Genomic DNA, 126,486 nt, shown 5'->3' on the forward strand with positions numbered 1-126,486 from the left:
GGAGTAATAGCTACCAAAAGTTATTTATATAATTTATATATAAAATATATATGTTCATATTTTTTGCAAGCATATTTTACCAGTTCCAAACAGTTTCCTTAAATTTTTCTATTTCACAATATTATTATTTTCACTAGATTCAATAAATCTAACGAAACCACAAACTTTTGAAAAGTAGTGTACATATATGAAAATCTATAAATATATCTAAAAAAAATACTATACTAATCTAAAATATTTTAAATATAAACATAATATATTACATTATACATGCAGGCCACAAGTTTTGAAGTGCACTTGCATACATGGGAATTTCTGTGCTTTAGGATATTTTAAATACCTCCATAAAAAGCCACTGCTTTTTTAAGTCTGAAAAAGTGACCCAAAGCTCGCAGTAGTAATTTTGCATCCAACTTGCTCTCTGCCTCCACTCTTGTGATTAAAGGTTGACTAGATATCTGATGAAGGGCACCAGCTGAACTCGGACAGTGCCTTGTGTCTGTTGTTCTCTGCTAATCCTTGTAAATCCTTTATTTTCCTCAGAACAGAGTGGATGGATTTACATCTGATATACACGTCTAAATGAGACACAACCAAACTAGGCTGAGAGGACAGCGTAAAAGACAAACTGTTGAGATCAGAAGATTGTCATGTCTGGAATCAACAGTATAATCCTGAGCAAGTAATCAAAAAACAGGGATGCACGAAAGACAGAGAGTGACGCAAGTGTCTACAAGTTTCCACAAGTGTGATTTGTGTCACAGAATCTGTACACTGCTAAACGTATATGGTGGCTGTGGCCCTCCCTAATAATTATATCCCAGGCCCTGTGAATCCAGCCTTATGTCTAAAGTCTGTTTATTTCCCAATTTGATCCATGAAGTCACACACATGGAAAATGTTTGCATGACATTCTTAAGGAATCTGTTTTTGGTTACCCATCTACGGTAATTTGAGAAACAGTGCTGAATGGCTGTTCTATTCAAGTTAAAACAAGTACACATACAGCATGATTATTATTCACAACTGTAAATTAAAGCATTATTGTATTAGAAAATAAAAGAGAAATTTTCTTGCTTGAAAGTTTTGTACTACCCTTGTGAGAAAGTGCACAATTTAAGTGAATGTGCACTTGTAGTGTATTTCAAATCAAAGTATTTTTTTTAACTAAATATACAAAATATAATAATGAAATAAAAGGTCACTTAAGTGTGAGTATGTTTTCATGGCACTTTCAAAAAGTGTTTAAATATATAAAATTATTTTGACTAACATACTAAAACGAAGTAATTTTAACTGTAGTGTCCAATTTAATTTTACATTTAAAGTTAATATATATTTTTAAACAAACTAAACTGCAACTTCCTCATTTTAAATGTATATTTCCAAATATATTTAAATACATGTACATACAAGTTTCAATAAAAATGGCATTTTGATATAAATTCAGTTTACCATAAATGCCATAAATACATTCAGCTGTACACCTTCACCATATTTCAAAGACAACAGAATTATGAAATCACCAATAAAGATGTATTCTAAAGTTCAGCTAATTGCATTTAATATAAATTTAAACTATAATACATTTGGTCACACTTAATTTTAAGGTCCAGTTCTCACTATTAACAAACCATTAAAAGGATACTCTAGCCCCAAAATGAAAATTTTGTCATGAATCACTTCCAAACCCATAAAAGCTCCATCCGTCTTGTGAACACAATTTAAGATATTGTGGATGAAAACCAGGAGGCATGTGACTGTCCCAATAGACTGCCAAGTAACACTGTCAAGGTCCATAAAAGGTATGAAAGTCGTCGTCAGAATACTCCATCTGCCATCAGACGTGCAATCTGGGTTATATGAAGCAACGGGAACACTTTTTGTAAGCGAATAATTCCTTTGACAACAGTCTCTTCTGTGTCTCTCCATATCACCGTATGCTGTATATGCTCTTCTGTATCATCCACACCACAAGGATGTTCTGTTTTTTTTTTTTTTTTTTTTTTTTTTTTCAAATCAAAGCTAAATACACGTAGAAACAGCGCATCCTTGTGGTGCGGATGATACAGAAGAGTATACACAGCATACGGTGATATGGAGAGACACAGAGGAGACTGTTAACAAAGGATTTGTTGAATAATAATAAATAAATAAACCTTGACACTGTTATTTACTTGGCAGTCTATGGGACAGTCACAGGTTTTTTGGTGATATGGATCCAAAATATCTTAAGTTGTGTTCCAAAGACAAAACTGAGCTTTTACAGGTTTGGAACAACATGGGGGTAAGTGATTAATGACAAAATTTTCATTTGGGGGGTGGAGTTTCCGACTTTTGCCTCAATAAACTCCTAATTTGCTGCTTATTAATAGTTAGTGAGATAGTTTAAGTTTAGGTATTGAGTCAGATTAAGTATGTAGAATATGGTCAAGTACTAAATAAAGTTAATAGTGAACCTGGTATGTACTAAAGAGTATTAAACCCTAATGTTACATTTTAATTTTTGGCAAATATATGGGACGGCAGAAAATATTTGTACTTAGGTTTTTTTTTTTTTTCTCGTGGGAACGTTATTATGTTGGCCATGAGATCATTTTTGTCGAGGTAACGACATCCTTAAATCATGGCCTCGAGATTGTTGATTATTTCTCGTATGGCCAGAAGTATCATTACAACAAACCTGTGTGACCATAGCAACCCGCAATTATAAAGATATTTGTTGAATATAGGCATTGAATTAAAAACCAGATTTATTATTTATAGAAATTATTATTTAATTATTTAGCCTATAGGCATTGGCTTAGTTTTATTATTTATTATTTTTTATAGCCCTATTATTAATTTTTTATTCTTATAAATTTTCGAATATTCGTTTATATAAATTTTTTCCCTTCATTTCGATCTCTTTACTTAACGTTCTGAATACTTTTGTAAATAATAGCATACTGTAAATGCTCAACATGCCAGTATTTTTTTTGTTATGCTGGTTGGATTTTACATATATTTCATTTTATTTCGGCTAATTAATAGACAATCATTATAAATACTATAGTGTTTCATTGAGGAATTAATCATTTACGTCGTTTAATTTGTAAATGAAAACACAACATGCTCATTTATCATCGCATATTGGCATAAATACAATCATAAAGACAAAACTTTATTGACATAATTGTCAATCATTTATTTGCAAAATATATGGTAGGCAAATACTAGCATAATTATACAAAATGTTAACTAGGTAAAGTGATACACAAATTGAAATGGGAAAAAAGAATATATAACAATAAATATAAAGATATAGCTCTAATAAGTTAATGTAATAAAAAAAATAATAATTATAATATACAAATATTAAATTAAATGTTTAATGTTAATAAAAATATTTTATCCATCTCTGATAATCCCGGGTTGCTATGGTCACGCAGGTTTGTTTACGCATTAAACCCGTGGCCACGAAAAATAGATGTTGTTCCCTCGACATACAGTAGCATCTCGAGGCCACGACATAAGGGTGTCATTACCTTGACAAAATGATCTTGTGGCCACGACATAATATCACATTCCCACGAGTTAATATGACATTCCCACAAATGAATATCTCGTGGCCACAACAAAACTAAGTGAACTGAACATGTCACCTCCTGGGCACCACAAAGATTCAAAACTCAAAAACTTTTCCAAGATATTATGAACAGAATGGTTACAGATTAGCTTTGCATGACATCAAATTGGAGTATGCAACACAATGTCAAGTCAAGTCACCTTTATTTATATAGCACTTTATACAAAACAGATTGTGTCAAAGCAACTGAACAACATTAATTAGGAAAACAGTGTGTCAATAATGCAAAATGACAGTTAAAGCAGTTCATCATTGAATTCAGTGATGTCATCATGCAGCTCAGTTCAGTTTAAATAGTATCTGTGCAATAATTTGCAATCAAGTCAACAATATCGTTGTTAATGAAGTGTTCACAACTAAGCAAGCCAGAGGCGACAGCAGCAAGGAACCATCCATCGGTGACAGAATGAAGAAAAAACCTTGGGAGAAACCAGGCTCAGTCGGGGGGTGGGGCAGTTCTACTCTGGCTAGACGAAACCAGCAGTTCAATTCCAGGCTGCAGCAAAGTCAGATTGTGCAGAGGACTCAACTGGTTCCTGTGGTCTTGTCCCGGTAGTCATCTGAGACAAGGTCTTTACAGGGTATCTGGGGCTCATCTAGTTTTCCTGGTCTCCGCTGTCTTTCAGGGCTGTAGAGGTCCCTTATAGGTGCTGATCCACTTTCTGGGCTGGATACGTACTGGATCCGGGTGACTGCAGTGACCATCTGATCTGGATACAGACTGGATCTGGTGGCTACGGTGACCTCGGAATAAGAGAGAAACAGTATATAATATTAGCATAGATGCCATTCTTCTAACGATGTAGCAAGTACATCGGGTGTTATGGGAAGTGTTCCCGGTTCCAGTTTACCTAATTAATGCAGCCTAAAAATCCTTTAACGTATTTGGATATTAGAAGTGTATTAGTGTGTTATGTGTAAGCCAGGTTAAAGAGATAGGTCTTTAATCTAGATTTAAACTGCAAGTGTGTGTTTGCCTCCCGAACAATGTTATGTAGGTTATTCCAGAGTTTAGGCACTAAATAGGAAAAGGATCTGCCTCCCACAGTTGACTTTGATATTCTAGGTATTATCAAATACCTAGAGTTTTTCAAGAGTTTTGAGAACGCAGTGGACGTGGAGGACTATAATGTAACAAGAGCTCGTTCAAATTCTGAGGTGCTAAACCATTCAGGGCTTTATAAGTAATTAGCAAGATTTTAAAATCTATACAATGTTTAATAGGTAGCCAGTGCAGTATTGACAGGACCGGGCTAATATAGTCATACTTCCTGGTTCTAGTAAGAACTCTAGCTGCTGCATTTTGGACCAGCTGGAGTTTGTTTATTAAGCATGCAGAACAACCACCCAATAAAGCATTACAATAATCTAACCTTGAGGTCATAAACGCATGGATTAACATTTCTGCATTTGACATTGAGAACATAGGCTGTAATTTAGATATATTTTTGAGATGGAAAAATGCAGTTTTACAAATGCTAGAAACCTGGCTTTCTAAGGAAAGATTGCTATCAAATAGCACACGTAGGTTTCTGTCTGATGACAAAGAATTGACAGAGCAGCCATCAAGTCTTAGACAGCGTTCTAGGTTATTACATGCAGAGTTTTTAGGTCTTATAATTAACACCTCTGTTTTTTCAGAATTTAGTAGTAAGAAATTACTCGTCATTCAGTTTTTTATATCGACTATGCATTCTGTTAGTTTTTCAAATTGGTATGTTTCACCGGGCCGCGAAGAAATATAAAGCTGAGTATCATCAGCATAACAGTGAAAGCTAACACCATGTTTCCTGATGATATCTCCCAGGGGTAACATGTAAAGCGTGAAGAGTAACGGCCCTAGTACTGAGCCTTGAGGTACTCCATACTGCGCTTGTGATCGATATGATACCTCTTCATTCACTGTTATGAATTGATGGCGGTCATATAGGTATGATTTAAACCATGCTAATGCACTTCCATTAATATCAACAAAGTTTTCTAGTCTATGCAAAAGAATGCTGTGGTCAATAGTGTCGAACACAGCGCTAAGATTCAATAGCACTAATAGAGAGATACAACCACGATCAGATGATAAGAGCAGGTCATTTGTAACTCTAAGGAGAGCAGTCTCAGTACTATTATACGGTCTAAATCCTGACTGGAAATCCTCACAGATACCATTTTTTTCTAAGAAGGAATATAATTGTGAGGATACTACCTTTTCTAGAATCTTGGACAGAAAAGGGAGATTCGAGCACGGTCTGTAATTAACAAGTTCTTTGGGGTCAAGTTGTTGCACAATAATATTTTAACTAGCGTACATGTCCAAACAGGACAATCTTTTCAATAAGGAAACATAAATGACGTCAGCGGTGCTAGACTTAACATTAGTGAAGTAAAGCTGCAGAGCTTAATACAATAAACTCCAATGAGGAATTGAACGGCTTAGGGTCAAGTCTTAGACAACAAAATGATGTGACAAACAGGGTTTACACTACATGTAAAATAGACGTGTTATTTGACTACTGCAGCATTTGCACTTTCAACAAAAGAAAAATAAGCATATGAGCACCTTTTGGATGACCTATTAGAAAAAAATTAATTCCTTTAAAACTGCTCACTATAATATCAAACCATTGAACAGGTCAAAAAATCATTAACCAATTTGGCATGACTCATCAACCCACACAGTATCTCTTTTTACAGCATTGTCATGCAGCTCATCCAAGCTGTTTATATTTTATTGTGTCTGGAAACTGATGTCAGGACAATTCTGATGCACAGTCAATATGAAGCCACTGAAAGTGCTTCCTAATAAACTCATAACTGTCTTGTGCTTTCTCTTCCAGCTCAAAGTTCTGCTGTGTTTTGCTGTTCCGCTGTGAGTCAGTTTGAAAACATCAGCCAGCAGTCAGCTGCTGCTATAAAATATATTGTTAAACTGTGTCGTTTGATGAAGGGTGTAGGCCTACAAAGGAACATACTTTATGAAAAAACTCTTATGAATATGTGTGACTCACAAAAAGTGCAATTCAGGAACTGTCTGTTTCCATCAGCACAGGAAAAGAGAGACATGCTAAAATTACCCTAAATTCAAAGTCTTTTGTCCAGACTGAGGAAGGATATTAAGTTCTGCTGATCATCTAAACAGGTTCAGTCTGGAAAAAAAAGAGTTAGATGATCTCTAAATTTTTTGTATGTATGTATTTATGTATTTTCTATACAGTATGATATGAAACGTTTATAAAATCTTGATGTATGTGAACCCGCAAGGTGCTTCTCAGAAAGAGAATTCAGTGATTATATTTCCCCATATTTATGGATTAATTGTTTACTATACACAATGATCATAACAGGGTGAACATCATGTACAAAGAGTTAATGGGTCATAAGATATTTTGTTACAAATGAAAGTGATTAAAAACAGGCATTTAACTTATAAAACATTAAAGAGTTCTTGGAGAATGATGTCATTATGATTTTATATGGATATATGGATTTGTTCATTAATATAGGAAAACAAGATTTGTTCACTAAAATAGGAAAAACATTATGGTAATAGGGTTGATGCATAATATGTAATGTATTTTATTTATTTATTTATTTATTTATTTATTTATTTATTTATTTATTTATTTTAAATACAATATGTCAACTAAAATAAAGACAAATGCTAATTTTCTTTTAATATATAGAATTTGGAAACATGAAGTACTAGTAAACTCTATTTTGTTCTCTGTTAATGCATGAAAGTAAGTGCTTGGAGACAGACCTTACCATTCATCCTGCATCAGGTCCTGTGCAGCATTCAGAGACACTGGATGCCTGAGGGAAAAAAGACAATTCTCTTGAGAGGAAACACTCATTCCCTGAGTCCAATTAAAGTGAAAGGACTAAGAGTTCTTGATATGGAGACTGTCTTTCGTTACCTTGTTTAAGGCAATTGCTTAAGAACGATTTTATGAGCGATAAATGCCTTGTTGACATGGATTACTCCAGTACACCCTGTCTTAATTATAATGCAGACCATGTTTATGACCTTGTTTTATCAGAAAGCCTGCCATAAAGACAGCTGCATCACCTGAAAGTGGACGGTTGCCTTGACTGTAAGAGCTTTGTAGATTTTGAATCTTTTAGCCAGAGGTTAGATATATAAACAGATGCATGATTAAGGATAATTTTTGGGTGGGTCGCTTGGTTTGTTAGAGGGTACATGTGAAGTACAGCACACAGTGAAAAGTCAAATTAAAGCGTGACAGTTTTAACACACTGACACACACACACACATGGATTGCCCCCCAGTGGCTAAAAATGATAGCATTCATGGTAACTGTAAAGATAGCATCAGAGCCTGAAGAGGATTTTATGTATGATATATAATAACTAGTGTGGTTGTTTTCTCTAGTTTCTTGTCTGTTTACAAGTTAGTTGTGACTTAATGCAAGACTGAATCTTTTGGATAGCACTGAAAAGGCCTTAATTTGTGAAAACACTGCACAGCTCTTGTGAAAAAGTATCATGCTTAATTGTATTGAATGTGCACTTGTGGTCTACTTGAAAGTACATTTAAAAAAATGTAATTTACTCTCAAATGAAATTTACTCTCAAATATGAAAAAAAGCCAATTGGGGCCACTCTCTTAATTAGAGTACACTTTCATGATTTCTATCATTCTTAAAACACTCAAGTACACTTAAAAGTGCAGTTTGTAATAGTAAAATTAAAAGTTTATACATTTCAAATGATAATGTTTTAATCTTTTGACCTGCTTTTTTTTATCATCTGTAATATGTTGTTCTATATTACTTTTAATGTTGATATATTTTAAATAAAGTTACAAAGGCATAATTACAAATATAATGTACATCTCATGCAAGTTTCAATAGAAATGACATTAAAGTGCATTTTTATTTTGCCAGAAATGTTTGTCAGTAAATTTGGTGCACTTCAACCACTTCAACCACATTTCAAAGACAATAAATGTAATTATGAAATTCCATATAAAGATGTATTTAATTCCTACTTAACCAGATTAAAAAGACTCTTAAGTTCAAATAATTTAATTTAATATAGATTTGTTTAATTCGTTGTCAAAAAAAACAACAACAACAACAAAACATTACATTCTGTTCAAACTTTTAAAGAATAATATATCAAAGAATATTATTTCAATAATGAGCACTATTTTTAGTATGCTAAAGTGCACTTTTTTCACAAAGGTGTACTAGCATTAGCTAACATTTATATTTAGCAGTATTTAAAGTTTAATGAAGGCTTTTGAAACAATCAATAAAATCATTTTTGTGAACAGTTATGCATGATTGAGTACTTTATACATGATTGAGTGCTTCTCTAAGGGGAGGTGAGAGCTTGGCATGAGTATGAGATGAGATGTGGGATAATTATTGTGTGAGAGAAAGGTCTTTCCCTCACCGCAGAAGAGCCCACGGTACAAGCGTCTTTGTTTCCTCTTGACCTTATCCTGTGATAATTCCCTTGTGTTCAACGGATTCCCTACCTTTTGTCTTCATTTGGTTCCCACAAAATGTGCCAGTCTTTTTGAAGTGCACAGGTCCCCCTGGATGAACTGGAACATTTACCTTTGCCACAGGTATCTGTTCTGTGGGAACATTGTCAGTCATCCAGTGCAGCATTATGTGGTCAATGGTTGAACGGAATTGTGCCTCGGATGGGTCCTAATTCAAATGCTGGCAGGCTGCTGCCTTTTCCATGTTATCTGAGCCCAATCCATTGCTGATGAGGCTATCACTATTCCCAATGGGCCATGAGGACCCATCAAAAGCCCTTCTTCCTCTTCTAGAGGTTTTGTTGATCAAGCTAACCGGTCTTAATTATAATTCTGGTTCAGTGTGAACAATGGCCATTTCATTGCTCAAAGTTTGTTGTAAAGCCATTTGGACGAGGTCCATGAATAAGCTGTGAGCTGGTCGGTTTTGTTGAGAGAACACAAACACTGCTCAGCTAGAACTGGGTCTTTGTGTGCTTGTGTTATATTTAGACTTAATCTGGACGTCTCAACGCAAAACAATGTTCTTGAACTTACTTTGTTACACTGAGCTTCTTAATGAGTCTTTTTCAAAGCTTATGCACTATAATTCCTTATTACTCTCACCTCATGTTTTAGACACTAGCTATACAGAAAACTGACTTATAATAATAAGCTGATATTGAAACACTTTGACTTTGATATTTCGGAAAAACAAAAAACTCGGCACCTAGAAACTCATTCTGTCCCTCTGAGTCAGACATTCTTTTTATGACATATCATGCATTCAAGTCATAAACATAACACGGAAGTATAGCCTAAACTAAATAAAGAATAACACTGTAAACTGTAAACTCAAATATTTACATCTGCATTTGAAATGTTGAAAATTATTCAATTATATCACTTATTTATACATGATATCAAAACTATATGATTGTTTTACATCATGCAAACCAAGATAGTCAAGTGAATATTTACACCTGTTGTCTATCAGCTGTTCTATACATCAGACCTTTAGAATAACTGTAATACACCATGTAAAATGTAAATAATATATATATATATATAACTGAAACTTTGGAGCGGCAGTGTATATATATATATATATATATATATATATATATATATATATACTGCCGCTCAAAAGTTTCAGTTAGGATCAGTAAGATTTTGAATGTTTTTAAAGAAGTCTCTTCTGCTCATCAAGGCTGCATTTATTTGATTGAAAACACAGAAAGAAAGAAAAAACAGTAATATTGTGAAATATTTTTATAATTTAAAATAACTGTTTTCTATGTGAATGTGCTTAAAATATAATTAATCCCTGTGATAAAAGCTGAATTTTTTAGTATAATTATTCCATTCTTCAGTCTCACGCACAATCCTTCAGAAATCATTCTAACATGATAATTCATAATCGGTGATTGAGACAGTTGTGCTACTTAATATTTTTTTGGAACCTGTGATACTTTTGTCAGGATTTTTTGATGAATAAAAAGTTTAAAAGAACGGCATTTATTTAAAATATAAATATTTCCAAATCCACTTGAAGGACACATGCAGTACGAATGCTTCCTGTAATTTTTGATATAAAATCTTAATGGCACAATATTGCCAAATACTTCCCTGCCATGGTCATGAGTTCATAGTAGCTTTTTTGCATTGTTGTATGGATGGCTGTTGGGTTGAACAGGATTATTTACTTATATAATAATTAATTGTTTTACACAGAAACTATGTTTTCAGATATATATGTATATAGCCTATGTGTTGATGTGTAAAATATGAAATTGCCAGGGGTACATAGAATGGGTTCTTGCCTTCAAAAATGTGAGACATGTTGCAGCGATGGAAAAGCGCACAGGCTGTAAAGACATTTTTAAAAACTGATTTTTTTTATGGTGTGTTAAAATGTGGCACAACGGTCAGAAAGACGCCAGTTCAAAAAAACAAAACAATTTAAAAGGTGTACAGTGCCCCAACTGTGCATGTCATGTAGTCATTTGAACATCAATCATGCAAAATTTGACACTCAACTGAACCTAGCATGTAGGCCTTTGTGTTCTAAAGCTGGATGCCCTCCAAGTAAAAATTTGACACTGTGAGAAACTAAGGTAAGTACAGGGTTCAAAAGAAGAGAATAGAGAAGAATTAACTTTTCTCAGAACAGAGAACAGAAGTTGGAAATGCAGGTGGCCATGTTAAAGGCATTATCATTACTCTCAAGAATATGAGATAAAGTTTATGTACTCACTAAGATCCCCAGCTCTAAGCTACGGTCTCCTAATATCCTGTCTGAAGTCTACCATCTCTAACCTAACTCTCCTAAAGAACATGGCCTGGATTTACACGCAATGGACTGTATGGGCATGGTGCATGAGCGCTTGGAAGTCTGAAGGCCTCAAGTCATTATGAGTGAGATTTCCAAACTGAGTGTGACACCATGAAATGCCATTCAGATGCCTATTGTGAGGTGCTATAATAATTAGTCCTTCCAACATTTGGCTGTGTTACGTAAGATGGTACTTGTTTATTCATTTAGGGCTCAGTTTGTGCAAGGCCCCTTGGATTTCGAAGGCTGTATTATGGGGGACACGCTAAAGCCTCTTTCAAACTTGAAACAGCGGAAGTCCTGCTGATTCACTTGTGCTAGCGTGCCAAGAAGGCAAGTGTAAAATCAAATCATGATGTTTGTGCATTAATGTGCTGAAAATAAACATGTGTGCTTAGTTATGTAAGTGTGTATTTCATGGCGTGAATGCCTTTGGAAGCAACGGTGGATTTTTTGTTAACACACAATTTACACAATGCTCTATACATTTCTATTGCTGTTCAAGCAGTCTCTTTAGTGATTCTCACCAGGAGCAAGCTTCCAAGGCAGCCTCAAAATGACTTAAAATTATTTAAAATAGGACAAAACAAAAATGTAAATAATCAGACTAACTAGATATTTCATATTTTTGTATTTTGTTTCACTTCCTCAATATTTGTTTCCTGTGTTCCCACAGTTTTGGATAACCTGGATATATGTGGTAGCCAGGTCTAATTTTAAAAGTGTGATTTCTAAACCTGGAAAAATCTTGTATATTAATCAATTGGATATTTTAATAATGAATACACATTTTACTAGAAAAAAACATCTGTTTGATTAGTGAACAAATCATTTAGAATAGTTTTGTTAATCAAATCAACTGAAACAGAGAAGATCTGACTCATAAATTACAATTTATTCACGAATAAACCACTTTTTTTGTGAACATTTGAACTTGATTAGCACTGAATAACTGAATTTAATTTAATTACTGAAGGTTGGGAAAGACATGGGGTTAAGTAACGCTGACATATTTCATTTGTGGGTGAACTATTCATTTATACAGGCAGACTTATTTGTGAAAGGCGGTTGTGTGCATGGTAAGCCTCTTACAATAAGCCAGCCCAGTTAAGAAATGTTACTGTCAAGGTGTACCAACGTATACAGTTGGCACTGCAGAAAATTGGCAGTCAGAGCAGAAGAAACGAGCCAAACTTAGTGTTGCAGCATTGCAGAGTTCAGCTTAAGACTGGATATAGTCAGCATCTGTAAGACCCTTTATTTTTGTTGACAATAAAGATTATTTTGGACTTCATAATAACTGAAGAACAGCTGTGAATGACATGGCCAGAATTTCTGTTTGTCTTCCCACTTTTTATTGTTTTATATAAGGTGATACTTCAATTAAATTTGTGCATATTCTGACATAATATAGCTTTGAAAAACAGTGCAATTGTTTGTCAGGGCTGGTGTTAATCTGGTGGATGTGCTGAAAACAATAAAAGCTTCAGAAATGGTTAGGGTTAGGGTTATGAGTGTTTGTGTTTTTTTTTTTTTTTTTTTTTTTTTTTTTTTTGATGCCTTTGCAACCAACATGTCATGTTTAGTATTAGAATGTTATATAACATTTGAATTAACTACTTTCAGATTACATATACACATGTTTAGAAATATTGTTATTTCTTTGTTAAAATACCTCTACATCAATGTGTTGATTAGGTCTGAATGTTGAGTAATTAGATCAAGAATTACACTGCAAAAAAAATTTGATTGTAATTTTTTGTCTTATTTTCCAGTAAAAAACAGGGTTGAAAAATAATTATTTATGATAATAGGAATTCAGATTTCAGTTTTCAGATATTATATTAGTTCCATTTAAAATGTTCACTTCATATTGTGTATGGTGTAAATTCCTGTTTACTCTGTTACTGAAGTCTGATTTGTTTACGTTTGTGTAGCTACACAAACCAATGGCGCATTAAGGGCGGAGCTGACGTGGAAGAACCCCGGCAGTGGACCAGTCTTCCTACCGGGACATTGTCAGCCACCTTCCCGCCAGCAGCCCACCCCGTTCTTGCCTGCGGTTCACGAAGAACTGACCAAGACGTGGTGCACCCCCTATTCGGCCCAAGTTAGCTCCTCCTCAGCAGCTCTCACCACCCTTAACGGCGCTGAGGAAAAAAGCCTATAGCAAGCTCCACACTGGAGCAGGCTGTGGCTTCTCACTTGTATCCGACGTCTGCCCTGGGATTAAAGGCCCATGCAGCACATCCCTTGAAGCCCTGCAGGACCACTTCGGCTTTGGCCAATAGAGCGTATGCAGCAGCCGGTCAGGTCGGATCGGTGCTGCATATGATGGCAGTCCTGCATGTGTTCACTTTGCTGTGATATGGACAAGTCTGGCCAACATCAGGATGCTTTCAAAGAGCTGCACACAGCGACTGATTTGGCTCTGCGTGGTACGAAAGCCACAGCTCAGGCTATCGGCAAGACCATGGCTAGTCTGGTGGTGCTGGAGGGCCACCTTTGGCTGAGCCTCACTGAAATAAGGGTTGCCAAGAAGATGGCCTTCCTTGATTCTCCGGTCTCGCCAAAGGGCCCCACTGTGAACAGGTTTGCGCAGCGTTTCTCAGAGGCTCAGAAGACATCGCAAAGCTGCGTCACTTCATCCACTTAGCACGCAAAGCCAGCACTGCCTCAGCCTCAGAATTCTGAGCCCAGGCTTCAGCAGTGCCTCCGGACAGAAAAGCAGTTTCCTTATCCGAAGCGACAAGGCCCACGCCCTCGACTAGTGCTGGACCCTGAGCCCAAGAAGCCATCCTGACCCATCAGAAAGGAAGATGAAAGGGTCAGTTCTTGCCCCAGCTGAAACTCCCTCAAAATCAGCTTGCGTTCACCCTCCATCCCTCTGAACACCTCTGAGCGATGGAATATTGTTTCCCATGGGTCATGCCTTGCAGGTGCAGCACATACCCGAATGTTTTACCACTGTGATAGTGGACCCAAGTACTCAAAAGAGCGAATTTCCTCTTCCCACATTTACACATGCGGATATCAGTTCCCCGGCCCTTCGTGGCAAACTTTAATTCGCAAAATTAGATCCACTTGCATCCCAGTTCAAGGCCTGGGCAGCCATACCGTGCATGTCAAGCTGGGTTCTAAAAACAATACAATGAGGCTACTAGCTTCAGTTTGCTCGCAGGCAACCTCAGTTCAGAGGTATTATTCACACTTCGGTTCAGGACAACGAACACGTTCTCCGACACGAAGTGCAAACACTGCTTGGGAAAGGTGCTATAGAAATAGTACCTACAGCAAGTCAGGCTTTTACAGCCACTACTTCCTCGTTCCTAAAAAAGATGGCAGGCTGAGACCAATTCTGGATCTCATACATCTGAATCGCTCACTTATGCGCCAGCCATTCAAGATGTTAACTATCAAACAGGTCCTCGTACACATTTGCCCCGAGGAATGGTTTTTAATAGTGGACCTGAAAGATGCTTACTTTCACATCCACATAGCCCCCCAATCACAGGCTGTTCTTGAGATTCGCGTTCGAGGGAGTGGCCTACCAATATACAGTCCTACCATTTGGACTGTCTCTGGCCCCTCGCACTTTTGCGAAGTGCATAGACACTGCTTTTTTCCCTCTGAGACAGATGGGAATCTGCATACCTCAATGACTGGCTGATCCTGGCCAAATCAGAACAGGAACTAGTCGCTAACAGACCGCTGTTACTCAGCCAATTGGAGTGTCTCAGGTTGAACATCAACCTTCTGAAGAATCATTTGTCACCCAGACAGCGAGTGGTCTTTCTGGGGACGATTTTGGACTCTGCCCGGATGCGGGCTTGGGTCACGCTGGAACAGTCCTTGACTATTCAGCAACTGGTGGCGTCCCTGAAACTGGGAACATCTCATCCCCTCTGGGGTTATCGGAGGCTCCTCGGCCTCATGGCGGCCGCCTCCTCTGCGATTTCCATGGGCCTGCTTCACTTGCGGCCTCTCCAATTTTGGCTAAAAAGCCAGATTTCTATCCCACGCTTGGAACCTGGGCTGCTTTTATATCAAGGTAAACCATCGTTTTATCAAAGCTGTGGCCCCTTGGACAACTTCATGCCTGTTTCAGTCAGGTGTACAGCTGGGACTGACCTCCTAGAGGAAGGTGGTTACAACAGACACTTCCAACTCAGGTTGGGGAGCTTTGTTGTAGGGCAATCCAGTGATGCTCTGGCCCACAATTGGCCCAGTGCTCACCTGTACACTTTCCCCCAAAAGCCCTGCTTCCGCAGGTCATCAAACAGGGTCAGGGAGATGGGATGCTCAATTCTCTTGGTGGCCCCACTCTGGGGGAACCAGGCTTGGGTTAGTGCCCAACCAGAACCTGAGTTAGTGCAGCTCTCAGTAGCAGCCCACTGAGATGACATCTTCTCTCGCAGGCAAAAGGCAGGATTTGGCATCCCCGGCCAGAGCTGTGGAGCCTTCATGTATGGAGCATCGATAGGAGCTTACGCAGCTCCCAGCGAGAGTGAGTGATACCCTTTTAGAGGCCAGAGCACCATCTACAAGTCGACTTTATGCCCTCAAATGGTCAGTGTTTCATAACTGGTGTACTGCACGATGCCGGTATCTTGTGATGTGTCCCACATGCTATCCTTTCTACAAGAGTTGTTGGACAACGGGAACGCCCCTTGCACACTCAAAGTTTACGTGGCAGCTATTGCAGCGAATTCATTCTCGAAGCTGGCAATTCCATTGGCAGAAATGATCTGATCATTAAGTTCTTGAAGGGCGCCCGGAGATTAAACCTTCCTTGTCCTCAGACCGTACCGATCTGGGACTTATAGTCCTTAGGGCCCTACGGGGGCCTCCCTTCGAGCCACTACATTTGGCTGAACTACACCCTTTGTTGCTGAAAACCACTCTGCTACTGGCACTAGGATCAGTCAAGTGAGTGGGTGACTTACAAGCACTGTCAATCAGTGCTTCCTGTCTGGCCTTTGGACCTAGCGACTGTAAAGTCGTCCTCAAGCCTAGACATAGATTTGTTTCCGAAGGTGCTCTCAACTCCATTCAGAGCCTAGGTAAGTATCCTTCTGGTGCTCCCCGCTGCAGATGGTGAGCAGGTTCCCAATGTTCTCTGCCCCGTCAGGGCCCTGAGAATATATCTTGAACAATCCAGCCTATTCAGTCTGCCGGCTGGTCGGCGCTGTCCACGTTTGCCAGATTTTATAGCCTAGATGTCCCTGCTCTCCAGGCATGGATTTTATTGGCTTAAACTGCTTATTTCTTCCTATGGTGGAAATAGCTATGTCCAAAGTCCTCAGCTACGCTCGGTACACAGTTTGCTCATGTTCTCTAGGAGCCTTTATCATAAATGCTCCAGAACAGGGCTCGCAGAGCGGCTTAGTCTGCTTCTGTTCATAGCATGGTGTGATTGGATTCATTCCCCATACACAACGTGAAGTGAACGTTCGAAAGGGAATGCTCTGATTACTGATGTAACCTCAGTTCCCTGAGATAAGGGAGCGAGTGTTGTGTCACTTGCTGTGCTAAAAGCTGCACACGGATCGATGACTGTCACTTCAGTCATATGATTCTGATGAAATGGCGCCGCGAGCCAGCTTATATACACGTTGGCTCCACCCTTTCTGGTGGGCTAAAGCACCATTGGTTTGTGCAGTTACAAGAACGTGAACAAATCAGGCTTCAGTAACAGAGTAAACAGGAGTTTACCCCATAACGCTCATTCCCTTATCTCATGGAACCGTGAAACCGGAGAATTCTCATACTTTAATAAGTACTTTAAGAAGCACACTTAGCATTTAGCATGTGCTATTGTTTGCTATCAGTTTGTTAGCTAGAAACCACTACTGTATCTTATAATTCAGTGATATGACATAAAGTCAGGAAATATAAAATAAGTGTCTACTTAATTTGGTTACTTCAAAACAATTTAATTCAATGCCATTGAAGTTACATGAACGAGTAATGTTTGTGTTGTTTAAAAAATAAACAATCTTTTACATTTTTTGTATGAATATTTTAAATTCATATATATTAAATATTTTTTATTAATATTAAGAGAAGAGTATGTTTATTACACAGTGCAATATGCCATTTCATTTTAAGGTGAGTAAGCTATTTTAGGCTTGATTTTCATAATGGATATTCTATAAATAATATCATATTTTTGTGAGACTAAGAATATTTCTGTTTAACATTAATCTTGCATCTATGAGTGCCTTGTAAGTGATTCTGTGCTTCAGAAAGCCTTTCTGTGAATGATGGATTCTGACATCACCCTCACACTGGTTGAATCACATGGCAGGGAAGATGTCTGGCACAAGGACACTGACACAATCACCAGACACAACTAAATCATCATCTGCAGATGCTTTGCTTCCTTTACAGTCAGATGAGCCGCTTGCTCTGGTGCTCAGAAATGAAAGTATTCTTTAATCTTTACCAATGAACAAAAATGTCTGATTCTTGCATTGTGGCTCCTGGTTTTAGAAATTATTTCAGACAAACTGTGACTTGAAGGCATAGTAACAATCTTTTTTTTTTTTCCTCCCCAGGATCATGGATCAGATACTAGCCTCCTGTCTATCTCGTAGCTCTCTGCAAAAGGATACCAGATCAATTATGTATGGCCAGTGGGGCACTGCCTCTCTGGATGAGCAGGTAAAGGCAATAACATGACAATATGCCATCATTTTATACTTTTTCATGGTTGTTCTGTCATACTCCTAACTGCTGGTTTATGTATATGAAATGAACTATAAGCTAGACCGATGCTCAACCTACATAATTGACTCGAAGGACCCTCATTGTCCAACATATTTTTCAGCAGCTCCACAATATAATTTCCAGTATTTCTAGTGACAAAGCTGATTCTTTTCAACTTTTTTATTATTAACAGAAACCAGGAGTATATATAATACTATGCAAAATAGATCTTGATTTGTTTTTTTAGAATAGCAATGGTTATTGAGAGGAGAATTTTTTTTAATGTTTTTTATAAAATAAGAAAAATACAGTTGGCCCTTTGATTTTCTCTTGATGTTGTTTTTTTTTTAACATTTTCGTTTAGAGCTAGGTTTTGGTCTTTATATAGATCCAAAAAGCCAGCAAAACAGTGTGGCTTGCACAAATAATACTAGACAAATGAAGAGTGCACAAGGATGAACTTAAATAAACATTGATGAAGAACTAAAAATGAACATCTGTGATAATTGAATTAGTGTCCATGGAAACAGATTAGTGGTGGGAAACTAAGACAAAGTGAAAAGGAAACTGACAATGAACAAAGTAAAAGTCAATGAAACTGCAACCAAAAGAGACTAAATTAAACATAACTGTGACAAAATGCCCCCCTGGGAAGGCGTGGCCTCATGCTGGTAAAAAAACTGAGGTGGTACAGGAGGTAGATGCAGGGCTGGTGCAGGGTAGGAAACTGGCAGAAAGGAGGAACCCAGGTGGAGCAGATGGTGGCAGAAACCAGGGAGGAGCCAATGGTGGCAGGATACAGGGTGGAACTGAAGGTGGCAGGATCCATGATAGAGGGGTTAGGTGGAGTAGCCAACCAGGTATCCAGATCCCAGCCAGAAAGCCCATGGTGGCGTTAATGGAGGGAGGAGCCATGCTGTAGGCTTAGCCGAAGGGACCATGGCGATGACTGACAGAGATGGAGTTGTTGACAGAGGGGACCAGGGTGCAGACGGAGAGCTGAAGTGGGAAAACGACTCCAAAGGTATAGGAGACAACAGTGGAGCCACCGCAACGAGTGATGGAGGTGGAGCCAGGGAGCCTAAGGACTGCGGTGACGACGTGGAGGACTGAGGACAGAGGTGGAGGCTGAGGGAATTAGGGGTGTAGTGATGCCATAGGCCTGGAGGGACTAATCGTAGCTGACGGGCTGGAAGTCCATGGCAAAGATGGAGTAACGATTGTCCAAGCAGGAGCTGGTGGGATGAGGGAACCTGGAGGAGGCAGAAGGACGATGGTTCTGGTTGGAACCAAGGGAGGGAGGAGTCAAGTTGGAGCTGGTGGTTCGACTGGCCAAGGTGGAGTGAGTGGCCCAGAAGCTGAAGCCAGAGCTATGGGAGCCATTAACCTGGACACAGGCAATTGTTAGATGAGTGGGATTAGCAATGAAGACACAGGCAATTCTGAACTGAGCATAATCAGCGATGACAAAGACACAGGTAATTCTGAATTAGGTGAACAAGGTGATGACGAAGACACAGGTATCGCAGTACTAGGCGGGATCAATAGTGGCAGGTGGAAAAGGGAGACTCATCCAGCCTGGTTCATCCAGCCCACACCAAAAGCCATTCATGAGGGTGACATCATCGCATGCCGCTTGGTGGCTGATGGTGACAAGCTCCTCCACATAGTCCTCCAAACAACGGCCACCTTGAAAAATAAAAATCACTCCTCCACTGAGTCTCGGGCAATTTTGAGGTGCCACATTAATGGCAGCAATCCTTTCTCTTCTTCTCATCTTCTGTCACACTTTTGAGTCAGATGAAGACGATGAAGAGTCCAAAATAACAAAAGTCTTTATTAAATCTCACAAATAGATCCAAAAAGCCAGCAAAACAGTGTGGCTTGCACAAATAATAGGCTACTAGACAAATGAAGAAAGCACAATAGTGATGTTCAGTTCTTGAACGAATCGTTCTTTTGAGCCGGTTCTCAGGAAGGAACTGGTCGAGCCTGTTCACAAATCGTACTAAATCGAACTTTAGTTCCAGGTTGATGATGCAGGACGCACAGCATAAGTAGCACGTCCAACTTAAAAAGAACTGAATGAGCCGGTTCAACCAACTGTCGAAGTTAACTGAGGATTACCGAGGACTCAACAAGAACCGAATGAGCCGTGGCAAAGTTTGCCGAGGATCACCGATTCTGATGAGTGAGTTGACGAAACTGTGCAAGCCTGACCAGTGGCTGAGCTAGAGTTTTATACATGGGGTGGCCAGTGGGTGGCCAAGGCCAATTCTGGGGGTCCACCATAACAGAAAATCAGTATATACCTCCAACCTGGCATAAATAAAAGAATAAATAAATCCTATGATTGCTGATTACTTCACATTACCCCACATTAGCTATACATTCCTATAGTAACTTCAAATGTTAGTATATTGAAATTTATTTCTCTTACTTCTATCTATCACCTCATTAACCAGTGTTTGGAGCAAAAGATCTAACATTAACATGTAGGCTACAGTGAATTTGTAAATGTTGTTCAGGGAACCTAAAACTTCAACTTACTCCAAACAGGGCTGCCAGCTTTTGAGTTCAGCCTGGATTGAGAATTATTCAGGAATAATTAACAAGCCTGTGATTAAGTACACTACCAGTCATAAGTTTTTGAACAGTAAGATTGTTAATGTTTTTTTTTTAAATAATTCTCTTCTGCTCACCAAGCCTGCATTTATTTGATCCAAAACACAGCAAAAGCAATAATATTGTGAAATAGGCCTATTATTTATTTTTATAATAAATGATTTATTTTTTAATATATTTTAATATTTTATTTATTTTTTTGATTTTTAAAGTTGATTTTTTTATTTTTATTCTAGTTTTTAGCATTAGACTAGTTACTCCAGTCATACAATCCTTCAGAAATCGTTCTAATAATCTGATTTGCAGCCCAACAAAACATTTATTAATATCATTATTATGAAAATTCAGAAAAATTAAGCTGTGAAATCACAGGAATAAATTGTATTTTAAAATATATTCAAATAGAACAGTTATTTTAAATAGTGAAATAACAAGGCTTTGCTGTATTTTGGATCAAAAAATGCAAGCTTGGTGAGCAGAAGCTAATTCTTAAAAAAAAAAAAAAAAAAAAAAAAAAAAACATAAAAAATCTTACTGTTTTTGACTGGTAATGTACACTTTATTTTGTTCTCAATTTTTCTAAACTAAACGATGCAGGGAACCCTATTGACAACAACTGTAAGTAACAATTGTTTTGTTCATATTAGAAAAGTTCATATTAGACCATTTTTTATAATGTGTTAATATACACATTTTTATTAATTATATTAAAAAGGAGAAATGATGAGTAAATATATAAATTAATTTTTGCGAAATTCTCTCTAGTTTACATTTTTCTCACTAGTTTATGGACACTGAATGGATTTTCTGCTGGATTGGATTGGAATGGATTGTCTTTGTGGCTGATCAGATGTCAGGGGTGTCCAATGCTACCCTGGACACCCCTCTGGCTCCGCCACTGAGCTTGAGGCACGTACTGGAAATATACTTATTATGACTGTTATTAATAGGGGTGTGCCCGAATATAATGGCTTCAAAAATTAATAACGGGTAACAAATAATTCTGCCCGAATATTCAGCTGAGGCTGCAGTACAGTCTGGTGTTTGTTAAATTCACAGGTGAGCCAGGGGATCAGCGCGATATTTTACACAAACCTCTAAATTCTCGCAATAATGTTGTGTGAAGTGAATGAATGTAAACTTTATGAATAAAAAGAGCGCAAATCAAACACACATTGCTGTTTCCACTCCGTGCATCTCTCAGAAATCAGAGCTTGGCAAGAGTTGGCCTAATATTACCTAAAATAATACATCATACACATTCTATTTGTGTGTGTGTATATATAAATAAAAAACAATCCCCCCTTTACAGCGCCCCAGACTGCAACACATTTTAATGTGTTCAGATTTAAGTTTCACAACTTTTCTCTCTTTTCTCAGCAGCGGATAGTTGGTTGGATTAGGAAGTCCTAGTGAGGGCTGAAAGAGAAAGGACAGAGTGGGCCGTAACAGCCCAGGCCATCACTGAGGAAACGTTATATGAAAGGCTATTGTGTGAGCAAAACACTGCAGCTTTATGGAACTGAACCTGTAAACTCTCAGTGGACTCTGTTGTTTTGTTGTACAAGAGACTGTTCTATGAGTGCTAGAAATCTCACAGGAACCAGACCCTTGTATTATGTATGCAGGGCTGACTCAGTCAACAAAGCCAAAGTATTGTGTTTTTCTGCAGTGTAAACCTGGAGTTTTAGTTATCTATAGACAGTAATTGAAAAGGGAGAACCATCCTGTCTGACCTGACGTTCAATAAGCTCAATTCAAGTGTATGGCTGGGTACACTGTATTATGATCTGGACAAAAGTCTGTTGATTAAATGTCAAACCTAGAGAGCCAGTATACATGAACAATTGTTATGCAGCAAACAGGTGTTGAGTTACAATGTTAGAGTTCAAGTATAGATGGACAGTTTTTATGAAGAAATGTTGTGTAGAGTTGTTGTGTTTTTATATTTTTGTCTGTATCTATCAGGTTACATGAACAATGGCCGTATGTCATGTACTTACAGAAGGAAAGATTTCATGGCCGCACCATCCGGGATGATCTGTGCATGTAGTGTTACAAGTCTGTATACACCTGACGCCTGCGAGACATTTTCAGTGCCTTGGGGATTGACTGCTAAAAACACAATAGCCACGTTCACACAGCAGAACAATATATACAAGTGTTAGTCATTTACATTCACAGTTATGCATTCTATAACTGAACTCACACCTGTACATTTCCAGGACTCATTTTCAACACAATCTAATGGCAGTTTGTAACTATTTTACATCTTTACAAAGTGGTGGCTATCCACTGGTGGTTAGGTTTCTTGCATCTTGCTTTTTTCTGTAAAAAATCAACTAAATAAACAAACCTTCTAAAAATGTGTGACATTTTTTGCTGTCTTTCATTGTCTGTCACATCTTACAGTGTGAGAGAGGCCCTCTGATGTGTTTTTATGTGTGGTTTATTTTATATTTTAGTTTTTATTGTGGAAACTTGGTCAACATCAGCAGAGTTTAACTTACATAGTGTTACAAGGGTGCTGTTTTCCAAAGGCTTATGTGAAAGGGAGTTAATTTTTCCATATACCTTTGTACATCCCTAAATCACTGACAAAAATAAATAATTGCAATTCTTGTTCATTCTGTTCTGTAATAGAATAGCTCACCCATAGCTCACTTTGTCTATCAATATTATTCCTGAGAAGAAAACACAAATGAAGTGGCCTCATAAGTCAATATATTTTTTTATTTCCTTATCATTTATAAGCCCATCACTGGCCTACAGCCCAAAGCAGTTCATTTTGAGGATCCAACATGCAGACTCAAGTCTTTGGATGCTAAATCGTCTTGCTGATTTTGCATTATGAGTTTGAAGTGTTTAAATCAAGACGACAACACAAGGACCAGACAGTTTCAGCTCAGAGTTTATTGCATGTCATTGAATATAATTATTTTGTAAGCTGTTGTATATTTTTATAGCATTTTTGTTGTTGTTGTTGTTGTTGTTTTCAATGTGATTGATTTCTATCTTATTTCTATCATATGGTGTAAATATGGTTTATAGCAGGTGTTAACAACCATTACTAATGAAGGGCGGGGTCGGGTGTTGTTGCTATAAAACATTCAAGCTCATTTGATTGGAGAGAATAACCACCCCGCTCTCGTCACTGTGTCACACCCCCCACCACACAATACACACACTACACCACATGCAACGGTCATTTAGGACTCTACACGACCACCAGCACACCCACAGCCTGGCAGGGGGTCAACTATACCGACTTAACGTGTTTGTTTACACTCAAATAGGAATGAGCATGCCAAATCATGGCTGTCAATGGGTGCATTACAGTATTTGACTGCTTTTGCTTCTCCGCGGCACAACAACAGTTTGTTCTGGGTTGGTTGGGGAGGGTTTAAGAATGTAAAAAAAATACAGTTTCAGTACAAACAATAGCATTTGTCTTTAAAATAAAAATAAAGAAAAAAAAATTACAGTTTATATTGGTGATTAATCTCAGAGATGGTTGGTTTGGTTCATCATTTTGAACCCTATTGAAAAATTCCTGAACAGGAAAATACTTCCAGAAACAAGGCCACTTAAAAAGTGACTGTTCACTGACTGTTGCACTCTTTCATGAGCTTGCAGGAGTTTGCAGCTAATCCAGGCTTTCTCACTTGCCCCTTTCATACCAAAAAAGGCAACCTATACCACAGGGGTCACTGGGTTGATCTTTATTTTTAAAATATTATGTTTACACTTTAAAAAAATAAATAAATTAAAAGATCTGTAGTACAATGCAACATTCTGCGGTAAAATGGGACATACTCTGTTGCTTGGCAACAGTAAGGTTATCCTTGTGGCAGTTTTGCTGGCTGTCTCTTGTTGTTATGATCTAGACACTGAGAGGTTCAGAAACACATTTGGTTCTGCAGTCTGCAGACAGACTCCATTCACAGAACATGCATATGCCACCAAAAATGTGAATGATAATGCAGTAATAATATCCCATTTTGGTCAGCATATTGTATAAGGAATTCTAGCAGTCTTAAGCCACATCCTTGTCAAACAAATCATTGTCTAATTATTTGAACAAACAAAAAATCTTCATTTTATTCAAACTAAAAATGAAAATATTCAATAATATTCAGATATTCAGCAGTATACATACATACATATATATAAACATATACATATTATATGCAAGCACACACGCACACAAATATATATATATTAGTCAACGATTAATCATGACTAATCACATTCAAAATAAAAGTTTTTGTTTACATAATACAGTATATGTGTGTGTACTGTGTATATTAATTATATAAATACACACACATACAGTATATATTTTAAAAAATATTTAAATGCATTTACATTTATACATTTATATTCCTATAATTTATATTATATATGAATATATTTAATATATAAACAGCATATTTTTCTTAAATGTATAAATGCATGTGTGTGTATTTATATATACATAACAAATAAACACAGCACACACACATACAATATGTAAACAAAAACTTTTATTTTGGATGTGATTAATCACAATTTATCGTTTGACAGCACTTTTTGAAAGAAGTCACATGTTTTTGAAAGAAGTCTCTTATGCTCACCAAAGACTGCATTTATTTGATCGAAATAAAGTAATATAGTAAAAAAATATATAGTAATAACTGTTTTTTTTTTCTATTTTAATATATTTTAAAATGTAATTTATGTATGTGATGGAAAATAAATATTTTGCAACATAAATGTCTTTACTGTATTTTTAAACCAAATAATGTTTTTTTGTGTTTTCCCTCCCCATGTGTTCCGTGTCCCAGTTATTTGACTCATTCCATGCACCTGTGTTCCCCTGATTGCCCTGTGTTTAAAAGGCCCAGTCTGTTCAGTTTGTGTTTGTCAGGTCTACTTGTTGGATGTCATGTGTTTCCCATGTTCCTGTTGTGGATTTTCCCCTGTGATTCAAGTATGAAAGACTGTTGAACGTTTCTACGCGTCTCCATCGTTCCTCCCACAGCAAATTGTGACAGAAGACCCGATCAAAACCGTTACCTCCATGTGTCTTTCCTCCGTTTTTGTTTCCGTCTTTTTTCCCTCAGTGTCTTTTTTTCCGTTGTGTTGTGTATGTATGGATCCCTTCACCTGCCAGGAGTACCTCCTCTTCCTGCTGGAGCAGGGGGAGAGATCCCTCAAGAGCCACACCAAATTGTTCCGGGTCCTTGCCAACCTCTCCAGCTACCTGAACGATGCGCTCTCTGCGTTCTATGATGCCAGCCTAAACTTGGCGTACAGAGCACCGTCGACTGAGGAAGGCCCACGATCAAGTTTCGCCTCCTTTGTGGAGTGGACATTCCAGTGCCACTCCAGACCTAGTGCCCAGTCCATCTGAGCAGGTGCGAGCCCACTGCACCGCGGCTGAGGGGTGAGCTAATTATACATCTGGGACTGTAAGACTAGAAGGGTACCTGATAGACTGGGAAACAAATCTGGAGGCCGACTTGCCCCCTCTCTTCTCTCCTTCATCCCCACTGGTCCCATACAGCCCTGAGGGGGCTCCCATTTCCCAGTCCAGCCGAGAGAGAGACTCTGTCCCCAAGTCCAGCCAGGAGTGGACTCTGATCCCCGAGGGCAGTCCTGAGAGCCTGGAGGCTCACAAATATGCACACACACCCACCCACCCGCTCCTGCCTCCTCCACAGCTGTCGTCTGGCAGCCCCTCTGCTCGTCTTCAGCCCCCCATCAATACGGTTACGAGCGCCGCAGGTCTGCGATTCTCCATCGTCACCAATGCTGAAAAATCCCTCACCTCCACCTCCAGCATCCAAGGCCCGGACTCCACCTTGGCCCATATACCCAGCGGCTCCACTTCGGCTCCCAGCTCCCTCGCCTCAACTGTGACCCTTCGATCCACCAGCTCCACCAGGCTCCCTCATCCCTCCGGCTCCGCCTTGGTCAGGCGTCGACCTGTCATCACCTCAGGACTCTGTTCCTCTGGCAGCACCTTGTTGCTCCCTCCCACCGGCTTCGTTGGGCTCCTCCCTCCCACCAGCTCCACCTTGGTCCTCAGTATATCCGGCTCTGCCGCGGATCTTCGGATCTCCACCTCATGAACCCCATGTGTTCCATTTCCCAGTTAATTGGCTCATTCCATGCACCTGTGTTCCCCTAATTGCCCTGTGTTGAAAAGCCCCAGTCTGTTCAGTTTCTGTTTGTCAGGTCTACTTGTTGGATGTCACGTGTTTTCCATGTTCCTGTTGTGGATTTTCCCCTGTGATTCAAGCATTAAAGACTGTTGAACGTTTCTCCACATCTCCATTGTTCCTCCCACAGTGAATTGTGACAACCACAAACTTATAAAAAGTGGTGTATAAATTATTTTTATTATTATATTTTAACACCTTTCTTATAAACCATATGGTTTATATATCACATATCTATTTGGTAAAATTATCCAGTTTTTATGGAGCAGTTTGAATAGTGTGAATTTTCTTCTTGCCTCAATGAAACTTTGTGCTTTGAATTATCTGAATGAAGCGTTTTACATGCCAGCATCCCTCCTGTGACCAAGTCACAAGGAGGCGTCAAGAGTGCAACTCTCAGCAACTACACATATAAATCACAGCTCTTAAAAGCAGGGTCTTCTCTCTCTCTCTGGGAAGGCCGGAACAGGCCAGACCGTCCCCAAGGCCTCAGAAACTAGTAGACTTGTTAAAAGACGCTTAGCTAAGAATGATGTGCCAAGTGAAAAGGGGGTATTTGTGCTGCTTGCTCCCCCCTAGTACATTCAATTGAACAATCTGCTTTCAGGGGGGATCCAGTTCGGAACCAAAGATTGGTGGACCAGTGTGACTATTGCGGCTCGTGGGGTGACTGGGGGGAGGTAATGAGAAAGCTGTTCCCGGAGGTCCCTGTCCACATAAAGGCATGATTATTCCCTTTCTTGGCAAGGGCGGCTGATGGCAGGACTGGTCAGACACTGGACTCAGTATTCTTCAGTCTTATTAGACGAGGTCCTCTCCCCTCCTGGTCACAGCGTCGAGCTTGTTTGTTTTTTGGTGGGGAGAACTGTGGGAAAGTCATTAAAGTGGAAAGCATTCCCCTTTTATTTAATTCTGAGGGAAAAGAGAGAGCGTGATGATGAGATCCTGCTGTTAATGAGCAGAGACATGGCCGCACCAGCCAACCGATGCTGTTTTCCATCAATATGGCATCCATTCAGTCCATCTCCACTGGGAAGAATGGACACACTACACTGTTTGATCTGTGCTCCTCGTCCTCTCTTAAAGACCAGCTTTCATTGATATTTTATTACAGCACTGCTTCCTTCCAACAGAGCCCATCAAATCATCATTTATTTAAGTGGCTCCCCTGCACACCTGTTGTATAACCCATCTTGATGAGCTAATGGAGGCTGTTAAAGGGACAGTTCACCCAAAAATGAAAATTACCCCATGAGTTACTCACCCTCAAGCCAACCTAGGTGTATGTAACATTATTCTTTCAGACGAATACAATCAGAGTTATATTAAATAATGTCAAGGCTAATCCATGCTTTATTTTGGTAGCCCAAAATTTCAAGTGCAAAAAATTGCACCCATCCATTATAAAAGAAGTCCACACGACTCCGGGGTGTTGATAAAGGCCTTCTGAGGTGAACCGATGTGTTTGTGTAAGAAAAATATCCATATTTACAACTTTATAAACCATAATCTCTAGCTTCTGCTAACTGTCGTACGTGCGTTCAGCAGAGAGTGGCGTCCAGCGGATGATGTTGGTCAATATTGGGCTACAGTCCACTTCTATTATAAAACATGGATTAGCCTGGATATTATTTAATATAACTCCAATTGTATTCGTCTGAAAGAAGAATGTCATATACACCTAGGTTGGCTTGAGGGTGAGTAAATCATGGGTTTTTTTTTTTTTTTTTTTTCATTTTTGTGTGAACTATTCCTTTAAAGGCTTGTCACTAGCTATTTAGCCCCTTTACTGCTCAGCAACTGAGAACAAAGTGCTTTTCAAGTGTCAAGCAGTTGAATTCAGGAACTTTGGCCCCATCAGCTCTGGAGGTTATACTGAAGCTGGACAAAATTGTTTCAGAGGTGTTGAAGAAAGAAACCAGCTTCTCACTCTTCTCTCCAAAAGTGGTTTGGTAATATTTAAAGGGGTCATGAAATGCATTTAAAAAAATATTTTATGTTTCCTGAGGTATGGGTTTCATCAAAAATGGCCATATTTGGATAGAAATGGTCATTTTCAATGTACTTCAATGGAAAAGCTCACTGCTATGATTGGCTAAAATATTTGCATATGAAATGAGCATTATATGTGCATAATGTAGCATTTCATTTAGAAATACTCCTTTTGCATCAAAGGTTGCAGCGCTGCACGGTAGCCTAACTCAGTCATATCTACTGAACACAGAGCACAATGATCTCCTTAACGGGATAGTTCCCCCAAAAATGAAAATTCTGTCATTAATTACTCACCCTCATGTCAATAAAAAAACCTGTAAGAACTTTGTTTATCTTTGGAACACAAATTAAGATATTTTGGTTGAAATCCGAGCGCTTTCTTACACTGCATAGACAGCAATGCAACTGACACATTCAAGACCAAGAAAGGTAGTAAGAACAATGTTAAAATAGTCCATGTCACATCAGTGGTTCAACCTTAATTTTATGAAGCTACAATAATATTTTTGTGTGCAAAGAAAACAAAAATAACAACTTTATTCAACAATTTCTTCTCTTCCACATCAGATTTTGATGTGCATTCACGACAGTACCATGATTTTATCAAAAATATCATAATTTGTGTTTCGAAGATGAACAAAGTTCTTACAGGTTTGAAAAAACAAAGGTGTATAATCAATGACAGAATTTTTTGGGTGAACTAACCCTTTAATGCAAAGCGTTTTCTGCAATATCATGAATACATTCATCATAACTAACAAGATGAAAACAATGTAAATAAGAGACTTGTTGAGCAGTTTAAACTGTGTCATTGATTATAATGTTTTTTTTGTTTTTTATTTTGTTTTTTTGTTTTTTAAATGCAGAAGTCAAGTCACAGATAGACTCACACTGATCTTAAACTGATGATCCAGCAATTATAAAAGTGAACAATCTTTGACCTTGACCTTTCTGTATATAAAATAATCACACTAGAGAACAGATGGTTTTCATGCTACTAACAGGAACTCATATAGATCATGATGATCTTGAAATGCAGTTTCAGATGTTTATACAGTGCATTGTGAAAGTATTCATACCCCTTCATTTTTTTTCATGTTTTGTTTTGTTGCTGCCTTGTGTTAAACTGCTTTAAATTAGTTTTTTTCCACAACAATCTACACTCCATACACCACAATTGTAAAGCAAAAAAAAAAAAAAAATAATAAAAAAAAACTGTTTTTTAACATCTTTGCAAATTTATTACAGATAAAAAACTAAAATGATTCCAAGTATTCCTACCCTTATCTGGGACAGTTTAAATTTAGCTCAGGAGCATTTATTTCGCTTGTAGATGTTACTACACTTCAAGTGAAGTTAACCTGTGGCAAATTCAATTGAATTGGTATGATTTGGGATGCCACACACGTCTTAATAAAAGGTCTAATGCATATCAGAGCAAAAACCAAGCACTGAGGTCAAAAGAACTGCCTGTAGAGCTCAGAAACAGGTTGATGTCAAGCCACACATCTGTGGAAGAATTCAGAAAAAAACATTGCTTCATTGAAGGGTCACAGAAGCATGTAGTCTCTACAATGGAAGACATTTGAAACAACCAGGACTCTTCCTAGAGATGGCCTCCTGGCCAAACTGAGCAACTGATGGAGAAGGGCTTTGGTTAGTGTGGTGACCAAGAACCTGATAGTCACTCTAGTTGAGCTCCATGATCATATGCGGAGATAGGAGAAATCTACAGAAGGACAAACATCACTTCAACACTCTGCTTATCCAGTCTTTATGGCGGTGTGGCTAAACTCAATCCTCTCTTCAGTTAAGACACATGAAAAAACGCTTTGAATTTACAAAAAAGCACCTAAAGGACCCTCAAACTAGAAGGACCCTCTTGAGAAATAAGATTATCTGGTCTGATGAACCTCAATTCTAAGCATCGTGTTAAAAGGAATCCAGCTCTGCTCATCACCTGCACAGTACCATCCCAAAAGTAAAGTGTGCTGGTAGCAGCTCTTGCTGTGGGGCTGTTCAGTGGCAGGGACCAAGGGACTCCCCAGAGTAGAAGGAATGCTCAGTGCAGCAAAATATAAGGGCCTTTTGCACTACTTTAGTTCCAGAACTAAATGTACAGTACTAAAGCACGGAGTTGATTTTTCCCAGTACCATTTAAAGGGTTGCATTCGCACCGAGAGTGTGTACTAGGACGTGACGTAAGCCGGTCGATAGCGATGTCATTTGTGCATGGCTTTCAACAACGTTAACAACAGGAGGATGGATGACACTGTGATCGGAGCTGTGTTTTTGTTGTGTCTTGCGGGTTTCACAATAATGGACATGGAATGTCGACGTAATACGTAAAGCGATTGAAAGAAAGAAGCTAATTTGGTTCTCGAAAAAGGCAGTCCGATACTAAAATCGCACACAGTTCCTGTGGTGCAAAAACGCCCAAAAGTGGGTAGTTCCACAATTAGTTCTGGTACTATGAAAAGGTTCCTGCGGTGCGAAAGGCCGTATAGAGATAGCTTTGATGAAAACCTAGTCCAGTGCATTCAGAACCTCAGACTGGGCAGAAGGTTTACCTTCCAACAGGACAATGACCCTAAGCACACAGCAAGAGTGGCTTATAGACAACTCTGTGAATGTCCTTTAGTGGCCCAGCCAGAGCCTGGGCTTGAACCCAATCAAATATTTCTGGAGAAACCTGAAAATGTGCATCTGCCCCCATACAACCTGACAGAGCTTGTGAGGTGAAGAGATGAGGAGAAGAATGGTAGATAATTGCCAAATGCTGATGAGCAAACCTTGTTGCATCAAACAAAAAAGATTTGAGACTGTAAAGTTGCTTTAGCGAAATATTTAGTTATATAAATATCATATATAAAGTTATATAAAAACATAAATATTATGAATTCTTATACAGTGTACTTATTTCAGTTTTTTATTTTTAATAAATTTACGAAGTTGTGACAATTCTGTTTTTGCTTTGTCAGTATGGTTTATGGAGTGTTGATTGATTTGGAAAAAAAAGTAATTTAAAGAAGTTTATCATAAGGCAGCAACATAATAAAATGTGAAAAAAATGAAGGGGCATGAATACTTTCGATTTCAAATTATCATGATTTTTTTTGTAATTGCTGCTCTTTCTTGGATGTTGGCTTTGTGAAGTTATCTGTACTTGGTTTTTGAGGAACCAGGGTCTTCAAGATGAATGAAAGATTTGCTGTCACTTTGCTGCAGTAGTTCTGTGTTGTTTGGACACAATCTTAGTGCTCGACTGAATCAATCATCACGTTCATTTATTGCCTCCTATTCTCCTACACTGATGATGTCTTGCCATACTTTGTGTACACAATCATAATCGTAAAAATTGTTACCAAACAAACAATTGGTAACAAAACTCCTGCAAAACAGGCTTCTACTATTTGCCCTTTTTGGAAGTCTGAAAAGTCACCCATTTTACCCAAAGCTTGTAATAAACACTGCTAAACAAAACTTGTACTACACTGATATACTATATGTCTTACATTCATTTAATACATTTCAATAATTCAAGTTAAGCATCAATTCACGTAATATTAGCATTTAAATGTTTTTGGATTTGATTGCTGATTCAAATGATTGCACATTTCAGTCAAAATATTCTGAAAGCATATTTATGAGAAGAGAAGAAGCGTCTTTTCAAAATCCAGCTTTGAACCAGTTTAATGCAGTTTGACTCTCAGATTATTATGCATCATATTATATCCGTGCTGTGGTGGAGGCCTCTACGGGTGAGCAGTAGTAATGCAACTTGTTTACCAATCCCATCCAATTCAAAAGACTGCCAAAGCTTTCCTGGTGAATGAAATGCCACTGCATCACATTTGATTCAGTCCATGCTGTCATTCTGTTTCCATTCAATATCTGGAACAGTTCTGTAAGTTAATATTGGATCATTAAACTGAGTACAAATAAGCATGTTCTGCAAATGTGGACTTAACTTGGCATATGACAAGTGTACCTTGCCTTTACCACATCTATTTTTGGCTGCACACTCTATTGATCTATTTGAATAACATGTAGTGTCAAAGTGTGACAGGTCATCGAGCCAAAAAGACATAAAATCAATCCCACACATGCACGGAAGGACCATTACCTCAACATATAGAAAAAATTAAACATCATCGGTCAGTTTCTCTTTGATGTCTCAGTAGAGGAAAGCCTGTCTGATATGAATGGCCAGAGCAGAAGAGAATCGCTGCCAAGCATCTCGTAGTGAAGCAATAAAAAGAGTGCAGTCACTTACAACAGTGGGATTTCTCAGAATGTGTTTGTGATGATTTGCATTGAGGGGTTTGAAAAGAAGCTTATGCAACAGCAGTGGATAATTTGTATAACTTGTGCTTACTATAGGCTGGAGGGAGGTCAGAGATGCTGGCTACTCTTTGTCTACTGCCACTGGTATTCCTAATGGCTTGGGTGAACCAAAAATATTTAAAATAAATTATATAAAAATGCCGGTTTATATAAAAATCCCACACGTTCTACAAATTATTTTTGTACTGGGGTGACCTCACTAATTCCCATCATATTGTTTCCCAGCAACAGAAGCCTGTGTACTGTCATTCCTGGAAAATACTGTGCAAATAACTACACCTAAACTTAAATATAATTGGTTTGAGTGTCATTGTGGTATACTATTATAGTTTTATTAATATTTAGATTTGTTATTTTTTTATGTTTTAATGGTTTTAGTTTTACTTAATTGTAATAACCCCATGTTGCAGTCTAAGCAAACATAACCAATAAAAAATATTATTGTGTGGATTATTGTATTGACTCCTTCACAGCAGGGTTGTTATCATAAATACAATTAAATATATAAATATTAGATGAAAAATGTTGCCAACCTGAATACGTTTCAGATGAAGCAGGGAATGTACTAACTGAAAATAAATAAAAACTAAACCTTTAAGTAGCAAAACTGATGACACAGCAGTCAGAAACTCAGGATGATATAAAAAGGAGCACAGGTGATTCAGAAAATGAATCCTACAAGTGGGAGACAAAGAGGAAGAGGAGGGGAAAAGAAAACTGAAGGGGATGGGGTAAAGTATGTTTATTCTTGATTAAATACACAGCCCTGTAGTTAATCATGTTCTGATCATGAGGACAGCTGGCCTACAGGCTCATCTACAGGCTTTCAATACTAAATACAGATAAAATATAATGACGGAACAGTAGCAGTACTTCAGCAACTTTTTACAACTTTTACTTTTTATATATATGTACAGTAAATACTGAAGCACAAGTTGTCCACCCTCAAACTCATACTGTAACTACTGAACTGATTTGTAGCCAAGTACTTCTTACATTTACTGTATTTTTGCAGAACTACAGTAAGAGATGACTCTATATTCTGTTTCTGTGTTACAATTCTTTGGTATTTGACCTTTTCCTTTCTAATGCTTTTCATCTACTGTACTATAAGATCTCCTTACAGCAGTGTAATGAAAATAATATTTTCTTACTGTAAAGCTTATTGTTGAATTTCACTGTATCTGCTATGTTTACTGTAACATGTATCTGCTCTAATTATGTTGTATACTGTAATAGACATTGAGCTGTAAAATGATACCTGATTGCCAAAAGAAGGTTTTTGCAACAGTGTTATGAATTCATCTCATTAGTGTGTAAGACTAGTTTGTGTGTGTTTGAGGGCTTGTGTGTCATGTCTGAGGGCAAAGTTTTGTTTTGTTTTTTCAGCAAGATTGAATAGTTTTGAGTGGAGAGCTTTATTTTGACCTGAAAACAGGAAGTATTGGGTATTGGGCGAGAAGTTATGGATTTGTGTTTAGAGTTTTGAGAAAAGGAGTCACAATTTCAAGAAATGTGTTTAAGCAATCGAGAGCTGTAAGATCTCTTTACAGTAGTGTAATGACAGTAAACGTTTCTTAAAGTTTATTGCTGAATTGCACTGTATCTGCACCCCTCTATTTATGTTGTATACTGTAACAGTCATTGACTAGCAAAAGGATATCTATTTCCCAAAAGGAGGATTTTGTAACAGTGTTTTGAATTGATCTCACTAGTGTTCTCTAGGCAGTGAAGTAGTGCATGTATTTGACAGCTTTGTGTTTCATCTGAGGACAAAGTTTGAGTCTGACGAAAGAGAACATGTTTTTGACTAAACTATTTGATTTTGAGCTGGAAGTGTGAAGTTTGCACAAGTTGGTGTGTAGTTTTGAGATTGTGTATATAGTTGTGAGAAAATGGTGAATTGTTTCATGAATTGTGTTAGCAATCCAGAAAAACTGTAAATGACCCCGTCCCCTTCAGTTTTCTTCCCCTCCTCTTCCTCTTTGTCTCCCACTAGTAGATTTCATTTTCTGAATCACGTAATCACCTGTTCTCCTTTTTATATCATCCTGAGATTCTGACTGGTGTGTCATCAGTTTTGCTACTGAATGTTCACACATGGATAATGATGCTTGAGTTAATTATATTGTGTGTTTGTGTTTTCTGAATGAGAACATGGTTAAACCTGTGCAAAATGATGGCACTTTTGTGTAGAGTTTTGCAGAAAACACTGAGCAAATGGGAACGTGTGTGCAAACAGGTGAAATGTGTTTTTTCTTGTTTCGAGAACTGTATGAATTGTTTTGGAAAACTGAGCCAAATTAATCAGTTATAGTGTTTTAGCAATCAAGAAAACTTGATTCAACTTGATTCAGACAGGTAGGATCACATACCGATTTTTATGCATAGAAAATTTTATCATAACCAATTTAAATCAGTAAGATGCGAGACTGACAAACCAATACGCACTTTTCATCATACAATGGTAAACTGATATTTGACATAAAACATCACTGATATATTCCAAAGCCACTGAATGATCTGTTCTCCAGTCTTCACTGGTCTTTCCCAGTATATGCTCTGCATTATAGAGCTGGGTCAATTTGACCGCAGTTACATAACTGCTGTCTGCTTGCATTGAACTCTTGAAGCTCGTCTTTCCTTAATCTCTTCTGCTTGATTATTCTCTTTCTCTCTCTCTTTCTAAACTCATCCCTGACGCACTCAAGCTGGGGACACAGACAAGGTTTCTTACTCACACACACACACACACACACGATCCCGAGCAACCGCCACGGTCCAGTTCTGAGCGGATCGGGAAGGCTGAGGAACCCCGTCTGTCCCCTCAGGGGAGCGAAGGGGATTTGAGAAAAGAGAATCACGCCATACTGTCACACACACACTACACAACCTCTGCATCTGCACCTATTCTACTTCATTTACCAGGTTCATGCATTTCACTCAAGTCTGGGTTAAACACAGTTATTGAATAAAATATTTCTTTATGGGAATTGTGACTAAGCAGTAACATCTCATTAGCATTGCTGTTTTAGTGTGTATTATCATTTTAAAAAAAACATCTCTAACAGTGTACATGACACATTCTGTCAGATACCATTGCACACAGTCATTTGGAGATGATTGCATGAAAGGACTGTCCAAGACCGGGTTCCAGTTGGTATTACATTTGGGAATGGTGTATGAAAACGTGCTTCTGCAAACAAATGCTAATGTACTATGTACTATGCAGCGGTAATTAGTGGCATACTGTCCAAACATATTTGGACTCATTCATTCCACTGTTCATTAGCATTCTGCACCTGCTGCATCCCAAATACCACACTAAAATTTACCAGTTCTTATGAGAAACTATCCACAGAGAATACACATAGCTAAAGCAGTCAAATAAAATATATGAAACACATTGTGTGATTTGTTTTCCTTTTTGTTATATTTAGGTCACATTAAGATGACTCATATCTTCATAATTTATCATTTTGTGTGTGAGTTTCAAATGCCATTTATATAAACATTGTGTAAATTCCCACAGATTCTGACCTTTGATCTTAAAATATAAGAACTGTCATGAAAATATGAATTAATGAATAGTACATTTGAATTGAATTTTTGGAAAAAGTATCAAATAAGTATAGAAATTTTGATAAGATAATCTTATCAAAACTCACTAATATTTATTATATTGATATATTCACATATTAATATACTGTAATATTATTAGTCTATGTGAATATATATACATTTCTTACACATATTAAAAATATAAACAAATAAAAAACACCATCAGTAATATAAAAAACATTAACTTAACACAAAACGAATTCAACTTATTTAAATATTATTAAATATTATTAAATATTTAAATATTATTATCACATTTATTGATATTCTGGATTATTATTTGTTTTATTTGTTTTATTTGTAAAATTTTGCTATTTGTTTTTGTCATTTTTATTTTAGCTTTAATTCATTTATATTCCAGTTTGAGTAATTTTATACTTAAACTTATTTTATTTCAGGTATTGTCATGGCAACATTTCAGCCATCTAATATTTTAATGTTTTCTTTTCTTTTCTTTTCTTTTCTTTTCTTTTCTTTTCTTTTCTTTTCTTTTAATATTTTATTTAATTTCAATTGATGAAAATAATTTTAACAGTTATCCCACAAAATACTGTGTAAAATATGTTTTCACTTCTTGAAATAAACTTTTTCACTTTTTTTTTTTTTTTTTTTGCAGTTTTTGCAGTTTTTGCTCATCTTTTTCTCATGTCAGTTGCTTAGTCATTGTAAATCAGGAGGATGACCTTAACTGTGACCTCTGCATTCCACAACTTATCTACATTACATGGCACTTCACAAACATGGTTTGCCATCAAACCAGCAGTCCTGAAAAAAATTAACTCCCAACTTGTTGCAAACATCTGGATCATCACATGAACACATTCTCAGGAGAGCTCATGCTGAGCAGTTGTTGGCTGAAGGACTATGAAGACAAACCACAAAAACAGACTGTGTTTCAGAGATGCAATCAGTCATAATGTATTTAACTGACCTTGATTAACTAAGTTTCAGAGAGGACAGCTGAAATAAGAGACGGTCTTTGAAGCGCTGCTGATAAACACGTGAATTTAATCCAGTCAGAAACTAGAGCATGCACAGATAAACTCTTCCACAGAAGTATGTGCAGTTGAACTTCAAGAGAAACCACTCTTTGCTCTTTGATCAGATCATCTGACATTAGAAACAGTTGTGGGTAATGAATGTGAGTAGTTTGTTGCATCACAAGGTAATGCAATAGGTCAGGTAAACAGAGATAGCGATGTGGGAGTAATCACTAAATGAATCTGAGTGACATCTCTAGTATACAATACTGTTCTGATATCTCTGGAAAAAGATATGGGAGTTCTCTCAAGAGATATTAAAATCTACCTGTGTAATATTGGCAAAGAGATAAAGGAGTTTCTTCTTGATGTATTTTCTCTGCTATTGTCCTGGGACAAATATTATTAAAAATTGGATTGTAAAAAAAACTCTTAGTGTACAGATCAAGACAAGTTTGGCATTATTAGCAGCAGATGGGCAGGTTTATTTTCCAGTTTAAAATGGCAGATTATTTAGATTGATTTATGGATTCACAAAATTTTAGGTGTAATGCACATGAAATTTGCATTTGTCCCAACTGAAATTGAGGAGAGAAAAGCTTGACGTGGTTTAATATGGTTATGAAGCCAACTATTTGTGGCATTTACTGTTACATATCATTTAGACTGCTGCAAATGTGTGTATTTCATATTTATTAGAACCTCCGACAATGCATAGATTAGGAAATAGCCTTACTTTATTCTATTCTAATAGAAAATACAATATTTTACTATTTGGAAAATACTCAAAGGAACCTGTCAGACCAGACATTAGGAATCTAATGTTAAATTTGGGTCTAGTACCCTCTAGTGGCCAAATGGCGACAACAAACAAAGAATTTTTTAACTAAAGCAGTCGAGCTTGTTGGTAAAGTATTCCAATTTCCAGTAAGCTATGCAAACTAAAGATAGTTAATAAGACAGGATAAAGCAGATGAGCAAATTTATTCAACAACCAAACAGTCATGAGCCAGATTTATTTGTTTATATTAGAGGAAGCTTCGACCTGTAATTTTATCAAAGCCCGACTGGGGGCGCTGTTGCCTGGAGCGCTCAGTCGCGTCCGATGAAGCAGTTCAACACACATTGTATATAATTTTCCTTTAACTTTTGGGTGTGTACTTACTGAAACATTATACTCATGAGCTGAAGGCAATTTTCCCAATACCGACAGCCTCACGAGCGACCGTGTGAGCAGTGAGATTTTTCCATATAGGCTATAACCTAGTGTTAGGCTATCAGTATAATAGTGAATATTTCTCAATGTAGGTGTATTTTTAAATTCTCTACATAACTTATTAAGCATTAAAAATACATAGACTGAACATAAGTTGACCTTGTTTGGCTAGGGCGTGTTTTCACATAATTGTCACATAAAATTGAATCCATAAAACAGCTATGATGACAAACAAACAAAAATCAGTGCAATGAAGCAGCAAATATACAAAACCTCAAATTATTATTTATAAACATATATAAATATTTGACAATTATATAGCTTGTTATTATATGGTTGACTAAATGTAGCTGTGCCTGTGTAATTTTATTGTAATTAAAAATTACATTTTAAATTTTATTTTATTTTTATTTTTTTAATGTTTTGTACGAATCAAATTGTACAAATTAATACAAAATAACCACCTCATAAAATCATTATGTTTATGATTTTTTAAATTACAGGGGTTGGATTTGGTTTTGTGAGATGTGATATATGAAATTTAACAGCTCATAAAAATGTTTTATGAATAGAAAATCAATACCATAGTACATAACACAGTTTCAGCTATGAGCTTAAGAGTTTAACAGGTAAGCATTTGTGAAAAGTAAGTGAACCTCTCTTTTGAGAGCACTGTCCATATAGTATGTTTATGTCAGTCCAGTGTGGTAAATAGGATCAGCCTCTTCTCTCATTTCAGATATAGAGTTGCAGCCCTTGTAGCCAAACATTACAGCAAATCACTATTTCTTTTAGTGTGAAATGATGAAATGTCAGACAGCAGATAAGAAGGTTGCTTTTAATGTATATTCTGACATGCCAAGAGTTGTTTTTTCAGAATTGAATGTAATATTTTCCACATATATACTCGAAAGAACGAAGAGAAAAGTTGAGAAAAAACAGGTGTGGCCACAATTCTAATTGAATTATGCGAGTGGGAGTTAAATGGTGTATAATTATGATGTGAGCAACTTACGAAAGACACAATTAAAATTTTCAGCGCCAACAATACTTAAAACAAGTCACCATTCATACATCATTTTACACAACATGGCCAATCGCCAAAATAATAACAGTAAAGCAATTCGGCATTATCAAATCTTTTCGACCCGCGTGACATTGCATTTCCCTCCATTTAAATACCTTTTAGAAAACATACATGGTAGAAAATAATTAACAATACAACATTTCCATTAGTACATTAATACCACATGACCAAATGTTCTCATTGGACATTTGAGTAGCCCTCACTGGTTTGATCCTGAGATCACTGTCATTAAGGCAGCATTCGTTTCATTAAGACTGCAGCAGATAGCAGCTTACAAACAGAGGTGGTCTAAAGATGCCAATGTTTCCACAGCCCCCATTCAGCTTCTCTTCTTCCACTGAAACTTTTCATATATATCTCATGACAAACAAGCGGAGTGATGTGTTTTAATGTTTCTCTTTAAATTATCAAGGATTTTTTTTTTTGTTCCCGTGGCAACAGTGCACTGTTTGTAAGCATGCAGTTCATGTTGCACTTTCTTCAGTATTCATCACATACTGACCTAGCCTATATACTTATAATATAAATATACTGCACTATATTACACAGCTAAACGTATATTAACAGATGCCCTGGCACTCAGAAAATGAAAGAAAACACTAAGTAGCCTACATAATTATTTCATTAAATATCAGCCCTTTCTGCTTGTTGGAACTGATGAAAATTATAACAAAGTGACCATTTAAAAACCGTAACTACTTCTATAAACATTATTAGATCATTTTCCTTTTTAAAAAGGTATAACTGGATAATGTCTTTTGCTTTTTAAATATGTTCGGCCACCAAACGCTGCTTTTAGCGGACCTCTCTGTAATGTTGCCAAGTCTGTGGTTTTCCCACGGAATTGGGCTACTTAAACATTGTTGATTTCATGTCTGCGGGTTTAAGATATTTAGACCCTGGAATGCAAATTTTACCAGAGGATCCCCGCCGAGAAACATGTATTTTACCCCCCTTAATGCGATTTTGGGCTAGTTTTGAGTAGCAGTTGGGTGGGTTTTGCTGCGAAAACCTGGCAACCCTGCCTCTCTGGTAGAATCAACACAAGGAAATTGTTTCACTGTTTGGCTTGAACCATCTGTGTGGGTCAATGATGGAGGGCATGTTTGAGAACAATTCTGGCTCTTGCTTTCAAAGGGCAAAAAAACAGGGGGCACAGAGAGAGTCAGATAAGAATTTTTTTAGGAAGGGACACTGTGAGCAGATGTAGGTAGTATACTCAAATATCTGCATACTGCTGATGTAAGACAAGTGACAACTGAGAACAACAGGAGAGGAATGCTTGAAGGAGAAAACAGCCTTTGGCAACCATAAAGGAAAGAAATATTGTTTTACTTGGCAGCATTATAAACCACAGTGTAAAATAAAGACAGCAGGCTTGCAGCTAGTTTCTTTTCTTTTTTTTTTCTTATACAACAATGGGCTGTTGGTTCATTGAATAATGTCACAACTTTCAATCACAAACAAAATTCAACAACAGTACGAGTACAGCTCAATCATCAAATGTGCATTTTCGCCACACTGCGTTAGGCGAATTGCACTATAATTGGAAAAAGTTTTTATTCCGCCCTTCATTGCACTTGAATTATTTGTCTGACTTGAACACAAACAATGGCACTGCTTAGCAACCTGCAACTTTTCTAAATTGTGTGAAAATGGCAGTGCTCTCTCTCACACAGTGTCACGGCTTATTTAAGCATCCGATAAAGACAAAATCCAAAAAGGTTGGCCATGGAGAGTCATCAAAAAATTGACAGTTCAAATGTATTTTCGCATTTAAAATGACGACGAGAAAATATACAACAACTCTGTTTTTTGGTCTCTACACTGACATATGACAACACGCAGTGTAATGTCTTTCTCCGTTCTGTTTCTCAGGCTCGTCTCCAAAGCCATCTTAACACAACAGCTGATTCTGTCTCTTTTGAGCGCAGTAACTGTGAAAGCTCTGAGTAACAGTGGCACAGTATGAATATGTGAAGCACACCACAGTGATTCACCTTTCAAGGCTCTCTCTCTTTGGATAAGAGAACGCAAATGCTCTTCATATGCTTCTGACATACCTCTGTCATTTCTATTAGGAGCACATGGGCCTCCCAGACTCCAAAAATCAACCCGCTGAATTTATGCGAACATTACAAATGTTATTGCACCTCGTGGCACAAGCCAGCTGTGATAATCAAATGAATTCTTCACACAAAGTGCTTGCCTTCCTCTCTGAAGAACTATTTAAATAACGTAATAGCAGCCCTTCTCCAGAGAGCGACCTAAACTGGCAGCCTTAAGTGGCGGTGCAGTCTGAGGGCAAAGTGAGCCGGACCGCCCCTCCACCCCCTGTAGAAGCAGAAAAAGCTGCTGAGTTGGGTCCATTGGCCTCCATAGTGAAGAGCTTGCAGGCTCGTGGAGGGATGTACTCTGGGGCGGGAACGGTGGCATTGGCGGCAGTGGCAGGAGCCTCTCTTTCGGGGCTGGAGGTGTGAGAGGAGCAGGGCGAGTTGGTGGGACTGAGCTGCACGGCTGTGGTGTCCTGCATCGTGTGTTCGCTGGTCTCAATCTCAAACGCCGCGCCTCCACTTAATCCCCCTCCGCCCCTACCCATGAATCCCAAACCGCCAACTCCTTTGGTCCGTCGAGAGCTCTGAGGCGGAGGCAAGCGACTGCAGATGCAGCAAGCCCCGAAGAAGGAGAATGCCACAAGCAGGAGTACAGGTCCGATGATGATTGGGGGATTGCTAGAGGGCACAAGCGTGCTGAAGGCGAAGGCGCCTACTAAGGTGATGTTGATGCCTGCCAACATGATGCACAATCCACATGCACAGCAGAGGGCTGGAGAAGGCAGACCCTGAGGACGGGATTTACGCTTCTTGCGGGTCTGCGTTTCCTTTTTGGGCACTGAAGTGCCAGAACTCTGTTCGCTGCAAACCATATTGGTGAGGGTCATGATTACAGAGTTGCTGCCACAACTCCACTCACACCTGCCATGTTCTTATCAGCAAACTGTAGAACATGACCATTGCTTCTTCATTAGTGCTTGCTTCACTCACTGTGGATGTTACCTGTAGTGCAGAAACAAAGAGTTAGTGTCATACTTTTTAGTAAACTGCAGGTATTATGGGAATTTACCATAACGAGCATTACAAGATGCCATTTGTTGAGTTATTATTAAAGTTTCCTGTCCAGCAACTGGGGTCAATAATAACAGAGCACATGAAGCCAAAACACCATCAGGGTAACACATTTAACAATAAATTATTTTAATAAACATTAACTTAATCACATAAATTGCAACATAAATTCTCCACTGACAACAGGATAAGAGGAAACAAATCTAGATATATAATAATAATATGATATAGATGATAATAATAATAATAATATCAGCAAATATCAGTAAATTCAGTTTCTTCATCACAGACAGAAATTACATTTTAAAATATATTTAAATAGAAACCAGTTATTTTTAATTATAATATTTCACAATGTTACTGTTTATTCTATTTTATACACTAACGGTAGTGCAATCTATAATAAAATATAACATCATTTATTTTTTCCATAATTTATTTTTACATTTGTTACAGTATCCTGTAGCAAAATAACTTCAACAGTCAATTAACAGGTTTTACTGTATATTTGTACCTTTAGAATAAAGGGGGGGATGACAGTAAATTACTTAACAGTCATGACACTTTGTTTTCATAGTCACCATTTGCTCTTATATGCAACTGTAGCCTACTTCACAACGCCAAGGTCACATTTTAGACTACTTTCTGAAGCAAACTTAAGAAGCAAATCATTTGACACAATATCAGTTTCAATCATATTGTGTCATCAACTGTGTAAAATGAATTAGTAAAAATGCGTAGGTACTAATGGGAGCAATGAGCATCAATGCTGGTTTCACCCCTACCGGATGTAATAGCCCATGAGACGCTTAAATGTGGTTAAAGACGACCGCTTAAACAAATATATAAATATGGTGCTTTGATCCATATGGACACATGCAGTGATTTAGAAATATTGTCAGCGTCTCTTTATGAACAAGAAAAGGTCTTACCGCTTAGTCGACGTCCAGAGGAATTACACAGGCTTACTTGATGGAGGTCTCCGGGTACCTGCGAAACCTGTCGTTTCCTTTAAGTTGAAAACGCCGTCCTAAAAAATACGATGTCTTTCACGCGCGTTTCGCTGCTCGACTCATATTAAGATCAACACGGCTGTCACTCAATACACGTCAGTCGCGCTCCACGAGCTGGATTCGAGTCTCACATTCTGAGTGACAGGATTTCTCTCAACAAACGACTATTTTTCTTTAACAAAACCAAATGATACTAAGCATTAAGTGTTGTAATATTTTCCTTTCGCGTTGGCAGTAACAGGTAGCAAAGAAAGCCCGTGTGTTGATCAGTGCAGTGGTGTGAATGAGCGGGTGGGCATGGGTTCATTGGGTGTGTAGGGAGGAGGGACCCTCTCTCTCATCTTCAGCTGTGCATTGTGAACAGCTCCCAGTGCTGAACGCCTATCTATGATAGCAGGCTAAACTACTCCACTCCAAAAAAAAAAAAAAAAAATTATATTAAATAAAAAAAAACCCGGCACATATAGTTAAACCTTTACATAGGCACATATCCCTGCCAAAATACCATAATTAGGCATAACTGTGTTTTGCCAGAAATTATTTTCCTGTAAACTGTGTAAATAATTATACAGTAGCCTACTGTAAATTATTATACTGTAAATATTATCCTTATATGCATTTATTATATTGTATGTAAATGTTTGCAAAGCAACATTTAAAGATTGTATCTCCCCTTACAAAATAACCAATATAACCATCATTTCTGTCAAAATATATTTTTTGTTATTTTATGTTGTTGACTAGTAATATGCTACCGCTGTTTTATTTCAGAAACAAATAGTAGGCCTAGGCTGTCTGCCATAGATATGTATAGGCCTCCACACATAGGCGGGTAATTTGCGGATGGGACGGGTGGGACATGTCACCACCACTTTTTGCCAGGGTCGATATTGTCCCTACCACGTTTTCAAAGTAATTGAAAAATATTAGGCTATGTATGCATTAAAGGGAAGACAAGATCAACAAATCATTCTTCATAATCTAATTAGGGTGATATAATATTAATAATAATAATGATTATGACTCCTAAAGCATGCATAACTCGTACAGTGCAATAACGACGTGATTTGCAGCTGTGCACTTTTCGTAATGTCATTATAGCATTTTATGTTAAAAATGGAGCGCGTCCTTGTGCTAAGTAGGCCTGCCCTCTACTAAAGATTTTTCTAGTCAACTAGTCGCACGTTATATTAAATTGATTAATATCATAATATATTAACCATACTTTAATATATAGGCAGGGGTAATATATAGGCAAGCGAATTAGGCTAGAGCCGAGCGAGCGGCAACCTCCCGCTCTCTCTTGTGAAGCCAACAAGGAAGTGACTAAAACTGCAATTCATCAACTGGCCGCTAGAGGCTGGCTGCAAAAGGGAGTCAGTCCCATAGACTCGCCATGTTAAAATGGCCAACTTTACAGCAGAAAAAACATATTTACAGCCTGGTTCAAAAAATGATTTTGGTCTATATAGTTAATTTTGCCCTTCATGACAACTGTGAGGGGGGTGAATTTTTTTATAACTCATCCATTTAAATTATATTAAGCCTTAAAGTTCTGCATAAACGTGGCCACTTGAGTGACAGGTGGATTGCCACTGCTGACACTGCCATCGAGCTAGGTGGGCGTGGCTTCAGCGACCAACTCCCGCCTTTTTGCCCATTTTCGATTATCCGGGACTGACGCACGGTGATGCGCTGCCAAGATGGCGCCAGCCCGTTCCGCCCACTATGTGCTTCAAATATGCTCTTCAGAATTATTTGGGTGACGTCACGGACACTACGTCCATGTTTTTATACAGTCTATGGCTAGAGCCTATTCCGCACTCAAGCTCGCGCATAAAGCAATTGTCTTAAAGCACCGGCAAAGTGATTATGAACGTGTCGGGGGAAGCGAAGACATTTTAATTATTTATTACTAAACTAGTGTCAGTTTCTGAGTCAGTGTCGGGTGCAAAGATGAAGTTGCCGAATGCCGACTCGCCATCTCCACATGGACGTGCCTTTAATAGAAATGCACCTTTTCATACAGACTACATTAAATAATATTACAAAATCGAGTGGGCGAGTTTTCCTTATATTTATTTTATTATTCATATAAAAAATATGCAAGCACTGTCACCGGCAGGAAGTTTAGCTTTACTTTTCTTTTTGTTTTCATTTTGAAAAGCTTATCTTTGCTGTTTACCTCAAGTTATGCTATGGAGACTCTCTTTTATTTTATTTTTTTTATTTTTATTTGATTCCTCAGTGTTTGCTAAACGTTCTGTAATTTATAAGTCATTATATAGCCTAATACAGCATGTAGTGTAGGTCTATGCCATTCCTCATCTTATTCGTTTTTGTTAATAAACGTTTTGTAGGCTAGTTTGTCATTGAATCTTACTGTTTTATTGTTGTTGTGCATTTAAAAAGAACAATGAATCCATCTTTTTTTAGTCTTAAAAGGTGAAAGGTGTATAGATATAAGCAAAATGGACAATTATATTTTATTGTAAAACCTGACAAGATTGCAAAATCGAAAGTGAAAGCATCCGAAGCCGGGCTTATAACATAGCAAAAGAGGAGCTCCTGTTCACAAAATGCAAATCACAAACAATAGGCCTACTACTGATGAAAAGGAACGGGTTGAATGTTAACCACTTTCGTTTCCATATAACTATAAACTATGTTAAAAGTTCATCAGCATACATTGATTAATAGCATGTTGTAGAAAAGAAAAAAGAAAAAAAAACTGCGTGCTACCAGCTCTGAAAGTTAGTCGCAAAAGAGCAACTAGTGGGAAGAATGAGTCTGAATTGCCCAGCTCCCCTGTCAATGATCTAGCATGGTACATCAATGTAGTTTTGAAAAGCGAAAATTAAGTTTTTCCAACTCTAAACCCAGTCCCCATGTAAATGAGGTTATTAAATAAAAAACTAGCAAAACGAGTTGCGTGGTGTCCCCACCACTTTTCAAAGCAAAGTTACACCACTGAATTAGCATTAGTATTTTGCGGGTTTCTCGTCTGCAATCTTGGAACGGGCAACGTGCCATCACTCATAGTGAACATCAATGTCTTTTTTGAGACGCCAATACATTGTGCAGCCAAGATTTAAATTCCTGAAGAAATGGGATAACCTTTTACAAGTGAAAATGTGAAAGTTTTGTGATTTTATATGTAATAATAATTCAGTATTACAGGTTTTTAAACTAAGCCATGGTAACTTTTTGAGGCAGTCACTTTCAACTTGTATTTTGTTAGTTTAGCGAAATCATATGCTGAAGTCTAGTGCAGATATTGATATTCATATGAATAACTATGCAAATACACAGTCAACTTCCTCTCGAGTGTTCACAGAGCAGCTTTTTTTCAATATGGCGGATGGCGTATGTATAGCTGCCTGGAAAAAGCCGCTAATACAGCATCCATGTACAGAGCTGGGTAAATTACCTACAAATTGTAGTCCATTACTGATTTCAAATAACATGACAAAAAATTGTGTTAATTTATCTCATTGATTTAAATAGAATAATCTTGTACCATGCTGATAAAGTAGGAAAAATTATTCAATTTGTTGTAATTAACAACATGAAGTGCATTATACATTACATTACTTCAAGGGGTTCATGAATTTAATGTAAAGCTAATAATTAAGTAAATCATAAAAATGTAAAATTAGTTTTTTTTTATTAACCTCAATCAAATGTAATAATTCAAATACAAATTCATGTTTTCATAGTTAATGCAATGTTGAAACACTTAAACCTGAAATGATTTCTGTAATACATTGGTCAAATGCTGTGTAGCCACCTGAGGAATGACTGATCTCTGTGTGAATGTCCACAAATCTACAAGACTTTCTGAATGTATAAGCAGTAGGAGATTTTAGAATGAAACATTAAAAATGCAGTCATTGATCAATAAAAAAGTAACTGTTGTCTGATTATGAGTATTTATATTTATTCTACCCAGCACTGTCTATGTATGTGTATGTATATGTGTGTGTGTATATATATATATAAATTAGAAACAATAGGCAGTGACTATGGTTTCCATGGTAAATGTTATATGAAGGTCAGGTACTGTAGGTACTTTGCAAAAGGAGCCTCATACAAGCAATCATATAACAGACATATTTTAATGACAGGTTTAATAGAATAGAACAATAGAAATATATATATAGATACTACTACAGATACCACTGTTTTTATTGAAATGTATATGTACTGTATGTAGTGTACTTACAATAGTTGTGGAGGCCATCAGCAGTTCACTATATCACAGTATCACCTCTGTATCAGTGTGTAATTTATATGAATCATTTTTTAATGTATTTTTTTTGGGTGAATTGCTTTCATCATGAAGTTATTTTTCCTGGTTGTTTGAAACTTCTCTCTAGTGCTGTTGTGCGAGACACCCAGTACAATGGTGTATAATTCAGTCATTAGTGTACGTCAGAGCTCTTGGCAACAGTGGGCAGTGTCTGTCTTCGTTGTCGCCATGCAAGGACATATACTGCATATTTAGCCTTAGTGTGTCACTGATGGTCTGCGTAGGATGCACAATGATTCTGTGCCGTGCACGTTACATGTTCATACGTGAGTCATTACTATTGCTGCAAAAGGACTACGGTAAATCTCTAAGCATGGCAGAAAGCAGGGTAGGCTAATCAGGAAAACAAGTCTTTATTTGTGTGTGGCATGACATGACACTAAAACTCTTGGAAATAAGACTTTTAATGTCCCTACGTTTTATTCACTTGGTTCCTAGTGGGAAAGGATTACAGTTTGAGCAATCCCATATAGCACACATATATTTGCATCTCCAAGATGCCTGTTAAAGAGCATTCATCTGGAAAGCATCTGTTGTGTTCACTTAAGTGAGCACTTAACTGTATCCTGATGACTCTTTGCAAAAAAAAAAAAAAAAAAAAAAAAAAACTCTTTCTCCTGGGCTTTTGCTATTTCTTAAATCCCTCCATGTTCCAGCTTGTACTATTCTGGATGATGTTTGAAACTTTGAATTGCTAGCACTTCTCATGTTGTTGTCTCCTTAAGATGAATCACTTGTTGTATTCATCAACTGTTCCTTTGGATAAAAGCATCTGCTAATGAATCATAAGTTTTACATGCATCTTAACTTATTAAAATCTTAAAGACTGAGACTGAAGTTTTCTAAATGAGTATTTAATGTGACAGGAAACCTTTTAGAGACATATTGGAGATGAGCAAATGCTTTAAAAAATCTCCTATGATGTATGTGTGCTATCAGGAATTCAGAAATCAATTCAAAACTAACAGATAAGTTATCAAACCAACATGAGCACATGGTGTGAAAAATCTTACAGTGATTGCAGTTCATCCAAAAATGTAAATTCTTTCATGTTGCTCCAAACATGTATGATCTTTCCCCTGTAGAACACAAAAGAAGATAATTTGAGAAATGTCTCAGTGTTCTTTTTCCATACAATTCACTCTCAAAAATAAAGGGTCTTTATTGTAATGTATGTTTCCATGAAGAACCTTTAATATTTATGGAACCTCGCCAATTCACAAAAAGTGTCTTTGTAGTCGACAAAATTTCTTCAGCTTATTCAATATTTTAATGAATTAATTATGCCTTGGAATGCCCCTTATAATGCAATGTATGATCTCATTAATAATTGTAACAAGTAATACATTATTATACTTATATATTCATTGTTACATCTTAAGAAAATATAATGCATTAAAACACATGACAAACAACCAATTAACAAGGAACCTCCAAACATGATAATGCATTTTAACTTTGGTTAAAATTATTCATGAAAATATATAATGCATTACAACATTCATTATGAATACCTTTAAAATGCATAATACATAAAGGCTTTGAGTAAAGTGCTCACAAAAAAAATAATAATAATAAAAAAAAAATTGGTTCACAGAAAGGAACCCAATGTCATCTGAGGAAAAACACTCTTTGAGAACCTTTATTTTTAAAAGTGTGAAGTCAATAGGCTCCAGACTTGTTTGATTTCCAACTTTCTTTAGATTATTTGGGTTCTACAGAAGAAATAAATTCAGGAGCGACGTGAGGTTAAATGATAACAGATTATGTTCTGAAAGAAGATGTTTGGACCCCAGTATTATTTTGGAATCCATTGACTTTCATTGTTTGGACAGCTCAAAAATTCTTTCCAATATATCCAAAGTTCTGTCATGAAACTCTAGATGGTGCAGTCCGATAGGTCTAACTCAATCTGACATAATGACATCATTATCACATGTAGCAGCTGATTGGCCAATAAGCTTGCTGCTCAACATTCAAATACATGGCTAGTGCTTGCTGTAGCAGTTGCAGAACACTTCAGAAAACCTCCACCTTCCACAGCTCCACCTGTATAGATCTGCTATGGGGTGATTCACGTATGCTATATGGGGGTTATTTCATATGAGTATTTATGTGCAGCAGCAGTATTTCTTACATGCTCACAGCAGCATGTTGTGGATGTGTTGGCAATAGCAAGCCTCGGTAGCAGCAGCAGCAGCACAGGAGATTGAGATCAAACACATTAAGCCTCATTTTCAAAACGAACATACTAAAGAAAATTGATCGTTTCAACACAAAACTTGGAATTGATCAATATGGACGTGAGCGGTGGCTACAATCAAATCTCACATCAGGTCTCAGCTCATGTACGCAAGTTGAAACTGTATGCAGCATAAACAACAGACCATGAAGATTCACACATCGTCGCATCACCCACCTGCCGATATATTGATATACTGTATATTGATATATGATATATTGATAAATGAGGCCTATTAACATTATCATGTACATAATACCAAAGCTTCCGAGAGTTGTCACGACAGAACTTCTTTCATTTTCCACAGAAGGCAGAAAGTCATACAGGTTTGGAACGACATGAGAGTGAGTAGCCTACAGTAGTAGCCTCTTGGGTGAAGACTCCTTTTAAGCACATGGTTGTTTCTGATTTCATTGTTCTTCAGTGTGATTTTCTTCTTGCTCATTGCTTTCATTAAACATTATTTCAGTATTAGAGCAGACACCTTGTTTGAACAAGTGAAATCAGATAGGATACCATAATGAGCTGTAAGCAGAGATCAGCCTTGCTTATTGTGAAATGAATACTGTTTGCTCTTTAATGAGATTCCGTTGGATCCAGCCATTATGAAGTGTCTTGATCAGAAGATGGTGACTTAAACTTCCGCCTGCCCAAGATATCTGGAACATCTGCAGAAGGGCTAGAAGAAAAATTACACTCATTTATACAAGCATAAGTGTGTATGCTTATTTCTCTAAATTGAATAGGCAGAGCCAAGTCAGGTCCTCATGCAAAATAAATGACATTATGAGTGAAGACAGTGGTGTAAGTCACCATGACAACCACTTCCACAGCAACTTCTTTGTTGGTTGGAGACCAATAAGCTCATAATCGGTAATGGTCGACACCTTTCTTTTTCCATTTATTAAAAGAGCCGTATTCTATCAGAAAATGCTTCTCAGATCTATACCCAGATTGTAAGATGCACATTAAAATCTGACGCCAACTCATGCTGGTGAAAGATGGCAGAAAATTTACAATCTCACTACTCTGTAGTGGTTATTATATGAGTGTAAAATGCCACAGAGATGGTCAATCAAAATAACGTCCTGGAAGTGATTGGCTCCTGGCATAGACTATAATGTTAGCCCAATAGGGGAGCAAAAAGCCTCTCTAAAAGCAAGTGGAAATCCCAATCACTCCGTTCCTCTAGTGAGCCACAAGACGTGGGCTGTTTGGCACCGCTGCCTGCTTAAAGAATCAAATTACTCTCGGGCCCTAGAGAGAAAGACTGCCATATTGAGAAAGGGAATTCATTGTGTCGCAAATGTAATGAGGGGAGTATGTAATTTGTGTCTGGTATACCTCACTGTTAATGTAAAGTTATAAATATGTGAATGACAAAAAATTTTACGCAGAACAAAGGCTGTAGAGATGAATTTGTTCCTTAACATTTGGCTTTTTCAAGATCTTGTGCTGTTGTTTAACATAAGTGTTTTTTTTTTTGTTTGTTTGTTTGTTTTTTTTTTGTAATATATTTAGACTGTGAACGCATGTCTCACCCATCATCCTGTGTGCCCTCGGCTGCTGTAGGAGCTGCTGTCTCCACAAATGCCCCCATTCGGCTTTTCGAACGCTCTACATTTAGCTGGCATTGAGTCCCTAAGAATGAGACAATGAAAGTAGGTATGCAATTTTTCTGTATTTATAAAAATTTCAGTATTTTCTGATCTGAAGTATAATAAATGCAAGTTGTCTTCTGAAATTTGTAATAAGAGACATATAATAATGTGTTGTCAACAAAAGAGAAGCTTTAACATTTCCCAGCTATTTTTCTTCCAAGATAAAAGTTTAGTTTAATAAAAGTATTTAGTAGTTTAAATTAGATAAAAGTATATAGCTTAATGTTTAAAGCAAAGAAATGAATACAGCCATAAATATTAGTATTAAGAAGTATTATAATTGTACTGTTATTCTGTAATATAAAATTATTATTATTATTATTGAATAGTCATTTAGTTTTATAATATAGTGAAATAAAATATTGCAATATTTCTGAATAGTATAATTTTACTAATTTAAATATACTTAGTATTAATAAGTATTGTAATTGTACTGTTATTCTGTAAAATAAAATGTATTATTATTATTATGATTAAATAGTCTTTTAATTTTATAGTATAGGAGTAAAATAAAATATAGCTATTTTTCTTAATATAATAATTTTACTAATTTAAAAAAACGATACAATAAAATTTTATTTGAATGTTATTATTAAAGGGATGTTGATTTATTAATCATATGACGTTGCAAAAAATAACATTATTTTATTTATTTGGTGTAATGCAATGTGTTTATGTGGTTTAAGTTTCAAAAAACACATTATTTTCCACATACTGTACATTATTGTTATATTTTTGTCAGTATAGTGTCCCCATCACTACACTGGGGCATTAGGACCCACACAGACCACAGGGTGAGCACCCCTTGCTGGCCTCACTAACACCTCTTCCAGCAGCAACCTAATTTTTCCCAGGAGGTCTCCCATCCAGGTACTGACAAGGCTCAGCCCTGCTTAGCTTCAGTGGGCAACCAGTCTTGGGCTACAGGGTGATATGGCTGCTGGCTAATGAACTATGAACTGTTCTGGAACAGTGTTGTAAATACAACTTAACCACTGATTTCTAGTTGTGTCCTCTTTTGGAAGACCAAACAAAGTAGTTTCGCTCTCACAAGGAAACACACAGCGTCTCTACGACATGGCGACAACAGCAACAATACTACAGCTAGAATAAAAGTTACGCCCTTTTTCTTTGCGTGAACATTTGGGCGGCATTATGCAAATCTTCTCAAACAGTGATGTAGACATGTGGGGGCGTGTTTAAACGAGGTGTTTTAGGAGGGTGTGGACGAGTCTTAACTTTTATAAAGAATATCTCTTTGGGTTTGAGACTTTAGTCTTTGCAACTTTGGGGATCTTATCTATGCACTAACAGCTTGTAACACTCCAAAGAGAAAGAAAAACTTTAAATTGCATCATCTGACCCCTTTAAATATTGTTTTTATATTTTATAACGGTATAATAAATTACTGCATTGGTAATATATATTTTTATTGTTTGTTTAATTGAATGTGAAAAATCAATTAAATATTATTTAGAATAATTATAATAATATTAAATACCCTTTTTATTTGAAAGTACAATAGTAATATCATTCCATATTGATTTGTTTAATTGTATTAACTTATTATATAAATATATTATTATTATTATTATTATTATTATTACTATTATTATTATTAGCATCATCATTATTATTGCATAGTTATATTGAATGAGGGGACAAACAGGTTTTTCTTCTTATTTTGTCCTTAGCTCATCACATGCCTGAGAGAAGGCCATAGACACAGACAGAGACCAAATTATGAGACTGCTGTTCATTCGCTCAACGTGTCCCTGTTGTCTGTTTACATGATTCAGTACATGACTACTGTGTACTCTGAGGGCATAATACAGGCAGTGAAAATTTTATGTATAATCATGCTTTTTATAGCCTTTCACTGCGAAGCCACATGCATACAGTTTCAAAGAATACCTTGTATTCATATGAAGCCTGACAGTCTGGTAAATGTATCTTCTTTGAAAAAATAAAATAAAAAATAAATTGCAGGAAATGTGGCATCCTATCAAATTAGAGCTTTTTCTTTAGATTATCAATCTACTCATCTGAACACAGATCTCATAACGACTGTGCATTATGTATGGGGGCAGAAACAGATTTGCGGACTGAAGCAGAAAATGGCCAGGGAGGAGGCATCAAGGACAAACAGTAGCTGCATGATGGACACTGGGCTGCTCGGCTGACAATGCCAGATCAGCAGTGATTGACACTTGTCAATGTAATTTCCACAACAAGGGCAGAGAGTGAGCTTTCTGATTAACTAAATATGGTTTCCTTGTAGCCCATCTCATGACTGCAGTCATTTCATAACTAAAAGTGCCCATGTCAGATATCAGACTAAAACCATGTTGGAAAGCACTGTTAGATCATATTGCTCATTAACTAATTCCTTCTACCTAGAAATCATCACCACTGTCTGCAGATTATTGGTAATGGCCCACAGCTAATATTAATGTTGGGGTACTTAATACTAATAAATTGTTTAAATTTATTATAAATTTAATTTAATTATAAATTTGTTTATTAAAGTGACAGGGAAAATAGTTGGCATAGTCTCAGGGATGAACTAAAACCATTGTCCCACTAACCCTAGTTTTGCTTTACGTTACGGTTGAACCACTGATGGCAGATGGACTATTCTGATGACGTCTTTCATACTTTTCTGGACCATGACAATGCAATTTACTTTGTAGTCAATGGGACAGTCACATGCCTCCCGGTTTTCATCCAAAATATCTTATATCAAAGATATCAAAATATCAAAATAGCTTTTACAGTTTTGGAACGACATGGAGGAAGGTAATTAATGACAAAATTTCCATTTTAGGATGGAGTATCCCTTTAAGATATTTAAAGGAATAGTTTACCCAAAACTAATACAGGTTCACCAGCCCTTTGTCATTTACTGGATAAGTGAAAAATGTTTTGTATGTTTTTAATTATATATATATATAATTATTTTTTTCTACTCACAATCTCTGCCTGTAAAAAAAATATTATAATTATTTGATCTTGGCATAACCAGTAAAATGTATAGTCATGAAATTAAATAATGTATTTATGAAAATTACTAAGGAATTTTAAGATTTTTTTCCAGGTCCAGAAATCACACTTTTAAAATTATACTAACTCCCATATCCAGGTTTTACAAAACTGTGGGAACCCTGGAAACAAAGAGATGTTGAGAGGGGTCAAGAAGTATCTTAATTTTTTAGTAGTTTTAACCAACTAGTGTTATTATTATTAATAATAATAATAATAATAATAATAATAATAATAATTCTAAGACTAAAATTTAAATAAAAGTGATAATTTAATCATATTTTAAAAAGGCAGATAAATCAGGTAATTCCGGTAAAGTTGCAGGGCAAATTTGATTGTGTTTATTTTATTGTTGTAATAACCTGACCTGTGTTATGGGCCTCTAGCAGGTGACTTATGTACAGACTGACAGAACAAGAAGCGGGACTGGCAATGTACAGGAAGCTGCTCTGAAGTAGTTACTTGCTAGAACATCATTAATGTTCGTTGAGAGGGATGAGTGGAAGATCAGGCACAATATTTTGAAACTACCATGGATGAATGTTATAGTGGGGAACAGTACATTTACAAGAACACTGCGTTTAGTGCATTATATTTTATGGCTGAGTTTCCATTAGCGACTCAAAATTGCAGTTTTTAAGTTCAACAAGAGTTGGAGCAATTATCAAACTAAACAATTAGTAAGTATGTAAAAATTAGTATTTATTGGAAATAGAGTTTTAATTATTACCCTTTAAATCCATAATGCTATTTCATATGAAATGACCTAATAGAAAGCCTCTATTCTAGCTCAGACCAGAGATTGGGACTTTGTCGCAGCCCTGCTGCCTCAGATCTAGCAGGCAGAGAGAGTGTAAATGAGAAGCAGCGGATGGCTCTACATTGACCCGGAGAATATAGTCACTCTGTCATAGGAAATCAGTCTTCAGTTGTCAGACTGGAAGCAGAGGGGTTTGTGTGTGTGTGTGTGTGCATCCATGTGAAACAGCCACTTACCCTCTCGTGTGAGTGTAGCGGCAGGCTGTTCAGGAGCTGGATTTGAATTTGTAGCCATCGGGTGCACTCTGAAGTTGCCTGAGAAATTAGAGGTTGTCATATTAGCCTGAGTGGTGCAACATGGTCTCTCATCACAAAAGCAAACAAATCTCATGATACACAACATAATCGAGATTGCCTCTTTAGTGAAATGTTATACAGCATTTAAATATAATTGATAGGAACCAGGTATGTGTGCCATTTAGAATTGAATTCAGACATAGTTTTAAATTCCTGAATTTGAATTGGATTAAGGTAGCAAACATGATGCATTTGAATTTGTAAGGAGGTACAATTAAAATGAACTGAAACTCAAGTAAATTCATGTAACTGCAATGAGTATAATAATAATAATAATAATAATAGGGCTGTCAAATGATTAATCACGATTAATCACATCCAAAATAAAAGTTTTGTTTACATAATATATGTATGTGTACAGGGTATATTTATTATGTATATATAAATACACACACATAAATTATATATTTAGAAAAATATTTACATGTATATACATTTATATATTTATATTCTTATATTTTATATTATATATAAATATATTTAATATATAAACATAACATATTCTTCTTAAATATATGCATGCATGTGTGTGTATTTATATATACATAATAAATATACACAGTATACACACATATATTATGTAAACAAAACTTTTATTTTGGATGTGATCAATCGTGATTAATCATTTGACAGCCCTAAATAATAATAATTATAATAGCTAGAAAAGAAAATGTTAGTTTACAAACCTTATAAATCTTTACAAATTACATTACGTTTTATATGTTTTATTACATTATATTATTGTTCAAAAGCTTGAGGTCAGTAATATTCTTGTAATTATTATTTTTATTCAGCAAGAATGCATTAAATTGATCAAAAGTAACATAAAATGGCATTGTGTTATAAAAGATTTTTATTTCAAATCAATTCTGTTCTTTTGAACTTTCTTTTCATCAAGGAATCCTGAAAAGTATCATAGTTTAAACAAAATTATTGCAGCCCAACTGTTTCTAAAGGACTATGTGATGCAGAAATATATTAAAATAGAAAACAGTTAATTTAAATTGTAAAGTGTTAAAGTGTTTTACTGTATATTTGATCAAATAAATACAGTTTTACCAACCCCAAACCTGTGAAAAGTAGTGTGTGTGTGTGTGTGTGTGTGTGTGTGTGTGTGTGTGTGTGTGTGTGGTGTGTGTGTGTATGTGTATATATATATATATATATATATATATATATATATATATATATATATATATATATATATATATATATATATATATAAAACCCTGACATGCACTTCCAAATGTTATGAACGCTATAAAATATAATATGTGGTCTCACCTATATTGGGCAGTATGTGATGGAAGTTGAACCATGCTCTTATGAACGGGTAGACTGAAATAAGGAGACCTGCAGAGCACAACAGATGTGGACTGAATCACTCACTCCGTGTTGTCACCGTCTTTCATGTCCTGCTGACATGGCCTCAATGTTCACACCAGGCTTAACCAAATCAGACAGCGTGGACATGCAAACCAGCACTAACTTGCATGAAACCTTCCAGCCTGTCTTTGTAGAGTAGCGAAATTCACAGCTCGAGTAGTACTGCATTTCTCTCTGAACTAGAGCTGCACACTAAAGACAGGCCCCATGCATATTGCATAATACAACAAATTGATGAACAGCAATTTAAGCATTATTAAGAAAGCAGAAAGAAACCGATCACTTGTGAGTGGTGAATTGACACAAAAAGGCCTGCTTTTGGTTCTGCTAATGTTTCATGCAAAGTTTACAAAGGCTTAAAGAGATAATTCACTAAAAACAAACAATTCTGTCACCATTTACCCTTAAGACTTTAGTTAAAGGGATAGTTCACCCAAAATGAAACTTCTGTCAATAATTACTCAACCTCATGTCATTCCAAACCACCTTCGTTCATCTTCAGAACACAAATTTAGATATTTTGGGTGAAATCTGAGAGCTTTCTGACCCTGCATAGACAGTAACGCAACTGTAACATAATAAGGACATTGTTAAAATAGTCCATGTGACATCAGTGGTTCAACTGTAATGTCATGAAGCTACGAGAATACTTTTTTTTGCGCATACGGCTTGGTACTCTCATGAATGGCGGAGGAGACTGACCCGGAAGAGATGAAATCATTGCTTCACAACATTACGGTTGAACCACTGATGTCACATGACTGAGATTCAGGATAATACACAAGTAATGTGTCCCAGCAATTGTTCCCGGATCATTAGATTATGGTTAATTCACACTGCCAGTGATTTCCCGGAATCTGTGCGTACATTCACACACAACCCGTAAAGGTCCCATAATGACACGTGACATCAGGATGTGACGTGTAATGTAAGAGTCGAAAATGCTAGGCACGTTAACTTTCACTTAAGCTGTTGAACGATCTCAGCTTCAGCACAGATAGTGAGGAACTACCTGATCTCTGCTTCATTACAGTTTGCACATATTTTTTCATCGCGAACGTTGATCTGCCTTCAAAACTCCCGGTAAAAGAGTCGCACGATAACATCATCACTACGACACACCCTTTACAGCATTGGATCTAGCTTTTGTTCACACAGAGCTCATTCCGGGACTGAACCCGGCAATGTTACTTGGTCCCCAACCCGGGATCGATCCCAGAATCAATCCTGGGACGTGTTTGCGTTCACACAGAAGGTGATCCGGCAATTTTCCGGCAATTTTCCGGGACCAACGTGCAGAGTGAAAGGGGCTATGGACTATTTTAACGATGTCCTTACTACCTTTCTGTGTCTTGAACATTTCAGTTGTGTTGTTGTCTATGCAGGGTCAGAAAGCTTTTGGATTTCATCAAAAAATATCTTAACTTGTGTTCTGAAAATGAAAGAATGTCTAATTAGTTTAGAACGACATGGGGGTGAATAATTAACAACAGAATTTTTTATTTTGGGGTGATATATCCCTTTAAGATATTTTTTATGAAACCTGAGAGGTGTTTGTCCTTCTAAGCCTTCTAAGTTTTCTGAAGAGAAACGATTACTTTAAATTATGAACAGATTTAATTTAGGCATATGATCAACACACATAGATAGAGCACACCACATATGGTAAACAGGAAAGCACAAACATTTGTTTGTGATGCACAAGAACCAATAAGAATGTGACACACAAGCTTCCATGTTTACCAAATACGATCCACTTTATCTATGTGTTTGTATGTGAATAAAAACCTAAAGTTAATCTGTTTATCATATAAAGCAACAAATTTGTATTATTATTTTCACTGTAAAAGCTGTCCTTTTTTTACAGTATGTTACTATTATAATACCATGTAACTCATTTCATTTGGGAAACCAATTGCTTCAAACTATTGAGTTATTAAAATAAATAGTATTTACATGGTGTACATAAGACTTAAATTAAATCAGTTAATATAGATTCGTTTATGACACTATTTTAACCCTTTTTTTGTATTAACCAAAGTCTTGGGTTTAGAATGACAGTATTTTCATTTTTGGGTGAACTATCCCTTTAAGCCATCCACTCTAATTTGACATGCCCTCCCAAAAACATATTTTATATCCTTGTGGCTAATGAAGGTGTGCAGCTGAGCTCTTTCTCTCCTGTCTGTCTCCTTGTGTTTCCAGAGGTCTGAGGCTGCTGGCGAGACAGCCGTAGACTGCAGGGGCTGTGCTGGATTTTGATTATGCTCCTACTATTCAAGCTGTGAATCAATTCCTGTTTGAAAAGGATGAGGCACCGCTGGCTTTGTGTTTGGGCCAATTTCTGTTATGAGAGGCCACTGGCAGGCATGATTGCAGCATGCTGAGGGCTCCTTATCCACGTGTCTTGCTTATGTATCCTCCCCCCTCCAATTTTCCCTTTCTAGCTCCTTTTTGTCACTTTTGTCCTCCTTCATTCTTTCTTTCCTAACTCACCTCTGACTAATAAATCCATCATGGTGGTTGATGCTTTAGAGTGTGGCGCTACAATCGATCTGCCCTGTTTGGCAGGAGACTTGTTCATGCCCCAGTAAACACCTCCTAGCTCATGTGTGCACCCATGACAGCGATATCTCGATGAGACAATGTCAAGAAGTGGACTTTAGTCTGGGTAGAGAGGATATTAAATTTGATGCAAATGAAGGTGAGGCTGTGATTGTACTGGTACAAAGGCTGTTGCTATGCCATGTTTGAATAGTCAAACCAACAGTATGATTGCAAGTGTGATATTGATTTTACACATCAGTTCAGTAAACAAGGATTTAATAGTTAATAACTGAATACTGAATATACACTATGTGGACAAAACTATTGGGACACACCTGTTAATCATTAGACCTGAATTCAATCAGACAAATTGCCACAGGTGTTTAAAAACAAGCACCTAGCCATGCAGACTGCATTTACAAACATTTGTGGGGGGAAAAAAAATTAAAACTGAAAATAAAATGTTTTAAATAATATTTTATATTAATAAATACTATAAAAGTATAGAAATAATTATAACTATGAATATAAATGATGTAAACATAATATGAAAAAAGGTAACACTTTAGTAAAGGGACCAATTCTCACTATTAACAAGTTGCTTATTAGCATCCCTATTATTAACATATTGGCTGATTAAAGCACATACTGTATTCTGCATGACCATATTCTACATCCTTAATCATACCCAATACCTAAACTTAACAACTACCTTACTTAGTATCAATATGCAGCAAATTAGAAGTTTATTGAGGCAAAAGTCATAGTTAATGGTTTGTTAATAGAAAACATTAAAATATTGTTAATAAAAAAAAAAACACTGCCTCAAAGCCTCTGTTTCATTTGCATCTCACTAAATATGGCATCTACTCTGAGCTGTCAATCAGCCTGATCATCTGACATGATGGTTGAATATCAATAATAATGCATAACGCACCTTCTGCAAGGGCCTATACAGGTAATGCTGGCTTTTCTCCAGCAGTAAACAATAGATGGCTACTTGTGTCTTGTGCAGCTCGATTGTGACAGGGTCCTGTGTAGATTACATACCCACCATCGTAAGCAGGTGGCTTGGATTACAGACTTGGATCAAATGATGGATGAGAACCTCAGCAGTGAATGACTGCAGGGGATATTTCAGTAAACCTCTATATCATATAGAAAACATGTAACCATTTCTAACAGCCCTCGTTATATGGGATCATTTATGAAAAAGCCAAAGGATAATAGTGTGAAATGGAGGTGTGCTGAAATGGAGCAGAGATTAGATGTAGTAAAAATGCATGATATGCAAAAGAGACATGTACTGTGGAAAAGTCAGTGAAGCAGCAGAGCAAAACCTGATAACCCCTGCAGATTCATACAGCAAACTCAATTAATAGTTTACAAAACGTCCAAGCTGCTCCTTGCCATACAATACAACTGAATGGGGACTAGGAGTTGTCAAGCTCTAAAAAGTGCCTTTTTGTAGCTCCAGACAACTCCAGTGTTAAATTTTGAGTTTTACAGTAGCTTTGTTAAAATTGAAGCCATTATTCACTTAAAATCTACACTATTCACTCCCATTGTATGGAAAAGAGCGGCTTGGACATTATGCTAAACATCTTCTTTTATGTTCCACATTAGAAGGTAAGTCGTACAGGTGTGGAATGGCATCAGGGTGAATAAATGTTTTTAGAAGTTTTAGAACTATCCCTTTAATGAACATATTTATGGTTTGTATTTTATTGATTGAATGTACTGTTTATTAAAGACAATTGTATTATATAAAAGGTAAGAATGTATAGTATTCATTGATGGAATCCACCATTGGAAAACCTCCGCTATTCTAAATATCACTGCAAATGTGTCTCTTTAGATATCTATAGTAGTTTTGGCCTATCAGACGGAGAGAAAATGCTACTTACCAAGCCCCCCTGCTCCAAGGAAGATGCCCCCCACAGCATCTGCATCACAGTCTTTTGACACACCAATGATGATACAACCTGCTACAATGCTGAGCAGGGCTGAGCCCACCCGCAGCCCATGGTACTCCCCAATACTGACCGCGTTCATTCAGCAGGTGGAATTCCCCACCTGCCCCGTCTGGCTGATCCACACGCGCCCGTTCAAAACCCGCATTCAAATCCACCAAGCCCTCACGAAGGCAGATTACTGTATGAGAGTTTCACTGTTAGTGAGTTGGGTTAACAGAGACTCTACTTTCTCCTCAAGGCTCTTCATACATCTTTAAACACTGGGCTCTGGTTACCTTGTCGGATTCATGTTTGTTCCCTTCAAACTAATTTGGGTCTGATTGAAGGCAACTAATTGTTTGAGTAGGAAGTCCAGGCCAGGCCTAACAGACCCATGGTACTTGAGATTTTATGCCGAATGGCCAACAGGGTCAAGCATTTGTAGGCAAATGAACTCTGTTGAATAAAAGTGTGTGTTTGATCCCTACAAATCCATTGTTGCATCCATGCATATTAGTGAGGTGTATTAGTAACAACATGACCCAGAACATCTCATCTCCACCACTAATTCTAACCTAATAAACATGCACAAAGTAAACTGTAGGCAAGCACTTTTTATTCATCCATTTAGTTAATCTGAAATACATGTTTTTCCTCACTTTTTTTCTAATCCAATGTGTCAAAAATTGTGCACTTATTTTAAAATACTCATCTGCATAAATGACTAAATTACCTGATGTTCCCAATCTCCCGCAGAGGATGTTTTCAAGTGCTGCCTACGCAAGAGTCAGAGTGTCAACGCCGGGGACAAAGGATATAATAAAAATAAAAACACATTGCATAACATGGGTTGAGGTCATTGACAGACACTGTGCAACCATATGCTTTATGAATGAAGCTAGGTTTTTTCATTTAGCGTAGATCTACCTGGTAGCAGATATAGAAGGAATATGAAACCAGTTACTGTCACTTGCCAAGTCAAATCAATTCACATTTTATATAATACAGATTGTTTCAAAGCAGCTTCACATTAACAAATACATATATATATATATATATATATATATATATATATATATATATATATATATATATATATATATATATATATATATATATAATTTTTTCAAGGTTACACAAACATATAAGTTATATGCAGTGCCTTGTGAGAGTATTCATACCCCTTAATTTTTTTCACACTTTATTATGCTGCCCTATATTAAACTGCTTTAAATTACTTTTTTCCATATCAATCTACACTCCATATACCATAATGGTAAAGCAAAAAACAGGTTTTAAACATCTGCAAATTTATTTAAAATAAAAAACTATGTCTAAATTATTCCATTGCAGAAGTATTCATACCCTTTTCTGGGACAGTTGAATTTTAGATTTGGAGTGTTGATATTGGTTGTTGATGTTGCTTATATTTGTTATTACACTTGCCAAATTCATTTGAATGGGTATGATTTGGAAAGGCACACATGTCTTAATAAAAGGTCTAAAAGCTGATAATGCATATCAGAGCAAAAACCAATCCCTGAGGTAAAAAAAAAAAAACAACTGCCTGTAGAGCTCAGAAACAGGTTTGCGTCAAGCCACACATCTGTGGAACAGTTTAACATAAGGCAGCAACATAACAAAATGTGAATGTGAACAAAACTTTATTAAAGACCAGAAACCTGTGAACAATTATTCTATTAATGTAACCCGGAAGAATGTTAGTTCATAACTTGGCCAGAACGCCAAAGAGAGTGCTAAAGTTCTGAGAACGTTCCCTATTAGATGGGATTTAGTTCAGTGTTGTCAATTATGAAACAACTTCAGTTCAGCTATAAGAAAAGCTCTACAGAAGGTAACAGAATTGTTATTCAGCTCAAGTCAGTTCAGTTTAGGTTGTTCTGTCAGTTCTGTTGTTTCAGTTTAGTAAACACAAACTTTGTCATTATCCAGCTCAATAAATGTAAAATATTGTTGCCAGTGCAATTAAATCGGTATTACTGAATATGAATTGTCTTTTAAACTTGTCACTACTAAGTGAGCGTACAATAAAATTTGAACACAGACAGTAATGCTGTTCCTCTTTGTAAACAACTGTGTCATTCAGCTAATTCAAATAGGGCCATTAAAGGGGTTTGCTTCAGTACAGTGTTTTTAATCTCTTCCATATTAGAAAAGGAAAGGTCATCTGCTTCATTTGGTCTCTTTAATGTTGGTGCGTTTAAGACTGATGATCAGATCCACTAATGTGTTTATGGAGCCATGCTGTGGCACATTTTCACAAGGGCTCCAGTACTATGGCAGGAACATGAACTTGTCCGTTTTGACTTGGAGCTGGAAGGGAATGTGTAATGAGTCCTCCTCCGTCAGGACCCAAGACCATCCACAAAGAGTTGCCATAGGGATGGCATATCCATGGCAACCGAAGGAGCCAGGGGTGAGCGGGATTAACACCACAGAGTTGGGTAACAAATGACGTTAACGGGTGAAGAAGAAGAAGTGACACATTTCCTGTTTGTGCTCTGGGCCCTTCAATACTGTACAGTGTCTATAAGCATAAAATTCAATTTGAAAATGTATGTTTCCTGGGAAAAAATAATACAGAGGAACTTATGTAACAAAAATTCAATTATGTGATGGTAACTGAAATGAATGACATCAACAGTGCTTGTATTTTTGTGAATTCAACAGCCAGTAATTCATCCCCGAGACATAAACATCGAAAGTAGACGCACATACAATAAGTCAATTCTTTCTCACCACTGAGAGCAAAATTAAGTCAGAGCCATAAACAAAACATACGTAACTCAACAAAATATCTGTTAAAATATATATACTGTATATATATAAAGATATTACAGCAGCATCAGGATCAATGTATAAAACTGAATAAAAAAAAATCTATTTGGTGCTGCTTTGGTCAGTATAAAGATGTCTCACCAAGGCTGCATTTATTTGAGCAAAAATATAAAAACAGTAATACTGTGAAATGTTAATACACTTTAAAATAACTGTTTTCAATGTTAATATATGTTAAAATGTAATTTCTTTCTGTGATGGTAAAACTAAATTATATCTTGAATAAATACACATGATAATGCTGATTTGAAAGGTGGAAATGTATCTATTCCTTGTGAGAACTAAATCTAAAGCTAGTAAAAAAAAAAAAAAAAAAAAAGCTGCCTGATTTGTTTTGTTAATGTGATCATAATTTTTATATGTTGCTAAGTTGCAGCCTTTTTTTGGAGTATTGCTGTGAATAGAGACAATATTTGTTAAATAATTCAGAGCAGTAATTTGATTCGTCACACATTACCAGTCTACTACTTCACACATGTCAGTAATGTGCAAAGCAAAGCAGGCCAGTGCTGAATATAACCGAAGGCCTACACATAAACCTGTTCTCAATGTGTAAGTGTGTGGCCAACAACTAAAATACCAATGCACAGTTTTAGCCAAACACAAGTGTAAATTTGTAAATATGACATTTTAACACAAAATTGTAGCCAGACTGAGTAAGTGTGATTAGATTAATGAACAATTCCACCAAAATGCTGTTTGTGTAGCATGTACCTCTATACTGTTTTAATAAAAACATTTCAGGTCTTGCTATTTATTTATAAGTTTTTCTTGTAGCTTCCTGAACCTGTATGTGAGCTGGCTTGTTTTTATTCTGTTCAGATGTGGAGATGTGCCCTCCTGCTCGACCACAGACATCTTCATCCTCTCCAGCAATCCCATCAAATCATTATTCTTGTCAGTCAGACCTGCATGAAGGAGTCTGCTATCACTGACTGAACTATCTGGACATTTTTTGCACAAATAGTCAGACTCCTCCACAGAAACATGTTCCTCAGCCTGAATCATGCCAAGGAAGTAATATGCTTTGAAGAGACCTACCTACTGCTTGCTTGTCATAATTCTTGTAATGACGAATTTTCTGAATTGCTTGTTTGCTGATATCCAAGCTATTATTGTAAACAATAAACGCATACTTTTTTAAAAATTGTCATATCAAGATGATTTTGTATGATCATGTCTCTCTGTATTGTTACAAATAAATGCAGTTTTTACAAAAAAAAAAAAAACTTCCTACTCATCAAAGAATCCTGAAAATATACTACGGTTTCTACAAGAACATTAAAGGAATAGTTCACCCAAAAATGCAAATTTTGACATCATTTACTCACCCCATGTCGTTCCAAACCTGTATAAGTTTCTTATGTTGAACACAGAAGAAGACAGTATAAAGAACCAAACAGCTGTTGGTCTCCATTGACTTCCATAGTAGTGAAAGAAATACTATTGAAGTCAATTGAGACCGTAAACTGTTTGATTACCAGCATTACCAAAGCAGGTCAAACTGATTTACAACAATCACTTATGCTTGGTATATTGATATCCCTTATGTTTAATTGACTTGGTATTATACTGTGATGATTAATTGTTCTCTTAATTTTTTTGAGCGGTGTATAGTTTTGCAAATGTATTTATCGAAATAAATGGTCAGCAACATAAAATATAGCAAGAAAATAGTTCACACCAGGCAGAATCAATAACAGCCCACATCTGCAAACAATATTACAGTCATACATTGAAAGGTCTCAATGAGAATGTGTAGGACATGATACTCTGCATTAAATGAACGTTGTAGAAACATTGCAGTCGCCCCTTTAGAAGCTCAGCTGTCTGAGGAGGATGCAGAGGGATAAATGAACAGTGTGGGCTGCCATCACTAAAGTGCTTGCAGCCCCCGACAATAATTAGCCCATTGGACCTGAGGCACGTAATTGCGACATCTATTTAAGTCTGTGCTATTGATGAGCCACTCTGACCTGCCGGGGAAGAGGATGGCCTTTGTTCCCTCCCGGGTGAGAAGTCTGCTGAGGCAAAGCTACCAGCTGTGAACTCAATTACCAGAGAGGTGAGCTGCCTGCTCTATATCCATATCACAGGTCTGCAGGGCTGTTTCTCTGGGAGGCAGAAACTGCCAGAGACAATGAGATCGTGTGAAGTCTAGCAACAATGGTGTTTAGAGTTAGAACAGGTTTGAATATTCAGTGTCATTAACAAAAATAAGGCCCTAAGTCTGACACATTGACAATTTTGGAACTTATGTCTATTGTTATGAAAAAAAAAAAAAAAAAAAAAAAAAAAAAACACCATAAGAAGATGAGGTAAGAGCCAGCAATACAATGAAATCTTAATCTGTGTTCAAAGGACAAGGATACTTTTTATTATTAAGATTAGATTTTTTCATTATTATTATTATTCAGCAAGGACGCATTAAAATGAAAAAAAGTGACAGTAAAGACATTTACAGTATAAATAAAAGATTTCAAATAAATGTTTATATATATATATATATATATATATATATATATATATATATATATATATATATATATATATATATATATGAATATATATAAATCCTGAAAAATGTCATGTTTGCAGAAAAACATTAAGCAGTACAACTGTTTTTCATAATTAGAAATGTTCATGATCATGTGGCACTGAAGACTGGAGTAATGGCTGCTGAAAATCCAAGCTTTTTCAATAGTGTACAAAATAAGTACAAAAAGGTATTATTTGTAAATGGTGAAAGAAAAATGAGCCATCTCATGAGGTCATACTAAATTGTATATAAGCTATATGATGTATAAAATATATTTATAATGAAAAATATAACTTACATGACATATGAGCTATAAACAAACTTGTATGTATAAAATTAAAATCTGACTAGGGTAAGTATCAAACCACTGAACAGAAATTGTAATTTTTGAATGATCTCTTATGCTCACCAATTTATTTATGAAATATTATTCCAACATAAAATATATGTTCTCTATTTAAAATGTAATTTATTCCTGTGATGGAAAAGTTTTTTGTTTTTTGTTTTTTACCGTAGTACAGCGACGCCTTCTGGTGGTCAATCACTACACAATGCAGGAGAAGCAGCACACGGATCCCATTAAGCTCATCAAAGTCATATGAGATGTACATCGTTCTCAATAACGCATCTTGAGAGCGTATAAATCATGTTGTGTGGCTCTCAGCAGAAACTTCTTTTTTTATAGATGCCTTGATACAAAGTAAGTGACATAATAAATTAAAAGAAACGTCTCAAAACATAATATATACAAAAATCCAGACCTTCCGGATGTCCAAAGCGTTTCCTGCGTCATGACGCACGATTGATCAGGTGGGAATTTAGTTTATCTTTTGTAAACTTATTCGTGATTTATTCTGTAAAATGACATTTGTGGCTTCAAAATGTTGTATCAGCAAAACAGTAGGCTACATTTTAATGGGTTGAATCTTTTGCCATGGAAGATGGCGAATTGTAGTGACCTGTGAAAGAACATGTGTACTAACCCACGTTGCACTTTGTACAGAATTTTTTCTTTTTTCTTTTGTCTATTAATGAATTTAAAAAAAATAATGTTCATGCTATCTCACTCTGAGTTCAGAATAGTATTTTTACAAAAAAAAAAATAAAAAGGTAACGGGCTAATTGACATTACCATGTGACTTTTGGTGCACTATTATGTTATCGTGTGTTTTTTTTTGTATAACCTTGGGTATTGTGGCATTGCTAAATCATTAAGTGTTCAGTTGCTGCAGTGTCTATCAGATCCAGCAAATGTTACTATGTCTTTTGCAGTGGTGAAAAGAGAGGAAGAAATTTGCTGTTGATATTGACATGTGATTAATGTCATCCCTTCTGGAAAGTCCAGCTTAGGCTGGTGTCTGTGTTCTTGAACATGGCGTCTGGTTTCTAGCTGGTCGACGCAGCAACCCATGTTCCACAAACAGGCCTGACCACTTAAAAATGCTGGTTTGTTGCTGCTCCAAGATGGTCTACCAGCTTCTTTATAGTTGTTTGTCAGCACATGTGTATTTGCAATTGCCCAATTTTTTAAAACTGGTTAAAACATTGTATTTTCACTGTGTCTAAACTTTCAGCCCACTCTAATATTAAGTGATTTGGAACAGACAATATCTGGACTTCAAAAGATATGTGTCGGTTCTAGAAACTGAACTAGGCCAACCTTTTAGTTTGATCATTTTAAGAATTTTGAATTTGTTTTTCTAAGAAGCAGAATACACTCCCTGTGTCCTAATCGCATAGCATCTGTCCTAAATGGCATCCGTGATGGAGTAGGTGACATAATCACTTTAGGACCCACAATATGACGTTGCATAAATGAGTTAGGTGTGGCTCGAGATCTGTCTGCTTTCTATGGCTGTAGTCGTCAGACATCCTTTTTGCTCTCCTAACTAAATTCATTATTCATTCATGGTGTTGTATTACTGAAGTTTCAATTGGTGCTATTTTTAATTTTGGTTGTGCTTAAGTTGATAGATGCCGGCACTACAGTCAGTATTGTGTCTTTCTTAACCAAAACATCAGTATCCAAAACTGCTGATACTAAATGGAGTCTAGCATTATTTCTTTATAGAAACTGCTGATGTGTCTGTATTAGCATATGAATGCAGACCCTCAGCAGATCAGCACCTTTCTGTTTCTGAAAGTCTCACCAGCAATTCATAGCAGTTATTATGGATAGCATCCATCCAGTCTAGTCATCAGTCTGAGTCCCAAAAATGCGTCCATTTAAGCGAAATTCAAAATGACATTAATTTAGTTTTTGGTCACAAGGGCTGAAACGAGAAGCAAAGGTGTATTCAGTAGAGTAATGAGAGAAATGAGAGCCAGCTGATTCTTTAAATTGAATCACGTATGACCACTTGAGCTCTCAGACTCTCCCAGGTCACTAGCTGTTCAGTTTGACCTACAATTTAAAAATGGCCATAATTGCTGTGTTGACTTCCTTTTAGATTCTTGGTTTAGTTGTGTTGAGGACTTTTCTTCTAAAACAAGATAAAAGTTAGACTAAAAGTTAGAGAATGTCTAAAAATTGACCTACTTTGAGTATCTATAGGATGGTAGAAATTAATCTGCTGCATAATTATGTAAACATTTGGTGTCTCGGAGTCGAAGGTATAACCATAACTGCTGTAACTGGTCTTCTGATGTAGAGTGGTCTGTAGAGGTTAGGTTATTGCACTTGAAACATAAATAGTACTGGGAATCGAAGGGAAGTGATGGAAAAGGAAATTAAGGTCAAAGGTCACCAGATGATCGCAAAACCTTATAGTTTATCTCGTTCAGTGAGGAGTTGGGTTGAAGTGCAGTGAAAAAAGGATTATGATCCTCATATGAGGTGTGAAGAATAAGGTGATGATAACAGTATGGAATGTAACTCGTGGGAGTGTGATGACAAAAAATAAATAAATCACACCTGGACAGGCCTATAACTTAATGATTGTTCTGATTAATGTACACATATGCAGTTTTAATGAACAACTGTCAGAAGATCAGTACATTGTATTTTATAAGTGGATGCATTGTACTAATCAAAACTGACAGTAAACCCATTTATAATATTACAAAAAAATTATATTTCCAGTAAATGCTGTTCTTCAGAATACCCTGAGGGAAAAAAAATATATAATAAAGTTCTTAAGAAGCAAATTAGAATGATTTCTGAATGATCATGTGACACTCTAGACTTGGAGTAATGATTCCGGTTTGCCATCATAGGAACAAATAAAATGTTAAAGTGGAATGTTATTTCAAATTGTAACAAATTTTATTTTGATCAAATAAATACAGGTTTGTTGAGCATAACAGCCTCAGAAAACATTTCAATCTTAATCTTACCAACCCCAAACTTTTATATAAAATAAAGCTGCATGCATATATTATCTTAATCTTAATGTATAGTAATATCATTATTGGATTTAGGGCTGCACGACAAAAATCGTAATTGTCGATTATTCCCTTAAAATTGTAATTGCGATTATTAATAACGATTATCACAATTTACATTGAATGATGTTTATACCATTGTTTGATGTAACTGAATGCCGTATTTTTATATGAAAATAAACAAGCTGAAATAACGATTACGTAATTGTGGCAGCCATAATTGTAATCAAGATTAGAAATTCGATTAATTGTGCAGCCCTAATTGGATTATATAAAAATTATTAGGTATGCTAATAGCACCGGATGCTAGGATGCTGCTCCTGAAAAAGGTTTGCCACTTTAGGTGCTGCGGTTCATTATTAATCACTGAATCAAACTGGCTGCTAGCTGAATTTTTTATTTTTTTTTTATTTTTTGGCACATAGCTACAGTAGTTGTATGTTCTCCTAGTAAAATGCTTTTTCTATGGATTGAGCTTTGATGGTTCAGATATCGTCATTCATCCATTCCTCTTTACCTCCACTTCTGGGTAAATGAACTCATTGGGATATTTTTCCAATGCCTTCAACTCAAAACCCTGCCCATCCCCCACTCTCCCTTTCCTGGTCTATTTTAAAGACCCAGGGAAATTAAAATTGGAGTTTTGTGGCTTTTGGTTCATGTCTGTTAGCTATGAAGCTAATACCTTGTCCTCCTAAAAAGTGACAAACTTTTAGCATTACATTTAAAATGTAAGAACTGTAACAATATTGTTGCAGTATTGATGATCTGAAACTCCCTCCCCCAGTACCACCTGCCTCTGACTAGCATGTAGCAAATCGTGTTTTTGGTTGTAATATAACTAAAGTCTATTTGCCTTTTTTTTTTTTTTTATTGATAAAACTAACCTTTTGTACCTCCAGTATCCTGTCGTGCACAGTGAGTCATTGAGCTCGGTGGGTGTTGCTAAGTAATGCTAAATAAATATACATGCTTATCTTTTTATGGTTTTAGAAAAAGTATATATATTATTGTAAGTATTATTATTAATATAAATAAATTGCTTTGATTTAAAAGGGTTTACAGAGTTCAGGAAAGGTCTCTATACATTGCCAAAGAAGTATGAAGATATGTCAATAGATGTTTATCTGTACTATCTTTTCTCATCTCTTGATCTGAAAAGCTCAGTGTCTGTCCCCAACCACAGGAAGTTCAGAAAACCCTTCATAACCATATCAGGACTTGTTGGTTATGTGGAATTTGTCATATTGGAAATTACCTGCTTTTGCTGTAGAACGGGGTATTTTAGTCACAAATGATAAATGATTAGATTACCTGGGTATGAAGGTGTATTTTTGTAGACGTGAAGTGTGATTTAATTGAATCGATTTTTTTTTTAGTGTGTTGTGTCACAGTACTCAGTGTGTCAGTTATCAAACTGCTTTTTGTGAGAAAATGGCTTGAGCACAGAGGCTCCCCACTCATGTCAGGATTTTTGTCATTCTTCACCTCCTCCCGGTCTGCTACAAGAGTGCGTCAGTTTGACGGATCCCACACCCTGCCCTCAACGTCTGAGGAACGGGTCAGACCAGTGCTACAGGAATCCAGTGAAACTGACTGGTAGTGTCCCTGTGTAGAACATGTGCCACATGGTGTCTCGGAGTTAGAGGGCTCACTGACTTCCACAAAATATAGACATGTATGATATGTATCATTGCTGTTAAGATTTAAAATGTATTTCATTGTGATGTAGCATATCTAGCTATAAATTGAAATAAAGACCCAGATTATCCATAAGCGTTATACCTTGACACATGAAAGTAAACCGATTCGTTTAATTTTATATTAGATATCTTTTTTTCTTAGAAAAGTGACTACAAAGCAGATTTGTTTGTGTAGTCGTTCTTAATTAAAATGTAAAAAAAAAAATTTTAATGAATAAAGATGTTACATTTGAAGAAAGTTAAATTTGAAGAAATTCAATTAAAAACTTTACAAGCGTTCAAAAAATTAAATATTTGACTTAAAATACTAAAATTGCTCAAATAAAAATAAAGCTAAACAGTAATATAAAACTAATAAAAACTGCAAAATGGCTAAAATTAAAAAAAAAAACTCAAAAGATATATATAAACTATACTACATAAATAATACTAAAACAACCCCAATCTGCTTAATACCTACGTTACACATTATGATTTATTTTATTTACTTGCTTTCTACCCAGCTAATGATGAACATAGGATAATTGTTAATTGTGTATATTGTATTGTTTTTATCATTATCAGAATTATTTTCTCCCATTTTTCTATTATTTCTAGTCTTTGTGTATTGGTCTTACTCTCACTAGATAGTCACATATTTGTAACCCAAGGGAAACAAAAGTCTTTTCATTGTTGAACAGTCACCGCTCCATTCTCGCCTACTTCCAGTGCATAATAAAAACCTGACCAGTATCAGAGCCAATCACAGACCAGCCTCACTCTCAAGAGCCAATTATTGAGTTCAGAGGGCGGTTCCTGTCAGATGAATGCAAGTTGCAGTCCCGAAACCAGGAGGGTGTTGTCTCTTTAGAATGAGCTGCTGCTCAGGTTTATATTGGGCAGGGAGCACGGCCTGTCACTGCCTTGGAATACATTCCTCCATTCATTCGTTCACTGGTGAAAACTGCTGAAAGAAAGGACACTGGGAAGAACCAAAGTTCAGAGACTGTTTCCACTGCTTCCCTGTGTCTCTCATCCATTTATTTGCTCCTGTGGGGCAGTATTATTTTTAGTTTGTTTTTGATATATTTATTTATTTATTTTTGGCGGGGGTGACTGAATCAACAGAAAGACAACAGGTAAGCTCAAAATATTATTTTTTATAATTTTTTTAATAAGCTGTATTATGAATTGGAATCCCTCACTGTGTCCTCACGAATTATTTGTTGGGGTAGTTTAACTGTGGGGTAGGTGACTGACTGGGAAATGTGATGAAACGCTGGATCCGCTCAGTTTAGGCCAAATCTGTCAGGATTTCGTTTTTTGTGTCCCTTCCGTTTCTGATTCTTTTTTTCTCTCTCTCTCTCTTCTGTGTATAGGATTGACTGTGATTTTATTTTTATGTTTTGATTAGCAGTTCCTGTCTAGTGAGTTAATCTGATTCAATGACAGGATAGATATCTATGTTTCTCCGCCTCACCAGTTTGACTGGCTCTGCACTGTTGCACTAGTCATTCATTGTAAACCAGGTAGTAGTGTACAGATTACATCAAGCTTGATCACCACGTGAATGAGTTTAGAGTGTTTTGTAAGATTTTCTTGGAGTTTTTAAGCATAATTTTGTATGAATTCAGAGCTCATACCATAGTGAAGATTTTTAGCAACTCTGTATGATTCTATGAGCATGAGCTTTCAGAGAACAGTAAGAGTTCTCTCATATTTTCTAACTTCTCCTGCCTTCATGGTGGTTCTGATGAAACAGGTGGTGATGCATTAGACGTGAAGGGTCTGTTTAGTGTGCTTTGTCATCACAGTCCATTGTTTTCCTGCCGAACATCAGCCCACATACAAACAGCTGTGGAGAATGACTTTAAGTCTTCATAGTCCTGTTCTGTTTGCCTGGTTCTTTACTGGCATCTCCGGTTCCATGGCGAGCCTTTAACATCCATTGAACCTTTCCACTGCAAAACTAGTTCTTTCTAGAAATGTTCTTTGCATCTCCCAAAATGGTTCCCAAAATGAACACTGTTGTAAAACCCCCTTTTTATGTTTATAGTGTATAGAGACAGTCGGTTCATTCAATCTTCTCTTTTACTTAACCTTGACATACAGAGCAAGAACGGTGGTCATGAATGGTCTGGTTTTCAGCAACTGTAACTGTAACAGCACAGGTTCTTGTTTTATATAGTTTTCCAGTATTTTTCCACAGGTGTTTAATATTAAATACTCAAGAATCAATGTATGGCCATTCAAAATGAGCTAGTGAAGGCAAAATGGTGACCAGTTCTCAAGTATACATCCATATCAAGATTTTAGGTTACCATTTATGATTAAAAACAACCCATCATGTTCCAATCACACTACAAAATAGTAGTACACTCAGAAAAAAGTGGCAGCGTCCTTTCAAAAGGTAGAATTTTGTACTTTTTGAGTGTACTGCCCCAGTGACAGCTTTATTCCCAAAGAGTGTAATAGTAATAGTTCAGCTTTGGTAACATCATGTACCACTCAGGTTCACTTGGCCAGCTGTTTCTTGTTTGCTTTTGCTGGGCTGTCATTGTTGACTCTGCCTCTACTGTCTTTCAGCCTTTACTAGCCGGATTGTTATTGTCTGATCAAGCTTGTTTTAACACATTTCTTTATGTCCTCCAGTTTATTGGCTGTCTGAAAAAATAAAGACAAGATGTTTCAAGAGGTGCTTTCAAACATCTTGAAGTTGTACGACTATATTCTGAAAAGAACTGGTAAGAGTTTATTGCATTATGCTTTTTAGATGAACATAAACCATCGATATCACTGGTGTATATTTAATGTGTTATGCACATAAGATTTGTTGTAGCTTCACTCATTTGTTGTATAAAGTGCTTCAGTTCGGTCACTGGTAATGCTGTGATAAAGGCTTGTCTGATGTTGCGGTGTAATTTGCGCAGATGCCAGGGTGCGGGATTATCCGCTGATGCAGAATCCCATTCAGATGACGTTGATCTTGCTGGGATACGTGATCTTCGTTTTATATGTGGGACCACGATACATGGCCAATCGGAAACCTTTCCACCTCAACACAGCTATGATTGTCTATAATTTCTCAATGGTGGCCTTCAACGCCTACATTGTTTATGAGGTAGGATACTGTTTCATTCATTTAAATGCATGTTTGGGAGAATAATTTAAGGTATCCCATCTCATAGCTTTAGCAGAGCTGATGTATTTGAGCAGAACCACTAGAGGATTAAAGATACAGTTGATTCAAACATGTCTTTTTACTCACCCTCAGTCATTACAGACCCTTATAACAGTAATTCTTCTGTAGATCACAGAAGGAGATGTTTAGCAGAATTTCTATGCTGCTCTCTTCCATATAATAAAGGTGAATGCTCACTTTTGACAAATCGTCACTGACAAACCAGACTGACAGTGTTACCATTTTTATAATACGTTTATGGTGCTTTTTGTCATTTTTGAAGCTGGACAGCCTTTGGTCACTATTCACTTTCATTATATGAGGATGATTAGTGTGAACATTCTGATAAACATCTTTTTGCATTCCACAGAAGAAAGTCAAAGGTATGGAATGACATGAGGGTGACTAAATAATGGCAATTTTAAAAGACCATGTTACCATGTTGTTGTACTTGTGTATAATTTTTGATCTGTCTGACGCAGTTCCTGATGTCTGGCTGGGGAACAACGTACACCTGGAGATGTGACCTCTGTGACCCCTCCAGCAGTCCTGAAGCTCTCAGAGTAAGTTTATTTCATGTTCTTCTGTGAATTTCAGAAAATATTACGCAGCAAATCTGTTTTTTTTATGTGATAAAAAATTATGTGACATTGACGACTGGAGTTATGGCTGCTGAATAAATTACATTTTAAAATAGATTAAAATTATAATCTTTCACAGTATTACTGGCAAATGCAACTTTAGTGAGCATAAGAAAGACACATTTCAAAAATATTTAAAATCTTACCACCCCTAAACTTTTGAACGATAGTGTATATTGTGACGAATGGTGTTTCTCATTGTATCCTCAGATGGTTCGGGCAGCCTGGTTGTTCTATTTTTCGAAATATATTGAACTTCTAGATACGGTAAGGATCTTATTCTTATCTCGTTATGATTATCAGTGCGCTAAATTATTTGTATCTTGCATTGCTGTATAGGAAAAGGATAATGTACATTATTCAAGCGCATAGGCACAATATACAGTACAGTAGCTTCCTCAATAACTACATGATGATTTGTTACATGAGTTAACAAGAACTGTGTCTGTGATCCAGGTGTTTTTTGTGTTGAGAAAGAAGCACAGTCAGGTGACGTTCCTGCATATCTTTCATCATTCTGTCTTACCCTGGACCTGGTGGTGGGGCATCACTCTTACTCCTGGTGAGTTTATTATTGCTGCTATCACTGCTTTCAGTAGTTATTAACTGGTTTTGCTTCAAGACCCTGATTTTATATTGGCTATAAATTGGTGACCAACAAAACACACAAAAAAACTGTCATTTTAGAAGCCTGTGAAATTAGGTGCCCTTAATTTGTCATAAAGAGATATGTGTAAAGATGTCCAGTTTCATTTGCTCAATTTATTTCTTTTCATGTTAAAATGACAGCGGGTGGCATGGGTTCTTTTCATGCTATGGTGAATGCGTGTGTCCATGTCATCATGTACACTTACTACGGTCTGGCTGCTGCAGGGCCACGCTTCCAGAAGTATCTCTGGTGGAAAAAGTACATGACTGCAATCCAACTGGTTAGTGTTAACTCATTTAAATTCTAAAACGTGTGTAATTAAAGGAATACTTCACCCAACAATGAAAAGTTGCTGAAAAATGGACTCATTTGGAGAAATTTAGCTTTAAAGCAATGGATCTTCTGGAGTGATTGGGTGCCGTCAGAATGGGAGTTCAAACAGCTGATTAAACAATCACAATTGTTTTATTTTACAACACATGTTTATAGTCATTAAGTTAACGTCATGTGAAGCAAAAAGCTGTGTGTTTGTAATAAACGAATCCATCATTAACTTTAAACTATTTGTTTTTGCCAAAAATACGACTTCTCGTATCCATAATATTCCTTTCTCTAGTGAAAAAGTCATGAATCGTTGCACAGATCAAGCACCATTTAAAGCAAAAACAGTCCAAAACATTTCTAAACAAATGTGTCAATGGATTTTGATGTGAGAGATCAAAATGGGTGGATGATGCGTGATTATGAATTATAGCCAGAAGCAATGGTTTAAAGTTAGAATATATAAATGATTCATTTGTTTATTAGACACAAGCAGCTTATTGCTTCACGAAAAGTGAGTCATGTGGATTACGTGTGAATGATTGTGATGTTTTGATCAGCTGTTATCAGATCTTACTCTGAAAGCACCCATAAGAGGATCCATTAGTGTTCAAGTGATGTAATTTCTCCAAATCTGTTCTGATGAAGAAACAATCTCACCTACATATCGGATGGCCTGTGGATAAGTACATTTTTGGGTAAACTTTTGTTTTAATGTAAACTGTATTTGCATCAGTGATTCATCAAAATGGTATATATAATTTAAGTAAAATTATAATTTATACTTTGTCTTCCAGTTTAATGCAATTGTCATTACATTCTGTTTAGTCTATTCCTTTTTTCTCTCTTAAAAAATACAGCATAACATTTGTAATAATTTCTTTTCTATTGTATTTTCCACAGATTCAGTTCGTGCTGTTGACTGTCCATATCTCTCAGTATTACTTTATGGAAAAGTGTGAATACCAAGTTCCCATCTTCATTCATCTCATCTTGATCTATGGCACCTTTTTCTTCATCCTCTTCTCCAATTTCTGGATCCAGGCCTACATAAAGGGAAAACGACTACCTGTTTCCACTGAGGACAAACCCAAACAGAACAGCATTACCACTGTGATTGAGCCAGTGGTAGTGGCCAATGGCAAACACTTGGAAAATGGCACTGTGCACTACACTAATGGATTTGCCCACAATGGGAAAGTGAAGGAGGTCTAAATGGGCCAATCAGACTGTTGTTTGATCATTTTTGTCAAATTTACATTTTTTAATGATTGCATGGGAGATGAAACGGCACATTGGATCTGGCGGTGGGTCCCCCTTTCCTAGTATTTATGGATGTTGGAGGCTGGGGGGCACTATGCATGAAGAGAATTCGTCCACTTAAGTCGTTGACGTCACTCTGAAACCTGACATCATGTCTGTGGTTTAATCCCCTTGACCGTAGCTTTTTATTTCCTGGCATATGAGTCTCCCAGTTGTTTGCACACTGTACAGTTTTCACAAATCTAACTCACACTTGACTGTAAATAAATATTTTCTCACAGTTTATTGGAAATGTATGTGTTTTTTGAGTTTGTTTCTAACTTATCAGTTGATACATGCTTTTTATAATAAATTGTATTTTTTGTTTTATGCTCTGTTTGTGAAGTGGATTTTTATTCGAAAAATGAAATGAAACATTGTTTGCATTACATTATTGGCACTTCTTCATACACTGTTAAACATGCTAATATCTAGTAAGCCTTGAAAGGATTTTGAATACTTCCCCTTCAATATGAGGCAATCCAGAAATTACAGCATTTAGATTGCTTAAAACGCAAGCAGCCTCATTTGCAACATGATCCACTTAAAGTGTGAATCTTTTTCTTTTTTGCATACACAAGGTCTGTAATGCTTGGATGTTTACTTTTTATTAATTCAATAATCTCTAGCCATTTTTCTTGTTAGTTCTCATATCAATGTATTCACAATAACATATCAATAAAGAGCTTTCTGTTGTCCATTTAAAAAAAAAAAAAAAATTCTAAAACGGAAATCACCAAATTTTTCATAGAGCTCAAGTGCATGTTCAGGCAAAGCAATTATGCCTCAAAGCTCATCTCCTCCATATTTGACACAACTGCAATCCTCTAGGTGTCATGTGGTTTTTAGTCAAACATTCTGCCAACATGGCAACACAATTCCACTTACAAGCTTTTAAAACCACGTTAAAAAATATTACGAGATTTAACTAATTGAACACAGCATTAGAGCAGCTATAAGGTTAGTACAAGAAACATATCAAAGGGAAGCACATGCTTCCTTACAAAACTTTATTTGAAAATTTACATTTCTGTACATAATTTAAATGATCACTTTTAGAGTTAAATATGCAAGAACTTGAATAGGAAAAAAGCTAAAAAGTTTGAGGGTTCAGCTTCCGAGGTGGTGGTCTTCTGGGAATCCCATATACCAGCCATGCTCAAATTTTTCCATTTTGTGCCTCTGAAAACACAAGAATAAGGGAGTGCCTAACAGAACTTAGTGTCAAGCTTGTGGATGACTGATGGCACGTAACAGCCCTCAGTGTTTGAGAATGGAATTGCCCAGCCCTTTGAAAGCCAAACAATAAAACCAGTGGGAGGTTCTAATGAACATTTGAGAAACTGCTTTAGATCTTCAAATCTTATACAACTCCCTATTTGCTAGATGCATTTAAAAAAAAAAAAAAAACATATCATAATTATCGAATATGTTGCTGAATGATGCTGCTAGTAGGCTTGGGTTTCTTGATGGCATCCTTTTCAAAACTCTTCCAAAGTCGAATAGTTTCATCAGCGGCAACAGAAGCCACAGTCGAAGCATCTGGACTGAGTGCCAAGTTGAGGACCCTGTCTTCGTGTCCTAAGACAGATGATTGGAAAAATAATAGGATAATGGAATTAATATGAATTCTTAATTTATTGTAGTTGAAATATTCAACTGAAAGAAGGGTGACAACACAAATTACTTCATAAAGTACAACAATTTCAAACTTGCCTTCAAGCTCTGCAACTTTACTAAGTGAGGGGTATTTCCAGATGATAACCTTGTCATGAGCAAAACCGTGACCAGACACCAACTCTTTGTAATTTGGTGCAAAAACAAGAGATGATACCTGTAAAGAAACAATTTGTTAAATTACTGATTTTGTGTACTACGATATGCAAGCAGACAGTGAGTGAGCCAACCTGTGAACAAGTATCTAAGGCACTGATACAAGAACCACTGTTTGCATTCCAGATGCGAATGTGACGGTCACTGGTGCCACCTCCCGATGCAAGGATGTTAGGCTGCCAAGGGCACCACGCCAAAGCTTAAAAGGTGGGGGGTGGGAAAAAAAAAGGACAAAAAGCTGAACTAAAACCTCAAATGGAAAACCAAGGGTAGAATAAGAGACATTGCAAAATTCAAATCACCTTGACCGCTCCCTGATGTTCATTAAGAGAATGGATGGCTTGATACTCTGAACCAGTTGTCATTGGCCAAATGTACACCATGTTGTCATTACCACCACTAGCTAAATATTTCCCATCTGGGGACCATGTAAGGCCACAGACTTCCTGAGTGTGTCCCCCGAAGGTGAAGATGTGGTGGTCTGCTACCCGGACATCATGCTGATGAATCAAACCAGACCTAGAGCCACTACGGAGAACAAACAAATAATGTTAAAACACTCAAATGCATATAATCTGCAGAGCACAAGGAGGTGCTGGACTTACCTAGACAAAACATGATCGTTCCAACACAAGCAACTAACCCTTGCCAAATGGCCATCCATGCTGCGGAGACGCTTTTGGTACTGAACATCCCATAACTGCAAGAAAACGGCAAGTTCAGCAAGCAATATGGCAATTTAGAGATCTTGAAACTCTAAAATATCTTGCTTATATTAATAGCTGTAATTACAGAAGTATCAGAAATATTTCTGGAATTATTGAATGTATTGGTTATGTTAATAGCTCCTTGGTGTCAAAAAGAGTGAAAACCAGTGTACAATACTGAACCACAGCCTGAGAAAAAGTAACCAATTACCTCAACTTTACAATCACTTGTCCCAACGGCCAAGAAATTGCCATCTTTGCTCCAAGAGACAGAGCAGATGTACTCGCTATCATCCTCCATTTTCTTTAATAAAACGATGTCCCCTGCACCGGCATCCCACAAATATACATGGTTTGCAAGGCCAACTGCCAACAAGTTCTGCCTTCCCCAATCCATCAGGTTTAGATCTGAACAGAAATTGACGTGTTAGTCTCATAAATCTTCAAATCAGACTATGTGGCTTCTATGAAAAATGATCAGCTCACAGAAGTCATTTTTGATATCAGGGGCATCTAGAATCCGCTCTGGAACCGAGGAAATGTACCGGCTCTTCTTAATAGAGACTGGTGTGGGCACCTGGCTGTAGAGAACCTTTAAATTATTCTGATAACCTGTGAGAGACAGATAGAAGAGAGCCATTGGTGGAAGGACTTTACCAGGCAAAATTAAACTTGTGTTAGTTAGAAGCCAAATACAAGCAATTAAATTTAATCAAAAAAAAAAATAAATAAATAAATAAATAAAAAACAACCACACCTTCAGGGGCATTCAGTGGTTTTCCTCCTAAATGCAAGATCTTTGCTTCCTCGATGTCATATCCATTTAGTGTCACAGACCAAGCTTTTTGTTTTGGCTGGCAGAACATTAATTTATAGAAGTTGACATGAATTCATAATAATAAAAAGTTGACATGAATTCATAATAATAAAAAGTTGACATGAATTCATAATAATAAAAAAGATGCATTACTGCATTAAGAATTAAATTCTTTATTCTTATAAAAATACCACCATTATATTTAAGTTACTATTAATACTACTACTATTTTTTTATTATTATAAATACAAGTTCTGAAAAGTTACTTAAAAAAAATAATAATAACTACAGCAATTTTTTTGTATCTTACTGCTGTAGAGGATGAGGTTTCTTCCACTGGCTCGTTTTCTTTGGAAATAAGAAAACTTGCTACATCTAATTGTTTGTTATTCCTTGTTGGGATGAATCGATCTCCTCCTGCCTTAGAGGGGGTGTTCTGGGTCTTGCTGTTCTTTCCTGTTTGGAGACATCAGTTATGCAACACTGAAGACACTCAGACTCTACAGTAAGCAGGAGCTGGACCCATGTGGCTCTCACCTGGTGTTTTGCTGGGGGTTTTGGAAAGACTCAGTGAACTGTTGACACTCTTGTTCGGTGAGAGGGAGTTTGTGTTGGTCGAGTTGGATGTGCTGGCTTTCCTTTGCCATCTCGCAATCGGGGCGTTTGTGATGGGCATGTCCAGACGGAGGACGTTGTGGATGTCATTCTCAAACCCAAAATGGGACATTATTACAGCAGCTGCGACCACTCTATATGAGAGAGAGAGAGAGAGAGAGAGAGAGAAGTTAACGTACAGAGTGTGGCAACATGGAGCACGTGAAGAATGGAAAGTGCCGTTTGATGTAAAATATGTAAAAACTAAATTAATAAATATACTTTCATAACCTTTAACATAAAAATGTATAAGCTAACAATATTTGTGAACAATTACTAAACGCAATCAATACAATGTGGATTATTCCAGTTGTGTAAATAACCAATTGGGGGGGGGGGGGGGCAAAACAAACCATACTTTATATTTAATCTTACCACAGATCCGACAAATCCGTTCCTCGAAGCACAACACAATTGTCACCAAAAAATTCAACGCTCTTATTTACACACAAATTTCTTGCGTCTTTCGTCTTTTCAGAAGCAGAGTTCACTATCGTCTGAGCAGGTGAAGGTACTTAACGGATGAACGCCAGAGTTTAAATGTCTGAAACGTCTGTCGTGATTGGTGAATTCAAAAAACTGAAGTTTTCGCTGTTACCAAGGCAGCAGGGCAGAATGCTGTGCGCTGATTGGTGAATCGCATCACAGAGCACTTCCTGATAGTATTACATATTAAGAGTCCTTTGTTAGGCTCGATTCTGTACATGTTGTTAATCGGATTTGTTACTCATTGGTCTGTTGTTAATATCTTTTATATATTTCAGGTAAAAAGGTAGATATGACAGGATAATGTTTCTGAAGGTTGCATTCTAGTCGAGTTGTTGACTGGAAACACGTATAGAAAGAATTCATTTGCTCACAGAAATACAACAAATACAACAGTACACAATGCATACTTATACAAAATATAAGAACACAGGAATACAAATGTAAATATGCATAGAGTTGTTATACACAGGAATGTGCAGAGAGCTAAAAAAAAAATAAAGTTAAGTAAAATCTAAAAACAATTAACATATTATTGCACGCATAGATTTGTAAAGGAAGCGTGTTTTAATATGGAAAATATAAGTATTTATGTCTTGTACAAGGTATGGCCTAAAAATATCAAAGATATCAAACAATACAACAATTCGCTTTCATTGCATTTTTTTTTTTTTTTTTTTTTTTAGTCAATACATGGAATTGTTTCTGTCAGTTTCTTGACCGACGTTGTTATTAGCAACTGAACCCACGTGGTTTTGAAATGATGTCCTTTTCAGTGAGAGATCCTTTTAGTTTGAAAACCGATCTGTCATTTATAGATTACAACTTTTATTTTGAAAATTCTAAAGCCCGGTAGCGGTCTGCCACTGCTGGGCGTGGCTTGTTTTTGATGTTTTTGTTGCATTGGTTTCAGAAGCAAAACAAAACCAATGTCACATGCAGTTCTGTTCGCAGCTGCGTTTTCATTAGAAAATTCTACATAGGTAAATAAATTAACATCTTGTTTAACGCCAGATGGTTATCATTTAATATGTCAGAGGTCTTAGCTAACGAATGGAACTCTACTACGAGTGTTTCTGTTGACAAGTATTTCTGTTTTTAATGAGTGTGTGATGTTATAATGTTGTTTGGAATTCTCGCAGGGTGTTTGCATCACATAAACTGCCAGATTTGTGAAGCCCTTCGTACGGTAGGAAGGAAGGAGGAAGTGGATTGGGGTTACTGTTGGCGAGGAAAGGAAAGTAAACTGCTCCACAGTGCTCTTCTGGATCAGCGGGGTGAGTCAGCAGAGCCCACGTGTTAACAGCACATGTGACGTTTGCCTTAATAAACTTCCTCTAAAGCTAAACTGTCATTCCGCGACCAGAAACCTCCACGCTGCTGTTTCCCTTCAACATTACAAATCGGTTTTGTACGAAGACGAAAAGAGATTTTTTTTTATTTACACGTCACGTTCATTCAGGTGTTTGTCTGTCCTGTAACTAAAGGGTGGAGGAGCGGGAGCTGGGCGGGATGTTTGCCCGGAAAAACAAGCGAGCAGCGGCGCCGAAAGGCCAAGGAGCAGCTGCAGCCAAACAGGTCAGTGTCGAAATATTTTGCGTGTGACTGTCAGATGTGAATGTTTTAAGATAAACATATTAAAGAGACAGTTCATACTAAAATGAAAATTGTAAGTTACTAAAGTAATGACAGTTTTCATTTTGGGTGAACTGTCCCTTTAAGGATTATGTCTGTTGTTTATATTGGACAGGGTTAGAATCCATTGATGATCTGTCCATCTCGTGACTGAGATAAGGGTGCTACTGGACCTTTACATGTAAGCTCTTGTTTCTTTGTAGATGGGATTGTTGCTGGATTTCAACCCAGATGAAATGATGGACATGGAGCAGGATCTGGATGATCCAACTTTAGAAGCAGAATTTGCTGCCATTGTTGGGAAGAAACCCAATGTGGCTCCCAGGGGGAAAAAGCCTGGTAAAGGTGGGCATTGTGATTATCGTTATTCTTATTTTTGTTATGTTTTGAAATTTATATAATAAATGCAGACTGTGTTGCAGCCAAACTTTAAAAGGTAGGTTCTGAAATACTATAACCTAATGCATTCTTTAATGTACTCTTAATGCATGCTGTGGTAGTGCCAAGGTCTGTCTTACCTGAAGAGAGCTGTGTCTCTTAGCATTCCCATTCATTTGGGGGCAGTTACTCGGCTGATGAGGAACACTTTAGAAGTACATGATTTAAAAACTTGACATCTTTGATCTTGTGCACTTTTTTGGAGCATATTATGAGAATAATTTCTGAGGGATCATGACACTGACATTGGCTGCTGAAAATTCAGCCTTGCCTTCACAGGAATAAATCATTTGTATTTTATTAAAATATGCCAAAATAGAAATCCAAAATCAGTCAGTATTATAACATTATGGCCCGGTTTCACAGATGGGGCTTATCTTAAGCCAGGGCTAGGCCTTAGTTAAATTAAGATATTTAAGCAGCTTTTATAAAAATGTCTTGTGCATCTGTGCATCTTGAGACAGAACAACGACACTGACTTATTTTAAGAGTCAGAGCAAGATATTTTCAGTTGAGTCAGTTCAAACATGCATTTTAGTCTGGGACTAGCCTTAAGCCTTGTCTGTGAAACCAGGGGAAAAATGTTTATATAATGTAATAAAAATTATATGTATTGTACTATGCTATAATGCAATCAAACCTTTGTGAATTGGGGGAAAAAATATCATAGCACATGGCACCTTTTGAATGACCATCAGTAGAGGAAGATGTTTTTGCAGCTAGATGGTGTAATTGCATAACCAGCCAAACCTTGACCCACAGGGTAGCATTTCTATCATCTGTTTATCGGTACTCTGATTAGTTGTTATGACCTTGAAAACATTTTCTGAACATCTAAATAAATTGTATTCAAATTTTTTACGTTCAAGTTCCATTACCGATGGAGGATATTGCAAAAATGGCAGAGGCCTGCATGAAAGACATTGATGATGATGAAGATGACAGTCTGGAGGATGATGAAGACCTCTTGGTAAATTAAACCTGTGATTTATTGTCTGTTTCTTTTCAATGTCAACACCTTTTGAATGCGGTATAGTGAGTTTATAGTGCTTGTTGTGAATGTGATTCTCGTCAGGCTGAGCTGCAGGAAGTGGTTGATGAGGAGGAAACGGAAGACTCAGGTACCGCAACCCCTGCCTCCCCCGATAGTGCGGAAACCCCTTCAGCAGAACTGACGCCAGCCAGCCAGGTAGGATCTAAAAGTTTATTTGGGAAGGCATAAACGTATTTTCTTTGTACAATTGTGTTAGCTGTAATATCAAAGTTCTTATTATTAATTTGCACATTTCCATTAAACTTTGTTGTGAAATGGTAGAAGGCTTTTGTGAAATAAGTCTTTTTTTTTATTTTTTCACAGGACACCAAGGTTTCTTCGGTGCCTGGTAGCATTGAGCACACGTTAGAGGAGAGATTGAACCTGTATAGGATGGCTGTTACCAATGCCAAGGCTGCAGGGGAAACCTCTAAAGCTCGGAGATACGAGAGAGGCCTCAAGGTATGCAGATGTAGTGTCATTGCTCAAACAAACTTTGGATGCATCCTTTTTTATGATAATTTATGACAATTGACAGTCTCATATTTTTGTTTAGACACTACAGACTATGCTGGCATTAGTACGGAAAGGAGGGAAGATTGACGAAACAGAGATTCCTCCTCCAGTTGCATGTGGAGCATCTGGTGGTCCCAGTCGGCCCCCTGCCCCTGCAGCTTCACCTGATCAGCACGGGGAGAGTGACAGCGCTGTTGAGATCTCTCCTGTCTCTGCAGAGGCCGCCCCTGTTGTCATGGATCCAGCATCAAACACTAAAGACGAGTCCTCCGGTGTAACGTCTCCAGCTTCCCTGGCATCCCCAGAAGGGGAACATGCAGCGAGTGGCACTGAATTGCACTTAGGTCAGTCAAGTGCTTTTGTGACAACATACCACATTTTAATGGTTGAAACTAAAGATAAAATGCCTAGCTAGTGTCTGAATTGATAGGATTTATTTTAATTTAAACCAATAAATAAAAACATTTTAGAAAATATTCAAAATACGAGAAAATCATATAAAAACGATGAAGAATTTAATTCAGCACTGTTTCTAGGTCAGTAATCAAATGTAAGCAAATTTGTGACATGGAACTCCTTTGTACAAATCAGATTTCCTTGCTTCTATGGAAGCTCATTTGAACATTCACACAAACTTGTAGAGTTATTTTAAATTGGAATAATATTTCACAATATTACTAATAATAAATCCAGCATTGATGAACAATGAACATACAATGCTTATTTCAAAAAACGTATCTATCTCAAACATTTGAATTGTTAAATCTTCACTAATTCATGTAGAATGTTCAGTTATATTTTTCACTTAATTTATGCTTAGAATTTGTAATGAAACTTGTGTGTTAAATTAGAAAATAATGCAAAATAGAAGCATCTTTACTAGTCCTTTTGATAAGTATTTTAAAACAGACTTAATCCCTATTTAATATTTGACAGCAGTTGTGTTGATTTATGAGTGGAGTGTGTATTTGCTAAATTATTTCATGCTGTCCAACAACCCTAAAATATATACTGATAATATCATTTCATAGGAATCTTTTTTTTTTTGGCAGTTTCCATAATATTTGTAGTCATAATTCAAAATGTGCAAACAAAAAAAATTATTCAATGGATCATCAACGCTGGGTGTAGAAAAGCGACTATTTTGAAAATGAGACCCTTTCTCTTTAAGTTGTTTGTGACTTGCTAATTTAACTACAAGCATGACATTCTCCAGAGCTGTTTTTGTAAATGGTACATTGTGGTTTCCTCTGACTGCTCCTAAATCAGACTCACCAGCCGGACAGCCCAATAAAGACGTTCTGTTAGAGCGACAGAAGGAATACAGGATGGCAGCTCTCAAGGCCAAACAAGCAGGAGATATTGACCAAGCCAAAATGCATATAAAGACCAGCAAGGTAAGACACGGTTTCTAATCAAATGTATATAGCTATGTATTGCTGTCTCTGTACTGTTAATTTTTAAACAGTGGCATATTTATGGCCTTTCCTCTCAGGACTTTGTGCCTTTAAAATTTCCAAATGAGTGTTTTATCAGTAAGCAAATTCAATTTGTACAGAATTGTACAAAGTTTGGATTCCTTCTTTCTAATTAATTATATACAGTTGAAATGTGAATAGATTTGTTGTTGTAAATGTAGTTGTTTTCTTTGTTTTGACTTGTAAACTCTTTTAGTTGCTTCAGTTAAAACCAAAAAGCAGACTTCTGTAACTGTGCTGTCTGTGCTCAGTTAACAGGCATGGCTTTGTAAATGTATCACACCCTGTTAAAGTATCTTTTTCCATTTGCCTTCTGCTCTAATACGGAAATTTTGACTCAAACTTGCCAAAGACTTTTTATCTCAAAGCCTTTACTGTTTTTACCGAGCGATTCAGTTGGTTTGCCGTTTAATTCAAGGCATCTTCCACTTCAGCTATGCTGTTGTGCGAGTTTGGATATTCCTCTTAACTGAAGTGTCTTGTTCTCGTAAACCATGATTTCTAATAACTCACTTGTAATGAAAATGTGCTAAGTTATTTGAGGTATTCAAGACTTGTAGGAAGTAGACAAAGAATAGTACTATGCTGTTTGCTTGTTTGGCTCAGGGATTCGATGCAGCCATTGAGGCTTTGGAGAAAGGCCAGCCGGTGGACATGAGCTCGCTTCCGCCCCCTCTGTCTCAAGGTTAGACCTAAATTATCATTTGTGGTTAGAAAGATACTATAGTAGCTATGATGTGGTGCATATTTGTTACATATGTTCAAGGCTTGTAGCTTTTATTCTTTTCCACAGCCTCTACAGTTACTCACCCTGCACCTCAAAAAGCTGTTACCTCACCTTCAGCTCCTGGTTAGTACAACAGTTATCACATCAGATATTTTCAGATGCTGAGCATGTGTCTCTTTTAGGAGTCTAAATATGGTCTTACCTGAATTACTGTACTTGTGACCTGAATTAGAATGCATTTCCTATCTCCTAGTGTTAATTTTTTTGTTTTTATTATACCAGCAGACAGTGTTTCTGGCCCAGCTCAGCCCCAGACTGTTCTTGACGCTCTGGAACAGAGGATGGCCAAGTACAAAGAGGCCTTCACACAAGCTAAGGCCGGCGGAGATGAGCGCAAAGCCCGCATGCATGACCGCATTGCTAAAGTTAGTAAACCTATCAAAATGACACCTAAACCACTGAGCGTCCACAAACTTTTGGTTTCTCTTGCAGTGTTTCCTTTTTAGATTTTATCTGATTGTGGAAGAAGGACTTGTGTTAAGTTCATGTTAACATACTACAGCACATTTTACACATAGAAAGGTGTTTCCACCGAATTGTTGATTTCAGATATGATGTTCTTTGTGTGACCCACAGCAATACCAGTCTGCCATCCGTGCCCATAAAGCAGGCCGACCTGTAAATTTTGACGAACTTCCAGCCCCTCCAGGTTGGTTCTTCTGCAGTCAAAAAGAAGTTTTTGTGTACATGTCCACTACCATTCAAAAATTTGGTACAAATTTTAGATGTTCTTTTCCAAGGCTGCATTTGTTTGATTAAAAAATAAAAATAAAAAAAAACGGTTAAGGTTGCAATATTGTGAGATATTAAAATATAAAATAATTGTTTTCTGTTTTAATATATTTTGTAATGTAATTTATTCCTACAAAGGCAAAGTAAAATTTACTCCATCTTGAGTATCATATTGAAATTTGAATATGAAATCATTTGAATATGCTAATTTGGTGCTTAAGAAACATTTCTTATCATTGAAAATAGTTTATATTTTTGTGGAATTTTGTGGATTTTTTAATTAATAGAAATTTAAAAAGAACCATAATTATTTGAAATAGTCAATAGGCTCAGCGTAACACAAATAAGGGAGATCACATACAATTGAAATTAACCCAAAAATATATGTTTATTAAAGTAATCTATAACTGAATTAAAAAAAAATCAACACAAAAGGTAATAGAAAACTTAAAAGAAAATTAAAGTATGCACATAAACTGGTACTGGAGAGGCATCAAGCACAAATGAAGGCCAGACACGCTGGGACCAGTCAACTCGTCACCGGTAACCCACCGCCCCTGCCGCTTGAACCCAAAACAAGCAAACGCAATCTGGTGACAGGAAGGCGCAAATGAAGGAATGCTGGCTAGGCAAGACCGTTACAGTTATAAATGTTTTTACTGTCACTTTCAATCAATTTAATGCATCCTTGCGCAATAAAAGTATTAATTTTCGCACAACTTTTGCATTTCTTTAATTATTAGCTTGAATTCCTGCTAAGAAAATTAGGAGTTCTATTTAACTGAAGTGTTCTCCATAGGCTTTCCTCCAATCCCAGGCCAGAAGGCTGCTTCTCCAGAGCAGGGATTGGCTGCAGTGTTGGAAACAGCCAATAAACTAACATCTAATGAAGCTGAAGCTGGTGATGGTGAAGAGGATGATGAAGAGGGAGAGGAGAAGGTAAATTCTTAAAGTTTGTAGCATTTCTTAAATATTTTCAAAGTTGTCCCTTGCTGTTAAAGAAATCACATTTTTTTTTAATTTGCTTTCTAGGTTAAAGCTCCGAAAGTAGGCGACCAAAATAAGCCCACTCTTGTAGTACAGCCAACGGTACAGAAACCCAAGAGGACCCCTTCACCTTCCCCAGACAGAACGTCTAAAAGAGGAAGTCTGCCTGACACTGGTAGAGTTGTGTTTTAAGATGGCCTTTTAATTGCAATGTTTTTACATTTTGTAACTGAGTTACATAAGAAGCACACAAAACTCTCTCAAACTGGTTTAAATCTGGTTATTGTCTACTCAGCTCAGCAGCAGCTGGAGTTTCTGGAAGGCCGCAAAAAGCAGTACATGAAAGCAGCGCTGCAGGCAAAGCAAAAGAATGACCTAGAGCAGGCCAAGACCCTCCTGCGCGCAGCAAAGGGTTTGGACCCCATGATAGAAGCCGCCCGCAGCGGCAAGATGGTGGACATAAGCAAGGTAACACTGTAATTGTTTTTATAAATAAATTCTTTTACAAATCCATAATGAAATGAGTAATAACTACCCTTTTATTTTCAGGTGCCTTCACCGCCTGGAGATGAGGACGAGGACTTCATCGTAGTCCATCACAGTGATGTTCAGATCTCAGAGAAGGCTGAGGAGGTCTACACTCAACTCACCAAACTACTCAAAGAGCAATACGAGGTAACAAGAAGTTGGTGAATTAATAAAGGAACACGGAGAATGGATCTGTGCCAAAACCTAGTTTCTACATAGTCAGCTACCATCGAAATGAATCTGAAATGAAATCTCATACGCATACTCATACTCATTTCACAAATATTGTTCACAAGAAGAGCATGTTGGATTTCAACAGAATTTGCGATTAAAGGGATATTTCACCCCAAAAATGAAAATTTACCCCATTATTTACTCACCCTCAAGCCATCCTAGGTGTTTATGACTTTCTTCTTTCAGATGAATACAATCAGAGTTATATTAAAAAATGTCCCGGCTCTTCCGCTTCCAAGTTTTATAATGGCAGTGAATGTATGTTGAGAATTTGAAGCCAAAAAAACGTGCATCCATTCATCATAAAAGATATTCCACACAGCTCTGGGGGGTGAATAATTGATGCATTTGTGTAAGAAAAATATCTATATTTAAAACTTTATAAACTGAAAACTCTAGCTTCCACTGTTTGTCGTACTTGTGTTTTTGTTTTTTACTCAAGCGCATCGCTTTACTTCAGAAGGCCTTTATTACCCCCCGGAGCCACATGGAGTTTTTTTTTTTTTAATGAATGCTCTTTTTTGGTCTTTGTTGAATAAAGTCATTATTTTTGTTTTCTTTGCGCACAAACGGTATTCTCGCAGCTTTGTAAAATTATGGTTGAACCACTGATGTCACATGGACAGTTTTACCGATGTCCATACTATGTTTCTGAGTCTGGGAACATTTCAGTTACATTGCTGTCTATGGAGGGTCAAAAGCTCTCTGATTTCATAAAAATATCTCAAAATGTTCTGAAGAACTGAAGAACAAAGGTCTTACAGGTTTGGAATGACATGAGGGTAAGTAATTAATGACAGAATTTTTGTTTTTGGGTGAACTATACCTTTAATAAAGAGTAAAATAACATTGGGCAAAATAGCAGATTTATATTCACTATAAGTGTGTTTATAGTCAATATTTCACAGATCATGCTCATAAGAATCAATTGCTATTCAGTATGATAATTTGATGTTAGCATGTTGCTAAGCTAACAGTGTGATACTCTAGCAAGCATAAAATATATATATTTGTTGAAATAGTCAATTTTTTTATTTAAAGTAGTCTTTAAAGGTATTTTTTTTTTTTTTTTTTTTTTTACTTTACCCAAGACGTTTCCCCAAGACCCAGCAGAGTAGTTAAACAGTACTGTGCATTAGCTTAAGACACACTCAAAAGACACCGATCAAAATCCGAGACAATAAATAAGAAACACTATTATGGCAGGATTTTGAAATCCATGTGAGCCTCTTAAATCGATTTCTTGACTCTATTTACAGTCACAAAGTTTTTTTCAGTTGATTTAATTGAGTTAGCTTTTTATCAAATATAAAGTGATTTTCAATAACCAAGACCTGGCAGCAACAACACAGTTTTACGCTTCGGCAAGCAGACAACTTATCTTGCTTATGAAAACACCCACATGGTTAAAATGCTGTCTAAGTAGGCAGATCAGTAGGTTTTGAGACAGAACCTAGAAGCGGATGTGGAATATGTAAGTAGGACATGTTTCCTTTCTTCTTCAGAAATGTGTGACGTACTCCAAGCAGTTCACACACATGGGGAATGTCGCAGAAACAACCAAGTATGTATCGCATCACTAGTACACCACTTCAATAAATGAAATTCAAGTGATTTCATTGGGTATTTCATTTATTCCCGTTTTCCCTCTTGTAGATTTGAGAACATGGCAGAACAATGTAAGAAGAGCCTGGAGATTCTTAAACTGGCGCAGAATAGGGGGCTTCAGCCTCCTAAACATCACTTTGAGGAGAGAACATATCGCACTGTCAGGTCTGACACTCTCACTGCAGATCTTCCTTCAAGGAAAAGCCCAAAACATCGCACTGTCAGGTCTGACACTCTCACTGCAGATCTTAATTGCCCAATTAAGGGAAATATGTGATGTTTCAATGAATAACATGATTTCTTTTTCTTGACTTGTGCCCTTGTAGGATTTTCCCGGAGCTCAGTAGCACAGATATGGTTGTGGTCATTGTTAGAGGGATGAACCTTCCTGCTCCTCCTGGTAAGCTTCAAACTGTTCTTGAAACAAACACTGTTAGGAAGTGTCTTGCTTTTAAACATCTCCCCTCTCTGCTTCTTTTGAAAGGCGTTGCAACAAATGACTTGGATGCCTATGTCAAGTTTGATTTCCCGTACCCCAGTACAGTGAGTATGAGTTCTTCAGTCACCTAGGCTTCATTTTACCCAGTCACCCATTTGATATGAATTACTTCCTCTGTTTATGTTAGGATCAACCTCAGAAACATAAAACATCAGTCATCAAAAATACCAACAACCCAGGTAAAAAAATGTATTAAGATTTTGGTTTTTGAAAGAAGACTCTAATTTTCACCAGGGGTACATTTATTTGATCAAAACTATAGTAAAAACAGTTATATTGTGAAATATTATTACATTTACATTTATGCATTTAGAAGACACTTTTATCCAAAGCAACTTACATTGCATTTAAGGTAAAAATGTTCATATATTCCCTGTGAATCGAACCCATGACCTTGCCGTTACTATAGGAAAGCAGAAATTATTCCAATTTAAGATGTTTTCTATTTAAATATAGTTTAAAATGTCATTTATTCAAGTGATGTTTTACTCTAGTCTTCGATGTCACATGATGTTTCATAAATCATTCTAAAATGCTTATTTGGTGCACAAGAAACATTTAAAATGGCATTTATTCAAGTGATGTATTAATCTAGTTTTCGATGTATTAATGATTTTATTGAAAATTTTCTTTTTTTTTTTTTTTTTTGTTTTTATAAATTATTTTTTATTTTTTTTTATTTTTTTTTATTATTATTGATTCGGAACACAATTTAAGATATTTTATATGAAAACCGGGAGGCCTGTGACTGTCCCATAGACTGCCAAGTAAATAACAGTGTCAAGGTCCATAAAAGATATGAAAGTCATCATCAGAACACTCCATCTGCCATCTGAAGTGCAATCTGGGTTAAATGAAGCGACAGGTACACTTTTTGTAAGCAAAGAAAACAAAAATCGCATCCTTGTGGCGCGGATGATACAGAGGAGCATTAGCAGCATAATATGGTGATATGGAGAGACACAGAGGAGACTGTTGACAAAGGAATTGTTGAATAAAGTCGTTATTTTTGTTTTCTTCGCTTACAAAAAGTGTTTCCGTTGCTTCATATAACCCAGATTGCACTTTTGATGGCAGATGGAGTATTCTGACGACGACTTTCATACCTTTTATGGATCTTGACACTGTTATTTACTTGCCACAGGCCTCAATGGTTTTCATCCAAAATATCTTAAATTGTGTTCCGAAGACGAACAGAGCATTTACAGGTTTGGAACGACATGGGGTTTAATGACAAAATTTTCATTTTGGGGTTGAGTATCCCTTTAACATTTATAAATGTATTTTACTGTCACTTGTGATCAATTTAATGCCTCCTTACAAAAAAAAAAAATTCCTCCTTACTATATTATAATATATATATATGTATTTACTGACCAAACAAATTTTCATTTAACACTATAAATGTATTTTACTGTCACTTTTGATCAATTTATTTCTTGGTTAATTAAAATGTTTAGTTTTTTAAATTTTTATTTTAGCGAGCAGTGTAATTAAAATGAATATATGCTGCTGAAGGTATTGACTTATTTGGTGTTTTGGCAGAGTATAACCAGAACTTCAAACTGAACATCAACCGGAACCACCGTGGCTTCAGGAGAGTTATACAGTCTAAAGGCCTGAAGCTGGAAGTGCTGCACAAAGGGTGGGTGTTGCTGTTGGAGATAAGCACAGATCCCAAGTCTCCAAATATTCATCATTTTGGGACTTTTATTGTCTCCTAACAGTAAACAGTTTGTTTAAGATTCATTTATATTGGGCAGACACACAGGTCAGGATACATATCAACCAGTGCTGCCCTGATTGAACTCTGTGGTAGTTGTGGTTCATGCCGGGTCAGTGTGAGTAGGTGGATCTGAGCTTCACACTGATTTCTTTGTTTTGGGACAGTGGATTTCTGAGAAGTGACAAGCCGGTAGGAACAGCCCAGCTCAAACTGGAGAAACTGGAAACTGAAAGCGAAGTGAGAGAGATAGTGGAGGTGAGCGGGGCTATTTTTTTTAACAGTATGTGCATAGGACCCAGAGACGAGAGTGCAAACATCAGCTGTGTGTTTAACACATGAACTTGAGCTAAAATGGGACATTCACACCCCTTAGCCAGACATCACCATGTTTACATTTGTGTGAAGGATGTATGTTTATGGCATTGGCTTCATTTCTGCATGCAGCTCATGGATGGGCGGAAGGCCACAGGTGGTCGTCTGGAGGTGAGGGTGCGTCTCCGAGAGCCGCTGGGTGGGCAGGACCACCAGACGGTCACAGAACGATGGCTAGTGCTAGAGGAGCCACAGGTTAGTGCTACTGTGGCTATGTCCAAAATTTGAACATTAAGATGATGGTTTATATTTAGGGTGATTAAAAGTGCATTATACCATTTCATTTAAATACACAGATTAAGAGATGACCTGCTTGATGTATTTATATTTAAGTATAAATAATATTATAAATATTAAAAACATACATTTAAGTACTGAGTAATATTAATTAACTACATTTACTGTATGGTTAGGGTTTGGCTTAGGGTTACTTGAATGTAATTATGTAATCTTACACAGTAATGAATCTATATGACAATGTATTTTATGATTTTGATAGTCCTATTTCCTAGTGAAAACAGGGATTTTGTGTGTGTGCGCGTGTTTGCATGTGTGTGTAAATGTCATGTTTTGACTGTCATCTGCTGTCTGTATTAGGTATTGCTGTAACTGACACTGTGATTCCATCTTCACAACGTAAGAAAGTTTGACCCATTTCTACTGACAGATATATGATCACATTCATGTTACACTTCACCTTACAGTAGATTTTTCTCTCAGGTCTTGAGGTCTCAGCGGTATTATCAGAGTGGATGAAGGTATGGACGATGAAAGCTAAATGGTGCTGCTAGCCTCGGGCACGAACCACGTGAAGGAGATCAAGAGGAACTTGCTTAACAGAGAGACAGTCTCTGACAGAGGAAGTTAGCTTTGTCTTTATCAGGGTAAAAGAGGTTGGACCAGGATGTAAGAGTTGGGGTGGTTATTAAAAATACAGGCGATATTAATAGGAGGAGCAGGAAAATGCACACAGACTTGCATGAGATTGATATGCCTTTTAAACGGCCCTTTTGAGATAGATTGCCTCTTGATTTTATAATAACGCTCACCCCAACTGTTACATTAATGCATTGGAGCTGAAGCCAATGAGAGCTAACCCTTTTTTTTTTTTTTTTACTGCTCTGGGATGCACTTACGCACTAATGCCAAAGTAATCACTGCTGCTGCAGTAAGATGAATGACTTAATCTGTTCTCCCTCAAACTAGGAACCTGTTCCTTTCATATCTCAAATACTAATGTATGACTGCTATGCAAATGAGTTATACATGATTAGCTATGCAAAACGGTTTGCGTTTGAATCCCAAACATTTTGTCACACATTTCAAAACTTGTTTACATCCTATGTGAATTTACTGTTTGATTTATTACAGATAGGCCGTGTCAAAGTACTGCTGTTAAATATTATATTCCTTATATATACATACTATTAAAGCCATAAACCAGCTTTTACTAATTGAACCAGATGTGAACTATTCATTAAACATTCTGAATAGTCGATTTTTTCTTTATGTTTGCTTCAGGAGGTAAATGAGCGAGCGTGCCATGTTTGGGAATGATTGAAAATGTATCATTTTTCTGGTAAATGTAGGCTTTAGTAATCTTTCTTAGCATTTTGCTGACATTTTCAGGACTAGAACTGGTGCTGCAATAGTCATATTCAGACTCTCTGAACAGAAGTGCCAGTTTAGTTGACCTTATTATAAGTTAGCAAAAGTAGATTTTAGAGCTATTCTGCTTAGTTTGTAGATATATTAAACTTAATATATGACAGAAGTCTTTTATCACTCTTCTTGCACTTGATGGTTATTCTGCACTAGGGTTGCTCCTAGTAGGCACTTTAGCCAAATATTAGCCAATGTTTACATTGAGGTTAAGTTCAGACACATAAGATGACACCTTTTAATTATATTTGCCATAGCAATGACCAGAGAAATAGCTTTAAGGATTAGCTCACCCAAAAATTCTAATTTGCTGAAAATGTACTCATCCTCAGGCCATCCAAGTTGTAGATGAGTTTGCTTTTTTATCAGAACAGATTCCGCAATTTATCACTTACAACCAGTGGATCCTCTGCAGTGAATGGGTGCCGTCAGAATGAGTTCAAACAGCTGATAAAATTTATCACTTACAACCAGTGGATCCTCTTGACAAGGCATTATAACTTTTTTCACATAATAATGGTGAAGCATGTATCCAGTATTTTTGGGATTTTCGCTTGAGCATATTCCTCTACTGATTTTAGGCTGGAATGAAGCAGTATAATGGATTTTTTGCACAACTTTTTCACTAGATGAAGCAGTTTGTTTTGGTGGGGTGATGTGGATTTTTTATGGATTATTTTGTTTTGTTTTTATCAGCTGTTTGGACTCTCATTCTGACGGCACCCATTCACTGCAGAGGATCCATTGGTAAGCAAGTGATGTAATGCTGAATTTCTCCAAATCTGTTCCAACGAGGAAACAAACTAATCCACATATTGGATGATATAAGATAAGTACATTTTTCAGCAATTCTTTCAGAATTGACTGATATTTGGCTTTTAAGCATGGACAATGTACAATCTAGATCCATCAGCCTAGTTCTTACTCTGTCCATCCATTTCAGTTTCAGCTGTTCCCATCTCATGTGATTTGGCACATTTTCCAGTCTCGGATCGAGCTTTGTCCTAGTTTAAATTGTACTGTCAGTGTTGATTCTTCATTAAGTGGTTTTTAAATCCACAACTTATCCTGGAAAACGTGGGTCTCAATTGTCTCATGTTACATATAGCATGTTTCAGTTTTTTTTTTCTACTCTCTTTCCCTCCGGAGTCAGCCATGTAATTTATTTTCATTTTACAACAAGTTTATTTCAACTGTTTTGTTATTAAATGAGAAAAACAAAAATCTGCAGTTCCTGACTTTTCTTGATTAACTGAAATGGATTTTATTTGACTTTTAATGGTGACTAATAAAAAAAGTAAAAAAAAATAAATAAATTTTGTATATTCAACAGGTTTGATAAAGACTGCTTTTATTGACATTTGTAGTGTACAATAAAGAAAGGTTGTCTTTTTTCTGTTTCTTTTTGGCTTTTCATACATTGCAAATTTATTCCCATTCCACCCATGACAGGTTTTGACTGTTTCATCACAGATCAAATCAATAGTATGTAAAACTATTATTTTCGAGCAGATCGTCCTCTGAAATTCTGTCGAAATGCAAAGATTTTCAGAGAACTACACGTTCTCATTGGTTTCAGCATGCATGCTGTATCACACTTTGGGCCGGCCAAAAAAAAAAAAGTTACATGGAAAAAGGCTATGGTTAACAAAATATAGAAATGTCAAGATATACAATACTGCACAGCTACAAAAACAATGACAAAGGTGGATACAGGGAGTAACAAAAGGCTGTTTTGAGCTGTGTTAGTGGGAAGACAATGCAGCTTTCATGAAATGCCATTTATTTTTCATGAACAGTCTGCTTCCAAAGCTGTCGGCGCTCTTCACCAAAAGCAAGAAACACATGATTTGTCTCAACTGTTGACCTGTTAATAAAGGGCTGTGAGGTTCACTTGCTGTGGATCTTAATATCAGCTGCTGTCCTCATTCATCAAGCGTAGGCCATCTGATGAAACCAACCATATCTGTCATTATGCAAAACAGGACAATGTTACCATCCCACCTTTACTTTGTTATCGGACTAAAGATTAACTATAATTTGATTGTCATAGTCAAGATACTTCAGATGAAGTCATTTTAATAACACCTAGTTCGCTAGTTAAAAGAGGGCTGGTTAAAAACAATCTGTCTATCAGTTTAGATGTGATTGACAATCCAGACCTTTGAAATATGTCTTGATGATGAACATCAGCTTATGAATTTAAGGCAAATGCCCTTTTCTCTTAAATGTGATCCACAGTGACATCCTGAATTATAAGAGATCTTTATATTGGTAGTTTACTGTTTTGGGAGAGTTCCAAAATGAGCTGGCTAACTGTAGTAGTAATCAACTTTCTCCATTTGAGTGAGAAATCAATACAAAAATATGATTAAAATAATATCCTTCTTATGAAGTGAGTGATCTCAAGGATTCTTTTATCTGATATCACATAAATCAACCTGAATTAGGGAATCTAAAGCAGGGCTCCAGACTAACAAACATGACTAGCAAAATAAAATGTTTAGAAGCGAAATGTTTTAAAATTTCTGAACCAATAAACATAGCAAGTCATAGCAGTTCAATAAATGTTTGCAAAACTGTGTAACGGCTCTGAATGATTCAATGACTGAATCTGATTAAACAAGCCAACTCACAAATCCATTTGAAACGTAAAAAAAAAAAAAAAATCATTAACACGTGTAATTAAAAAAAAAAAAAAAAAAAAATTCTAATTTTTCCCCTTCCCCATGTACTTTAAAGGGCTTCATACGAAACCATTAGCGGACACACAAAAACACTTTCCTGACAATATTATCAATAATTTTGTCGCATTTGCAGCTATTCCAGAAGCAGTCTGAAGCCTTGCTTAAGCATATTATATCTATAAAAGGACATAAAATATGTAAAGGTATGGTCACATTTACAATTCTTCAGCAAATTTTCACAGGCAAAATCCAGTAATTTAAATACGAATTTTGTGCGACGCCATATTTCACAACAGAACCGGTGTTGACCAACATAAAGTTGCTTGGTTTCAAAGTGCTTTCTATGTGAGCTGTGCTTCACACATCAAACACTACTGACAACAATGAACTTTTTTGCCCACAAAATTTCGCTAATGTTACCGCACCTTAAAAGGATAGTTCACCCAAAAATGAAAATTCTGTCATTAATTACTCACCCTCATGTTATTCCAAACCCGTAAGAACTCCGTTCATCTTCACAACACAAAAATAAGATCTTTTTGATGAATTCCGAGAGCTCTCTGACCCTCCCATAGACGGCAAGGATCCTTAAGGGGTTAAGGTCTTGAGAAATATCTTGGTGTTAATTATTATAGTTATGTCGAATTCAGGGATTCAACCGTAATTTTACAAAGCTACGAGAATACTATTTGTGCGCAAAGAAAACAAAAATAATGACTTTATTTAACAATTTGTCTCCTCCGCATCACTTTATAGCACCATTTTGGAGAGTATCACGTTTTAACACACGTTTTCTTTGCACACAAAAAAGCTTTGTAAAATTACGGTTGATCCACTGAGGTCACATGGATTATTTTAACGATGTCCTTGCTATGCTTCTGAGCCTTGATCACGTAAGGATCCTTACTGTCTATGGAAGGGTCAGAGAGCTCTCGGAATTCATCAGAAATATCTTAATTTGTGTTCCAAAAATGAACGAAGGTCTTACAGGTTTGGAACGACATGAGGGTAATTAATGACAGAATTTTCATTTTTGGGTGAACTATCCTTTTAACACTATGAGAAGCTCATGGCATTAAGGACCCTAAGCTGATTTAAAGGCTTTGGAACCACATACCAAAATCCAACCTCTCCTCATCTATGAATACAACATTCATCTTTAGATAAACGTTTTAGTAAATCCATTCTTCTTTATTCCCTTCTTCTATTTCCTACTGATGGCTTAATATCCCGTGCACTGCATTGCTATTCCTTACACAATCCTTTATAATGATAACATGTTCAAAACACTGGCAGAACATTATATAAACATGGGCCACTAAAAAGTTGAGAGGAGATATGGGACGAGGATGGGATGCTAAATGCAGTGGCCCAGAGAAACAGTAACATTTCATCCTCTATCCCGGTCCAAACCAACCCACTATAAAAGCTTTATTGGACTGAGACCTTCAGTGATGTCAAAACCTACCATTATATGGATCTTGAAGTTGTAGTTGAATTCCTGAAGGCCGCTTGAAATTATTGTTGGAACTTATTGTCTTGTAATAATAATAAAGTCTATAACAGAGGTCCGTTCTTGACATTACTTAACAGTAACTCAATCGTCAACATTCCTAATACTGTTCCACAATCTTCCCGCTACTATGACAAGCAGCCCGTCTATGAGGAAGCTACATCATTTTAGCTTTGGAGCAGTTTTAAAACAAAACAAGGTCCATATTCATGAAATAAAGCATCTGGTGATTCATAAAGCTTAGAGGCGAGACTGAAGCTCGTTCTTCGTTTCTAATTGAGGCCCAGGCACTGTGACCCGAAACCATTTCATGGTGCACACCTTCCCTTCTGTCAGTCGTCTCCATTAGGACTGAGCGTGTAGAGCGCCCTCTTGTGTTTGAGGAGCTTAGTGTTGCTACAACGGTTCTGAAGAGATCGAATTCAGGGTCGCCACCCCTTTTGACCCAACAGGGTCTATGGTTTCCACAGTGGAGTTGAGAAGTGAGGAGAAACGAAAGAGAGCACCACGTTCAGCGGGGCTGGGCAGAGGGCGTCCCAGTGGAGATGGTGCATAGGTGGTATGGAGGACTTGTTCCTGCACAGCTTTCAGGCTCTTTGAAGTGCAAATGAGAGAAAGAGAGCGAAGAGGGACTCAAGCTGGTGGGAGGCATGAGTCTGAGACTGGATGGATTCCCTCGTTTTAGGAGATGATCTCCAGGATGTAGAAGATGAGCTCCATCACCACAGGCCCTTCACTCAGCTGGCAGGCCCCGCTGTGGATCACTGGGATGAGGGCGCTGTCTAGATCACTCAGGTACTGGGGGAGCAGCGGCTGACCGTTATTGCCTGCTAGGTAGCCCACCTGTAAGAAATTTCAGAGTTTCAGACATTGTAGCTCCAGTCATATTAAGAATGATAACTATAACGATCACTACATTAGCATCCACATCCAAGCAAGATAAAATTGTTTTTTATAAGCATGTGCTGCAGTTTTGTTGCCTGTCACTTTAAATGCTCAAGCTCTTTAAAGTCAGTACGATTCTGATTCACCCAATAATATACATTAAATTGTCCTCTCACATCAAAATCCACCGACATATTTCTTAAGTACAGTTGTAGACAGTTTTCATTAGTCAATGGTGCTTATTATGTGCATATTTCTCTACTGATTCAGACAAGACAAGTTTTATGAATAGAGGACTTGTATTTTAGCCGGAAACAATGGTTTGAAGTTACAAATGTCTTTATGATAGATTTATTACAAACACGCAGATTTCCACTTCACAATTCACAGGATTATTGTGATGTTTTTATCAGCTGTTAGGTCTCTCATTCTGATGGCACCCATTCACCACAAAGGATCCATTGGAGAGCAGGTGACATAATGGTTAATTTCTCCAAATCTGTTCTGGAGAAGAAAAAAACTCATCTACATCTTGGATGGCCTGACAAGGAGTTCATTTTCAGCTAATTTCCAGGTGGACCAAGGAAAGATGACTCCTCCAGACTAAAAACAACATTTAAATGGAGCTCGTCATTTTCACCTGATCTGAGCCCAACGTGACCCGCAGGCCCAGTTTAGCCATGCCGTCCTCTTTGAGAAGTTTGAAGTGAGGGCACAGGGCCATGCAGAAAGCCCTTGCCACATTCTCAGCGAGTCGGCTGTGGTCCGCAGGATCACTCAGACCATTGGTCTGGTCCTCGCTCCGCAGGAAGAACACCTAAGAAACAACACAACATTTAATATACAGAGTGAAAAGTAGAATTGTATCATTTGAGACAAAAAAAGATGTGCTTTTGTTCATATTATATTAGTCAAAAACAACACTGGATTCCACTGAATTTCACTGTATGGACCAAAAAAAAAAAAAACACAGATGAAAGAAAGTCACGCAGATTTAAAATTCATTTCAAAAAACGTTAAATGAAGACGAATAATGAATCAACGTTAAATACCTCTGTCCAACGGATGACCTTCCCATTGGCTTTATACTCCGAGCCATGGAAGATCTTAACACTGGTGACTGACTCCATGGATTTTCCATCAATGGGGCTGATCACACTGAAAATAAGAAAAGTGCACAAATGATGAAAAGAGTGATGTTTGTCATGACAAATCAACAGCTAGATTTCTGCGCAAGGTTCAAAAAAGACATTATTTTTCACATAACGTACATTATTGTTGCTCCTCTCTGCCCCGCTTTTCTGAAACGCATTGGTTTTTACAAAGCTCATTGTTCTAAAAAGTGAGGTGTGCTTTGATTGGCCAGCTATCCAGTGCTTTGTTATTGGCCGAATACCTCAAGCGTGTGACGGAAATGTTACGCCCCTTACCATATTTGGAATATCAGCTTCCATGGTGACAACAATACTACAGCGAGAATAAAAGTTACGCCTTCTTTCTTTGCGTGCACATTTCAGAAGTTATGCAAATCTTCCCACACAGTGACATAGACGAATCTTAACTTTTATTCTTAGTTGCAACTTTTAGTCTCTTTGGGTTCAAGACTATAATCTTTGCGACTTTATGGCTCTAATATATGCATGAACAGCTTGTAACACTCCAAAGACACAAGAAAACATGAAATTTTATATATATATATATATATATATATATATATATATACACACATACATTCATACATACACACCCTGACTGTAAGCACTGTAGCCTATCCATGTCAATTTTAGGATAACGTCTTATTAACCAACAAATTGTTCATCAGACATAACACAGAATCATGAGAGCAAAAGATATACAGCATTCAAAAACATAAATAATATAATTTTGGTAAATTAAAAAATATATCTTTGTATGTATACAGTATAATATCATTAAAAGTAAATAAGTGGGAATATGGGAGCTACATGAATCTTTTGCAGCCTGCATTTACTGCTAACAGCTGTACATGATGTGCATTTGATTAAGACCTCAGCAGCACACTCTGTTAAATCAGCCTGTCTTATTATTTGATGCGAATGCTCATGCAAAAATTGTCAGTTTTAGCTGTCTACTTACCCCTTGTTGACATTGTGGTCATCATCAACCCACTGGATATGGACGTGCTCCTGGTTCTCCTCCTGATCAGCTTTCCCGCAGGCAATCCTGAAATCTTTCATCTCTCTCAGGGCTTGCCTTAGGGCCTCCATCGTTTCAGCTGTAATCTGCACCATCACGCCATCTGAGACATAAGCATTCAGCATTACTACACAAATCTGCATAATATTTTACACTTCTAAGAAGAAAGCACTTTAAAATCACTTGGTACAAAAAGTACAATTCTGCCAGACTGTGACTTTTGTCAAAAACATTAACAGGGAGATTATGTCCAGTTGTGTCATTGTTCCAGAGGGATCAGATGTCCTACATATAGAGAAAGAGGCTGCAAATGTCTTCTGCTGTACCTTCCACAATGCTGGTCTTAGCCAAGTAGCCCGATGAAGACTTTAAAGCCCCGCTGAACACAAAGAAGGAGGCCCCAGTCACTAAAAGAGGGATAAAAAGACATAATACATCAAAAACATACTTTCCTCATGCAAAATTACTCATTCACTTTTGGATAAGTGGCATTTACTACCCTGAATAGCATTTTACAGAAAGTTTCAAAAACATCTTCAGAGTGAAATAGAATAAAACAGAAGACTAGAAAACTGAATTTTTGCTTAAAGGGATATTCCAAAATATTCAATATAATCAAATCTGCAAATCTGGGTTATATGAAGCAACGGGAACACTTTTTGTAAGTGAAGAAAACAAAAATAACGACTTTATTCAACAATTCCATTGTCAACAGTCTCCTCTGTCTCTCTCCATATCGCCATATGCTGCGTATGCTCTTCTGTATCATCCGCGCCACAAGGATGCGCTGTTTCTACGCGTATTTAGCTTTGATTTGAAAGAAAACAGCGCATCCTTGTGGCGCAGATGATACAGAAGAGCATACACAGCATAAGGTGATATGGAGGGACACAGACGAGATTGTTGACAAAGGATTTGTTGAATAAAGTCCTACAAAAAGTGTTCCCGTCGCTTCATTTAACCCAGATTGCACGTCTGATGGCAGATGGAGTATTCTGACGAAGACTTCCATACCTTTTCTGGACCTTGACACTGTTATTTACTTGGCAGTCTATGGGACAGTCACAGGCCTCCCAGTTTTCATGCAATATATCTTAAATTGTGTTCCAAAGATGAATACTTTTTTTATGGGTTTGGAACAAAATTGGGGTATTTGTTTAATGAGTTGATTTTCATTTTGGGGTGGAGTATCCCTTTAAGGTTTCATTTGCAAATTCAAGTATCCGTGGCGCACCTTTGCGAGGCTGGTGATGAATACTGATGGCCTGGGTCTGGTAGTTTCCATCATCGTTCTGAACACATACAAGATGAGAATCCGCCCGTTCGTTGAAGCACGCTCCCATTGCCAGCACATGCTCGTTTGACTTATTCATAGCCTTTACAAGCTGAGAAAGGAGAAAGCTTTCCAAAGTTATGCATAATCCCAACACTTAATTATGTTTTTAAGGGTTTATAAGTCCTAGATGAGTGAATGACAGCTTCTAAAGACACAAGGCACTCAAGGCTTTAAATAATCCCTTCTATGTCAAAGGTCTGCCACTACAAGTTCTGCTCTGTCCAATGCTTTTTAAACACAAGCTAAATAGCAAAAGTCTTCAACAAGCTGTTGTCAATGCTTCACTTGATCCATGGGACTTTGGGCATCAATCTGCTATGCTTGCTTTTCCATATAAGTCTCAAATTCACTTCGCCTGCATTCTAGTTTAAACGTGTTGCTACTAATGCTACAGAAATTCAAATAGCTTCTCTGTGGCATGTGATAGTTTTATTCACCTCATTGTAACGGTTGCTCGGTATCTTGATGCACGTCTTCCTCACTTCCATGTCCACCACCAGCCCCTTCACCACTGGCAAGGTGTACTGATAGTTACGGAAATCCTGTAGACGTGAGAAAAGTCAGATGCCCATAAATGACTTGACATGGTTAAGGGATGTACTAAATGCAGAAGAAGCAGTGAAATTAGAACACTCACTGCCAATAAGTTCATAATGGTATGACCAGTCTCTCCAAAGAGGGGTTTTCTGAAGCGAACGCTAAATAGTGGGCAGGGGTAGACTGCAACACAAGTGCAAAAGAACAGGTTAAGCCACCAAAACAAGTCATGCTATTCAAATCAGCAGCTCACAATAAGCTCCTTCACACACCACATAACTGAAAGGCCCCATTATATAATATTGCAATTACTGTAATGTAATGTACTGTAATGTACCCACATAAACATGAGACTAGAATGTACATGGTGCTTCTCTGTGAAAGTGAGCGCACTTGCATGTCATGGCTGAGGATTCCTGAGTTGAGAAGCTCAGCGGGAAATACATTGTTAATATATGCCATCTCCACAGGAGGCCGTGCTTCCGAATTAGTGCAGAAGAATGACATTTTCTGCATTCTAGTTTCTTAAACAGCTCTTCTACAGGCATCAAAAGAGGCCTTGCATTCTCTATTGTCTGTTAATGCACACCTCACCATGTGAAGAGGTCAAATGTAGCAATCAAGATCTTTCAATGTTCGACAGCTAAACCATTACAAAGGCCTCAAAATCAACATCAAACCACAAACTCACATCGGTATTCCGCCCCTAGGCGAAGCATGAGTCGGATGGGAAAGACCTTGGCCCAGGGGGTCTCCCACTTCTGCACGAGGATGCCAAAGAGGTAGGGTGGGTTAGGCAAAGGCAGGTCCTGCAGGGTCTGGAAGGTGGGGCTAATGTAAAGGAAGCCGCCATGTTCCTTGCTGCCCAGGAAGCTCTGAGTGAAGAAGGAGTGGCCCAGGTGACTTAACACATTTCCTGCACAGAAGGAAGTATGGGATTAGATCAATCTCTACCACTGTGCTTAAATTCATGCTTAAAATTATTTCTAATTAGATAAAAAAAGCAAATGCATTTGCAACTATTTAGATAGGCTAAACAACTGAAATATAAATGCCATAAATTAGTGCTGTCAAATGATTAATCGCACCCAAATTAAAAGCTTTTGTTTACATAATATATTTGTGTGTACTGTGTGTATATGTATTATGTACATATAAACACACACACACACGTGCATGTACACATTTAAGAAAAATGTTATGTTTATTTATTTATAAATTATATATGTAAATATTTTCAAAATATATGCTGTACGTGTCTTAATATATACATAATAAATATACACAGTACACACACACATATTATGTAACTAAAAACTTATTTTGGATGTGATTAATTGCGATTAATCGTTTGACGGCACTACCATAAATAATAATAATAATAATAATAATAATAATGTTGTTATTAATAATAAATTGCATATGTTCAGAACTGTTGTAGTCTTTTGGGTATTTAGATATTGCATCAAAAAGCAGCAATAAAATAGTATTAAAAATTTACTTTGTATACTACTTATGAGACAAATCATCTGTATCAGTATAAAACAATCTCAATTAATAGCTACAATAAAAAAAAAAATTAAATCCAAGATGATAAACAGACTTACATGTTAATTTTTTCTATATTTTAATCACAAGTAGAGTGGTTGCATTCAATTACAAATGAGCCATTTCAGTATTTCTTTCCCTAACCATTTTTATGGTTATTAGTATATATTTTTGTTAGCTTTGCGACATTTTACTGAACCAGAGCTAAATGTGACCACTGCTTTATGAAAGTCCAATTTAATTTAGGATGTTGACTGTTGACAGAGCTTTGGATTGTTGGACTAAAATGGCTACAGCTCATAATGTTTCACTCCAATAGAACAAAAAACATCCTTTCTGAAGACCTTCAGCAATAGCCACTACGTACCCTGATGGCCATTTAACCTGGCCAGACAAATAACATTCTTTTACTGAACACATCTGAATTGGCCTCCACACTTTTGGCACATATCCTACATTAGGCTCACAGGGAATGATGTCAGAGTAAGAGGACATGGGAACTGCTCTGTGGCTGAACCCACTGACCTGAAGTTAGACTGGGGGACAAGAGGAGGATTGTGTCTGGAAAACAATTTCTGCTGAAGTGGATCCTTAATGCCACCTGGGCCAGCAGCCTCATTTTACCTTTAAGAGCCTCCTGGCAGAACGGTCTAATTTTATCTATGTAGGCCTCGCTCTCAATTAGTCTGGATCAGTTTACCAGAACGGGCCTCCTGGTGGAAGCGTATCAGTTTACCTGTGAGAGCCTCCCGGTACAGCTGGACGAAGTGGCTGAAGACGTCCTTAGGAATGGTTTTCTCATCAGGGAGGCACTGTAGAAGCACTACAACCTCTGCCTGGCCCACGGCATGCATACCCTTTGTTGTCATATACCAGCACTTCCTATTTACATCTTCACACAAAGATTACACAAAAGACTGTTAGGACTCATGGGAATCGTAAGACACTCCTTGGCATAGTGAAGGAAATCCTCTAGTTGCTAGTTGTCTGCAATTCCCCAAAAGAATGACAATAGCCAACACATACAGCTACCAGTTATGTTCAACTTAATGCTGCAATAAGTGCATTACATTCAATTAATTGCTAGAATTTTAACTAATAAATTGGGTGTTTCTTTAACTTTGGGCATATTTACATAAATATGTAATGTGTCTAAATGGTGTCTATACCATTCAAAATTTTGGGTCAGTAAGATCTATTTATTTTAATTTTTTAAAAGGTATGCATTAAATTGATCAAAAGTGACAGTAAAGACATACATAATGTTTCAAAAGATTTCAATTTCAAAGAAATGCTGTTCTTTTTCCCCGAAGTGTTTTCAACATTGATAATAAGAAGAAATATTTCTTAAGCAATTAGAATGATTTATGAAAGTGACAATAAGGATGGAGTAATGGCTGCTTTATTAATAAATTACGTTGTAATAAATTTTAATTTGAAAATTTATTAAAATAGAAAAAAAAAAGTTTAAATTGTAATAATATTGTGTATTAATACTGCAATTTAAAAGAACAATTTCTACCATATTTTTGGTCAAAAATAAATGCAGTCTTGGTGAGACTTTTCTGTCCCAAATCTGTAGCACTATTTCTACCATATTAAAATACTTTGCCCTAGTAAAGTTTTTATGTTTGTTTTAAAAGAGAGAGCAGTTTCAAAGAAAAACATGCTAGAGATTAAATGTGTAAAGAAAAATAAGGTATATTTTTAATTGTATTTTATTGTCATCAAGCTTTAAATTTCAAAATTTTGCAAAAACTGAAAAAATTATTACAAATATTTATAGCCATCTGTGATTATTAACCTTTGCAAAATGTACCTTTTGGCATTTTATTCCAAAAACACCTCCAAAAAATGGTTAAGATTCATTGTTATAGGGCAAAATAAATTAGAAAGCAAGAGTTTGAAAATTGTGTTTTAAGATCATTTATTTTTCTTTATAAGACCTATCTAAAGGGCCAAACATTCCCGCAGTTAAAGAACCACCCATGAGCAGATATTTCACAAAGTCACCATTAGCACATTAACCCTAGAGAACATCTTAGCAAGGAGTGGCTAACTCACAATTGACCAGTTTGACCATGGCCAGCAGGTTGGCATTAAGGACAAACACCAGGGGATCAGGGCCGCCCTCCTCAAGCTGCTGCATCAGCACAATCTCAGAAGGTCTTTCCTCCACAGCATAGTCTGCGGACAAGACACACAATATCAGTACTGTAACTCTTAGGGCTGTCAATTTTTTTTTTTTTAATTTAGAATATTCATCGAATTTAAAATCCACATTCGAATGCAAAAACATTGTATTCAAATTTTAGGTGTGCGTTAAGGAGGCAGCCGTTTCGGTGGCGCACGAGATGCGATGACGATGTAAGTGTCGTTGCATTATAATGTATTTGTTATCTTGTCCAGTTGAAGCTACTAGATGCGGCGCTGCTGCGTTGTTGATTACAAATATTGCAGGGAAAGAGAACATCAGCGCGGAGAAGATATTGTTTGCATCAAAACTGAAACCAAGCCGTTCACACAGAGCTAATATTTTGCACATTTTCTAGAGGGTCATCTACCATTATACTCACGTCTCACACAAGAGAACCGCATGTTTAGAAAGCCATGTAAAATGAATGCAAGTTCAACTTTGAAAAAAACATATCTTGAAACTTAATGGTGTTTTTTTCCCCCCATCCCACTGCAATTCGTCTTTTTAAATTAAAACTGTACTTCGTGTGATTGGCTTTCGGCCCTTTGTATTAAACTATGAATACATACATGATGCTGTTTTGTTTATAGTTGTTTAAGCAACTTAATTATAATTGGTTTATAAACATTATGCACTTTTTTCACAGATAGTCTTGTTATCTTATGCTCGATGTGCCCCCTTGTGGCCTCAGGAGAAAAGCCAAAAGCTTTTCTTTATCCTGAAATTTTGCATTTTAAATTCAAAGGTAATTCAAATTTTGATAATATTTAAGCACAAAATTCGAATTTAGTTTTTCAGTCATTTTGACAGCCTTAGTAACGATCGATGAATTGATAGATGAATCTATTCTGGTACCACCCAGATGAGGAACCAACCCAATGAAAGTCCTCCCTTAGCATGAGTGGTGAAGAAATAAGCAGAAACACAGATCCATGCACACAGACATGCACAAACAATCACAGATACTCATATTTAGAGGAGTGGAGTCAGCTGAATGGTGAGGATGGGCAAGCACCTGTGATGTGGCCTCCCGTACCTCCTTTGATGCCTGTGGAGATGAGGATGGGAGGAAGTCCGTCCTCTGGGATCAGACTGAGAGAGCTGCCCACAGGGCTGGCCATCGGGGCTCCAGTGGCACGGGCCGCCTATGGCAGGGGAGGAGACAGAAACTTATACCGCAACATAACACGACCGTCTCAGGACAACAATCACGTTCAAAAACAAGCTTATGCTTGTAAAACTCCATATTATAGATGATTCTAAAACAGTTTACGGAGTTTGAATGTGATAAAGCAAATTGTCACCTCAGAAGCATTGGCTCCTGAGGATTTGTTTGAGTACTGGGACGCTGCCACAGGCTGTGTGGGGTTGGGGTTTGCCGCCGGCCCTTTAGAAGAGTCTGTAGCTTCCCCATTGGGTAAAATGCCGTCAGCAAACCAAACCCTTCTTTGCTCTCGAGGAACAGAGCCTGGAAGTACACACACACACAATGAGGCTTATGAATGTCTAATTCTGGACTTTAAATGATAAACAGCAAGAAAAGCAGTGTTCAAATTCAGTGTAGAGTTAAGGGACCGGTCACATATAAGAACAAACTGCCTGGTCCTGCAGATTTGCTTTATTCAATCAACATCAAGAAGATCAGGCCCTTTCTTTCGGAACATGCGTCACAACTCCTTGTTCTAGCTCTTTTTCTGTCCAGGCTGGACTATTGCAATGCTCTCTTGGAAGGTCTTCCAGCCACTTCTATCAAACCTTTACTCTACAAAACCACCACTGGCTCTACACCCCTTTACGTAAATTCATTACTTCAGACTTGTGTCCTCTAGAAGCTTGCTTTCTGCAAGTGAACGTCGCTTTATTGTGCCACCCGTAAAAGCTTTGTTCGTCTTCGGAACATAATTTAAGATATTTTGGATGAAAACCGGGAGGCCTGTGACTGTCGATAGACTGCCAAGTAAATAACAGTATCAAGGTATGAAAGTCGTCGTCAGAATACTCCATCTTCCATCAGATGTGCAATCTGGGTTATATGAAGCGACGGGAACACTTTTTTTTAAGCGAAGAACGACATTCTGACGACGACTTTCATACCTTTTATGGACCTTGACACTGTTATTTACTTGGCAATCTATGAGACAGTGTCAAGCCTCCAGGTTTTCATCCAAAATATCTTAGCACTAAAAATCGCTTGCAGTAGCTCTGCTACTAAATTTATTTAAAAATGGCTAGCCATATACAGCTATGATCAGCTGTTCCTTCATCTTGGCTGAGCTTTCAATGTTGTTACAGGAAAGGATGAAGGTGATCGGTTGGTTTTTGTCACATGACCCGCGGTGCGCTTGCGGCATTCTGAAAGTTGAAATGTTTTTATCTCCATGCAGCATGGACACACCTGGAAAAAATTAGCGTGCACGTCGTGACTGCGTCGCTTCCATTATGTGCGTGCCAGCCGCACATCTTCATTTGAAATTGGTGAGTTTGTTGCATAATGAGAGGTTTGTGTGTTTTTATTTGGTTTAGGAGTGTATGTTATTGTTATATTATTTGAGTTGAGTGCGCTTTTTAGACTTGCGCTATTTATTTACTAACTGCTTGTTTTCTTAAAAAAAAAAAAAAAAAAACTAACACTAGCTTCTCTAATCTTTTTGTATTCTATCTGTTTTCTTTTTATTTATTAAAAAATTTAAATAAAAACCTTGCTAGGTGTACTGCATTAAGCTACCTGAGACTGCTTGAGACTGAGACTTTTTATAGCACTTGCATATCATTGCTTTTGTTGATTTTGATTGCTTCCATTGTCCTCATTTGTAAGTTGCTTTGGATAAAAGCATCTGCTAAATGACTTAATGTAAATGTAAGTACAAACCAAAAAAATGGTCAACTTGCTGCTCTGACATCATGTACCAATGTACAGACAAAAAGAGACGCCGAGACATTTCTGAACTCATTTCTGAGTAAATGATGAGTGAGTTTTAGGGAATGACAACAGGTAGAAGTTAGGCTAGGGTAAGTGAAGCTCCCACTAAACAAACATATAATGAAGTTTAAGGGTTGATTAAGTGCCCTAAAACTATTTGAACACTGCGGAAAAATCGAAATCAACAATCCACAAATTGACAATGCTTTTGGCAATATCCTACAGACTTTACCTTCAGATCCTGGCTGTTTCAGGACACCAACGGGCACCATTACGGTTGGGGGTGGGGAGCTGAGTGCTCCTGATGCCTGGGCTTGTTGCAGAGGGGGTATAGTGGAGCAGTACTCAGCTGGGTTGTTGGGATTTGGGCTCTGGTTGCAACCTCCTCTCATGTTCTCCCATGTTTGAACTAATAAGTAAGACGCAGAGTTCAAAGGATCTGGTTATTCACATAGTACAAGTATTTTCAAGTCTTAACTGGTTACTTTCTGTATAAAAAAAGACATGTCGCTAACACTCCTGTGAAGTGATTCAGTCTGGGAAATTCTGAGGTACAAAAACTCCCAGTCTATAGAGGGAAATTTATAACTATTTTCCTATGAGTTTCATATCACTCACCGTTCATAAGTGCACGATGGCAGGTAACACAAACCCTCGCTTCTTTTCTGTCCATGTACATCAGCCTGCTTTTCAGACTACAACAAGCAGCACAGAACACCTGGCCAAACACACACCACAAACAAAATGTTTGCTTTGATAGAAACAACACCAGAAAATGAGACCTAACAAATGATACATAACAACAAAACAATGTCAGAATCAGACGTGGTCAAGAACAATCACACTTCTGTCAGATTATACCATTTTGCAACACCGCTACATTACATTTTCACGCTGTCCTTTCCAGCCCATATCTGTGAAAATGTCATCAACAATGCAGCAGTTTATCACCAAGGGAAATTAAGACATTATTCCAGCAGTCTTGCGGTTATTTTAAGTGCTGCATCAACAACCATTTCTCCCTGAAGGATTTTGACAGTTTCACAGGTTTGGAGCTGCCTGACAATTACCCTTAGTTCCTTGCAATTCTGCTCTCTCATTCTAAGTCTGCGTCCCATTAGCTGATTCAAAGCAGCTTGATATTGGTCAAGGATGTCACATCCGACTGCTCCTCCTGAAATTTTGCCCTCTTCTGTCGAGGGTCTGTCACATTTACTCAGTGTTTCCCCTAGGTTTATGGATTTTTTTTCAGTTTTTTCCTTTTTTTCTCAGTTTTAATTTTTCTGTACTCCTTTTTAATGGTTAAATTTAATTTTATTAATCAGAAAGCATGTCTAATTAATTAAAATCATGAAACTTAAACAATTTAACATCAATTTATTAAAAGTTTAACAAAAATTACATGTTTAGGGCCCTTTGAAATGATTTATTTTTTCCAACGTTATGTTTCATTGTTGACAATTTCTGTTTTAGCGTTTCTATAATTATCTGAAAGCATAAAACAAGTTTAATTTATTCTTACAATAGCCTTATGGATTTTCTGAAATTCTGTGTTGTGAATTTAAATTTTTTAAGGCATAAAACCTTCATTTAACTTATATTTTACTTGAAAATTAAAGTTAAAATTAAACATATATCATTTTTTGGAAACAAAGGGGATTTAATATTACAATTAAAACATTGAAGAAATATTGTATGATTATTCCTTAAAAATTAGGTTTTAATCATTTAAGTAGTAGTAGTAGTAGTAGCAGCCTATTACATACATTCTACTGAACAACAGTAATATATTTCTGCCGCAATGCCTTCAAGTTAAACCAAACTTTTATTTTGACGGGTTGCCGTGAATACCTTTACATTTCTGTGTATATGATATGACAATAGTTTTACTCAAATGTAATGGTCAAATGCTCATGAAGTGACTCTCAGAGCAGTTCTGGAGATGTTGTTCATGTATTTGCCACGTTTCCACCTAAATTACCTGGAACAATTGTACCAGGAACTTTCTTCCCCCCAGACCTGTTGCTTTCTGTGTTTCCACTGCGGTCTAAAGCACCAGGAAGATTAGGCAAATAGTCTGGTGACGTAGGTCTTTTTCAATACAAAGTATGTAAATTTTGGACTTGCATCCTTGGTAGTTCAGACTTTACACATTCGACTCCGGAGTGTGATGTCCGCGATGACACAAATCTGGTAATTCCACAAACAGTAGCGTACTTGATAACATCAGTCAGCTCGCCTTCGCTACTGCAATTTTCCTCACTGTATATTTACAATAAAACGAAATAGGATATAAAATACCACTGCCTCCTTTCATTTTTCATTTAAAAATAATAGCAGCAGAAATGTACTTAGTTCAGGGAAATGTGTATACAGCCATTACAATGAAACAAAATATTATATCAATTGCTTCTCTTTATTTTCATTATAACATATAGATAAATTGAATACAGACCAAAGATTACCTGTTAGATTTACCCAAAACTAATTATATTTTGTTTAACCACTAAAAAGACATCAGAGCCAACGGCAAATGTCAGAAGGACTAACCAAGTTGAGACTGCTCTAGGTCAGATACATGATCACTGAGCTCCCGCTGATCGCGTGGAGCTGACCGTCTCCGAAATCGACGAAACACATTTTTAAATAAGCACTGTCTTTATAAATAAACTGCAGATTTGAGTTTTAAACAACTACATTCTCGCCTGAAATACTTTTAAAATTACATTTCATGACACAATAACAGTAATATTTTGAAAATGATCCGAATAAATGGTGGTTGAAATCACAATGCTGCGTGAATTCAACCAATCAGCATGTTTAGTGCCCAAGTACCGCCCCCAAAAGTTCCGGAACTTTGAAAAAGTACTACCTCACCAGCAGGGACTTTCTGATTTTTTTACCTGGAACTTTATTTAGTTCCTGGTTCCTGTGGTGGAAACACACCGAGTACCAGCCCAAAGTCCCTAGTTCCTGGGTAAAGTTCCAGCAGTGGAAACGCGGCTTATGTCCTCATTTAGTGAGACTGCAGACATTAATATAACCACAAGTGTCACGCGCGCTTTAGTACGATTGGTAAACAAAACTGTGCATCTGCGCCATTCAATAACACAGACATGCAGAATTCATATTTCTTATTGCTGCTTAATATTTACAAAAACTAGTGGGAGTGGGCTCACTTGTGTGTGTGTGTGTGTGTGTGTGTGTGTGTGTGTGTGCGCGCACGTGTGTGTGTGAGTGCATGCGCACGCATCGAGACGGACCTCCGCTGTGCGTGATACAGAAAGCACGACCATGTAATGTAGAGACAAAAATGACATGTCATCGTGTAAATAAGATAAATAACATAAGGCTATTTAGTTTTTTTTTTAATAAAACAACAAGGTATAGAACTGTTCGTATGAGAAAGGTAACTTTAAATGACTTCTGTTGTGATCTGGCACTATAGAGAAAATATAATTAAATAAAAATTAACTTGACCTTCAAGGGGTGCAGGGGGTGCCATTGGGGGTTGCCAATATAATGGCGGAAATACTGTTTACTTATTAAGAATGGAAGAGGGGTGCAACAGATGAAATTAATTTTTATCTCAAGGCAAGAGTGTTGTGAATGAAGTGTAATGCAAAATGTTTACAACAATGAGAAAGTACAAACAGATTGGTTTGCGGGTGACTGGACAAACTTGAATTCCGCTTGAGAAGCCAATATCAAATAGATTTTTAATTTGTGAAGAAAACACAAGTGGTGCTTACCTATGCACTGCCAAAAGGCAAGAGTGTTGTAGCCTGTTTTCAAGCATGTTGATAGAGTAGTTTTGGTAGTTACTTGGCCAGGTCAAAAGAGCCAAATCTTATCTTAAGCCTGAATGCTTAGTACAGTAACATCACACCACTCCTCAAAAAATTGTGCAAATTAAGAAATCATGGACCTTGCCACAATCTAGTTACAGCCCGTTTGTTAAAAACTTGAATAAGGGATTTGAATAAACTTGCCTTAAAAAACACCACAATAATGAACAATAGGCTTTACCTTGCCACAAGCCCGACAATGATGCCTTCTTTTAGTAAAGGTGAACTTGACCTCGCACTTCATGCAAATTGGTGCTTGGGAGTCAGGAACCCAAACAGGAGCCACTTCCCCCAAAGAGTTGAAGGGTTTCTTCAATTGCTGTCCTGCCTGAAGGTCATTGTCTGGACTCTCAGAAGGGATGAGTAAGCCAGAAAAGCTTTCTCCATGCTCTCCATTTATTCGAACGACACCAGACTCAGTTGCTCCACAAGACGCCTCAAGGCTTCCTGTCCTACTCTGTGGCTCCAGGTTCTTGTTCTTGCCAGTGGAGCCAAATTCATTCTGGACTTGGCTCGAGAAATGCTGGGGAATCTGCAGCTTCAGACTGACAGGCTGTTTCGGGCGGGCACCACCGTAGGGAACGCTGACAGGCTGCAGCCGGCTGTTGTTGAGTTTGCCCATTCTGCCAGATTCCAGCCCTCGTACTGAATCACAAGACTCTTGTTTGCTTTCCTCCATTTCTTTTTCCTCCGTCACAGAGTCCTCCTTTGAAGGGACCACGGACTGGCTTTGCGCATCTCCACCATGATCCACAATCAGACCATTGGACAGGGACTTCTCCGCCCCTGATGATTCAGGCTCTCTGTGCATTCCCTCGTGGTCACTCTCTATCATTTTCTCTTTCTCTTCCTGATTTGACGCCCAGGTGTCTTCCCCCGCAATTTCATTCTCAACCAGTCTGCCATTTTGAAAGGCACCCTTATGATTCTCCCTCTCAAAATCCAGTTCTACGCCATCACTCACTGATTTGTGCAAAACCGCTTCCCCTTTCTGGGGATTACTTCCTTCTGGAAATACCAGATTACTGTCGATCATTCCGAACTCACGGACAGGTGAACCACTGTCAGACTGGCTTCGCTCTATCTTAACACCATTATTCAAAACTGGTGGCCCATTCCCGCACTCTTCCTCGAGAACCGTGAGATCTTGAAGACCACCACCACTTCCCTCGTCAGTACCATTCTGCACCATCTTAAAGTCTTGGGGACCAGTGTCCTCAACACTTTGCTCATCCGTAACAGTCAGACATGTCTCATCTTCATTGCCCGGAAGAACGTCAGTCCGATCACTAAGATCAGGACTAGATGGATAACCGTTTTCCAGCACCACTCTGTTGGAGGACGGCAAGTCTGGCATTTGCCCATCAGTGCTCACCAGCTTGCCAATGTTGGGCTGGGGCAGAGGAGGACTGTGAACATCTGCTGGCCGTTCTTCACTCCTGCCCTCTGGCTGCTGCCCCACCCCCTGTTTCCCGTCTAACCTGGTGACCTCAGCCAAAGAGGGGCCATCTGATGTCTGGGCATCTAGAAGCGGCTTGAAGCTGATAGGACTGTCCCTTGGGCTAAGATCGGAGTGGGACAGTGCTGGATTCAGGGAAAGGAGGTGTGATGGCGGGGCGAGAATCTGGGTCCACTTGGCATCTGAGAGAGTCGGCGTGTCCGTTTCATCTGAAAGGATGAGGAGAGAGCTCATTAGCTTCCTTTTTGAGAAGATTGAAACAAACAGAAGATAAATTGAAAAATGAGGTCAGGCTAGATTGGAAAATGTTAAGGAAGTGGGCCAATTTGGTCATCTCTTTGGGATCCATCTGTCAAACTGACACATGAATGCTTTGGAATGTGGGCAGGCATTTCCTTTCTCTTACATACATCCAAGCATACACACACACTGCTCTCCCAGCTTATTCGCCTTTCTTCTGGGGCCGTTTAATGGTTTCGAGTCTCCTTTCAACACCATTAATCTGTCAAGATTAGTGTCGGAGAGGGGATATACATTCATTCCACCGTTCAGTGGCGACACTAAGAGGGTGGCTGTGTGTGAGGCAAGTCTGTGTGGCTTTTAATGTTCTTTGTGACATACAGAACAAGCAATCAATACATTTCAAACTGTCAATTTAATATGGTTGTGCACCAGGAGCTGTTGTTCCTTTTACCCAGAACCGTGAACAAAATAACACTAATTGCAATATACTGCTATAACTCAAATGCACATGCAACTTTAACCTTGTAAATTACATGTGCTTGACTATGTGACACCAATTAAACAGTGTTCAGGAAAATCAGGGAGAGGCAGCAGTCCTGAGGGGAAATGCTAATTCAACTGACCCCATTCACACTACAGACTGCTGCCACCAGCACAGCTACCTGCTTGTGCTAGCCATGCTGTGTGCGGTTCAACCCAAGCAGCAACATCAAACATTTGTTCTACTTCTGTCGGCACCTGTGTTACTGGTTCTGTGTTCAGCTCATTATGCCCTAATTCACTTGATTATGTGGGTTATCTGAAGATATGTAAATGTGCTGAGACAGGGTATCTTTTGTTCTGTCTAACATTACAGAAGTATGCCCTCAGAACACCTCTGACTGTCAAAGCTTTATTCTTTTTTTTTTTATTCTAAGCATTCTCCTACCTTCATTCTGTTCAAACTCATCCAGCACCTTGTCCAAGTTAAAGGCCTCAGCCTGAAAGTAATTCTCCATGGGTCAAGAAACTCCACCCTGCCAAGTGCCGTGTGAACCTGAAAGGGAAGTTGCCTTTTTATGAGCACATAAATACAATATTTTCCACATGCACCAGTAATACAGAGCACTATCAGGGTAAAACAACTACAACTACCGATTCATCATAAGTGATTTATCACAGAGCCTATTCCTCTTTAAAGGGATACTCCACCCCAAAATGAATATTTTGTCATTAATCACTTACCCTCATGTCGTTCCAAACCCGTAAAAGCTTTGTTTGTCTTCGGAACACAATTTAAGATATTTTGGATGAAAACCGAAGGCTTGTGACTGTATTGACTGGCAAGTAAATTGCACTGTCAAGGTCCAGTAAAGGATGAAAGACATCGTCAGAACAGTCCATCTGCCATCAGTTATTCAGTCTGAATTTTATGAAGTGATGAAAATACTTTTAGCAACGTATGCTCTGCTGTGTCAGCCGCGCTGCACGGATGCACTGTTTTCATTCAAATCAAAGCGTAAATACAAGTAGTAAACGTTTCCTTGTGTCGTGGCTGACACAATAGTGTACACTGCTTGCGTTCAGCAGATATTCTCCAAAATGGCGCTACAGTGATGCGAAGAGACGAGGAGGAGACAAATTGTTGAATAAAGTTGTTATTTTTGTTTTCTTCATGTACAAAAAGTATTCTCTTCGCTTCAAAGCGTTACCATTGAACCACTGATGGTAGATGGACTATTCTAATGATGTCTTTCATACTTTTCTGGACCTTGACAGTGCAATTTACTTGGCAGTCAATGGGACAGTCACAAGCCTCCCGGTTTTCATCCAAAATATCTTAAATTTTGTTCCGAAGACGAACAAAGCTTTTACAGGTTTGGAACGACATGTGGGTAAGTGATCAATGACCAAATTTTTATTTTGGGGTGGAGTAACCCTTTAAAAGTGTATGTCATGGAATAGTTTATAACCATCAACACAGAATCCCAATGCTCCCGATTATTTTTTTTTTAACAAACTTTAGGTAGTACATGTTATAGTATATAGCCATGTATCAGTCATGACATGAAATAATAATCAGCTTGTCATATCAAAAATAACTATGATATCACTGCATCCCAAATATAAAGTATGACAGGTCCTAATAAATAGCACCATCTGATTTGTAATTAAGATAATTAAGTAAAAGAAACATTATTCTCACCTGCCCAGAGGTCCTCTTCAGTAACTGCAGGTATATCTGCACAAAGGCTCCTGATAGAGCCCTTGTCTCATCCAGTTTCACACACATTGGACAGCCAAATCTGAAACAGAACAGGATGATAATACCTCACTAATGATATACAAACTTTCCTGGGTTTAATTCTGCCTGTCATGCCTGATTCAGCCTAATGCTAAATAGATGCCTTGTTTTCATGCCTTAAAGGTCTAAAATCGTCCAGCTAACCTGTTAGATTATAAATCAGAGCATTTGCAGTACTTCACTGAGCTCTGAAGATGGGCAAAATCTGGTGCACAAAGTTGTGGCTGACTCTGTTACACTGCAATAGGCTGTCACTGACAAAGTGGGTAACAGTGAAGGCTGGTCACACACAAGAACGAGGATTACGCCAGAGACAAGATATTCCACCAAGCAAAGGATTCTGAAAGTAGCAGACTAGACACATTTTACGCTTAGTTAAAGATGCACGCTTTGCCACACTGTCAGCACAAAGCTAAGAAGACACGGGAGGAAGGGAATAAGAAACACAGTCATGCAAACTGCTTAAGTGAGGTGGAGGAATAGGACTCCTGAATTTGCATTCACTCTTTTATTTTTTTTCCTGCTGTGTCATAAAATAACATATAATATCACTTTTGACCAGAAAACATTAAAGAAACTGGTATTAAAGAGGGTAGTAACTGTAAAGGAAAACCTTAAATTTACAATACAACAAATGTTTTTCACTTGATTTAGCTTACTTCAGGTTACCAGATTCCATTAGCTGCTGAAGTCACCTTTCCATATATGAAAACATGAATAACATCCTACTCTGGCTGGCACTGCTAAACTATGCAGAGAAAGTAGCAATTTACAGGTTAGTTTGTGTGCATCTGTGCATGGCTCATGTCTTAAATACCACTGTGCATATTTCTGCAAGGTACTTCTACATCTACAACTATTAGATTAAGTCCTTGAATTTGAGTGGTGTTCCAGGTCTTTCTTCAGGTTATGTTGTCATACCAGTAGGTGGTCTTTATGAGTGAGTCACTGCATTGTTCACTTAAAGGTGAAATAGGTGATTGTCTTTAGAAACATTTTTTGTTATGCCGGTTGAAAGTCTCTTCACATCCCATCCGATAGCAATCATTAATTTAAGTGGTCTAAATGTATTGATATGCATTTTATATTTCTGTGAAAGGCACAGGATCAAGAAATGTTTGTCCGATCAAAATGTTCGGTCCGAACATACATAGCCTTGTGGGCAGCATGCCGACATACAGCACTGTTGCGCTACGGGTAGGGGTGTGCGATATGACGATTTTGGATTATGAACGATAAAAATGTCTCCACGATCTGCTTTTGAAGAAATATCGTAGTATTGTGCTTAGGGCTGGGCGATATGGCCAAAAAAAAAAATAAAATATGACAATTTTTTTCATATCAGTCGATGTCGATAATTATCACGATAAATGTCAAATCTTTATTTCTTTCAAGCTTAAAGCCAGATTTTTGCTTCAAAGTGAAAGTTGTAAAAACCAGACCATTAATTTCCCTTAACAAAATTAATATCTAAATAGAAAAAATAATTTCTTAGTTTCTGCATTTCTAATGAGTGATATGGTTTTAAAATCATGAAACAGGTTTGGGTTGCCTAATAATATAAATAATAATAATATCACTTTTTGTCTCTTAGAAATGCACATTTGATAGAAGAGTTAGGATGCAGAGGTAAATTTTTGTTCATTATCAAAATCAGTAACATCTGTAAAAATTGTAGCAACCTAATTTTATATCGTTAAATTTATTCTGACCAAGTTTTTATTTATTTATTTTAAATTAAGCATTGGTCTCTTATAGTAGCACACATTTAAATCATGATAAACACAGTTAAAACCACAAATATACCACCTTAATACAATGGTAAAAATATAGCTATATGGTTTCTAGGTAGCCTATTTGTATGAAAAACAGTAGTCTAAAAACATTCAGTATAAATGCAAACATGCTATAGCTTAATCACAAATACACACTATAATTATATACCATTACTCCTTTAATAAAATTCAGTGTGAATATCCTACATTTCTGCCACAATACCATGGTGCAGTGAGTGTTACTACAGTAAATCCATGGTAAATGATGGCGATTTGTAGATAGAAAAGCCTTCTGACTGTCTCGTTGCACTCATTGTTTCTCCTGTTTGGCTTTAAACTAGTGTAAATCACTGAGTCATTTGTGTTCATCGCTGAATTCAAGCGCATCACACTGGATCTCACAGGGCTGCTTAATGCTCGCGTGAAAGAGAAAACGCATCTGCTCTAGTGAGCTCGCGCCGCACGGCAGTTTGAACTTTGATCCGAGTGAATAAACGGTGGTGGGATTCCAATGAGTAGCGCTGTTTGTTCTGCTTTTGGCGCATAAACATATCAAACATTTATCGAACTCTTAATATTTTATCGAGGAAAATTATATCATAATAATTATCGTTATCGAATTATCGCCCAGCCCTAATCGTGCTACAGCGCACATTCTATCAGCTCTGGCACCTCCATCTCAAGATACTGTACAACGTGACATACATTCACATCAGTGTTAACTCAGCGGTAGAGTTACACTCACGGGACACTGCACAAAAGTTCATTTTTTGCATCTGCTTTAAAGCCTTGCCGGTTAAACATTTCATTCACTTGCTGGTCTGACGTGTGCTTTTTCTGAGAGTGTACAATTCAAGCGTGCACACTAAAAAGCCTGTTAAACTGCACCTGATTACTGAACTAAGTTATCTTTTGCATTAATATGGTAAAAACACACAAGGTTTTTATATAGACTGGTTATGTCTAAAATGAAAGTAAACAGTTGAGAGAAAAATGGATATGTGCCTGTGTATTAGATGCGTGCAGGTCTTAAAGGGACAGTATAAACATGCAGCCGACTGTCATTAAAGAGATAGCTCACCCTAAGATTTCTGTCATTATTTACTCACTCACATGCTGTCCCAAACCTGTAATAATTTCTTTATTGTGCTAAACACAAAAGAAGATATTCTGAAGAATGTTGGTAACCAAACAGTTGCTGGTCCACACTGAATTTAGGAAAAAATACTATGGAAGTCACTGTTGACCAGCAACTGTTTGGTTTCCCACGTTGAGTGAGTAAATTATGGTATAAAAATAAAACACTATGGCAGAATTGACAGACAGATGACAGAATTTTTATTTTTGGGTGAATTATACCTTTAAGAAGACCATAACTACATCTCACGACAGAAAAATAACAATTATCTCACTGAAAACATACCAGTTGTCCAGCTATGGGGTCATGGAAGCCACTGTTGCACAAAGTATTGTTAAACAAATACACAGAGAGGGTTACTGAGTTTACTGTTATGTTCTGTTTTTACTGTACCAAAAAAAAAAATCAAGTTAATTTTCAACATCAGTCTCTTCTGGTATTGTCTCTGTAATAGGTGAGTTGAAATTTGCTTTGCCATTTAGTAGCTCATGAATAACAAAAAAATAAAAAATACAATAATTTAAAGCCAGCCAACCAAACTCTTTGCATAAAGACTCAAGGAGTAAAATACCCAGTGTGTGTACAACCTACTGAATGGATTGTGCTTGTATAAACGTAAGCCTTTAATTACAATCCACAACCGTTGCTACAGATGACTAGCAACAAACCCTTTAAAAACAAGAAAGTTTCCATTAAACCACACTGTGACTCCACCCATGCTGAAATACAAAGAGCTTCGTTTTTACACTCACAGCTCATTGCTGAAGTTCAAGTTGCACCACATAATGGACTATAGCCTGAATGTATAGTGCACAGTCTAATTTTGTTTTATCTCAGTTTGTTTAAACTGTTTTTCTAAGCAATCATAAACAGAAAATGGTTTTGGAGACAAGCTGGTTGTGACTCATAATTCCAGGGACCGTACCTGATTAAGATTTAATTACTTGGTAGATTCTCTGAATAATACATGCACAGTCAGTGGCTACTAAGGTGCTGTATTTTTGCACCTGTATACTTTACATTTAAAATTCATTTGCAATCATTTTGGGATTGCCAAGAAGTGGAATAACATTTCAACAATAAAAGCACTAAACTGGCAGATGAATCTCCTTCGATTATGAATGTGATATTGCATAGTTTGTCAGTGAACTACGGCTCCGTGTATTAAATGCCGCTCTATCTGAAAGCACGTGATGGAGATTTACTACTAATCACAGATCCGGCTATACTGACAAGATGCACATGACAATCGCATGCGATTTATCGTGCAGCCCTAATTAATAATTTCAGAAAAATCACCCAGCCTAAGTTTGCTTAAAAAGATAGTTCACCCAAAAATGGAAATTCTGTCATTAATTACTCAACCTCATGTCGTTCCAAACTTGTAAGACATTTGTTCATCTTTGGAACAGAAATTAAAATATTTTTGATGCATTTCAAGAGCTCTCTGACCCTCCATAGACAGCAAGGATCCTTACACAATCAAGGCTCAGAAATGTAGCAAGGAGATTGTAAAAATAATTGTGACATCAGTGGTTCAACCGTAATTTTACAAAGCTACGAGAATACTTTTTGTGCACAAAGAAAACATACATACGTTGCATACATTGTTTACATATGTGATACGCTCCAAAATGGCGCTACAGGGTGACATGGAGGAGACTGATTGTTGAATAGTTGTTATTTTTATTTTCTTTGCACACAAAAAGTATTCTCATAGCTTCATTATATTACAGTTCAACCACTGATGTCACATGGATTATTTTAACGATCTCCTTGCTATGTTTCTGAGCCTTGATCGTGTAAGGACCATTGCTGTCTATGGGAGAGTCAGAGAGTTCTCGGAATTCATCAAAAATATCGTAATTTTTGTTCCGAAGATGAACAGGTCTTACAGGTTTAGAATGATTTGAGGGTGAGTAATTAATGACAGAATTTCTATTTTTTGGGTGAACTATCCCTATAAAAGTTTTGTGTTTTGTATCATTTTTATACAGTACATCAAGCTTGTAT

At 37.1% G+C, this 126,486-nt stretch overlaps 6 protein-coding genes across 13 annotated transcripts; 2 read left to right on the forward strand and 4 right to left on the reverse strand.

Annotated features, from left to right (window-relative positions):
* Positions 1–39,989: 39,989 nt before the first annotated feature.
* Positions 39,990–44,711, reverse strand: LOC122136186 (transmembrane protein 275). The gene is made up of 2 exons (XM_042718046.1): positions 44,297–44,711; positions 39,990–43,295 (listed from the first exon to the last, which is right to left on the reverse strand). Exon 2 carries the CDS (start codon positions 43,178–43,180, stop codon positions 42,521–42,523), a length of 660 nt encoding a protein of 219 aa, XP_042573980.1. The 5' UTR covers positions 43,181–43,295; positions 44,297–44,711; the 3' UTR covers positions 39,990–42,520.
* Positions 44,712–50,810: 6,099 nt separating this feature from the next.
* Positions 50,811–63,010, reverse strand: kncn (kinocilin). The gene is made up of 5 exons (XM_042719305.1): positions 62,591–63,010; positions 58,035–58,103; positions 56,631–56,708; positions 52,473–52,572; positions 50,811–51,610 (listed from the first exon to the last, which is right to left on the reverse strand). Exons 1-5 carry the CDS (start codon positions 62,736–62,738, stop codon positions 51,535–51,537), a joined length of 471 nt encoding a protein of 156 aa, XP_042575239.1. The 5' UTR covers positions 62,739–63,010; the 3' UTR covers positions 50,811–51,534.
* A 5,559-nt stretch (positions 63,011–68,569) lies between these two features.
* On the forward strand, positions 68,570–79,526 carry elovl1a (ELOVL fatty acid elongase 1a). 2 transcript variants are annotated; one of them, XM_019074174.2, is made up of 8 exons: positions 68,570–68,846; positions 75,755–75,846; positions 76,033–76,223; positions 76,766–76,846; positions 77,135–77,191; positions 77,381–77,486; positions 77,714–77,853; positions 78,798–79,526. In XM_019074174.2, exons 2-8 carry the CDS (start codon positions 75,786–75,788, stop codon positions 79,107–79,109), a joined length of 948 nt encoding a protein of 315 aa, XP_018929719.1. In that variant the 5' UTR covers positions 68,570–68,846; positions 75,755–75,785; the 3' UTR covers positions 79,110–79,526. The 2 variants fall into 2 exon arrangements, with proteins under 2 accessions (XP_018929719.1, XP_018929656.1); XM_019074111.2 differs by lacking the exon at positions 68,570–68,846 and adding an exon at positions 73,941–74,241.
* A 648-nt stretch (positions 79,527–80,174) lies between these two features.
* cdc20 (cell division cycle 20 homolog) lies at positions 80,175–83,766 on the reverse strand. 2 transcript variants are annotated; one of them, XM_042718051.1, is made up of 11 exons: positions 83,593–83,766; positions 83,091–83,303; positions 82,864–83,009; positions 82,494–82,590; positions 82,223–82,348; positions 81,948–82,144; positions 81,635–81,729; positions 81,332–81,557; positions 81,104–81,229; positions 80,913–81,030; positions 80,175–80,777 (listed from the first exon to the last, which is right to left on the reverse strand). In XM_042718051.1, exons 2-11 carry the CDS (start codon positions 83,278–83,280, stop codon positions 80,617–80,619), a joined length of 1,482 nt encoding a protein of 493 aa, XP_042573985.1. In that variant the 5' UTR covers positions 83,281–83,303; positions 83,593–83,766; the 3' UTR covers positions 80,175–80,616. The 2 variants fall into 2 exon arrangements, with proteins under 2 accessions (XP_042573985.1, XP_042573984.1); XM_042718050.1 differs by having other exon boundaries at positions 83,091–83,302; positions 83,583–83,764.
* Positions 83,767–84,519: 753 nt separating this feature from the next.
* Positions 84,520–97,762, forward strand: LOC109091949 (coiled-coil and C2 domain-containing protein 1B-like). 3 transcript variants are annotated; one of them, XM_042718047.1, is made up of 27 exons: positions 84,520–84,676; positions 84,836–84,970; positions 85,181–85,271; positions 85,532–85,673; positions 86,636–86,736; positions 86,842–86,955; positions 87,124–87,261; positions 87,356–87,659; positions 88,585–88,712; positions 89,400–89,478; positions 89,587–89,643; positions 89,803–89,945; positions 90,157–90,229; positions 91,112–91,251; positions 91,345–91,474; positions 91,595–91,767; positions 91,849–91,974; positions 93,567–93,625; positions 93,718–93,834; positions 93,996–94,069; positions 94,154–94,212; positions 94,296–94,347; positions 95,714–95,813; positions 96,059–96,149; positions 96,339–96,461; positions 96,864–96,902; positions 96,987–97,762. In XM_042718047.1, the coding sequence occupies exons 3-26, from the start codon at positions 85,206–85,208 to the stop codon at positions 96,873–96,875; spliced, it is 2,601 nt and encodes an 866-aa protein (XP_042573981.1). In that variant the 5' UTR covers positions 84,520–84,676; positions 84,836–84,970; positions 85,181–85,205; the 3' UTR covers positions 96,876–96,902; positions 96,987–97,762. The 3 variants fall into 3 exon arrangements, with proteins under 3 accessions (XP_042573981.1, XP_042573983.1, XP_042573982.1); XM_042718049.1 differs by having other exon boundaries at positions 89,806–89,945; XM_042718048.1 differs by lacking the exons at positions 84,520–84,676; positions 84,836–84,970 and having other exon boundaries at positions 85,009–85,271.
* Positions 97,763–98,772: 1,010 nt separating this feature from the next.
* Positions 98,773–121,589, reverse strand: LOC109057042 (zinc finger FYVE domain-containing protein 9-like). 4 transcript variants are annotated; one of them, XM_042718055.1, is made up of 19 exons: positions 121,462–121,589; positions 120,205–120,312; positions 117,756–119,242; positions 114,345–114,444; positions 113,959–114,135; positions 112,111–112,274; positions 111,843–111,951; positions 110,674–110,796; positions 109,346–109,501; positions 107,753–107,977; positions 107,162–107,244; positions 106,962–107,066; positions 106,423–106,573; positions 105,515–105,595; positions 105,129–105,291; positions 104,066–104,171; positions 103,654–103,830; positions 102,084–102,971; positions 98,773–99,894 (listed from the first exon to the last, which is right to left on the reverse strand). In XM_042718055.1, the coding sequence occupies exons 2-18, from the start codon at positions 120,272–120,274 to the stop codon at positions 102,810–102,812; spliced, it is 3,639 nt and encodes a 1,212-aa protein (XP_042573989.1). In that variant the 5' UTR covers positions 120,275–120,312; positions 121,462–121,589; the 3' UTR covers positions 98,773–99,894; positions 102,084–102,809. The 4 variants fall into 4 exon arrangements, with proteins under 4 accessions (XP_042573989.1, XP_042573988.1, XP_042573986.1 ...); XM_042718054.1 differs by having other exon boundaries at positions 98,773–99,875; positions 111,822–111,951; XM_042718052.1 differs by having other exon boundaries at positions 111,822–111,951.
* Positions 121,590–126,486: the final 4,897 nt, after the last annotated feature.

Source organism: Cyprinus carpio, chromosome B2 (genome assembly GCF_018340385.1).
Source record: "Cyprinus carpio isolate SPL01 chromosome B2, ASM1834038v1, whole genome shotgun sequence".
Taxonomy (NCBI): domain Eukaryota; kingdom Metazoa; phylum Chordata; class Actinopteri; order Cypriniformes; family Cyprinidae; genus Cyprinus; species Cyprinus carpio.

Coding starts and splice junctions, on each gene's coding strand:
- kncn (XM_042719305.1), bottom strand. CDS start 62,738: ATGAACGCGGTCAGTATTGGGGAGTACCATGGGCTGCGGGTGGGCTCA. Junction 56,709..58,034: donor TCACATACTGCCCAATATAG/GTGAGACCACAT, acceptor CTAATTTCTCAG/GCAACTTCAGAGTGCACCCG. Junction 51,611..52,472: donor GAGGGCACACAGGATGATGG/GTGAGACATGCG, acceptor TTTTTCTTCTAG/CCCTTCTGCAGATGTTCCAG.
- LOC109057042 (XM_042718054.1), bottom strand. CDS start 120,274: ATGGAGAATTACTTTCAGGCTGAGGCCTTTAACTTGGACAAGGTGCTG. Junction 106,574..106,961: donor CGAGCAACCGTTACAATGAG/GTGAATAAAACT, acceptor CTCCTTTCTCAG/CTTGTAAAGGCTATGAATAA. Junction 104,172..105,128: donor GACCACAATGTCAACAAGGG/GTAAGTAGACAG, acceptor TCTTATTTTCAG/TGTGATCAGCCCCATTGATG.
- elovl1a (XM_019074174.2), top strand. CDS start 75,786: ATGTTTCAAGAGGTGCTTTCAAACATCTTGAAGTTGTACGACTATATT. Junction 76,224..76,765: donor ACGCCTACATTGTTTATGAG/GTAGGATACTGT, acceptor TGTCTGACGCAG/TTCCTGATGTCTGGCTGGGG. Junction 77,854..78,797: donor ACATGACTGCAATCCAACTG/GTTAGTGTTAAC, acceptor TATTTTCCACAG/ATTCAGTTCGTGCTGTTGAC.
- LOC122136186 (XM_042718046.1), bottom strand. CDS start 43,180: ATGACCCTCACCAATATGGTTTGCAGCGAACAGAGTTCTGGCACTTCA.
- LOC109091949 (XM_042718047.1), top strand. CDS start 85,206: ATGTTTGCCCGGAAAAACAAGCGAGCAGCGGCGCCGAAAGGCCAAGGA. Junction 85,272..85,531: donor GAGCAGCTGCAGCCAAACAG/GTCAGTGTCGAA, acceptor GTTTCTTTGTAG/ATGGGATTGTTGCTGGATTT. Junction 94,070..94,153: donor GAACCTTCCTGCTCCTCCTG/GTAAGCTTCAAA, acceptor TTCTTTTGAAAG/GCGTTGCAACAAATGACTTG.
- cdc20 (XM_042718051.1), bottom strand. CDS start 83,280: ATGTCCCATTTTGGGTTTGAGAATGACATCCACAACGTCCTCCGTCTG. Junction 82,145..82,222: donor TGATATCAAAAATGACTTCT/GTGAGCTGATCA, acceptor ATTTCTGTTCAG/ATCTAAACCTGATGGATTGG. Junction 81,230..81,331: donor AACATCAGGGAGCGGTCAAG/GTGATTTGAATT, acceptor CCCACCTTTTAA/GCTTTGGCGTGGTGCCCTTG.